The sequence below is a fragment of the Camelina sativa genome, chromosome 11 (genome assembly GCF_030686135.1).
Source record: "Camelina sativa cultivar CO46 ecotype springtype chromosome 11, ASM3068613v1".
Classification (NCBI taxonomy): Eukaryota; Viridiplantae; Streptophyta; class Magnoliopsida; order Brassicales; family Brassicaceae; genus Camelina; species Camelina sativa.
In genome coordinates, this window is record NC_141890.1 from 11981885 (window position 1) to 12113141 (window position 131257).

General features: G+C 35.6%; 12 protein-coding genes, 1 long non-coding RNA gene, 1 other non-coding gene and 7 pseudogenes across 18 annotated transcripts; 6 read left to right on the forward strand and 15 right to left on the reverse strand.

The window, feature by feature from the left end:
- Positions 1-7563: 7563 nt before the first annotated feature.
- Positions 7564-9547, forward strand: LOC104723113 (F-box protein SKIP19-like). Its single transcript, XM_087475999.1, has 2 exons — positions 7564-7933; positions 8815-9547. Exons 1-2 carry the CDS (start codon positions 7704-7706, stop codon positions 9377-9379), a joined length of 795 nt encoding a protein of 264 aa, XP_087332125.1. The 5' UTR covers positions 7564-7703; the 3' UTR covers positions 9380-9547.
- Positions 9548-10215: 668 nt separating this feature from the next.
- LOC104727918 (potassium transporter 5-like) lies at positions 10216-17281 on the reverse strand (annotated as a pseudogene).
- A 2998-nt stretch (positions 17282-20279) lies between these two features.
- On the reverse strand, positions 20280-21388 carry LOC109127271 (F-box/kelch-repeat protein At4g19330 pseudogene; annotated as a pseudogene).
- A 12882-nt stretch (positions 21389-34270) lies between these two features.
- On the forward strand, positions 34271-35749 carry LOC104723114 (uncharacterized). 2 transcript variants are annotated; one of them, XM_087470865.1, is made up of 2 exons: positions 34271-34408; positions 34757-35749. In XM_087470865.1, coding segments are annotated over exons 1-2 (786 nt in total). In that variant the 5' UTR covers positions 34271-34406; the 3' UTR covers positions 35541-35749. The 2 variants fall into 2 exon arrangements, with proteins under 2 accessions (XP_087326991.1, XP_010439727.2); XM_010441425.2 differs by having other exon boundaries at positions 34326-34510.
- A 5792-nt stretch (positions 35750-41541) lies between these two features.
- On the forward strand, positions 41542-43337 carry LOC104723115 (uncharacterized). The gene is made up of 8 exons (XM_010441427.2): positions 41542-41701; positions 42050-42118; positions 42213-42242; positions 42341-42373; positions 42506-42576; positions 42710-42791; positions 42884-42976; positions 43067-43337. The coding sequence occupies exons 1-8, from the start codon at positions 41594-41596 to the stop codon at positions 43121-43123; spliced, it is 543 nt and encodes a 180-aa protein (XP_010439729.1). The 5' UTR covers positions 41542-41593; the 3' UTR covers positions 43124-43337.
- Positions 43338-44116: 779 nt separating this feature from the next.
- Positions 44117-45763, reverse strand: LOC104723116 (uncharacterized). 2 transcript variants are annotated; one of them, XR_015570353.1, is made up of 5 exons: positions 45454-45763; positions 45245-45314; positions 45024-45120; positions 44798-44919; positions 44117-44710 (listed from the first exon to the last, which is right to left on the reverse strand). It is a non-coding gene; the product is annotated as an uncharacterized LOC104723116 (transcript). The 2 variants fall into 2 exon arrangements; XR_015570352.1 differs by having other exon boundaries at positions 45426-45758.
- Positions 45764-48519: 2756 nt separating this feature from the next.
- LOC147933879 (uncharacterized) lies at positions 48520-52110 on the forward strand (annotated as a pseudogene).
- A 2963-nt stretch (positions 52111-55073) lies between these two features.
- LOC104727919 (F-box/kelch-repeat protein At4g19330-like) lies at positions 55074-56249 on the reverse strand (annotated as a pseudogene).
- A 1243-nt stretch (positions 56250-57492) lies between these two features.
- Positions 57493-59648, reverse strand: LOC147933880 (uncharacterized). The gene is made up of 6 exons (XM_087472368.1): positions 59137-59648; positions 58700-58832; positions 58327-58611; positions 58026-58232; positions 57745-57936; positions 57493-57681 (listed from the first exon to the last, which is right to left on the reverse strand). Exons 1-6 carry the CDS (start codon positions 59646-59648, stop codon positions 57493-57495), a joined length of 1518 nt encoding a protein of 505 aa, XP_087328494.1.
- Positions 59649-60226: 578 nt separating this feature from the next.
- Positions 60227-62178, reverse strand: LOC147933881 (uncharacterized). Its single transcript, XM_087472369.1, has 3 exons — positions 61001-62178; positions 60665-60772; positions 60227-60494 (listed from the first exon to the last, which is right to left on the reverse strand). Exons 1-3 carry the CDS (start codon positions 62176-62178, stop codon positions 60227-60229), a joined length of 1554 nt encoding a protein of 517 aa, XP_087328495.1.
- A 6601-nt stretch (positions 62179-68779) lies between these two features.
- LOC147933882 (uncharacterized) lies at positions 68780-74542 on the forward strand (annotated as a pseudogene).
- A 1299-nt stretch (positions 74543-75841) lies between these two features.
- Positions 75842-78655, reverse strand: LOC147933883 (abscisic acid 8'-hydroxylase 1-like). Its single transcript, XM_087475784.1, has 7 exons — positions 78096-78655; positions 77686-78004; positions 77167-77553; positions 76880-77045; positions 76689-76795; positions 76476-76594; positions 75842-76346 (listed from the first exon to the last, which is right to left on the reverse strand). The coding sequence occupies exons 1-7, from the start codon at positions 78293-78295 to the stop codon at positions 76241-76243; spliced, it is 1404 nt and encodes a 467-aa protein (XP_087331910.1). The 5' UTR covers positions 78296-78655; the 3' UTR covers positions 75842-76240.
- Positions 78656-90569: 11914 nt separating this feature from the next.
- LOC109127272 (nuclease) lies at positions 90570-91369 on the reverse strand. The gene has a single exon (XM_019231847.2). It carries the CDS (start codon positions 91254-91256, stop codon positions 90570-90572), a length of 687 nt encoding a protein of 228 aa, XP_019087392.2. The 5' UTR covers positions 91257-91369.
- A 576-nt stretch (positions 91370-91945) lies between these two features.
- LOC104723118 (uncharacterized) lies at positions 91946-93860 on the reverse strand (annotated as a pseudogene).
- A 2116-nt stretch (positions 93861-95976) lies between these two features.
- LOC104723120 (pentatricopeptide repeat-containing protein At4g19220, mitochondrial) lies at positions 95977-99030 on the forward strand. Its single transcript, XM_010441432.3, has one exon. The coding sequence runs from the start codon at positions 96015-96017 to the stop codon at positions 98841-98843; it is 2829 nt and encodes a 942-aa protein (XP_010439734.3). The 5' UTR covers positions 95977-96014; the 3' UTR covers positions 98844-99030.
- LOC104723121 (ABC transporter E family member 2) lies at positions 98904-103233 on the reverse strand. Its single transcript, XM_087470972.1, has 13 exons — positions 102837-103233; positions 102080-102194; positions 101790-101875; positions 101595-101692; positions 101397-101514; positions 101218-101307; positions 100806-101110; positions 100536-100731; positions 100262-100447; positions 99902-100171; positions 99571-99816; positions 99328-99462; positions 98904-99216 (listed from the first exon to the last, which is right to left on the reverse strand). The coding sequence occupies exons 2-12, from the start codon at positions 102180-102182 to the stop codon at positions 99343-99345; spliced, it is 1818 nt and encodes a 605-aa protein (XP_087327098.1). The 5' UTR covers positions 102183-102194; positions 102837-103233; the 3' UTR covers positions 98904-99216; positions 99328-99342.
- A 1893-nt stretch (positions 103234-105126) lies between these two features.
- On the reverse strand, positions 105127-107231 carry LOC104723124 (uncharacterized). The gene is made up of 3 exons (XM_010441435.3): positions 106724-107231; positions 106122-106409; positions 105127-105673 (listed from the first exon to the last, which is right to left on the reverse strand). Exons 2-3 carry the CDS (start codon positions 106378-106380, stop codon positions 105387-105389), a joined length of 546 nt encoding a protein of 181 aa, XP_010439737.1. The 5' UTR covers positions 106381-106409; positions 106724-107231; the 3' UTR covers positions 105127-105386.
- Positions 107232-107353: 122 nt separating this feature from the next.
- LOC104723125 (pentatricopeptide repeat-containing protein At4g19191, mitochondrial pseudogene) lies at positions 107354-109541 on the reverse strand (annotated as a pseudogene). Its single transcript, XR_015572547.1, has one exon. The product of XR_015572547.1 is annotated as a pentatricopeptide repeat-containing protein At4g19191, mitochondrial pseudogene (transcript).
- Positions 109519-112393, reverse strand: LOC104723126 (putative zinc finger CCHC domain-containing protein At4g19190). Of its 2 annotated transcripts, none has more exons than XM_010441437.3 (7): positions 112066-112393; positions 111921-111983; positions 111507-111658; positions 111274-111399; positions 110949-111150; positions 110706-110820; positions 109519-110607 (listed from the first exon to the last, which is right to left on the reverse strand). In XM_010441437.3, the coding sequence occupies exons 1-7, from the start codon at positions 112300-112302 to the stop codon at positions 109718-109720; spliced, it is 1785 nt and encodes a 594-aa protein (XP_010439739.1). In that variant the 5' UTR covers positions 112303-112393; the 3' UTR covers positions 109519-109717. The 2 variants fall into 2 exon arrangements, with proteins under 2 accessions (XP_010439739.1, XP_087331691.1); XM_087475565.1 differs by having other exon boundaries at positions 110683-110820; positions 112066-112359.
- Positions 112394-112690: 297 nt separating this feature from the next.
- Positions 112691-113278, reverse strand: LOC147933884 (uncharacterized). Its single transcript, XM_087472370.1, has one exon. The coding sequence runs from the start codon at positions 113276-113278 to the stop codon at positions 112691-112693; it is 588 nt and encodes a 195-aa protein (XP_087328496.1).
- A 15290-nt stretch (positions 113279-128568) lies between these two features.
- On the reverse strand, positions 128569-130877 carry LOC147933885 (uncharacterized). Its single transcript, XR_015573051.1, has 3 exons — positions 130545-130877; positions 129881-130036; positions 128569-129798 (listed from the first exon to the last, which is right to left on the reverse strand). It is a non-coding gene; the product is annotated as an uncharacterized LOC147933885 (long non-coding RNA).
- Positions 130878-131257: the final 380 nt, after the last annotated feature.

Genomic DNA, 131257 nt, shown 5'->3' on the forward strand with positions numbered 1-131257 from the left:
TGGTTTAGATGATGTTGGTGATGATGCTTGTTGTGGTGGTGAGGTTGTAGATCTGCTACTGCTTTATTGGTAGTGGTAGTGGTGACATCGATCTGCATATCGCGTATTGTGGCGGTTGAAGAATTTGGATCATCTTATGAGCAATACAAAAAATATTATTAAATACTTTTGTCTTACATAATAAGCATACAGATTCTATGTATATTTTAGCTTTAATTCTCATTGGGCAAGGCCAATTAATAGAAGGTTCTTCACTTTTAAATGAAATATGGAATTGTAAAGGTTCACTCTAACTAATAAATTGTTACAGACGTCTTCCATCACTATCATTAGAACTCACATTAAAAGAGTATAGAATATATGAAGACTCTCTTAATAATATGAAAGTGAATGAAGGATGTGTTACTGTTAACAATCAGCTTGGCCGTTGTTAAAATTGTGTAGTTTACAAAGAATTTGTTCAGTTTCTTGATTACTTTTTTAATTAATCAATTTATAAAATATACATTATAAAATTAGCAATATGTAAGTTACTATGAAAATTATATAATTACATAAATGTAAAATTATTAATATTCAAAATAAGATAACTATTTAAAGTTTTAAGTAAAAAAAAAAATTCTGACTAAAAATATATATTATTCTATTAAGTAAAATCTATCTACGGAAGTTATCGAAACCTATAAATTATTTAGAAAGAATGTCAGATAATGGATATTGTAATTTATTACTATTTTTGTGAATATCCATTTATTATGAAAGGTTGCGATTGTTCATTGTAATTTGTAACAGTTTTTATTTGTACAGTTGCAACTGTTCATTGTATAGTTGTATTTATTCGGATATTTTTATCTTTTGAAATCTATATATATATTTGTCTGTTTGAAGTGATTTCTTTTTTTGCCATGACACAAAATAATATTAGATTTCAATCTTTTTTATAGCTTTCTAAAATATTTTCTATCATTCATTCTTTTAAAACTAAATAAACTAGATTCATTCATGAATTTTTATTCAAATATTCGGTGATAGTAGATAGCTTTTTGTAATAAAACTATTTTTGAGATTTTTACATACTCTTATTTCATAAAAATTTGATACTATATATGAGATTGTATTTAATTTACTTGTCTAATTACTCCAATTTCTTGTATTCATTCATTTATTTATTTTCTAACACCCATTTTTAAAAGGGTGTTTATGACGTTTGATCGTTTTTCGACCTTGTTTTCCTAAAATTTTTAAAGAAGGTTTTAACTATATTATCAGGGTTGCGTTTTGATATTGATTTGTATGTTTATAGAGAAGGCTGATATGGTTGATGGAACCACTATTTCGACCTTTTCTTAAGCTTCTCAATGAATGATTTTTTTTTCTGTATTATCACGGGTTTGTTTTGATATTGCTTTTTATGTTTATAGACTTTATTTCGTTAAGTGCCAGCGTCGATCAGCCAGTCAATGATTTGATCGGCGGTTCACTTATCATACATGCCAAGTTTACCGACATCATGGAATCGATGGAACATTGAAGTCATTTTATTTCAAAACATCTGAATTCATCTCAGATTATTTAACAGAAGATAAACAAGCTTTGTTTCGCATGTTGGTAGATGAAGGAGTTGGAACAACAAATAAAGTTTTCTCAACTCTTACAGAAATTGCTAATGGAGTAACATAGCCTATTGATTACTCACAGTCAAGCATCATCACGATATCGTTAACAATAAACTTTTGTCGAGATTTATCTATTTATGATAACATTTGGGAGCAACAAGCGAGTCTGAGTTCTATTGATACATGGAATGTTATGCCTAAGTTATCAGCTCAAATTAAAGCATGGAGCTACTCTCTCAAACAAGAGATCAATGTAGTACTTAGGGGTCGAATCCACAGAGACTCAAGATCAAACACAATGAATTATAGAATTTTGTTATTACGCTAAACAAGTTAATTTAATTATTGAAAAAGCAATGCAAATATTCAAATAAAAGTGTTGTGAATTCAGAAAATCAAAAGATTAGGCCTATGGAATTTCTCAGGTAATTATGAAATATTAAATCAATAAATAAATGAAGGTTCAAGCAATAAAAATCAGATCTAGAACTCTAAACTTTTGGTAAAATAAATCAATTCTCACTGCAATTATTATCTAAATTTAAAACCAGAAAATCCAAATCTCTTTGTAAAATTCTAAGTTAAAAATCAGCTTTAAGAACAGGTTTACATAAGTTCACAAAATTATTAATTTAAATCTCTTTGTAAGAAATAATTTTGTTCATCAATGGTTTAATCAGGAAAACAATTCTATTCTCATATCAATTTATTTTCCTAAGATAATAATTATAGGTGATCAATCAAGAATTATCGTGAAGAACAACCAAGGATGAAGATCATAAAAGATTAAGAACCCTAAAAATCACAGATCTAATAAGTCATAAAAACTCTGTAAAAAACCCTAAACCTAACAAGCAAATTACTCAGACATGTTTAATGAAGAACAAATCATAATTCTGAATAACATGCAATAGATATTGAAAAGTAAAAGAGGGAGTTTAGAAATCTTCTCTCTACAAAGAATTCAGATCCTTTTCTCCCAAAAGCTCTTAATAATCTCTCTCTCAAAAACTGCTAGAAAATAACTTAAAGGTTTCTAAAACCTACAAATAAAATATATACATCCTAAAACACGTCCAGTGGCTTATATTGCAATTGTAGAAAATTTCGGGCAAAATTATAAAACTTCCAAAACTTGGCTTCTCTCTCGGCTAAATGGGGTGTCGATCGATGCTAAGGCAGTGTCGATCGACACCATCACTCTTCATCGACTCCAAGTTGATTTCCTTCAGTTAAATGCTCCAAAATGATCCAAATTGTTCCACTTCGCTCCCTATGTGCCAAAATCCTAGATAACCTGTAAAGACTCAAAAACAACCTAGAAAACAAATCAAAAGACTCAAAAAGTACACTTATATCATGGTTAAAAACCGTAAAAACCATAATATATCACTAAGCCTGCTACTCAAGAGTCAACTGATTCATTACGAAGAGTAAACATAGCAGAACAAACCAATGTGGAAAAAGACCGTATGATGTGCGCCATATGTTTATTAACAAAATCTTTTAGAACTGCCTTGTGGTCATGTAATTCATGCTGAACGTATTTTTAGGTGGTTAGAAACAAGTAACAATTGTCTGCGTTGTCGTTTTGAGTTATCTTTGTAAATCATATTTGAAACATATATTATGTGGTGTTTGCTTTATATTATATAGATCGATATTATAATTTTTATATAGAGTCTGGTAACAGTATGCCTATGAAAAATAATATAATAATTACTTATAACATCAAAGAATTTTTTTTTTAAAGAATTTAACGTTTTATGTTTGTTTACAGAAGAGTCTTAAAATGAGAAGAGGTTAACATATGAAGATTAATCTTAAAAAACGAAGTAATCAGTTTTCTGTTTGAACAAATGAAAATTGAGTTTAAGCTAATAAAATTATATAACACTGACTCTTCATTGTAATTGTGAAATGTGAACAGGTGTTGGGAATAGGTACACCGTTTAGTATAGTAGATCATAACATATACTATCATAATTTTAATGCAATGTGGAGACTGTAATGCTTGGGTTTGGTTATACGAAAGTTCAGGACAAGATCCAGTTACTAAACGTCCATTATTTTCAATTTGTTGCAAAAAAGGTTTTGTATCACTACCAATGGCTCTTGAGCCTCCATCCGTATTAAAGAAACTTCTTAGTGATCCATTGTTTCTTAGAAATATACGAGCTTATAACTCTATTCTTGCTTTTACTTCTATGAGTGCAAGAATTGATTATTCGTTGCAAAATACATATGGATTGTATTGTTTTAAGATACATGGAGAAAATTATAATAGAATAGGATCCTTATTGCCAGGGTGAAGGAAAGGAGCCTAAATTCTCTCAAATGTATATACATGATACAACAACTGAGTTAAAAAATCAACTTGTAGTCATGAATCGAGATGGAAATGATGAGCTTGATGAACAAACAGTATTATTGCTAATTCAGATGGTTGATGGATTTAATGTTCAAGCAAAAGTATTTAGAAAAGCAAGAGATAGGTATGAGAGTAGTGATGAAGAATATTTTCAAATTCATCTAATTGGATATGATAAAAATAAAAGACAATATGAGTTGCCTTCAACGAGTGAAATAGCTGCTTTAGTTCCATTCCACAACGAGAGAGAGAGATAATTTTTACAACTGAAATCTGGAAGTTTACAACCAATTTGGAGTACACATCCACTTTATATGACTTTTCAATATCCATTATTATTTCTATATGGTGAAATTGGATTTTTTGGAGGCATACGATAAAAATGTACTTTAATTGAAAAAGGACAACGAGAATTTATATCGGTGAGAGAATATTATATGTACCTTATACATTCACGTTGGCGTGTATATTTGACCATAGATGGAAGTTGGAGATTGTTTCATCAATTTATAGTAGATGCTTATACAACAATAGAATCATACAGTTAACAGTGGATAAGATTAATTCAAAAAAGAATAAGGGGGTGTATTCAACTTGACATTTTAAGTGATTTGTGTAAAAGTTACAAATCCTATGTTATTCAATTATGTATTTTAAAAACTCTCCTGAAATCCAATGTTATTGAACTGATGATTTCAAAATCTACTTTAAAATCTACTTTAAAATCCACTGTTATTCAAAACAGTTTTTGTGGATTTGGATTTTAATAATTTGTAGGGATTTTGGAAGATTTGTTTAGTTAAAAATACAGAAATCCAAATCTCATTGTTTTATGTGGGATTTGAAAGAATTTTACCATAAATCATTATAAATTTCTTTAAAATCTATCAAAATTCCAAATTTCATAAATCCCATCAAATTCTCCAAAATCATTGTTTCAATAAACCCCCCTAAGAGCTGATGTATATGATAATGTTAGAGATGCTGTAATTAGAGGTGACAATGATCGACGACGTATTGGCAAGCATATAGTATTGCCATCTTCTCATACAGGTAGTCCAAAATATATGGCTGAAAAATATCAAGATGCTATTGTTGGTACCGCGGTTAATCACCTCGGTTCGAAGGGTACGTCAGGAGTTAATCAATTGGACTCGGAACAGAAAAACAGCCTGGCCCATCGGACCGAAGAGGCCCACATAAGGGAAACGAGCTGGAGTTACGTCGAGCTAGAAAAGTGGTCCGCAGCCCAGGGATATGGTCAAAATTCTGTCGTACTGTCAACCATAATTAGAGAGCGTGACTAACACAATAAATTGATTTCGCATTAGTTAGACCCGATGTATAAATAAGGTAAGAACAGAATATTGTATGGGTCGAATACTTTTTATAAGCAATAAAAATACAACTTTCACTTTGCAACAAAGACAATTGTTTAACCAGTTCGGAACTAGTACGGTGGTGAGCTTCTCCGTTCAAAAAACACTCTGAAAAGAGAAGTTCATTTTCCGATCTCACATCTATGATTTTTTTCGGTGTTTTAGAAACCCAGATTTGTATATTACAATGACTGCAAACCCAAAATGGGAAGAGATTATTGAGTTCTTATATTTGACTGGTGATTCGTCGTAAAATATTAGACCTGATGTTGAATCACGGGCGGGTCTTTCATATGAAATTTAGAAAATAAATAATTCTACATTTCTTTCAAACTAACACTTTATATGGAGATATCATATACCAACATATTAACATTTACAGATATAAACATGTTTAACTATAGAATTATGTGAGAATAAACATAAAGATATACAATTTGCCAAAAAAAAAACATAAAGATATACATATGTTCAAATGTATAACTGTAGGCTACTAATAATCATGTATAAATAATATTGAAATAAAAAACATAACCAAATAAAATATTTGGATTTAAGTATATTAAATATTACTTAAAAAATGCAACCATCTATGATATGTTTATAGCATTAATCATTATTTATTTAATCCTAAAGATTTGTATCTCTCATTTGCATATTTTAATTGTAATTTTCTTAAAATAATTGAGTGAGATATGTGTAGATTACACTAATGGCAAAATTTGTAAATATTTTAGTCAAAGAGTAATCCACTAATTAAATGGGTTTAAAAGTTCATTGACGACACGTCAACATGAATTTTCTGTTAATCACATTTAAAAATAAAGTTATTTTTAAAAATATTTCTCAAATTAATATATAAGAAGTATTTTAAAAATTGTATTTTTTGAATTTAATATTAGATAACTTCATAAATATATATATAAAAAAGTTTAGTCATAAATAATTTATTAAATGAGTTTCCCGGCGACATTAATACATTTTTCTTTTTCAAAATGTCGAAAACGAATCAGAATAAATTAAAAAAAAAAGCATGGTCAAATATGGCTTGTGTTGCTGTTTTCATTTGGACCACACGAAATGGTATAAAAGTAACCAAAAATATTAGAGGTTTTTTAATAGTTTCTTTTGATCTTTTTGAGAATTAATCTTTCTTAAATGCAGAAATTACTCAAATTATTTTATTAAATAACCCATATATAATATACCCAAGTTCTTAAAAGTAACAATTATTTTCTACTACATTAGAACAATTACATTACCTCACCAAATCGCCAATATGGATTTTACTTAGAATGGCCACATCAGCTCATGCCCATAAACGAAAACGTCTGTGAGATAATAAGCTTTTTAAATTTAGCAATTTTGAATGAGCTGGGAGGATATAAAGAGATTTACAAGAAAATATAGTTAATGAAAGAAAACCAATCAGCTCTAAATCATATCCTACATTTTTAATCAAATCATGATACACATAAGAGGAAAATAAACACTCGCCCTCTAGAGTACTACATGACACCGAGTATTTAAAAAATGCATACATCAAGTATTTTATTTTATTCTACTAAAGAAATACAGTACTGTAGAATACGCATGCTTTCGGAATTATATATGAAACTACAATATCCAAGTTAATCATCATATTTTCGTGTTGGGAAAATGATATTGTTGTATACATGAACAGAACATAAAGAGAGAGTTTGAACGTGGAAAATTCAATGTATTAGTTAATGAATGTCTTGGAAAAATAAGAGAGACATTTTGACCATGGCTCTTGGTTTTCTATGAGAGAAAAACAAAACACCAAACAAAGATCTTTACGTTGATAGGTTTGCAAGTTTCCAAGAAACTGGAGCGTGTCGATCTTACGGCTAAAGGGGAAGCAATAAGTGATCATAGTGCCCTATCTACTCCATCAAATATATACTTCCTCACAAAGATTGATATTCTGAGATATTTTTTTGTCCCACAAATATTGATGTTTTGTATACTTCAAGAATTAATCATTAAAAATATTTAAAATTTTAAATTTTCATTAGTTTAAAACTAAATAATATCTTTTTAGTTGAAGAAAAAAATATATTTAAACTCATAATCATTGTTTTATTAAAATGTGTAAAAGATTCTAAACATCAATCTTGAGTATTTATTTATGTTCAGTCGAAATGTCCAAAACTACTTCACGTTGACATTATTTATTCATTTCTTCACTTCAACATTTTGTTTTCTCTAAAAATGGCTTCCTCTTACGTGCCTTCGTTGATGAAAGATGAAGAGCCGAGAAACTAGGCAGAGCTTCCGTCGGAATTGACGTCTTTGATACTCAATCGGCTTGGCATGATTGATATACTGGAAAACGTTCAGAAATTGTGTAAGCCGTGGCGTCGCGTATGTAAAGACCCTTCAGTGTGGCGGAAGATTGACATGCGCAACCTCGGAGACTTTGCAACGAAGTACGACCTCGAGATCATGTGTCGTCATGCAGTTGATCTTAGCCAAGGTGGTTTGGTTGATATCGATATTTGGGACTTTGGTACTGATGATCTCCTCTATTACATCGCTGAATGGTTCTGTCTCTTTCCTTTTTCTCTCTTTGTGGCTGTGACTCAAAAAGCACGTCAATTAATTTTAGCTTATGATTGCTTTTGAAGGATTTTGTGTCAATTTTATAGGTAGATTTGTCTTTTCTCTATCTTTATATTGGTTATCTGATGAATGCAGTTTTGGAAATTGAATAGGGTTGAAGTAGAGAACATTTACATCTTATTAATATTGTTGTGCTTATGAAGTCTTAATGTTTGGTTTAGCAAAAAAAAAAAATGTCTTAATGTTCGGCTTCAGGTTCTTAGCGCATCTCCAATGGTACTCTATTTTCACCTCTATACTCTATTATATAGTAATTTTTGCTCCAATGGTACTCTATTTTCACTTCTATAATAGAGATTGCTATTTTTTCTCTATTTATAGAGGAACTCTATTTTTTTCTCTATAAATAGAGGTGAACTATTTTATTTGCAAAATTGTCCTCTTAATCTTTAATTTTTTTTATTTATGACCAAAATAAATAAAATTAGTATTTTTAAGAACTAATAATATAAATTTAAGTATAAATATTTATTCTAAAATATTGAGACTACCATTTGCAAAAGATAATTTTATGAAAGTGTTACAAAATTTAAAGTAAAATTGATTAGTTTGTAATTTTTTAAAATAAAAGGTGTTAATTGTAAAATAAAAATAGAATCTATTGGGAATATTATTTTATAGAGTAAAAAATAGAGAAAACCATTGGAGCAAAACTCATCTCTATTATAGAAATCTTCTACTATAAAGGAAAAAATAGAGAAAACCATTGGAGATGGTTTTCGTGTGCTATAAAAAGAAATTATTTGCTTTATTTGTCTTTGTTAGGTTATATTTTAATTTTTCACACGTACTTGCATTGCAGGTCCATTAATCTGAAAAGCCTTAGATTTACATGCGATAAAATAACAGATGAGGGAGTTATGAAAGCTGTTGTGAAACTACCATTGCTTGAAGAGCTTGATGTTATTTCATACTGCTCGTTTTCAGGAAACTCTTTTAGAGTTGTAGACCAGGCTTGTCCAAATCTGAAGACATTGAAGCTAAACCATAATCCCGAGCTCGGGTTTTTTGTTTGTTATGAGCATAATAGTATTGCCACAGAAATTGCAGAATGCATGCCCAAGCTGCACCACCTCCAACTTATTGGGAATGGACTAAACAACACAGGCTTGAACGCCATTCTTGATGGTTGTCCCCACCTGGACTACCTTGATTTACGCGAGTGTTCTAACATTAACCTTGTCGGGGATCTCGAGAAGAAGTGTTCTGAGAGGATTAGTGTTTTGAGACGCCCAGATGACTCAACTGCTGATTTCCCATTTCAAACCACAATGTATGACCAGGAATTGTTTTTTTATCCTGATTGTGGCGCCGACAATGATGTTGACTTTGAGTTCTCTTGTCCTAGTCCAAGTGACTATGGTTAGGACTAGACGTTGAGGTCTTTGTGGACAATGCAGAGACATGTTGTTTTACTGGACTTGTCAAGCTTAACCCCATGTGGCTGTGACTTAAGAACTCGTTCTTTTTTCTTTTTCGGGTCACCAACTTATGAGCTCGTGTATGCACTATTTTCTCTAAGTTAATCATTTTAATATTCTTTATGTGTTTTGTCAAAAAAAAATCTCCAAGTAAAATTTTTTTGCAAGATAATCCCTCATGTCAAATATGTGCAGATAAATACTGCAATCTCAAAAGTCACCGCAATATAACTCTTTCATGATGTGGCAATTTAAAATCTTGATGTTTTGAAAAATAAAAACAGCAAGACATTGTGGTTTTCTTTTCTAGTAAACAATTAAAGAAAAACAAAATCAAATGTTTGTCTTCTTCGTCTGTTTTGATAAATATAATCCGGAAAATGGTCCTCCATGTGCATGTGCAGCTGGATAATCCGGATTTCGCAATATCCGAAATCTAATCCGAAGTTCATACACGTGCATATAATTCTATAATACGTTTTCCAAGAAGTTCCAACTTATCTCAAAAAATAATACACGTGCATATGATTCTATAATGTATTTCAAAACTATAAAGAAAGATAAAACAATCCATTTGGTTCTCAGTTTTCATTTTTTATATATACTTAATGAAGATGGAGGATAAAATACAACACATTATCAATCACAAAACAAAGGGGTGATATTAGTTACACATCACTAAAAATTAAAGCAAATACGGGAGACAGGTTTATTTGAGGCACATCTGCTCACATATAAATAAAACACACACACGCACACCACAAAAGGCAAATTCAAGAATCTTATAACTCATAAGTCATACCAACCTTGAGAAGCTTCGACCTTGGTATGGCAAGTGCTTTGTCTCCTTCCCGACAATTCTTCTTCAAGAAATTGTATGCATGGTTCACTATAAACTTCTTAAACAAAGAAGAACTTTTCTCAGCCGTTATCTCTGTCTCTCCCATCAGATAAACCATTCCTTTCTGTCTTGCGTTGTCCACCAGCTCTGTCTGACCCTCCGCTGATTGCACCTGCACCTCTCTTGCCGACCTAATCTTGTTTGACGAAGATGAATGCGAGGAACCGATCCTCCCTGATGAAGGCACAGAGCTAGACAAGGGAACAAGTGTAGTCTCAACGTTTGGTTCCTCTTCTTTGTCTATCTCGTCCGCATCTCCTCCTCCTCCGGACATGAAGTACTCATGATGGATGAACTCCTTTAAGAAATGAACAAACTGACGCTCGAACTCATCAGGCTCTTCAATGTCCTCCTTGTAACCATACCTCACAACACACCGAAACATCCCTGAATCCTTTGGCCCAACATAACGGAAAAAGAATCGTTCTGATGATGCCACACGGATTATGGGAAGTGACTTGATCGATTTCAAGACGAAAACCGAGTGGACCGAGGAAAGATTTGAGATATAGTGGAGAACAATGGAGTGATACCGTGAACAAGATCCGTGTAAAACAAACCAATATAATCCCCGGAACCCGGTTTACATCAGGATTTGTAGCCATTTGTATAGCGGTTTCACCAGAAATCTTCTCCCTTAGCTCATACCGGTACTTGAGGACATGAACGTATTGCCAAATCGCCATCATCGCCATCAAAACAATAGTTATTGCAAGAGGTAAATATCCACCGCTCGTAAACTTGTACATGACTGACGATAAGTATAACATCTCTATAGAACCAAACACGACCAAGAACATAGCGATCCACACTATGTTGGTCTTCCAGATAACCAGCATTGTAAGAGTCACCATAAAGGTCGTGATGACTATGACGGTTACAACAGCAATCCCATAAGCATGGCCAATCTTCTCAGTGGTTCTGAAGGCGAGGGTAACAGTGATGCATGCAAGCATGAGCACGTAGTTAATCTCAGGGATGTAGATTTGTCCCTCGTACTTAGCCGAGGTGTGAATCACCTGCACCCTAGGGAAACAACCCATACGTAGAGACTGTGAGATTACTGAGAAGGCTCCCGATATCATAGCTTGGCTCGCAATGATCGATGCTGCTACGGCCACCACAAATGTTGGCCTGTATATCGGATCTGATAGGTTGCATCCAATATAATCATTCTTAGATATATAACAATAGTTCATTTATTAATCAATTGACTTTGAGATGAAACTTTATAAATTTCACATATATTTGAAAATGCTATAGACAATGTTTAAGAAAAGATTAAGCATGCATATTTTATTTTTTTCCAAAATGATATAATATGATTAGAAAGTAACCTGGGATTGAGTCGTAGAAAGTATTTGAAACGTTAGAGGCATGTTTAGTGAGGTACGCAGCCTGCCCGCAATATATTGTTACTAGCGCTGGATATGCGACACATGAGAAACTAATCTGCGACATCAAAATTTGACAAAATTGGGTCAGTGTATATAAATATGTTCTAAGGGTTTGACATTTTTTCTTAAAAAAAAAAAAAAAAATCTTCAATTAGGGAATATAAAAGTGACCTGTACGGCTCGAACGCTGAAATGACCTAGATCAGCAAACATGGCCTCCGTCCCTAATTCCCCAAATTACATTTCAATCATTTTGGGAAGTAAATATATATTGCTCTAGGATTATAATATAAAAGGAAAAAAAGTATATAAAAGCAATTGAAGGAATAATTTATGGATTCTCTCTCTCACCAGTAATGCAGAGGAATACACCTCCGAGTGAAATCCAACCCTTTTTACCAGTTCTTCTAAAGTAGTGAATGATATAGAGTGGATTAATTGCCCTTAAGACGGTGATGTCATGCTTGAACAGATTAAAGAGACCGATTCCGGTAAGAAAAGTGAACCATACGAGGATGATCGGGGCGAAGGAGAATCCAACTTTATCAGTTCCAAACCGTTGAAATGCGAATAGTAGTATCAAGATTGCAACCGAAACGCCCACCACCGTGTCTGCACATTTATATCACATGTACGTACGTACGTTAGTGCATTGTTGTGTATATATCCTGTTAATAAACTAGAATTGGGATGCGGTGAGAATTACTTTGGCCGAGCGATTTGATTCCACTAACAGCTGAAAGTACTGGATCAAAATTACAAAAAAAAGAATAAGCATGAAACTGTCAGTTATACATGAATATGATTCTAAAAAACATGACCGTCTTTTAACATTGGAGCACTAGGACCCGATCCAAAAAAATGTTAAAAATATTTAAATTTTTGAAAGACAGGTAAATTGGGGCCTGTAAAAATAAGAAATAGAACTTTTTAACATATATATTATATATACTTATAACTAAAAGTTGTAAAATGGTTTTGGTTTGATAAGGCATGATGTTGGAGAAGGATACCACGCGAGGAATGATTTTAGGCCTCACCTGAGATAGAAGGAGTAAGGATTCCATCACCAATGACCATGGAAGTGCCCATAATAGTGACGAGGAAGAGTATGATCTTTGCAAAATTAGAGTTCTCGAGCTTCTCTTTGACAATATGGGCTCTTCTGAGCTGTGTGGTTGGAAGTTCAAGCGTATAGTTTGAGAGGTCTCTATCTTCTGGTTCTTGGTTTGGAATTAGTCCCATTTTTGCATATCGACATATCAACGAGTACAATGCAAATGTTCCTCCTGCGTTCAAAATATTTTACGTATAAAACGTCATTATTATTTTGAGCATTGACATTAAAATATTTTCCGGGGGTAAATAAGCTCTTTTTAGTCTACATATATAAACTAAAGAATGAATACCGCATTATGTAGTACTACCTTCATTGAGATTATTCTATCTCACCAACAAAATAATTAAACTTATTTTTCTTGCATTCATATGATTTTTGATAGGTTTCTATTGAAGATGCATTGTGTTGACAGAATTGTAAGACTGTCAACAAGGCGTAAAGGAGCAACTAGTGAAACAAATAAGAGAAGATTAATGACAGAATCCTCTCAAAGTAATGAAGATGCCAAAGTTTCAGTTACAACATGAAAGCTTAAAGATCATCAAATGCAAGAATAGAGAAAGCTTGAGTTCTATAACGCAGTAACAAAGGGAGAGATTGAAGATATATTGGTGTTGTTACTGGTTATACAACACAAGAAAGATGATCAAGAAGAAATGAGTAAACTTGATACAACCAAGAGTACAAACACAGATTCAGTGAACGTTGCAGTGAACAAGTCTGATACAAACTCATGTTCAGACACAAAAGCACTAAACAAGCTGGAGCAGGTGTAACCAGCTACAGACACAGGCGCGATGATTCCTTAGATAGAGAATCAGAGAATATACCTCAGCCAAGACAACTCAATGTGAAGTCAAATGGAATGAAGTGACATGTTGAACCTTGGAGTCTTAGTGTGAAGATCCAAGAAGTGAGAACTCAGCCAAGATATCCATAATCAGCTGAGGAACATGAAAGCGCATCAGAACAGAAAGAAATGAGCAACTATAACAGAGCAAAGTTATATAGCAGTTGAGTGAACATGAAGTAAAACAGAGCTGGAAACAGAGCAGACAATGTTTAGTGGCTCTGTAGTGCAACAGAGCTGGAACAGGGTAAACCTCGTGAAGAGGTTGTGTAGTGCAACAGAGCGGAAAAGCTTCAAGTTGTAGCAAACAGTAGAGCGGATGTGTCAGAAAAGCATGCTTGTGTTAGGTGCGTCAGGAACAAAAGCATGGGTCAAGTTGACAAAAAGAGAACAAGCTTTTACCCAAAAGACAAGAGGAAGAAGCTTGTGGAACCTAGGGTTTGTGGAGAACTCTAAGAGGTATAAAAGGAAGAGGTGGTAACAAGAAGCAGTTTACGCACCCTAGACCTCAAATTGAGAGAAGCACACATGTTGTGTGTGGTGTTGTCCCACCAGCAAGATAGAGAATCTGCTGGTGGTTTTTGTAGAGGTTCACACTCGTCGGAAAAGACAAAAAGTGGTGATTCCTTTAGTTCATGTAGATTAGTGTGGTAGGCACAAGTGTGTGCTAGATACCATTGGCAAATGTGACTTTTGCGTTCTAATTCTAGTGAATGATTCTGGACTTGGTCCCGGGGATGTAGGTTATCCGAATCTCGTTAATAAATTTCTTGTGTCGTCTCTTCACTATCCTTTTATCTATCTGTTAAACATCGTACACAAAGATCTGTCATACAAGTCTGTAAATCTAGCAGGCATCTCATTATTTCATCTATGTCAATTATCATGACACTTCTTTGTCAAAGAATTATTTTTTATCATGACACTAATCTATTACTATATTAAACATTTCAGCTAAAAACACGCAATACTAAGAAATTAATACTTAGTCAAAAATCAACTTATAATAAACGACAATGCAGAACTATAATACAAATTCGTAAAAGTCAACCAATAATTAAAAACAATATATTGCATAATACAAATCGTTATAAAGTATCCAATAACTATTTTTGCATAGAAACTTAAGAGAGAGAAAAGGATTAAATAAAAGCATACAAAGTACATGTAAAACGGCTATAAAATTCAACTTAATGGGGGTACCTTGTATTACTAGTTCATAAATCATAATGACACGATGAAAAAGTTTATAAACAAAACAAATATGCAGAATTATGAACATTAACATTATTAACATATTGGTTATAATAAAAAGTAGATATTGGTGTTTGACATTAACACCTAAAATGACAAAAATCTTTATCTATTAAACAAAGAAAATAATAAAATTCAATATAAAAAGTTAATAATACGTCAACGTCGTACTCGAATGAACTTAGGAAACTAGATTAGTTTACATTGGATCGCGTGAATCGCATCACACTTGACACTAGGAGTATTTTAAAGATTTGGTCAACATGCGACATCGTACTTCGTACATATATAACGTACTTCTAAGGTAGGGAGGAGGTGCGTCACATAATAAAGTCAACAGTAATAATTGTGTTTATTGTTTAACTATTTTATAGTTCTTCTATTTCAAAATATAAGATGTTTTAAAGAAATTTTTTGTTTCATAATATAAGATATTTTTTATTTTCTATTTAACTTTTAGATTAATTTAATATTTAATATTATACAGTATTGTTTCTCAATGGTTGAACTTATTAAAAATAAAAATTTTTTAATCTACGTACGCTTTAGTTAAAATATATATATTTTGAAACGTAGTAAGAAAAAACTAACGAAGCTTTGATTCTTGATTAACTCGTTCTCGTTATAGATCTATTGAATCCCAATGACAATGATGATGGTGGATCCAATAAAAGCGCGATCATCGTGTGTATATTTATTTTTGTACTGTAGCATCTTTTTCTTTTAACAATTGTATCATATAGCAAAATCAACAAAAAAAATTATATCATATGGATATATACAATCAAACCTCTATAAATTAATATTCGATAAATTAATACTCTCTGTAAATTAATAAATTTTTTCGGTCACAAGTTAGAACCAATGTAATTTTGGACATAACTCGATAATATAATAAAATAATTTTTTTTTTGAAAATCCTTTGTAAATATATGGTCCCAATAATAGTATAAATTAATAATTATATAAGATTATCAAAATACATGTATATATATGAACATTATTTTTTGGTAAACCTTATTTCTAACATTTCTACTATATCAAAAACTTTTAGTTTTCTCTTCAAAACATGAGAATTGTTATTATATAAAAATATTATTTATAACAATTAAATCTTTGTTTTAAAACTTTTTTTTTTAAAGTTACTAAATATGAAAAATGTTATTAATTTATCGATAAAATAAAACCTCTATAAATTAATAAATTTCTGCAGTCCCAACATTATTAATTTATTGAGGTTTTACTGTATAATACATATATCTTGCTTGTTCCATAAGTTTACAATTTACAGGAGACAAATAAAAAAGGTCTACAATTTTCATTGATCCTAATTCACTCATTACCTAGAGAACAAGTAAAGTTGTATGTTACATAATTTTCTTTTCAAACCTTACATTTAGGGGGATTATCGAACGCATGATTTTAATTGTATTTGAAAAAAATAAAATTCTATATGAACCTAATATTATCCAATTGTGTATTTTATATAGATTTTTAAAAAATTCTGTTGTTATCATTTTATTGGTTTTAGAATTCTATAAGATGGTTTTAGTGGTGTATTCTTTCCCAATCTTGGGTGATCCAAAGAATAGTTCTATGCTTCATAACAAGTCTTTATGATTTTAATTTATTTTATTTTACAAATGATCATTTTATTGTATGTGTTTGCTATCACTATACTTAGTTTTACAGAGAAGAAAAAAAGTGTTTTACTTCAATATTGAAAAATGAAGTATCACAATATATAGATTTTTAAAGTATATTAATTAAAAGAAAACCTTAAAAAGATATAAGTAAGGAATAGTTAACTGTCCGGTACCTTCACCGTTGTCGTTAGCCTGAAGAACAATGAAGACGTATTTGAGGAGCGCAACGAGAGTGATAGTGTAGATGATGAGCGAGAGAACGCCAATGACATCATCTTTGTCATGGATGCCTTCAGTGAAAGTACTTGCGTACACATACAACGGCGACGTCCCGATGTCTCCATACACCACTCCTAGGCTTTGAAATGCCAAACTCAACGTCGTTCTCCAGCTCATCTATTCATATTTTTAAAAGGTTAAATGTTTTTATATACAAACTTATGATCGTTTTCTTCATTAAATGAGGGATGATTGGTATTTTTTGGAGTTTTCCCGGCCTCTATGGTGAAAGAATCAGGCCGATATAGTTTTCCCCATGATTTCTGATGAATAGCCTAAAAAGTAGTCACGATTGAAAGAATATTTCTGTATATCATTTGGAAACCCAGTAACTAATTTCTTATAAGGTACTGCAGATTAGGTACTTCTAATTTTGCAAACTCTGTTTCTTTTGATATCATAAAACCCAAAAAAAACTGCAGTTTTGATTCACTAAGTTTTGATGAAATTGGTGTTAACTGCAGGAAATTGTATTGAATCTGAAACAAGACCAGCGATTGTATGGTTTTTGGATAGTTTTTAGTAAGCTGGAAAAACGTTATAGCTGATTCTAAAGAGACAAAAGCTATGATATTTATGAAAGTATTGGTTTGTTCAAGTTGCTAGCATACTGTAGTAGGGCAAGCAAAAAGACTCAAAACAAATTTTCTTTTACCTTTGTTAAGAGAAAGATGCTTGGATCAGATTTATAGGTTGATCATATGCTTGGATCATTTCATCATACAAGTCACGACATTCTAAGTTTCTCTCTTTTTTTTTTTTTTTTTTTTAACATCAAAATCACCTAAAATTTAATAATCAAATCTCACGAAATTCCAAAATCCAAATCTCATCAAATCCTAAAATCTCAAATTTAGTAACCAAATCTCCTAAAACTATACTCAAATCTCTCAAAATTCTAAAATATTAAAATCCCAGCAAATCTCATAAAATATCAAGTTCAATACACCCCCATTAAAGATTGGGAAAGAGAGAGTGTGAAGGAGATTTTGGAGCTTCTCTCTTCTAATTTAGTGAAGAGGTTAATTTGATAATGACCATCTCTCTTTAACAACACTTATTTTATACTACTCCCTCGGATTTTTTTACTTGGCTTCTAAAGGTAAATTATTGTCTTCTCATGTTTACAATGCAACTTTATTAATCAAGTTTCCAATTTTATCTCTCACGTTTAGTTTATTAATTATTTAAAACAAATAAAATATATATTAATGAAGAGTAAAATAAAAAATTAAATAGTTTTTTTAATATGGGTGAAATTACCTAGAATAACAAGTAATATAAAACAGAAGGAGTAATATTTTAGCAAGTTGTAAACTTACCATAGTAATAAAATAACTTAATGTAGTATTATATGTTCATAAATCTGTTCAATATCATATTTATATTTTTGATTGTTTTCTATGTAAAATTTAATGTAATTTCCTATGTTGTCTTTTTCTAGTCAGACTCTAATGAAAGAGTCAACAATTGAGTTATAGAATAATAAAGGTGTTTGCCAAAAAAAAGAATAATTAAGGTATATCCTCTTAATGTGTGTTAAATTTTAAACATTTTATTTTCTTGAGGCTAAAGATGAAGGAAGGGAAGTTGGCAGCAATAACCAATAAAAAATCTTTAATTAAATGACTGACTATACTAACCATTAACCTATAATATATTATGTATTTTCTATAATATTGACAATTTTGCCCAATGTACATAATTAACAGTTACCACTCTTCCTCACGTGCTCTCTCCCCTATATATATATATATATATATATATATATACACACATATTATAACATATGACATGTCATAACATATTTAAATAAAAAAATCAAAATAAAAATAAAAAAAATAAAACAAATTAAAGAAACAAATTATGTAGATCTTTTATTAAGAAAATTACGTAGGTTTGGTTTTATAAAAGAAGATTAGAGTTTAAATATATGTCGGTTTGATTTTATAGAAGAATGATTAAGATTTAGATTTTACAATTAAACAAAATTATATGTCGTTTTGGATTTACAAAAGAGTAGTTAGGGTTTAGATTTTACAATTAAACGAAATTATATGTCGGTTTGAGTTTATAAAATAATGGTTAGGGTTTAGATTTTACAATTAAACAAAATTATATGTCGGTTTGGGTTTATAAAAGAGTGGTTAGGATTTAGATTTTACAATTAAACAAAATTATATGTCGGTTTGAGTTTATAAAATAGTGTTTAGGGTTTAAATTTTACAATTAAACGAAATTATATGTCGGTTTGGGTTTACAAAAGAGTGTTTAGGGTTTATTGTAGCCACCACCATAACGTATAACCACCACTAGTACCGTACTCTCATTACCACTATTATAAAATTATTTTATTAAATAGGTTTCGTTCTATAATATTTAGTTTTATTCTATACTATATAGTTTAAATTTTAAATGAACACTATTTTTTATTTTAATTAATTCTTATCCGATATTAAAAATTCGAATCATGTTATATAAATAAAAAAATCTATGGTTTTTTAAAACTATTGCAAGATTTATTTAGTTATTTTTATAAGATTAGATTATGACTTAAAATGATGTGGGGTAAAATCAATTTTGTTATGACATCAGCACACCTTTTTTCTTCTCCCATGCCTTCTCCCCTGCGCGTGTTATTCACTGCTATCCTTTTCGGTCATTGTACATGGATTCATGGTAACTCGCTTAATTTACTTCATTAGATGGCTATATTTTTCGTTTCTTTTTTTGTTTTGGTCATCACACAAATTCACCCAAAAATTATTCTATTGAATGCAATAATTTTTTTTTGTAGGGATAATCCTTAAATTATTCTCCCCAGTTTTTTTTTGTTAAGAAAAAATCTATTTTTAATTTTATGTCAATTTTAGTAATTCTATGTGGCCTGATTAGTTAGACTTCAGTATTGTAACTAGAGTAAAACCTTAAGATTTATCCTACTTTCTGTCAACCTTTAGTATCATGATTTGCTTTTGTAATAATGGGATATTAAAAATGGAATTTAGTCAAAAGTACCACATTTGGATATAAACTTTTCAAATCTACCACAATCAAAACTCTTTTTCAAATCTACCACAATTGATATGTAGAATGTCGTAATTACCCTCTTGTTTTGTAGTGGAAAATTAGAACTAATTGTGTATTTTTTTATTTCCCCAAAACTGAACATATTGTCATATTGTACTATGACTGTATTGACATTAGACACAATGGTCAAAGCAGAAAAAATATATTTTCTTAGTATTATAAAAAAAATCCAATAATATTGAATTAAAAAATGTTATTAGAAAGCAAAAAACATATCATCGAAGATGGAAAATGGTAACAAATTCGGATCAACTCCTAATAAAAAACAAAAAAAAATGGAAAAAGGTCAAACCAAAAGTATATTGTTGATCATTGCAACGACTGCAAACAACGCAAGACTGTATGGACTCTAAGCACAACGTCTTCCCATTCAATGTGACCCCAAATTTCACCGTCGTTGCGCTTTTCAAGCAAAATCACAGCACACCAAATATCCGGCGTTTTAATAAGTGGATAAACCGCTGGACCAACCCAAAACATTACGAGTTTCCCACCAAAATTACTTATTTCAGTAATATCAGATTTAAATGCCGATCAAGTTCACTTAAACCTTTGGCCATTCTCCAGTGTTCACATTTTGTTTCATACCAGCAGCATTTCTTGTGACTATAAGTGTACCGTATATTCTCAATGTCACACGTACTATCCCCTAAGTTTATGTTACTAACATCCCACCTCCTTTCTTGTATAAGGTAAACAAAGTTCTTCTTACTCGTCTTCACGTAAAGTTTTCCTGGATCCGCTTCAATCTTTTTAAGTGAAGAGAACCGGAGCTCAACGCCAGGATCCGGTAAAGGTTCCCATGTTTGAGTCTCTGGGTCGAAAGCCTCAGCCCAATACAGAGATTCTGCTTCACATCCTCCTATTACATATATCTTCCCTTCATAGGCAAACGTGAGAGCATTCCTACGAGGAACCATCATGCTAGGGGCCTTACACCATCTGCCAGCCAGCTTGTTGTAGACCGACATGTCGGTCGTGTTTTGTCTGCAGATTTCGTATATTTTCGAACCAATAGTGTGGTAGAGTATTGGTAAGCGAGGAGAATAGTTAGAGGGCACTGGTACCAACAAATTTCCTGTAGACTTGTCTTGGTTTGTGCAATGGGTTAAGGTTTGATGATCATTAGGATTTATCCAGAGACTGAACCATCTGTGAGAACAATGATAGGTGGTCGACTGTAGGCAGATATAAAGACATTCTTCTCGGGTTCCAAGGTGTAACCGCTCCATGTCGAGATCCTTGGAGAGGATGAGCGAGCGGAAGCTCTTAGAGACAAGAGAGACTTCTGCGTGGTACGATATTGGTATGCGAGCCAAGATACTCAAAACTATATCATCCCGTAATGACAAAAACGACGACTGAGATGGTGGCGGCGGAGGCTGTGGAAGAGGGTTTGACTCGTTCGGTGATTTCATATGGCCGGCGTTTTACTTGTAGTGTGATTAGGTTCTTTATAAAACCAACGTATTGTAAACTGCCTTAATTCATTGTAATTAAGGGCTATATATATATATATATACACTAGTACATACAAATTCTAATACAATTAGAAGTCTTCTAGTCTTCCATATTCGAGTTGGATATGGTAGAGAATAGATATGTAAAAGATATAGTTGTCAATTCATTTACCTTGTACACTCTATATATATTGTAATTCCCATACCTAATAATATCATCCAGTTCCTATTCTATATGGTATCAGAGCATCGATACTGAAAATCCTAAATAAATTTTTTGCAGCCGCCCTTCTTCCTTTCTGCTCATCTTTTCTCTTCTCTTCTCTTCTCTTCTTCGTTTTCTTCTCTTCTCTTTCACGCCATGTCGAACTCTTCCAACGAGACTGTGATTGTCTCCGACACTACTAATCTCCTTCATGTCAACATGACAAATGTTACTAAGCTCACGGCTACCAACTTTCTTATGTGGAGCCGTCAAGTTCATGCTCTCATTGATGGGTATGATCTGGCTGGTTATCTCGATGGATCTGTTGCTGCACCCGCGCAAACAATTACGAATGCTGGTGTCTCTTCTCCTAATCTCAACTACAAGCTCTGAAAACGTCAGGACAAACTCATCTATAGTGCTCTTTTCGGTGCTATAACGGCTTCTGTTCAACCGATTCTCTCCAGATCCGTTACGGCTGCGGACGTGTGGGCCACGTTGAAGTCCACCTATGCCAACCCGAGTCGTGGACACGTTCAACAGCTCCGTCAATAACTCCCGCTTTGGAATAAAGGCACTAAATCTGTCGATGACTATGTCCAGGGCTTCATAACCCATTTTGACAAGCTCACGAATCTAGGTAAACCTGTCGAACATGATGATCAAATTGAGTATATTCTCAAAGGTCTTCCTGAAGACTATATGTCTGTTATTGATCAAATCGGTGGCAGTGATACTACTCCGACGATTCCGGAGGTTCATGAGAAACTCCTCAATCATGAAGTGAAGCTTAACGTCGTTGTTCTCTCCTCACCTTCGCTTCCCATAACTGCGAACGTGGCAACGTACCAAGGTACCAATCACTCTAACTTTCAAACCCAGCAATCCAACTATCATGGCAATAACAAGAACTGCCGAGGGCAGAATCGGTCCTCTCGTGGCAATTTTGGTGGTCACAACATTAAATACCGTGGTCAACACCAGCCATGGTAACAACAGCACCAACAGTTTTCACCTCGTCATGATCAGTTTGCCCCACGTGGATATCAAGGCAGGTGCCAAATATGCGGCATTCGTGGGCATAGTGCCCGGACGTGTTCTCAACTTCATTCTCCCACTAGCGGGTTACTTGGTACTGGTCCTGCTCCATGGCAGCCACGGGCACATCTCGCTGCTGCCTCACCTTCTAATGCGAAATGACTACTTGATAGTGGTTCGACTCATCATCTCACAACAGACCTGAACAACCTGTTCTTGCATCAGCTGTACAATGGTGGTGAGGAGGTCACCATTGCCGATGGCTCTAGCCTTCCGATCTCTCATACTGGTTCCACTCTTCTATCGACACCACTTCATCTTTTTAAACTTAATGATCTCCTTTATATTCCCAACCTTCATAAAAACCTCATTTCTGTCTACCGTTTGTGTAATGCTAATCAAGTTTTTGTGGAATTCTTCCCTGCCCATTTTCAGGTGAAGGATCTCAAAACGGGGGCCCGATTACTCTTCGGACGAACTAAGAACGAGCTTTATGAGTGGCCGGTCAACCCAAATAATACCATCTCTCTGTTTGCTTCATCAATATCAAAAACACCACTCCCTTTGTGGCATTCCCAACTTGGTCATCCATCACCATCTACTTTACAAAAACTTATTTCTCAATTTTCTTTGCCATGTTTTGATTCTATACAAAAACAATTTCTTTGTTCTCATTGTCTTATCAATAAAAGCCATAAATTCCCTTTCTTTACAAACACTATTACTTCAACAAAGCCTCTCCAATATATATATATTCTGATGTGTGGATGTCTCCTCTTGCTTCGATTGATGGTTTCAAGTACTATCTCATCCTCGTGAATCACCAGACGCGGTATACCTGGTTTTATCCTTTGAAGCAAAAGTCTCAAGTCCGAGAAAAGTTTGTGGCATTTGCGGCTTTGGTCGAGAATCGTTTTCAATGCAAGATTGGTACATTATACACGGATAATGGTGGCGAGTTTTGTATCTTTACGACCATACCTCATCTCTCGTGGCACATCTCATCTCACCTCTCCTCCACACACACCGGAACACAATGGTATCTCGGAACGCAAGCATAGACATATCGTCGGAACTGGTCTCACTCTTCTTCATCAAGCTTCGATCCCAAAGACGTATTGGACGTATGCTTGTGCAACGGCAGTCTATTTAATCAATCGCATGCCCACAACAGTTATCAATAATGTCTCTCCATACTTGAAGTTGTTTGATGCTCAATCAAATTATCAAAAGTTGCGTGTATTTGGCAGCCTCTGCTTTCCCTGGTTGAGGCCGTATACGTCAAAAAAACTGGAGGATCGATCTCAGCCGTGTGTGTTCCTTGGTTATTTGACTACCCAGAGTGCATATCTATGTCTTCATCTTCCCACCGGTCGCATCTATAGTTCTCGTCACGTTCGTTTTGTTGAATCGTGGTACCCGTTTGCTTCACCGAACAAAGAGACATCCCATGCTTCAGAACCTCAATCTGTTTCTTACTCTCTATTGAGGATATTAGATAAACGATCACACAGAAAATAATAAGAATAACTCTCTTATTAAGCTTATGGAAACTCACTCAAAACCCCAAGCTCTCAAACTCTGTTTTTCAAAAAAATAAGTTCTGTCACACATTGACAGCTCCTTATATAAAGCATCAACGCAAAACTCGGATTTAGATAACTCCTAAAACTATGCTTAGATAACTCCTAAACATACAATTCTTTATTCTCAAGTTAGTTCGAGCTTATCTCAACATTGTCCCCCTTAAGCTCGAACTCAGTCTTTTGCACATCTTGAACTCCAATGAAGTTCCTCATTTCTCTGAACTTGACTCTTCCAAGCGCTTTAGTTAGAATATCCGCCTTCTGCTCAGCTCCTGGAACATGTTCAACATCAACTTGCTCATTTTCAACACATTCACGTATGAAATGATATCTCCGGTGAATGTGTTTGCTGCGACCATGAAATACCGGGTTCTTGGTGAGTGCAATAGCCGATTTATTATCCACTCGGATAGTTACTTTTGTGCATTCTTTGTCAACTATCTCGGCAAACAATTCCTGCAACCATATCGCCTGCTTCGCCGCTTCCGTCGCAGCCATAAACTCAGCCTCACATGATGAAAGAGCTACTGTTTCTTGCTTTTGTGAACACCAAGTGATGGGGCAATCATCAAAGTAGAAAATGTGCCCAGTCGTGCTCTTACCATCATCCTCATCAACATTGTGGCTACTGTCGCTGTAGCCTACAAGTCCTGTGTTACTAGCTCGAACATATGTAAGACCCAATGATAGTGTACCTTGCAGATATCTCAGTACTTGTTTTAGAACAGCTCCATGAGACTTCTTTGGGTCTTGCATATATCGACTTAGCACTCCCACACTGAAGCTGAGATCCGGCATCGTATGAGTGAGATATCGTAGGCAGCCGATGATTCTTCTGTAATTTGTCGCATCAATTCGCTCTTCACTCAAACCCTTTGATAACTTCACATTCTGATCCATCGGAGATTGAGTAGCATTGCACTCTTTCATCCCAGCCTCCTCTATAATCTTCTCTGCATATCTCTTTTGGCTCAGAGTTATGCCGCCTGTGTGTTGATGAACTTCGATACCGAGGTAGTATGAGAGCCTCCCAAGGTCACTCATCTCAAATTTGGTGGCCATTTCCTCCTTGAAGGTATTAATCATAGACATACACGATCCTGTGATTAACAGATCGTCTACATATACAGCAACGACCAGAAGATTTCCTCCTTTCTCTTTTCGAAACAGCGACGGTTCCTTCGAGCATTTACTGAACTGCAACTCCCTGAGAATTGAATTGAGCTTCTCATTCCAGGCTCTAGGTGCTTGCTTTAGTCCATATAAAGCCTTGTTCAGCCTGTAAACTTTCCCTTCACTCCCTCTGACCTCGAAACCTTGTGGTTGCATGACATAAACTTCTTCCTTCAACTCACCATGTAAAAATGCCGTTTTTACATCAAGGTGATGTACTTCCCATCTGTTCGAAGCTGCAAGAGCAAGAAGAAAACGGATCGTTTCAATGCGTGCAACAGGGGCAAAAACCTCATCAAAGTCGACTCCATGTCTCTGCACATAACCCTTTGCGACAAGCCTCGCCTTGTATTTGATGATGCTTCCATCAGGGTTTCGTTTGGTCTTGAAGACCCACTTTAATCCAATCGCCTTAGTTCCACTTGGCAAATCACACAAGAACCAGGTTTTGTTTTTGTTTATTGAACAAATTTCATCCTCACATGCTGTTATCCACTCTTTTGATTCCTTAGCCTCATTGAAATCCCATGGTTCCTCATTCAGTACAAGCAACAGTCGTTCTCCTTCAGCCTCAGCAAAGCAAACATAGTCATTTAAGTACTCTGGCCTGCGTCGTACACGAGTAGACTGTCTCAGAGGAGCCTGAGTGTTTTCTCCTTCTTCATTGTCAGAGTCATTGTCATCAAGCTCATTATCATACTCGATATTGTCTTCTTCCTCCGCTGTTATTTCAGTGATGATTTGAACATCATCTTCAATGACATCTTCGTCTCTCCTTATGCCATGATTTCCAAATTTTCCGATTTCCACAATAAACTTTCCAGGACTGATCTGACTTTGTTTCTCTTGACTAGACCACTTCCAGGCTTTGGTTTCGTCAAAGATTACGTCTCTGCTGATGACAATTTTCTGACTAGCTGGATCAAACAAGTGATATGCCTTGGTTCCGGGCTCTGTTCCAAGGTGAACCAAGATTCGTGCTCTGTCATCGAGCTTCTTTCTCCCAGCAGACTCTGTTCTTGCATAACTAACACAGCCGAAAACCCGTAGATGCTCAACATTCGGCTTCTTGCCTCTGAAAAACTCATATGGTATGAGATTCTTCTCCAGTGATCTTGTGGAGATTCTGTTGATCAAGTACGTAGCGTGTCTCACAGCTTCTCCCCACAGTGAATTTGGCATGAATTTATGTTTGAGAATGCTTCTAGTCATCTCAATCAAGGTTCTGTTCCTCCTCTCAACCACTCCACTCTGCTGAGGAGAGTACGGTGCAGTGAGATGTCTGATGATTCCAGCTTTCTCACAAAACGTTTGGAACTCAAGTGATGTGAACTCCCCGCCTCTGTCTGTGCGGAACGTCTGAATTGTGCCTTTTGCCTCCTTCTCTACTATAGCTTTGAAATTTTTGAATTTTTCAAGTGCCTCACTCTTTTCTCTCAGCAGTATAGTCCACATATATCGAGTGTAATCATCAATGATTACAAAAACATATCGTTTCCGGGCAGGAGTTGGTGGTGTAATTGGACCACATAGGTCTCCATACACAAGTTCAAGCACTTGAGACGCTCTGTACGATGTTGCCTTTGGAAAAGCCAGACGGGTTTGTTTTCCAAGCAGACAAGGTTCACACAACTCCTTCTGCACAGAGATCTTAGGTATACCTTGCACGAGTCCATTGTTAATCATCAGCTTCATTGTTTCTAGATTAACATGTCCTAGCCGTGCATGCCATCTAGCAGACTCACCAAGCTCTACAATCTGCAAACATTTGGCAGTATCGACCTCCAAGATCACCTTGTAATGACGATTTGCGGACCGAGTAGTTGTGACAAGTAATTTACCACTGCGATCAAGTAGCATCAGAAGATCATTTTTCATTCTAACCTCACATCCTGCCTCTGTTGCTTGACCAAGGCTGATGATATTACTTCTCAATTCCGGAATGAAATAGACATTGTCGAGGGTCTTCTTCCCACCTTTGTCAAAAACAAAACGTATTGATCCTTTCCCTTTAATATCAACCCTGGAGTCATCACCAAATCGCACCTTGCCGGAAACCGTCTCATCAAGCTCTATGAAGAAACTCTTGTCTCCACACATGTGATTACTGGCCCCATTATCTAGATACCACACATTGTTTGCATCTAGATGCACTTCAAACGTTGTTGGTTTTATTTTCTCTTCATTGAGGAATATCACTTCATGCATCATCAGTTTATCTGCTTCCTGAGTGTCTGCTTCCTTCTCCACCACTGTTTCTTGAAGCTTCAACAATCTGTCAGGACAGTCAGACGCGTAGTGACCTCGTTTGTCACAACGATAGCACGTGATATGGGATTGATCATTGTCTCGACCATCTCGTCCTCTTCCGCGACCTCTTCCTCTGCCAGAAAAACGACCCCCTCTACCTCGTCCTCTGTTATTGCCGGAGAAACTTTGGGAGTAGTCCATGTTTGCATACATGAGCTTGTTATGACTGTCTTCGAGTTCTTCTTCCTCTTCATTAATCCTTTCCTCATAGGCTTTTAGCCTGCCAACTATATCTTCGAAACTTGTTGTCTTGAGGTCAAGAACTTGTTCAAGAGCTGCAACGATATGGATGAATCGTTTCCGAGGTAAGCTTTTCAAAAACTTCTTCACAAGCTTTTGTTCATCAATATTCTCACCAAGAGATGCAGATTTGGAAGTAATTTCCGAAAGCTTTCCAGCAAATACGTCAATCGTATCTTCATCCTTCATCTTGAGGCGATCGAATTCAGACATCAAGGTTTGAAGTCGTGCCTCTTTCACCTTATCAGCTCCAACGTGTCTTGCATGTATTGCATCCCAAACAGATTTCGATGTTTGGAGATCACCCAACTGCAGAGTCAACGCTTCTGGTATTGACTGGAACAATAAAGCGATCACCAACTTGTTTTTATCTTCATGTGAGCTTCCCGGATCAATAGTTTCCCACACCTTATGCACCTTGAGAGCAATCTTCATGCGCAAAGCCCATACAGTGTAGTTTGAGCTTGTGAGCATAGGAAATTTGATTGAAGACGTCTCACCATCCTTGGTCTTGATCTCAACCACTGCATCTTTCGAATCACCCATGACACCGAGATCTTAGTTTGCTCTGATACCAAATATTGAGGATATTAGATAAACGATCACACAGAAAATAATAAGAATAACTCTCTTATTAAGCTTATGGAAACTCACTCAAAACCCCAAGCTCTCAAACTCTGTTTTTCAAAAAAATAAGTTCTGTCACACATTGACAGCTCCTTATATAAAGCATCAACGCAAAACTCGGATTTAGATAACTCCTAAAACTATGCTTAGATAACTCCTAAACATACAATTCTTTATTCTCAAGTTAGTTCGAGCTTATCTCAACACTCTCCTCCTCTTTTTATTCTCGTGTCCTCTCTGCCACTCGTGAATGCTCCGCCTGGTCCGCCGCCTGGTCCCCATCTCTGATCCTTCCCTCGCCGGTCGGTTCGCTTCAGTCGTCTTCGACTGCAAGTGGACACGACTCAGGTAATTCTAATAATAATAGTTTGGGTCAGAATAATTCTATGGATCACAATTTGATGAGTCCAACACAAACACCAAGCCCATATCAAAGCCCATCTCCAGGCCCAACTCACAACCCAACTCCAAACCCACAAACAACCCAACCCCATTCACCTTCCCCGACTCCCATCGTATCTCCTTCTCACACTCCGCCATCATCACCCACCTCCACCAATTCTTCGACACCAGAACCTACAATATCACCATCAATCTCTCCCCCAGCTTCTCCACCACCCCCGCCGCCACCAGAAAATCTTCACCCAATGCGTACAAGGGCAAACAACAATATCACCAAACCCAAAACTAAATTGTCTCTAACAGCTACGACCTCCTCCCTTAAACCAATTATTCTAATCATTATGAATCAGGCTATGCGAGATCCAAATTGGCGTGGAGCCATGGGTGCCGAAATAAATGCCCAACTTCGTCTAAATACCTTTGAATTGGTTCCTCCTCAACCGCATCAACATGTCATTGATACTAAGCGTGCATCAACGTAATTCAGATGTCGTACCCGCAAGATACCGAAGAATGCGCTTCGCCGCCTGCCAATGCTCACTCGTAGGACAATGCATAAACTGAGATAACCGGTTCACCGAATATGCAATACAAGGCTGTCGCCAACACGACATCTGAATTACGTTGGGTGTGTAACTTGTTGTCTGAGCTTAGCATCACGCTTCCAACGATGCCGGTTATATATTGTGATAATATGGGAGCCACATATCTCTGTGCTAACCTAGTGTTTCATTCTCGCATGAAACACTTGGCCTTGGATTTTCACTTTGTCCGAGATCACATGGAGTTAGGAGCTCTTCGGGTTACTCATGTCTCGACTGATGATCAACTCGCCGATGCACTCACCAAACCTCTACATCGACTGCAGTTTGCCACACAATATCGCAAGAGTGGAGTGGCCCAACTCCCTCCATCTTGAGGGGGCGTGTAGAGAATAGATATGTAAAGGATATAGTTGTCAATTCATTTACCTTGTACACTCTATATATATTGTAATTCTCATACATAATAAGATCATCCAGTTCCCTATTCTATAGATAAGGTCTTCCAATTATATTAAACTTCGAATTCTATTACAAGTAGGATCTCACGTCATATATTCTTCTTTTAGTTATCTTCACTGTTTTTTCCTCCTTGGATGTGGTTATTAGTTGATTGTGGTGATGCTAACATATTCAACTAGTATTGGTCTAGAATGACAATTTTTTTTTTACCGTTGTAATAGAAAAATTATAATATTTTGATATTAATCACAAAAAAATCAAAGAGAATTAACGGTTTACAATTCTTAATTATTACTAATGAAAAGTATCTTTAGAGGATAAAAAATAACTAGGATAAAAAATAACTAGGATAAAAAGAAAACAGATGAAAATTCAAAAATTAATGTTCTTCTGTTTAAATAAATACTAGGTTCAGACCCGCACGTACGTGCGGATTATATTTGCATAAATTTTTAAAACTGATAAAATTTCATTTAAACCTCTACTCAGACTTGCATGAGTGATATATATTAGAAAAAAATAAGATATAATTTAGATAAGAAATATTATGTGTATATTATTTTAAATTAATCCAAACATTTACAACTGTTTGTTTAGGGGAGTTAAATCAAATTTGGATTCAGCTTCAGTTTCATTTATTTCATGTATTTAACCTAGATGTATACATTTTGGAATGGGATACTCGTTTTGTTTTGTATGCATCAAAAAGTTTCATCTCATAACCGTTCTCTTTTAAATAATATATATTCAACTATATTTATTATAATAGGTTTAGACAGAATACAAGTATTCCCTGTTTATAAATTTATTTTTATTAACTTCAAGTATTTATTTGGTATAACATACATAATTTGAATGCATAGCATTTTGATATTTGGTTTAGTTTCACAAATGAATGATGATTTTTTAAATATCAATAAAGAAGACAACTAGATAAAAAGACAAAGAGAGAAAGTGATCTTGTCCTTACGCATAATCAAAACTAAACCATAACCATATTTTGGACTGTAGTCGTATATAACATTTAGAAATCTTAACCATTAATCGTAAATATATGGTTAAATTTATATTAATTGTAACTTTTAATTACCGTAATCGTATCAAAATCGTTGGTCAACCGGATGGTTAAAATATAGTTTTTACTGTAACTATTTTTAAGATATAACAAAATATACTAATAATTATTTATTTGATATGAATAGTATGATATATAAATATATGATTACACTGAAAGAGCATATCAACTAAAAATAAATAATATCAACCGTATTATATCATCAAATAATATCAACTATATCATATCATGAAATAAATTCAGCCGTATATAACCATAACCGATAGTTAATAAACCATAATTGTACCCGTGTTCATGCCTACTTATAGCTTTTGTGAGTTTAATCATACATGTATTTACATGTATTTACAGGGAAAGATAGAGTTAATGGGAAAATTAGGTTTTTTTATATTTTTAGAGCTATGATTGTGAATAGAAAGACATCTTGATCAATGTACTTTCTTATGGTTGAAAGCATGGTAAACAATGAGTAGAAAAAAATATTGATTATAATTGGGATGTATATGATCAAGCATATGATATACAGAACCAACTAATTTTGAGAGCTATCTTCAACAAAAGTAAATTTTGTTATTTGATCATCTTGAATGTTTGTTTAGACTTTAGAGAAATCACAATAGATACTAATTAAGTTACATAACTATACATGATAAATATACAAAAATATATAACCAATTATAATAATTTTCATAAGAACAACATAAAAAAGTATTTGTTCCATAAAACTCTTTTTCATTAAGAGATCTATAAGATACAAAAGAAAACAAAACGATGAGGATGAATGATTTACAAACTAAAATCTAATCACAGTAAAAAAGAAAGAAAAGAAAAATTCCTAAGAAATTGCATAATCGGAAGCTGTAATCAATTGGTATGTCTTCTTCACATCATCACCCATTTTTATCTTTGGAATAAGTTTGAACTTTGAAAGTTTGAGAGTGAATACTAACTTTGAATCTATGTATTTATAAGATGTTTGAGTAAATATGTAAAATCCGAACATGGCTAATCAATTATCACAAAATCCGATTTCAAAGATTTCCGAATAAACTAAAAAAAAAAATTGTGTGATTTCCTAGTTTCTGATCGCTCAAATATAATGCTAAGAAGTAAGAACTAATATGGATAATTATTAAATGTTGAATAAGAATTTGCTATAAATGAATTTATTGCATTATTTTAACTTAATTATTCCATATATTAGTTATGATCTTATGGTAGTTAAGATATTTAGGGACACCGAATTGTTTATTTTCCTAAAATATTGATATTAATCTTTTCTATTTTTTTTTTCAGTTACCCGATTTGGTGATGGTATAAAAAATTTCCTAAAATTGTGGTAAATAGTATCAAAGAATTTCTAATCTAACGGTTTTTTATTTGTCAATTCTAATCTAACGGTTTATGTTTTTTTTTAACTTTATATAATAATTTTAGTAATAATTTATTTTCTCATCTAACAGATTTTTTTCTTTCAATAACCACAAAAATCAGAATTAATTAATAGATACTTTCATTAAATTACGATTATTATAGATTTTTTTAAATTGGTTTAATTTATTTTTTTAAAGTAAATTGATTTTCTAACAATTTAAATTTAATAATCTTTTTTATGGAATTAATTTGAACTATTTCCTAATATATAATAAAGATGTTTTTTAATTTTTAATATGTAGGAAATTAGGTCTGTTTGGCAACATAGATATTTGATATGATTTTTTTTTTTACCTTTAAGTGTACTCTCCAATTAATAGTATAGATTTTGATTGATACAATTTTAACAAAAAAAATACATATGAAAAGTTTCTTTTTTTTTTTTTTTTTTTTTGAGAACTGAAAAAGGGTGCAGCATCACACACATATACATTTTTTTTCTGGCCCGTAAGTTTGATATTGTTACCAAATGTTACCAAATCTACCTTTCTTTATTTTTTTATTAGAACGATTTTTTCATTAAGCAAAAGAGTTTTACAAAGCCATATAAGGATCAGAGAATACTATCATCAAAAAGAGTTTTTGTGGTACTATATTCCAAAATAAACAAATTGATGGACAACAAGTGTTTCAGTACTTGAAAAATTACTATTAAATAACTCTATTCATCATTTCATTTCCTGACACATATGATGTCGCAAACCATATACGAAAAGAATTCATGGATTAAAACTTTTATAATAAATCTACAAATAATAAAAAAAATCAGTTCAAAAAAAATCAAATTATTAAAGAACAATAATTTAATTATATAGAAATTACGTTGATCATAATATGTAGTTAAGTAATTTGTATTATTGTTGTTATTGAGTCACTATGGTATATAATGTATGTTGTTAACAAAACACAAAATGTAATATTGGTAATAATAAAAATTTAATATAAATATGATGATAAATAAAATGTAGCATCTAATATTTAAAAAAGAACAATTCATAAGTGAAAAATAAAGAAAGAAGGATACTTAGTTATTAAAAATAACTAATTCTTAAAAGCTTAGTTACTTAGTATAGGATTACTTTGAATTATTGTGGTTGGAGTGTGCATCACCATCGCTTCTCCTTGGTGGCAATTTTGGTGGTATATTGAGATAGAAAGCACCAAATCACAAAAATTACAAACAATAACAATTATACGATTTAGGGTATAGTGTTTGGAGTTTAGGGTTTAGGTATGAAATTTAAGTGTTCAATCTTTAAACTTATTTGCTTATTTCTCAGTTAACATAATAAATTAAATGCAATGAATATATTTATTTGCGTAATACTAAGAACATAAAATGGTAAGAAAATAATTTTACAAATTAACTATCATTCCAAAAACAACCTCTACTTTTATCATTATACGTCTGCAAAACAGTATTACCTTCTTTGGTACCTTCATAACGTGCATAATATATGGGACCAGCATGGACTTCAGGGTACGCGGAATTAAAAGAAGAGAGTGTAACAAACTTAAAATTGACCTGCTATGATCACCATCTCGATTCTTTACTAACTAGTTCGTAAAAGCTTAGTTACTTAGTATAGGACTACTTTGAATTATGGTGGTTGGAGTGTGCATCACCAACGCTTCGCCTTGGTGGCAATTTTGGTGGTATATTGAGATAGAAAGCACGAAATCATTAATTATATTTCTTTTTCTTTTTTTGTAACTTTTGTATTTCCCTTACGTTTAACTTAAAAGCTATGGTTCACTTCTTCTATAAAAAGATTGTATTCTCTTCATTCTCTCTTCCCACACGTTCATCAAACGAAATTTCTCTCTTCAAACAAGAATCACTAGTAAAGTCTGCGATCTCTATACTAACTACTTCTTCAAAATGTATCTAAACAAACTACCCCTCTTCCATTCTCTTTTTCTCATGTCGATATTCTTGCTATCATCATTGCATTTACTCATTTCTTGCAAGGATTTTCTGAAAATGTAGCTACCAAAATATCTTCTTCCATTTTTTGTTAACTCATATATAGTTTATGCGCTATCATAATCTCATTTCTCTGAAAGATTATTTTTCTTGCTATCATTTCATTTAGTTTTTTATCTTTTTTTTGGTAGAAATCATTTCATTTAGTTTGGAGAGACTTCTGATATCTTCCATTTTTTATTTATTTATTCATATAGTTTTTTATGCTCCCATCTCATTTCCCCTTAAATTTGTTTCTCTTGCAGGCCTTGGTTGTTGTACCGTGAAATGGGATCCGGAGAGGCCCGTTTCTATGACCCTGTGAGAGAGAAGGTACACAATATTGGGAATGACCCAAATCTTGAACTTGAAGGTACCAGATACCTGGGATCAACATTGGGTTGGGTTGTCATGATTAACTCCGTTGCCGTAGACCCACGCGAACACCACCAAATTTTCTTATACAACCCTTTCACTTCGAAACGGTGCGAACTACCCCCTCTCACCATTGGAAACCCACATCCCAAGACTGTGGTCCGTTACGGTGTGCTCACCGGAGATCCACGTGAAGACAACACTTATGTTTGTCTCTTCACCGATAACTCTTACATAAATAATGGCATGGTTATTTTGAATATTCCTAGGGAACTTATTTGTTATGTAGCCAAGAGGAACGGAAAATGGGATCAGTATTGGTCAGTGACTTCTATCCCTAACCATCATACTCATGGCTCGCCTATAGAGTCCATCTCCCCATGTGCGGACAAAATATCAATTATTATAAGGGGCCATAGTTTGGACTTCACCTTCCAAACCCAAGACTGGAATGTCAGAGAGACTCAAGAGAATGATCCCATCGGATGGAATCCTTTCCACGGCCAACCTTTTCACCAGATAAAACATCGACTTCAGATATCTCAACAGATTCCCACAACTCTAGAAATTATTGGCACTAAAACCGATCGCGAGAGGGTGAAAAACAGCGCTTGGGATGGTGGCAATCATAGCGTTTCTTACATTGAGGGAGTTTGGGTTGAGGTTCGCGCTTAGCATGATGTTTCTTCTCTTTTATATCTATCTACGTACCTCCTCATGACTCTCAAGTTATTTCTCTGTTCTTCTTTTTCGTTTTAATATGTGTGTGGTTTAAGATTGGTAGTATTTACTATATAATATATTGTGTTGCAAGCTCTACTTATTGTGGTTTGGTTAAAAACTCTACGTTGGTTTGTTAATAATAATAATAAAAGTTTCTGATCTTTTCTTAATTTATTTTACGTTCAATCTAATAAACAAAAACAAAGAACTCTAACTTCATTGTACAACATCTATCTCTGCGTTCATATGTACAGACAAAGTATATTATACTAATATATCGTACAAGTAAACGTATCAACCTGTGACTGTGTGCAACCATTTGAAGTTATAATAATTAGTCATGTACATTCCTCAGTAGTCAGTATATAATTCACCGAGGCATGCGCAGCAGCTGTATTCTCTTCATTCTCTCTTCCCACACATTATTCATCAAACGAGATTTCTCTCTTAAATCAAGTATCACTTTAATCATCTACAGCTGCTAACTAGATCTTAAAAGCTTAGTTACTTATAATATATTAATTCACTGAGGCTTGTGCAGCTGTTTACATTCCAGTCTTGGGTTCTATCCCAATATACCACACCAAAATTGCCACCAAGGAGAAGCGATGGTGATGCACACTCCAACCACCATCATTCAATGTAGTCCTATATTAAGTAACTAAGCTTTTAAGAACTAGTTAGTAGAGATGGTGATCACAGCAGGTCAATTTTAAGTTTATTACACTTTCTCTTCTTTTTTTTCCGCGTACCCTGAAGTCCTATCCATGCTGGTCCCATACGCACGTTATGAAGGTACCAAAGACGGTAATACTGTTTTGCAGACGTAATGACAAAAGTAAAGGTTGTTTTGGAATTAAACATTTGAGAAAATTCCACTAACCAAGTTAAGTTTTGTTTGACTCTAACATGTAAATCTTCTTACTCTTATGATCTTATCTACAGAACGTTTCCCACAACGTATAAATACTACTGATTGTCTAGTCAACATTTCTTTCTTATTGACATTTTAAGCAGTTCTTTTAATTTTAAATATTTGTAAATTCTATTATTAAACTAACCAATTTTTATAGTTAATTTGTAAAATTATTTTCTTACCTATTTTATGTTCTTAGTAGTACACAAATATATTCATTGCATTTTATTATGTTAATTGAGAAATACGCAAATAAGTTTAAACATTGAACACTTAAATTCTGTACCCTAAACCCTTAAGTGTATAGAGTTAATGTTTCAATCTTCATACAAATTTGACTATTTTTTAATTTAGAAAATAAAATATCATAACAAAAATAATATATTTTTATTGTTGATAACACAAAATGTATATCTCAAATCCCTATACACTTTATACCCTAAACTCCAAACCCTATACCCTAAACTCTAGTTCAAAAATTCATTAACATTCTATTTTATTTTTCTTTATTGAGGATTAGCAAAACATATTTCACAAGTTTGAATTTATTATATATACCCTAAATTAAATATTAATTAACCCAAAATTATTATTATAATTTTATTGTTTTAGATTTTAAATCCTATACCCTAATCCTCAAACCCTCTTTAGTATTTATGCCCTAAACTTTAAATCGAAAACTCATTATTTTGTTCTTTTCATTTTGTTTTTACTTGATTGAGAATTAGCAGAAGAATATTTTACTACTGTGAATTTATATTCCCTAAATTAAATATTTTATTAATCCATAAAATTATAACATAATTTTATTGTTAATAAAAATTAGAACTCTAAACCTCAAACCCTATCTATGTCCTAAACTCTAAGGGGATGTTATTGGATTAAGGATTTTAATATATTTTAATTAACGCAGGACATTAGTGGATTTAAAAGTCTAATGTATTTGTGTGGATTTTATAATGCATATAAGGTGGATTTGAAAGTCATTGATAATATATTTTTGGTGATTGTTATGGATTTTTTTAAAAGTTATTTATAGAAAAAAAAAAGAAAAAAATTATCCATAAACTGTGTTATACACCAAAATCATATTAAATTAACAACATCAAGACTTTTACACAGGTCATGGAAGACTTCAATTAACATAGGGTTTATGGAGGAAAAAACAGACTCTGAATCCAGAAAAAAAAGTGTGATTATATCATGAATCCAGAAGAAAAAAAAGTTATAGATCATGAACCCAGAAAAAAAAAGTTATAGATTATGAACCCAGAAAAAAAAAAGTTATAGATTATGAACCCAGAAAAAAAAATTATAGATCATGAACCCAGAAAAAAAATGTTATAAATCGTTAACCCAGAAAAAAAAATTATAAAACACAAAAAAAAATCTCAAAAATAACACATATCTGATGAATAAGTGTGATTATATAAAAGAATTGAGAAAAAAATCAAACAATAATATGTTAAAGGCTAGAGATCCAATTAAAGAGAGAGGAAGAGAAAAACAAAAGGAAATGCTTGAGAAAAGTGTGGTATTGTTTTTGTTCATATTTTAGAATCAAAGTAACTTGAAATCCGAAATCACACAAAATCCAGTGGATATTGAATAACACTAGATTTTAATGAATTTTTTAAAATACACAATTGAATAACACCTAATTTCTAAATACATAAAATTCCTTTAAAATCCACAATCCAATAACACCCCTAAATCAAAAACTCAATAATTTTCCTTATTATTTAATACTAGGTATTCACGGGAGAACTCATTTAATAAAATAGTTATTATAAAATTTATTTAATTATTTATATTTATTAACTTATTTAATAATAAATTCAAAAAGAATAAAATTTTGAAACTTTCGTCATATATTAATTGATAAATAGTCTTAAAAATAACTTTACCTTCACATGTAATTAAATATATAATAATTAATGCTATAGACATATGATTAAGAAATCATTACTATAAAATAAATTATGATTAATACTATAAACATATGATAGGAAATAGCATTTTTATCGCATTTTTAAAATAAAATTTGATGTACTCAAATCCACATATCCAAATAAGAAAGAACACAAAGAAGATTTGTAATGAAAATATGACATTTTATAAAAGAAAATGTTAGACGGTTATAAATATAAACAATCAAAACAAAATTACGATAAAAAGAACAAACCAAAAGTTGCAAATGTTCGACAAATAACTTTAATTTAATTAAAAGACAACAAAAAATTATTTAATTATATTTTAGTATGATAGACACAACCATAGATATCAAATTTTCCAAAAGTTGCAATGGTTCACAATAGAAATCAAAAGTTTTATTGGTTCATCAAATAAACTAAATTTTTCGTGGTTTAATTAAAAGGTTGTAATAATTCATTTAAACATATTTTGTAATTAAAATATAATAAATAATAAATCAAATATTTGATGAAAAGTTTTTTACGTAGCATTTTAAAGAGACAACCGTGGAAGTTTCTGTCAAAATATAAATAAATAAAATATTTGATGAAAATATGCAAATGTTCTTTGCTTTTGTTCAGATTTATGAAAAAAATCTGTGTTGAATAGAAAGTTTGAAAATTTTCTAAAATAAAAACAAATATATAAATTTCTAGAGATGTGTACCTTTGAATTGAAAAGAAAGTTTGAAAATTTCACAAAAGAAAAACATATATAAGAAAGTTAGAAAATTTCACAAAAGAAAAACATATATATAGATTTTTAAAGATTTCTCAAAAAATAACAAATATATAAATTTCTAAAGATGTTGCCTAAAAAATATAAAATCATAATAATAAGATATTTACTATTTATGTTGCCTAAAAACTAAAAAATATTTACTATTTGTAATTGTGAGAATATGGTGAGAGAATGTGATATTGCACCTTTCAGTTATCAGATCTTTAGGTGTGATTGTGTCATTAATCTCCGTAATTAGTCTCAAACAATATTGAATTATATAGTTTGCTTTATGATAATTGTCCTCGCGTCTCTCACATATACATTTTGAATGTACATACATGTTTTGAATGTGATATTGAAATAACTTGTATACATATATGTTTGAATGTTTTTTTGTAAACAACTTGTGTGTTCATATGTACGTATAAGGCCCAATCACTCTGTTCCGAAATGCAAATAACAAGAGTTTACATGAGACATATTGATCAGAAAGCTCGAATTAATCTGGTTAACTGTGGCTATACGTACCAAGATCAACCATGGTTGGTTTGACTACATTAAGCAATCATGCACGGTGTACATGTTGGCAAGATATGAGAGGAAACTCAGTCTCCACTTTGGTGACCTTGTGTGGAAGCTGGTAAATTAGTTCCAGGTCCTACAAACGAAAGCAAAGTCGTCAACTACTGTTTGCTATAGGGAGCAAGACAATATTCTCATCATCATCATTAGCAGAGATTTAGCTTAATCATAATGAATTCACCTTAAAGAGAAAAGTATCAAAACCAAGACTGATTAAGGACATGAGTAGGGTTAAGAAAAACTACACACAGATGTCTCATCATTCACAGATCTAGAGTGTTGGTATTCCAGCGTCAAGAGAAATCTAAAGACTAAGGCTAATGAAGAATAAGACTGGGATTAATTAAAGAAAACTACACATACCCAGGGGCGGATCTATGTAGTGATGGGGTGGGGCACGTGCCCCATGCTACTTGTTAAAAATTATCTAATACATTTGGTTAGTTTAGTTACATAACTTAAAAGTTACCTAGGTGTCCCATGCATCTTTTTTGGTGAGGAGTTTGAATCCTGACTTTCATCTTTTTTTGTTGCCTTTTTTTCCTACAACCAATGTTATTTTTGTAATGTCTACTTAGCTTATATGTTAATATTTATTTCTAGTCTAAATTATACTTACATTTAAATAGTTAATTAGTATAATATAGATAGTTGAAATCTATTTAAATAAAGGATTTTTTACTAAAATTAATCATATGAATTCAAAAATAATACATAATATAACTCTTGCATGTAACTTCTAAACATTTCTACAATTCTATATATTAGTTTTTAAAATTTTAGATGTAGATTTGGACTCTTCATTGTTGGACTTTCGATTTGATATACTATTTATCAATATTTTACAAATTTTATCGTGATTACGAAAGGTTATATTGTGTATTATTTATGGTTTCTCAATTTTACGATTTTTAGAGTTAGAGAATAAAGTTGCAAAAAAATGAAATTTAAAAGGTTAATATTCTGCACAAATAGCTTAACACATATAAAGTTCCCTAGCGTCAAAGTTCATGACCTCCTACCTATAAAAACTAACTCTATATCCATATACAGTACATGAGCACCTTAAGATTCAAGGATTTCAGCAGAAAGGGTTTCGTTTCGCCTACAGATAAAATGGAAAGTTTTTATATTTCGTAACTAAGCTTTAATAGGACTTCATCTGAGCAGTAAAAGTTCCGTAATAGATCTACACTAGACACAACTTCTTGAAACTGTAATCAGTTCGTTAAAGATGATGAAGCTTTTCAACTACGGGAAAGTAGAAGAGTAGCAGCAAGGGTTAAAAAGAAAGAGAAGAATGCGAACATATGAGAATGAAGAAGACGTTGAAAGAAGAAGAGAGGTCTATTTTTGTGGGAAATTAAGATTTCTTGGTAGTTTTCTTGCAAGGCAAGAAAGTGGAAAAAAAGAGAAGAAGAAGACTCACCATTGCTCAAAAGGATAAGCGATGCTTTGAGATCGACATGAGAAAGATTCCCTTCAATTCTGACTTCTTCCCTTATGGTGACGCTAACGACGTGACTTCAATTCGCCATTGTTACTCTCTCTCACTCTCTTTTTCTCTTTCTCTGTTTCTGCGATCGTAAGCGGGAGAGTCCTTTTTTTTTTTTTTTTTTTTTTGGGTTTGTTATAAACGCAGCGTTTTTTTAAAAAGAGAAAGAAGTTGATACATATGGGCCGTAAAGCTTTCCGTTGGGCCTTCCCGAGCTCCCAACTGTTTTAGATTGTTTAACTTGTTTTTATATAAAAGAAAGAAGAAAGAAAAAGAAAACAAAAGAAGGTTAAAATCATTTTCATTGCGGGTGAGATGGAGGAACCGGGTCAAGAAACGAGTATTCCGGGTTGTAGACAAACGAGTGTGAAAAATTTATTCAAATCCGCTCTTCGATGTCTTCTCACTGCTTGCTCCAGACAGGTGCTAACTACTACTCTCTTCCCAATTGTCGCAATTTGGGTTTCGAAATATTGTTAACAGTAATTGAAAGTTTTAGTGTCTTTTTTTTAAGGGTTCTCGATGATAAATTGGATCCCTTGAGTTAAAAAAAAAAAAACGCTTGAGATGATAAGAATGGAGTTTTGTTTCTGATTTTTGATTTGTTAACTCAATCCAGTGAAGTTTTTTTTTTAGGGTTTATTTGTAAACTGAAGATGAGACTGTAGTTAAGTGTAAAAAAAACAAAGCTTGAATTTTTTTTTTTTTTTTTTTCTTCTGTGTGTGTAATGTACTAATCCCTAACTAACAAAGCCTCTGTGTTTTTGTTAGGATTTTTTTTATATTTTATCGAAATTTAGTGGGGGTGAGCAAGAAAGGCTTTATCGGTTATATACTCAGGTATTTTTTTTATTCTTTAGTAGAATCCATTTAGTTTCGTAGATGTTTGATGTTTTTGATGTTATATCTCTCTCTCTCTTTGACATGTTTCTAGGTTGTTGTGAAATTGCATAAGACATTAGAGGTAACTCTTTTGACTCTGTCTGAGGTTATTCATATAGTGTGTGTGATTTGATCAGTTAGAAACTTTTGGTAACGTTTTTCACCATGAATTGTTTACAGGCATGTTTTGATGAACACTGTCACAAAACTCAGGTACCTTTGACTTATACATCTTCTTATTTTGCTTCTTACACAACAAACTAGTGAATGTTTTTCAGCTGTTCCTCTTTATGATGGATGACACACTTGTGAAGAAGTGAAACACTTTTTTCCCCCTTTTTGCAGGTTGGACCAATTCTTGATACAGTCGAACAGCTGATCGAAGAACAGAATTTGGATCCCTTGTTTTCAGATAAGTAGGTCTCTCATGCATGCCGCTTAATCCATTTTGTTTTACTCTTATTATGCATTTATGGCATTGGCCCTCAATTGGTAAAGTCCCCATGTTTTGGAGTTCTGAATATTACTGTCACCATGACTTCATCTCAGGACGGATGTAATGGCAATAGCAAATGATCTTACAACAGTAAAGAAGAATGAGATACAAAGGTTAACAGCTTTGCTCCAAAGGGTAAGTACTACTACAGTTCACAAGAAACTAATCCTTTGCTTATGTCGCCATCTTTTGAAAACGGTTTCTTCTCGTGTTCATCCATTATCCAGGCTGAAGAACAGAATCGCCAGAAGGAAGCCCGAATCAGCCTGCTCAAAGAACAAACACAAGATTTCTCAGACGCAATTGCCAGAATCGAAAAGGTATTATAACTTATATTCCATTTTCAGAATCTTGAACTCACTTCTTATTCTCTGTTTTTAATCGTCCTCAAAATGTATAATCTTTTGCAGCTGAAAGCTGGGTTCTCGGGCTACTTTGAAGGAAAGGACAAGCTACCTCCAATATAGTTTCAAGGCAAATTGCAATGAAAAAGCATGTCACATTCATTCCCTGCATTTCTATATAGTTTTTTTAGAGTCTTTATTTATCAATCTAGTCACAACTACTTGCTTCATTGTAAACTACTGAGAATCTGGATTAAACTGGTTTATCCATTGTGTTCTCGCTACTTTGTGGTTTGATAACAGTTCATGCAAAATATTTTCTAAGGTTACTCATGAATCGGTTTGGTTTGTTCTGGTTACTTTGATTTTGGTTCGATTACAATTCAGGCAAAAAGGTTACAAAAGATTGTTATAAGCTTTTTTACTGTGGCTGTGGCTTTTATTATCATAACCATAAGATTTCTTGTGTTCATTTTATTTGATGTGTATGTACTAAACTACTAAGCCTCTGTGTATTTCCTTCATGTGAACCCATCATCTTAACGTTTTCTCCAAATTCAGTGGGACTAAGCAAGAAACTGTTTTCTCGGTTATGTTTAATCAGGTATCTCCCTTCACTATCCCTTTCGAATAACAAATTAATCATATGCCAGTGCATTAAACTAGTACTACACAAAGCCGGTGGTTTCAATTTCTTCGTGTTGGTCTTTTAGAGGCTCAACGAATGGTTGGTCGTGTTGGTCTTTTAGAGGCTCAACGAATGGTTGGCAAGTGCTTAGAGCATCGTTACTCCAGCATTTCTCTCAACTTGCTCATGTATTAAGTAATCATATAATTATACTAAACTAATTAAAGCAATCTATTTAGAAACTTTAACAAATTATCCCTCCATTAGAGAAACTCACTTAGACCATCATTACTAGTAGAATCAGTTAACAGTTGCTCAGAAAAGAAAAAAATAATATTTTAATATATCCCTTATAAGAAAGTGACATGTGTAAAAAAAGCTTGAGAACAGTTGCTTCCCTAAACACTTTGACCAACGTTTCTTTCCTATTTTCTCCTATTTATATTTTTTTTATTAATTTTTAATAAAAGAGTTTGGGGAAGTAACTATGAGTAATAATGCTCTTAGGTTGCTCAATCATTTAAATATTAATTTTTTACATAAAATAGAAAAAATAAAATTTTACAAAATTTACATCATCAAACATATTATACCTAAACAGAGAAACAACATATAAGGGATGAATAAGACAAGTGTCCTTTAATTCAAAGGAGCTATGTGAACCACATGAGAGGTGACTTCCTTCATCGGATTTTGTTATCTTCAACTTCAACCATCTCTTCTCTTCTCTTCTTCAGCACCACAAAAATCATGATGATCATCTCGTAAAACTAGACAAATGTGGGATGCGTAAACTGGTTTTCATGCAAACGAATTTGCAATACAACCACTGAACGTCTGAACCACCACTAGTACTCGAGAACCAAAAAAACGAAAGTATGTACTAGGAGTTCATCATACACTTGGAGAAACTCTTTTAACAAACAAGAATGTCTCAAGTTTCACCCACAAGATCAAACACTTGGAGAGAGAGAACACATAAAGAGAAACAGAGATGCAAATGTTTCACAATTACCTTCTTTGGAACATGAATCACTTCTCTATAACGACTTACAGGTTTTTTAGAATTCAACTCCACTGGTCTTTTTCATCACAAATGAAAAACTAAAGATTAACAAAACATAAGCAACAAGAAGGTAAACAAGAACAAAGGGAAACAATGTGTGTACCTGTTTTTGTTAGCACGACCCATTTTCTTCACTTGATTTGGTTTCCTGGTAACTGGCTTAGACCCATCAGCTCGCAACTTATGTATTTCCTCAAATGTCAACTCTTTCTCTGTTTCTTCTTCCTGCACTCCCCCATTCAAAAACAAAGAGATCATTCAAAATTCAAAATCAACAAACAAGAATGTCTCAAGTTTCACCCAAATACTCTTATTATTAAGTTACTAACCTCCTCATCTGAAGAAGACACAGATGAACACGAGAGGTCTTCTTCACTGTCTTCTTCGCTTCAAACTTATCAGCTCCCTTCATATCAAAACCTGAACCTAATAAAAAAATAACACAGCTTTTTTAACATTCCCTAAGAAAAAACTCAACCCATAACATATAAACATACTCCTATTACCACATCTAGTGCCTTCAAATCGAAACAGGGTAAGAAAAACTTACTTCAGAGCACCGTAACCAACTGTCTCGGCTATGTGGTCCAGCTCCTCGGGTGTCCATTCTTTGTCCTTACCTAAACAGAGAAACAACATATAAGGGATGAATAAGACCAAATAGTAAATGAACAAATTCAATAATAAACGAACAAATTCAATAATTTGAATGATAAGAGAAAGTTAGATACCCGACAAATCATAGATCAGAAGACGAACCATATCTCTCCGATTTGTTAGCCGGTGGACCTCGCCGGACCTCCGCCATTATCCCACCAATCCTCCGTCGTCGTTGTCCCACCACTGTGAAACCTTCGCCGTCGTTTCTCTTGAGAACCAAAGCCACAAACCCTAATATTAGGGCTACGCCGATTTAGACTCCAATTAGCCTCCGGATGACCATCAACCATCGAGATTTAATCGGAAAATTCAATCGTTTCATCGATGAATCGCATGTTCTATATCCCCCACGAACGAGAGAGAAGAGAGAAGAGAGAAGAGAGAGATGGTGTCGGGAAAGAACGAAAGAAAAATTGAAGAAAAAAAATACCTTTTATATTTCTGAGTCCACCAATCGGCAAACGCCACGTCGCGTTGCTCAAAGGGTTGTTCCAATTGCTTCCTATAGCATCGATACTCTGCTTGTTGGACTCAGAAATGAGTATTTTAATAACATATTGGGCCCCAAATGTAAGAGTAACCCACTGAGTACTTCCCAGTAAAATGGTCTTAGTGCCGTAGATATTACAAATGTAGAATGAACTGTTACAAATGGTGAATTGGGTATATATTCCAGTATGATGTGGTTATACCTAATTGGGTATGATGTGGTTACAAATTGCCTAATTTATCAGAATTAGGAAAATCTTTGTGGTTATACCTTCGATTGTTGTTTGATGGCTAGCTAAATTTCTCACTAATCAATGTCTTGTCAAACATTTTTTGAAAGAATCAGATTATTTTTTGCCGTTAAAGTACAGGTGCTTCTTTGTATGTAGTTAGTTCATATCAGTGGTTAATTGGTTGTTTTTCTTGTTTCTGGATCCAAATATGAGCAATTTCAGAGAGATGGGAAACTCTTAGAGGCAATTGTGTCATTCTACTTTTTTCTCGGCTTTGAGAGTTCATCAGACGTTATGTGTCTGTCTTACAATGTTAATTTTTATTGTGCTTTTTCAATTGCGTAGTGCTTTTCACGACATTACTTGTCTTCAAGTATGAGTGTCTGCGGTGCTGCAGTTGGTTCTGGTTAGTATATTCTTCATTTCTTTTTGCTACTTATTGTTTCATTTTTGAGTGAGTTTGAATGGAAAAAAAATACCAAAGAAAACTCTTAATTGCAACATCATCTTAGAAAGAAACTTTAGAAGAGCAGTTGAGTTTGGGAAAACTCATGTGGTTAAGCCCAAAGGGAAGGTCGAGCAAAACAGCAAAACAACACTCTCCTATTTGAAAAAAAAAATGATTTGGTTGGTTGTAGAAAAAGTCTCCTCCTCCTTGAAGGCGACGTAGAAGCCTCCTCCCCCCCCCCTCTCTCCCCCCAATGTCGGCCTCACGCCGGTGGTTGGAAATTTCTGCTCATGCCTAAGAAGAAGAAGAAGCCCCTTCGGGGGTAGTACCCGGCTCCTCAAAGTTTGCTGCTGTCTATGCTCGAGCTTCTACCCCATCCAGTGGCAAACAACCCGCTCCGCTTCCCCCCCCCCCACCTCGTTCTGCTTAAGACTCCAATGGTCTCCCCTTATGCTGTTGAGCCTTCGGCGATTTCCTCTTGCTCAGATCTGACTTCAGATCTGGATCCGGTTTCGTCTAATCCTACCTCCACCATTGACGGCCTAGCTTCCGGTGTTGAGACATCAATTGCCCCTACGGCTTCCCTCGGGTTAAGCCCCAAATCCTATGTCCAATCGATGGTCAACCCGATAGTCTTGGTCATTCCCCCTCAAGGTTCGTTGGAGACTACCAATTCTGAAAACCCTATTCATTCTCAGCAAGCTAGTCCAGCCAAAAACCTGAGTACGTCTGATGTTGTTCAGCCAGTCACTAAGACACCTGAGACTCCAAACGATCTATCCCCTACAAATGTAGGCGACTTCTGGGTAGGTATGGTGAAAGGATCCGCAAAGAAACTTTCTACTAAAGGTCCGGGATTCCTGCTCCCATCCGGTGAGCTATATGTGAAAATCTCAAATGTGGTCATCGAGAGGAATAGCAAATCCTGGGACTTCTTTGTCTTAGGCCAGTTCTACTCGGACCTCCATCCCAAGGTACACTGCACAACATCGTGAATGGTATTTGGAGCAGACATTTGTGGGATATATCATTGTCTAGAATGGAAGGCAATGCGTTTCTCTTCTGTATTCCCAACTCTTCTACTAGATATAGGGTATTAAACCAGCGGTTATGGCAGATTTAGGGTCAAACGATATTCGTTGCGAAATGGGAACCGCGTGTTATTCCGACTAAGCTGGAACTATCCTCCACCCCCATCTGGTTAGAACTGCGGAATGTCCCCTTCCACTTTTTCCACGAAGAGGGTCTCGAACGCATTGCAAGCCTAGTGGGTCACCCTAAATGCCTACACCCTTCTACCGCGAATAAGACAAATCTAGAAGTTTCCAAGGTCCTAACTATCATTGATCCTCGGAAGCCGCTTCCTGAAGTCGTAAACGTTCAATTTGACTCTGGAGAGATTTGTCGGGTTCTGGTTTCGAGCCCCTGGATGACTCCAGTCTGTTCGCACTGTAAGCAGATCGGTCACTGCAGAGAAGCTACTATCACCTGCTCCATCTGCTCTTCAACCAATCATACCCCTGAGACTTGTCCCATATCCACTTCTACCGGTCCCAGGAAACGTAGAAGTCAAAGAAGAAGGTCTAAAACTCCCTCCCAATGCCCTCTTGTTAACGACAATGACCGTGGAAAGGGAATTGTTAGGCAGGAATGGCAGATCAAAGCCCCTCCGAGAGTGTCGAATCCCCACAGTCCCTCTAAAGCGGTAGAAGCAAACAGTTTGGTAGTTGATGGAAGTTTGATACTAGCAGACCCCGCGACTCAACTAATGGAAGCTGGAAAAGACATCATCCAAGGTGAGTCCAATCTTTCGTTCAACCTCCTGAGTCCGCTACCCCCGGTTCCTGTCTCTTATCCAGACTCTGATGAGATAGCTGAAGTAGACTCGTCAGACGTCCCGTCCACTGACTCTGAGGAGGTGAGATTTACTAGAGTGTTGTCCAAAAGACAACGTAAGATCCAGCGAGGCAAGAGCCTCAAACTCTCTTACTAAGTATGTGTACAAAACTTTTTTGTCGTAATGTCTGTAGTTTTAATATTACCATCCATCAGAGCAGATTTTAGAATTGGTTTAAGGCTAATAAGCCTATTTTTGGTGGCATCGTCGAGACGCATGTCAAACAGCCCAAGGATAAGAAGTTTATAGAAGCACTTCTACCCGGCTGGTCTTTTGTTGAGAACTATGCATTCTCTGATTTGGGTAAGATTTGGGTGTTGTGGGATTCAAGTGTTAAGGTTGTTCTACTCACGAAGTCTCTGCAAATGATCACTTGTAAGATTCTTCTCCCGGATTCCACGTCCTGGATTGTTGTCTCTGTGGTCTATGCTGCAAATGAGGATGACAAAAGACAAGAGCTCTGGAAAGAAATAATGGAGCTCGCGGCTTCTCCTTCTCTATCTAACATGCCATGGATTATGTTGGGGGACTTTAACCAAGTTATCCACCCTCATGAACACTCTGCAAGCACCTCTCTGAATGTTGATAGAAGAACTCGTGACTTCAGGCATTGTCTTCTTGAAGCGGAATTGGTTGACCTAGTCTACAGGGGTAACACTTTTACGTGGTGGAATAAGAGCAAAACAAGACCAGTGGCAAAAAAGATTGATCGTATACTGGTAAATGACCAGTGGAGTGACCTCTATCCTGTCTGTTATGGTGTGTTTGGTGATCAGGACTTCTCGGATATCGCCTCTTGTGAAGTGGTTCTGGATGCATCTGCGCCAAGGGTGAAGAGGCCCTTCGAATTTTTCAATTTCCTCTTTCAAAATCCTGACTTCCTGAACCTGGTTAAATACCATTGGTATTCCCTGAATTTCTCGGGCTCTGCCATGTTCTGGGTCTCAAAGAAACTAAAAGCCTTCAAGAACCCAATAAGAGAGTTCAACAAGCAGAATTACTCTGATCTGGAAAAAAGAACAAAGGAAGCTCACGACTTCCTTCTGAATGCACAACACCTCACTCTGGCGGATCTTTCCATGGCAAAGTTCAATATCCTATCCGCTACAGAAGAGAGTTTTTTCTTCCAAAAATCCTGAGTTACTTGGTACGTTGAAGGAGACTATAACTCTCGTTATTTCCACAAAATGGCGGATGCAAGGAAATCAGTTAATACCATCACAACCTTGATCGATGATAATGGAGTCCTAATTCAAACCCAACAAGGCATTGTTGATCACTTCGTGGATTACTTTTTGACCCTGCTTGGTGGAGAACCTGACGCATTCACGATGGAGCAAGCTGACATGAATCTTCTACTATCCTACCGATGCTCACCTCCTCAGATTGATGAACTCAACATGATGGAGATTAAGCTGGCTTTTCAATCCCTCCCGAGGAACAAAGCGTGTGGTCCAAACGGCTTCCCTGCTGAATTTTTCAAGGAATCCTGAAGTGTAGTTGGTCCAGAGGTCGCTACAGCGGGGTCAGGGAATTCTTCACTTCCGGCAAGTTGCTCAAGCAGTGGAACGGTACCACCCTGGTCCTCATCCCAAAGTCTACCAATGCTTCACGCACAACTGACTTTAGACCTATCTCTTGTTTAAACACGCTTTACAAGGTCATCGCAAAAATCCTCACATCCAGGCTTCAGATTCTCCTTTCTTCAGTCATCTCTACTTCTCAATCAGCCTTCCTCCCAGGTCGTCTATTATCTGAGAACGTCTTGTTAGCCACTGAAATGGTTCACGGTTACAACTGGAGAAATATATCCCCGAGGGCTATGCTCAAAGTTGACCTTCGGAAGGCTTTTCATTCGGTCAGCTGGGAATTCCTTAACGCTGCTATGAGAGCTCTAGCCATCCCTGACCGATTCATAAATTGGATATGGGAATGCATCTCTACTCCAACCTTTACTGTTTGTATCAATGGCATAAATGGTGGCTTCTTCAAGAGCACAAAAGGACTTCGACAAGGAGACCCTCTCTCTCCCTATCTATTTGTTCTTGCCATGGAGGTCTTCTCAAAGCTGATGCAGTCTAGATTCGATGCAGGCTACATTCATTACCATCCTAAGGCGGGAGACTTATCCATCTCCCACCTAATGTTCGCTGATGACGTAATGATTTTCTTCAACGGTGGTAGCTCATCCTTACACGTGATCTGTGAAACCCTTGATGACTTCGCATTTTGGTCTGGCTTGCAGGTGAACAAGGATAAGAGCCAACTCTTTCATGTGGGGTTGGACTCGATCGAGGAGAACTCTATTGCAGCTTATGGCTTTCCGATTGGTTCTTTGCCTATTCGGTACTTGGGACTGCCGCTAATGTCAAGAAAGCTCAGGGTAGCGTAATATGAACCTTTTCTTGAGAAAATCTCTAAGCGTTTCAGGTCATGGTCAGTCAAAACCCTATCTTTCGTTGGTCGTGTACAGTTAATCTCCACGGTTATCTATGGAACTATCAACTTTTGGATGTCGACCTTTATCTTGCCTAAGGGTTGCTTAAAGAAGATTGAGAGCCTTTGTTCAAGATTCCTTTGGTCAGGTAACATCGACGAGGGCAAAGGAGCACGAGTTTCATGGACCACATTATGCCTACCCAAAACAGAAGGGGGACTTGGTTTGAGGAGTTTGATTGAGTGGAACAAAACTCTCTGTTTGAGGCTTGTCTGGATCCTTTTTGACCAGAATGCTTCTCTCTGCGCAAATTGGCATCGTCATCATCACATCAGAAACTTTTCCTTCTGGGAAGTCACTCCTTCCCCAAGTGATCCTTGGATTTGGCGCATGCTTCTACATTTACGTCCTTTAGCTCACCAGTTCCTCAGAAGTGATGTAGGTAATGGTCTAAAAACCTTCTTCTGGCACGACAACTGGACAAATCAAGGTCCTCTTATCACAAGGATTGACGACTTCGGTTCTCACACCCTGCGCATTCCACTAAATGCGAAAGTTGCAGAAACTTATGGTCAATCAGGTTGGATTCTCCCTCTATCAAGGAACCAGAAAGCCGCACCAGATTGTTAACTCCTTCCCTGCTCCGTCCATTGATCTTCCGGATGATTCATTTGTATGGTGTACAGGTAATGATTGCTCTCACCTTTTTTCATCAGCCAAAACCTGGGAGGTTTTGCGACCTCGGGAAGTTGAGAAAATTTGGGCAAGCACAGTGTGGTTCAAAGGTGCAGTTTCTAAACACGCTTTTCACTTCTGGGTGACCCATCTTGACAGACTCTCCACTCGCCAAAGGCTTCTGTCCTAGGGACAGATCCAATTTGGGGTGTGTTGCCTATGTTCTGTTGCTTTGGAGTCCCGTGACCATCTCTTCCTGACTAGCGACTATGCCTCTCAGCTATGGAAAATGGTTTTTGCTCGCCTATGCCTGCGACAACGTCTTTTCTGCTCTTGGGCTGAGCTTCTCTCTTGGACTCGATCTTCCTCACAAGCGGCTCCAGGCCTCCTTCGTAAATTAGCTGCTCATGCTTTTGTATACAGCATTTGGCGTCAGCGTAACAATGTCCTACACAACTCCCAGAGGCTATTTTCATCTTTAGTCTTCAAGTCGGTCGACCTGGAAATTCGCAACATCATTACCGCTAGAAGACTTCGTAAGCATTGGAATAACCTTATGCTTCTTTGTATCCGCTAACACACCTTTTTCTTTCTTTTTTTTGGTCAAACACACCCTTTTCTTGATTCCATTATTGTAGCTTTGTTTTATTTTATTTTTGCCTTGTCTACTTTAACTTAGGTTCTCCTTTTGTAAAGCTTAAACTCTTTCAATATTAATGATATTTACATGTTTAGCAAAAAAAAAGCCCAAAGGGAAACACCTAGCAACTATTGTCTGGTTACATGGGCTTGGGGACGTTGGTTCAATGTAATTACTTTACGTCCCAATGTCCCAAAGAAAATCACCTAGCATAGTAGTTTATTGAATCTAGGCTTCATGAAATTTTAAACATGGTATACATATCAACACATCTTTATCAGCTGAAGTTATGTGATAAGCATTTTTGCTTTGTGAATTAAGCATTCTCACTTTTACGTTTACACAAGTTTTCTAAAATTTGAATTTTTAGATCCTCCTATTTTACATCCTTCCATTGGACTATATCAAATCTAATAAACTTGCTCCAGTGTCTAATTTTTAATTTTTATTGTTTTTAATTATAAATATTGTTGGATCCCAAAAAATGGATCCAACCATTGGAGATGCTCTTAGGATCTTGGAGAAGGTATAGAATTGAAATCTTTTACCATTTTGGAGACCCAACAACGAATCCTCAAGATTAAGGACAGAGACAACATCTTTGTATCACTTATCATCTCTAGAAATTAACGAGACAGACGAAGGTTCCGATGAACTCTTAGACGAGATCCTCCGGAGGAGATGAAGTCGATGGTCATGCCGAAGTCTCACGATTCATTGTTCTTCAGCAGAAGAAAATAGCGGGAATATTGAAGAAAGAAGAAAGTTCTTATTCTCTCTCTCGTAAGGTGATAACTAAAATATTGAACTTTAATAGCAATAGAAGATCGGTTTATTATAATATTTCATTTGATATTCTCACATAGAATCACTTTATCATAATATTCTTTTATTTGTAATAGAAATATTAATATATAAAATGTTTTGATGCTTGTTACTCTTTACTATAATTCTTTATATAATATTTTATACTTATAATACACACAAAATAAATCCTGAAAACCGAACTAATTTGATCCAGAAAAAGGAATCACTAGCTAAACCGACCCTCTAGACCTAAAACATGGGATACAAAAGAAAAGAAATTGTAATTGTTTGATTTTGATATAGACACGCATCTCGATCGCAGGGGTATGTCGTTCTCACCTTATTATAAAAGCTGAAATGAACGAATCTCGACCGTCACTCTTCATTTAATGTTCTTTCCCATTTAATAATTTTTAACTTAGAGTTGCCTCTTTTTGCAATAGCATTTTGTATTATAATTTTTATTTTGATGGTAGTGGTTTTTTAACTCATAGTTATATATGTTTAATATTTATATAGTTTTAGCTCTACTTATTATTTTTCTTCTTTCTAGATAGTTTTTAATTTTATTTTTAGAATATATTTTCAAACTATTTTATTACTTTCAAATGATATCATTATATATAATATTCAAACTAGTATTTAATTTATTTGAACTTTTATGAGTTTTTCTATGATTTTGATGATTTTAGGGAAATTGATATGATTTCTTATAAAATCCTTTTAAATCTCACTCCATAAAATTTGGATTTTTGTTCTTAACTAACGAAATCATCTCAAATCCTTCAAAATCATTAAAAATCAAATCCACAAACTGTTGTCAATAACCCCATATTTCATTAGAGTTTTTAAAATAGTGTTGACTTTTGTATGAATTACTTTTATACAATATTTTCTTTTTGTCGTAAATCATATCTTAAATCTTTTCATAAAATTTTAAATATTTTACTTTTTAAAATACTATTCAAAACTAAGCTTGTGATGAAAACTATATATTCAAATCAAAAACTAGAGATTAGCAAACTAAGATTATGTTTTATTTACAAGTATCAACAACACTGATTATATGTGAATGTGTATGGATGATAATACTTTATAACATATTATCATAATCGATTTTCGTACAAAATTATGTTTAATTTTTGATATTAGTGAGTTCAAGCTATCAGTAGAATTTTTAAATTTGAATTGATCGCTAAGAAGATGAGTTATTATGCGATTTGTGATATCTCACGTGTTTTAAAATTATGTGTTAATTAATCAACTCGTTTTGAAAACAAAAAACGAGTCTTTACCCAAGTCACAATAATTATGATGAGATGCTACCCACAATTTTTTTATTTTTTATTTTATAATATATCATTTAAAATTTAATTAATTCTTTTTTGAAATACTTTTCCCGCGAGAGTCCTAATAAAATTTAATTAGAATGTAATATTAATATGAGCGGTTGCTGGATATTCGGCTTAATGGGCCGTCAATTAGTATATATATATTGAACCCAAACCTCACTCTCTTTTTTCCCCGCCTATGCCCCTTTTTTCTTTATATTCTTCAAAAATAAATTGTCTTTTTATTTATGCCAATTAGTTGAATTTGTGTTGTTTTTCTTTTAGAAACAAACTTGTTGATGAGAGCTACTTGACCTTGAGTATCATACGTATATACTTCATGTAAATAGAAGCTGTATATACTTTTAGAGAGGAATATATATGTCATGGAACATCTATTTATATGAGTGATACTTAAGATGGATTCATATATATATTTCATGTCAATATAAATCATAACTAATCTATAGAGGGGTAGTTGACAAAAAAAAAAAAAAAAAAAATCTATAGCCCACTATGCCATGTTAACACTTGTTTATTTGAGAGCTACTAATGAATAAAGTCATAAAGAAAAAAAAGAATTTACTAGCTAGTTTTGCTGATAAAGAAAAAAAATATAATTTTATTAATGAATAAAGAAAATGACCGAAAAAAATAAAAGTATCAATAGAGAATTACTGCTAAGACTAAAACTATAAGCCCTAAAAAAAAGAAGAAAAAAAAACGATCGGGAAAGGTCAAAGCAAAAGGACATTGTTGATATCATTGCAATGAGTCCACACAACGCGAGAATGTATACGACCGAGGGGCTATAAGCACAGCATCAAGCCATTCAATATTGCCCCAAACTTCACCATGATGGCTCTTTTCAAGCGAGATCATAGCACACCAAATTTATTTGGTTGCAGTAATACGAGACGTCTCATAGTCCCAAAAGACAACGAGTTTTCCACCACAATTACCTATTTCAGTATGAGTTTTGTATTTCGCGTGAACTCCACTCAAACCTTCGACCAGTCTCCACTCTTCACGCTTTGTGTCATACCACCAAAATTTTTTATCACCATAACGGTAGCATACATTCTCTATCTCACACATACTCTCACCCAAGTAGTCCTCATCAACTTCCCACCTACTTTCTTTTGTAAGGTAAACAAAGTTCTTCTTATTGCTCCTCACGTAAATTTTTCCTTGCTTCGCTTGAAGATTCTTGACCAAAGAGTACCGGAGCTCCACTCCAGGATCCGGTAAAGGTTCCCAAGTTTGAGTCTTCGGGTAGAAAACCTCAGCCCAATGCGTAGATACATCTGGTTCACACCCTCCCATTACGTATAAATTCCCGTCGAGGGCGCACGTAAGGGCATTCTTACGAGCCACCATCATGCTGGGAGCTTTGCGTTTGCCAGTAAGCTTATTATAGACCCACACGTTGGTCGAGGAGGAGGGCGTGTCTTGTCCACCAATCTCGTATATTTCTGAACCAATAGTTTTGTGGAATATTTGTAAGCGACGAGAATAAGAAGTGGGCATTGGTAGCAACCAATGTCCGGTAACCTTGACGTCGATTTTCCAGTGGGTTAGGGGTTCATGATCATAGGGTTTAATCCAGAGACAGAACCATCTACGATCAAAAGGATAGGTGGGAGATTGTAGACAGACATAAACACATTGTTTTCGGGTTCCAAGGCGGGATCGTTCCATGTCGAGCGCGTCAGAGAGGATGAGCGAGCGGAAGCTCTTGGAGACAAGAGATAGCGTTGGGTAGTAAGACGTTGATATGCGAGCCAATATACTCAAAACGATGTCCGTCGGTAAGGACGAAAACAACCACGGAGATGGTGGCGTAGCCGGAGAATTAGGAGGGTTTGGCTCGCTTGGTGGCTCCATAACTCTTCGTAGGTTTTTTTAAGTTTAAACAAACACTTACCTTTTGTTTAAGTTTTGAACGGAACACCAATGAAATCTTATTGTATGCATGGTGTATATTTATCACTGTTCAAGAAAGCGGTAGGTGGTATCTGGGCGGTGACCCAACACCTAGCGCCTAGAACGCTTAGTCGGGGTCTAGATGGTTTTTAGGCGGTTTAGGCGTTCACAACGAAAAATACATTTATTTAAGTTATATTAACAACATATAAATGTTTATAATTACGTATATAGATGTAAAACATAATAATTTAATTATATGTAATTTAAAAATCATTATTATACGTAAATTATATGTAATTTAAATGTATGTAATTTTAAGCAGGTTAGGCGGTCATCTAGGCGTCTGCTGAGTTAGCGCCTAGACGGCGCCTAGGCGGCCGCCTAGACCGCTTTCTTGAACACTGATATTTATAGCCTAAAGATCTCCTAGTCCTATATGTATTTGGTTTATCAAAAACTAATCATTAACAATTACATTATCACTACAAGAAAACAGCCCATTCCCGACTACAGTAAGAGTCGTTAAGTAGTCGCTAATTTGCTGTTTACGACTCAGTTACGGCTAAAATGTGTAGTCGTAAATCCTTAGTCGGTAAAAGAATTAGTCGGTAAAAGAATTAGTCGTAAAAATAGTCGTTATTTAACGATTACTGTACGACAAAATTCCGTAGTCGTAAACATAGTCGTAACAGAGTCGTAAATAATTACGACTACGATACGACAGAGTTACGATTAACCAGCAGTTATATAGGCAGTTGTAAAGGAGTCGTAGTGTAGTCGTAACATTTGAAGACTCAGTTACGACGGATTTACGACTAATCATGATATACAGTAATTTTGCTTGTAGTCGTAACGTAGTCGTAACATGCTTATTGATTTACGACTATTTGGCTACTATTCTAAACAAATTAATAATGTAATTTTAATTTGTTTAGCGACTAATGTTTTGTAGAAAACAAATTTATAAATGTTTTAAATTGAAATTGGTACCTGTTTCTCAAAATATTATGAAACCAATATTGTAAATAGAACAAAAACAAGATTAAGACAATAAAGTCATATTAACCATGATTTATAATACAAACCAAAAGACCAAGTTTCTCACAAGACAAATATACAAACCAAAAGCGACAAATGCATACCAAGTATACATGTGTCTCAACAAAAGAGACAAGTTCAACAAAAGAGACAAGCTCAACAAAAGAGACAAGCTAATTAGTTTGGTCTATGAAATTGTAGGTGAGAAGTTAACCTAAAAAGCATCACTGTTTGAAGATGGAGAAGGAACCGGATTTGAAGGTGCAGCTGTTGCAGGAAGTGTGGTTGAGAGTGGCTCTGTGGTTGCTTCAGCTGATTGAGTCTTCATAAACTCTATAAAGGCAGGGTCAGTTTTGCGCAGGTACTTCTCGACTAAAGACAAATGCTCTAACTTGTCCTTCTGCTCAGCCACAGCTTGGAAATGTAGTACTTCACGGGCAGCAAGCTCTGCATCACGAGCAGCAACCTCTGCATCACGACGAGAATTATAAGCAGCCTGCTCTTCGATTTGACGTTGAGTTTCCCTCATTTGCTCTTGCAATGATTGAAACATTGCAGACTCTTGTTGTTGGTTTTCCTTGCCATTGATAAGAGGTTGAAGAGTATGCTTAAGACTTCCAACTCCATACAGGTTTCCTCGTGACTCTTTCTGAGTAGACTACAAGAAAACAAAGAGAAAAACACTACATAAAGAGGCTGTAGAAATCGAAAGATAATTCAATGTGGGTTGTGAAAAGTGATATTTACCTGAATAAAGATGTTTGTGTAATCATCTGCTGTGAGCTCTGGAGGCTGTGAAGTATGTTCCCCAAGGTTGGACAACTTCTGCTGCAAGTTCTTCTCATAATTGAGAGAGATTTGCTCCGCCTTCCGGTCAACATAAGTACCATCTGGCTTGGTATGTGTCTTAATAAAAACCTCACCAAGACTAACCGGTCTTCCCAATTCCCTTTCCTGCAATGTTACAAAAGAATCAAGGGTTATCACATCATTTAAAGCTCCAAATGTAAAGAAAAACAAAATTTATGGGTATATAAAAGTTACTAACCATTTCAGTATGGATTTGTTGATAAGACTTTGGCCCTGATAAGTGGACGTGAGGACCAAGACCACCACGATCAGACATACGAGCTTTAGAGTAGGTGAGACTCCTTTGTTGTGCTTCTTCAGTCTCCCAATAATCAACCATTGTTTGCCAAATAGTATCTCTGATCCATTTTGGTCGCTCTCCACTAGTCCTGGCATTGCAAATCATGTCTTTCATCCAGCGTTGGCAGATGAGCTCGAAAAACTGTTGAACTGTCCCAATCAAAGGATCCCATGTGTGTGTTTTCTACATAGCAAAGACAATATAATGATGTTAGTGGAAACTCAACAAGTAAACCTATATGTGAAAAGGTTAAGAGAGAAGAAAACTGTACAGCAAACTCGATGAACCATCTCTGTTGTCTGTCCCGAGGCACACATGTCCAGCTGTAGTATGGATCATCAAATTTATTTGTAAAATTTTTAGTAATGCTCCTTACCAGTCGCGATTTTTCGTCACGAGTAAACCTGCAAACACAAAACAGCAAAAAAGATGTCAATTTTCTAAAACAGATAAGGACCAACACAAAACAGATGTCAAAACAGATTGAGTACTTATACTTATGTATATATAGGACCAACGCAAAACAGAACCTATTAAGAACAATCAAAACAGACATATATACAGGTCCAACACAAAACAGATGTCAAAGATTGAGTACTTATACATATATATAGGCACAAAACAGAACCTATTAAGAACTAACCATCCTCAAACTAACCATCTCAAACAATCAAAACAGACAAGCTCATTAGAAGAATGTATTAATACCAGGTCGTCTTTGGCATCGGTGTGGGGGAGAGGACGGTGGTAAACTTCTCACGGTTTGGAACTCTAAGCAGGGCATTTAGAGTGACAATCGTGTCCTCCTGGTGCTCCGGATTTGAAGCCTCAGAGCCTTCATGGTAGTTGTTACCGTGAGATGATGGACGGCTCTGAGCTTGAGAGTTATCAGCTGGAGACGGTGGAGCGTCTTGTAGTGGAGGATCAGCTGGAGACTGTCGCGGATTGTTTTGAACCTCCTCTGACGAAAGAGGCTGTTGAGTCTGACGTTGTTGGTTCACCGAGGTCTGGAAAAGAGTCTGTGGCGGTGGATAGTTGCGGATCTGTGGTGCTCCTGACGGTGAGGGTCTCGGGAAAACGTGGTCTTGCTCTTGGGGTGTTTGAGGATGGGGCAAATCTGCTGCCGGCGTAAAGTTGTATTGTGGCGGTAGAGGGTTTGGTCTTCTTGCTTCCTTGATGGGGGTCGACCCTTCGGTTCTTTGGAAGAAATTACGGTCCATCTTCCTCTTTCTTCCTCGCTTAACTGGAGCTTTGGTCGGAGCCTTAGTTGCAGACTTCGTTACAGATTGTGTTGGAGCCAACGTGAAGAAGAGAATCGGGAGACAGAGGAGAAAGAAAGACAGAGAAGAGAAAGCAAATCGGGATTCAGAAGAGAAATCGGGAAGAGGAGAGTTTCGAAGAGTTATCGAAGAGGAGATTTTCGGAGTTATCGAAGAGAAGAGAAGAGGAAAGTTTCGGATTAGGGATTTTTGTTTTGGTTTTGGGGGAAAAATTAGGTTTTAGGTAAAGGGGAAAATCGAATTTTTTTTGGTTTTGGGGGAAATAATTTTGGTTTAGGGGGAAATTATTTTGGTTTTCCGGGTTTATTTGGGTTGAGATTAATTAATTCATATTTTTTTAATTTAGTTGCTAATTAGTCCCTAATTAGTCCCTAATTAGTCGCTAATTAGTCGCTAATTAGTCACAATAATTAAACTAAAAGTTTAATATTTAGAAACTAAATATTAGTCATAATTAAACTAAAAGTTTAATATTTTGAAACTAAAAGTTCAATATTTTGAAACTAATTAGTCATAATTTACAACCATAACAGGGTCATACCCATAACAGGGTCATACCACTTACACTTAAAAAGTGTGATTCTCAAATTGATCATCCCCTCATACTCGAGTTCTATAATATCAGTTAAAGTCCCGTAGAAATCTGCTGCATCGGATGCATCAGTGTAATTTTCACCTTTAACACAGACTCCATAGTTACAAGTCTTTCGTCTAACACCATGATCACGTGTATGAAATAAACTCGAGAGTCCCGGATATTTTGCACCAATAAAATCCTCGGACATACTATATATACAAGACCAACACAAACATATGAGATTTTTTTTTGTGTGGATTATATATATAATATTTATTTTACTTAATCGATATAAACTTAATTATACCTCTCAATTGGGTGAAAATAGTCACAATTTCGTAATACATATGCATGTGCGTATTGATAGTCTCTTTCAGACAGCCATACTTCATTCATTTCTCCACTTAGACGGCCGATGTGAGTAAATTTAGGAGGTACTCCAGGGACATGATATTCATGGGCTTCACCTTGATCAAATCGTGTTAACCTGACCAAATGAGTAAAGTAAATGACTTTCAAATTAATGATAACAGTTTTATCTACCTTGATTGATTTTAGAATTTACCTTGATTTTGTTTATATATTTGCGGCGAAGTAGTGCTCTGAGAAATAAGCAATCTCATCATTGATATAAGATTCAACAATTGATCCGGATGCATATCTTTTGTTCTTTGCTTTTCCTTTCAATTTTTTAAAAAACCTTTCAAAAGGATACATCCACCTATATTGGACAGGGCCTCCTAATTCAGCTTCGTAAGGGAGATGTATAGGCAGATGCTCCATTACGTCGAAAAATGATGGTGGAAAGATCTTTTCCAAATTGCATAGGATCTGAATTATGTTCTGTTTTAGAATTTGAATGCGACTTTTATGCAAATTTCTCGCACATAAGTCCCGGAAAAATGCTCCAAGCCCTACAAGGTGGACGTTCCGGTCTAGGAGTTCTGCAAAGATAAATGGAAGTAGTCGTTCCATAAAAACATGGCAGTCATGACTCTTCATGCCTGAAAACTTTCTATTTTTCATATCAACACAACTAGCTAAGTCTGACGAATAGCCATCAGGAAATCTCACCGAATGTTTGACATATTCTAGTAAACTTGTTCTCGCTTCTTCTGTCAAAGTGTAGGGTGGGAAAGGAGCTTTACCATCACTATCAATATGTAGTTGTGGCCGAGAACAAAATTTTTGTATATCCAATCTTGACATGATGTTGTCTTTTGATTTACCCTTCACACTCATAAGAGTATACATGATGTTATCCAAAACGTTCTTCTCTGTATGTATCACATCAATATTGTGTCGAAGATTGAGGTCCCTCCAGTAAGGCAGCTCCCATAAGATGCTTAACTTATGCCAGTTGTGTTGCTTCCCATAGCCAGCAGTCTTCTTTTCATGACCATTTCCACCAACGTCCTTGGTTTTTGGTGGTTTTACTTCAGCCAACCGCTCATAATAAACTTGCTCACCGGTCAACAACTGAGGTGGATACTCTCTCGAAGCATCTTTTCCCTTGAGGAAGTCTTTCTTATTCCTCCTTAATGGATGACCGTGAAGAAGAAATCTTCGATGACAATCAAACCAACACACCTTCCTTCCATTAGGGAGATAAAACGACTTTGTATCTTCCATGCAAACTGGACAAGACAATTTTCCATGGGTTGCCCATCCTGATAACATGTCATACGCCGGAAAGTCACTTATCGTCCACATTAGCGCTGCCTTTAGATTAAAATTTTCATTCAAGGAAACATCGTATGCATCGATTCCAGTAGACCACAACTCTTTTAACTCCTCAATCAAAGGTTGGAGGAAGATATCCAGACTAGCTCGCGGATGATTTGGCCCAGAATTCAAAATTGTAAGAAACAAGAACTCTTCGTTCATGCACATACCAGGGGGTAGATTGTATGGAGTCAAGATCACAGGTCACAATGAATGATTACGAGACACGCCAAACGGATTGAACCCATCAGTGCATAATCCAAGATAAACGTTACGGGGTTCTTCTGCAAATCGAGGATTTTGTTCTTGAAAATATTTCCACTCCGCCGCATCTGAAGGATGACACATTTCTCCCTCCTTAGATTTGTGCTCAGCATGCCATCTCATCGCCGCCGCAGTCTTGTGGCTCTGGTACATCCTCTTCAATCTATCAGCAATAGGTAGATACCACATACGATTGTATGGTACTTTGGTTCTACGTCGAGGATCCTTTGGCTTTCATCTTTGGACACCACAAAACAGACAAGTCTTTTCCTTTTCGTCATCTTTCCAGAATATCATACAATTGTTAATACAAACATCAATTGTATAATATGGGAGACCTAAATTGCGCATTAATTTTTCCGTCTCGTAATGTGAACCCGTTGCCTGGTTTCCTTCTGGTAAATACTCATTCAATATTTCGCACACCGAATCCACTAACTTTTCACTCATATTATACTCCGCCTTATTTTGCATGACTCGAGCAGCTAACGATAATTGTGAGTGACCTTCATGGCAACCATCGTATAATGGATTTTTTGCGCCTTCTAACATGTCGTAGAATTTCTTTGAATGATTACGTATTGGTTCTTCTACATTTTGAGAACTACCCTCATGATAGTTATCATCTAACCCCACATTATAACGAAATGCATCATTCACCATATCAACATATGGATTTTCTACTACATTACCCACATCTACATTATCTACTTCTTGATCACTACCAACATAACTTGTTCCTATATCCATATTGATTTCTTCCCCATGTTTATACCAAATATAATAATCAGGCATAAATCCATTGCTAAAAAGATGATTCCAAATTCTTTTTCCCGACATAAATTTATCGTTCTTACAACGACTACAAGGACAGTGGAACATACCCCCATTATTTTGTGCTAGAGATTGACTATTTGCAAATGCCATGAATTGCTCCATCCCCGTTGTAAACTCCGCCGAAAAATTGCCCGTCACTTCATCGAACCTCTTATACATCCACTCTCGATAATTACTATAATTGTAATTCCCAGACATTATACAAGAGTAATAGAATTTTTTTTTTTTTTTTTGGAAGATTTTTTTTTTAATTTTCGGAAATGTGTTTGTGTTTATTGAGTGAGAAGAGAAGAAATGGTGAGTGAAGAGAGAAGAAGTGGTGAAGCTGGTATATATAGGCAATTTTGGCGACTACCAAGCGACTATTAAAATTCAGTCGCATAATACAAGTACACCAACCCCCCAAACGAAAAAAACGTGAATTATAATACCGATATTTTACGACTATTATACGACTACGTTACGACCCACCGATATTGTCGTAATATAGTCGCCTAATTTGGTGACTTGTATGCGTCTACCTAGATAGTCGTAACTGAGGGACTATATAACGACAAGGTTACGAATGCATTTATAATTCTATATATTAGTCGTAACGTAGTCGTTAAATGGCGACTATTTTGACGACTACTGAATTTGATCGCAATTTAGCGACTACTGTACGATCGTTTTTATTTAGTCGTAAAATAGTAATAACGGAGTAACCAAATAGTCGCTAACTTTAGCGACTGAATAATAGTCGTAAAATGTAGTCGGCTATGACATGTTTTCTTGTAGTGTATCGCTGTCATACGTCTATATATATATATATATATATTTTTTTGAACAACGCTGTCAATATATCTATCAGAGATTCACCACATATAAAAAGAAAGAAAAAAATTGTTTTGCTAAAAAATTATATTAAACAAAAGACTTTATTTATTGTACTAAATCTAAAAAGAAAAGGAATAATATATTATATTGCTTTTAAAAAAAATTATCTAAAAAAATTATACATTTCGTTACTAATCTTGAAAATTTGACATAAGATAATTGTCAAGAATACCACCATTACTATAAAACGCTGGATAAATAAATAAAAACTTTTCTTTATTTTCTAAAAACCCTAATTTTTTATTAATAATTATAAAAATAATATATTTCTACAAAAAAAATTATAAAATTAATTTCTAATTTCTACTTCTTATAAAATAATTTATTTTCTAAAAAACCCTGATTATCTTATACAGAAATTATACAATGAATTAAAATTCTAAAAGAAATAATTCTAATTATTTTAAAATTATGATATATGTTGTCACTTTTTATAGCTTTCGTAAATAATAAATATCAACTAGATAAATTTTTTTTCACTCAATGTATCAAAATATTAATAAAACAAATATAATTATATATTTATATTTTTTAGTTTTTCCAAATATCTGTTTTTAAAAAAACTTAGTTTCCGACTTCGAGAAGTGTCTTGACTTCTGTTTTAGTTTGAGCATTACTATTTCAACCTTCTTTTTTCTTGTTAAACGGTTTTAAATTAACATTTTTTTTTAAAGCCATGTACCTTCAGTTCAGTATATGATTCGTCTTTATGATTTGTTCTTCTAAACTTGTTGATTTCCTTCTACATGCTTCCTCTTGTTCACCGGGAAATACAAAACAGATTCGAGACAATTGCAATGAAAATATTGTGTTAAAGTTGCATTCCCTGCATTTGTATATGCTTTACTAGTCTTGTCAAATCTAGTAACAACGCTAACTCGCTTCATGTGCAAACCGGTTAATGCATTGTGTCAGGTTAACTTGTTCAATTAAGATGAGTGATACTTTGGTTTTGGTTCGGTTGCAATTCATGCAATAATATTTTTGAAGGTTAGAAAAGTTGTTCATAGGTTGTTAGATAAAACAAACACATTGTGACTTTTATCACAACCATAAGATTTGTTGGGAAATGATCATCTTGTGACTTTATACATATTTTAAATTTAAATGATCTATTCTTTTGTAATAAATAAAATCACACTGTTGGGGATTCAGTAGACATTCATAATGGATGACTGGGACTCAAGTCACTCAACAAACAAGCCCTTGTGATTGTGTACTTTCTACCGACCATATGAATTATCACACGCTTTCATAGGTAAATGGATTCTTCTATATCATTTTGTGTGTGTGTGTGTGCGCGTGTCATATATATATATATATATATGTACGTATTTGTTAAAAAGCGAATTTTGAGTATCATAGCGTTAACTTTAAAGCAAAAAACCACATGAAAAGATCAAGAAGGCAAGTGCCAAAGCCAAAAGCACACATTTGATTGAAATTATTTGAAACTATGATCTTCAATTTATAATTTAAATCGAAAGACACGAAACTGAAAAAGTTATTATATTTCGTAAATAACTATTATTATTTATGATGTTAATTTATGGCTTACAAGTCAACTAATATACAACACTCTTGGCCAGACTGTTTATTCTTCGTAATTAACTAAATGATCATCACATTTATTAAATTTGCAACAATCCACGTAATGCAGTTGATTGATTGGACACGTACATAACTTATGAAATATATAAAAACTAATTATGTTTATAAGTCAAATAGATATTTCTGCTCTTGTCAAAAAAAAAAAAAATATATATATTTCTGCTGAAGAGCATATATATAATCCTTAGTTCTTAATTTGAGGTCAAAGCACAATGCGCGGTTCCTTAATCCTTATGTATGTTGTTGGTGTGCATCATAACTTGCACTGGTGCAATTAGAATGCGACAGATCTCTTTTAAATTATAATCAATTATGACCTCATCATCATTATTCTTATTCGAATATATGTTGAGAGAACCGATTGGCAGGATTAAAATATAGCTGATTTGGTACGAAAATAAATTGATATTAGTAGGCCAGTGAAAGAATCTGATCACGTAGAAAAATCTCCATATGTACGTAGAATTCTATAACTGTTGAAGTTCCTTACTTCATTCTTTGTTTGTATGTGTGTGTTTGTTTGTTTGCAAAACAAATACAACGAAAAAATAATAACGTTAGGATCGAGTTTTAGGACTTGATTCGAGTTACTTCAAAATGATATGTATTTTTCTATACTTATATATGGGTAACGACAGTTCCGACACAAACCACTAAGGTGCTCTTCGTTTGGTGAACCAGACAGTATCTGAATGCAAATGCATGTTATTGTTAGTTTAGTGACAATTAAGAAATGAACTAGATTAGGTATTTGGATGAGTTTTGAAAACTCATCCAAAAAAAGTTGAATTTCTGAATAATTTTTTTGGAGAGTTTGGATGAGGTAAATTCATCCATAATTGGTAAAAGTCTAAAATATCCCTATTTTAATTAAATAATTATAAAATATTTTTTTCTCAATTCTAATATACATACAGCCCTAAAATCTCAATTCTTCACCCAACAACCCGCAAAATCTTGTTTTCTCACTAAAACCGCAAATTACATTTTTCAGCTAAAACCGCAAAATTACATTTTCCTGCCAAAACCGCAAAATCTCGTTTTCCTCCAAAACCGCAAAAACTCGTTTTATCGCCAAAACCGTAAAATCTGATTTTTTCTCCAAAACCGCAAAAACTCGTTTTCCCGCCAAAACCGTAAAATCTTGTTTTCTCGCCAAAATCGCAAAATCTAGTTTTCTCGCTAAGACCGCAAAATCTCGTTTTTCCTCCAAAACCGCAAAAACTTGTTTTCCTGCCAAAACAGCAAAATCTCGTTTTCTCGCCAAAACCGCAAAATCTAGTTTTCTCGCCAAAACCGCAAAATCTCGTTTTTTCTCCAAAACCGCAAAAACTCGTTTTCTTGCCAAAACCGCAAAAATTTGTTTTCCACCAAAACCGCAAAATCTCGTTTTCTGCCAAAAGTCGCAAAATTACATTTTTCTGCCAAAACCGCAAAATCTCGTTTTTCCGTCAAACTCGCAAAATTACGTTTTCCGCCAAAAAACGCAACAACACAAAATTATGTTTTCCCGCCAAAATTGCAAAATCACGTTTTTCGCAAAACTGCAATATCATGTTTTTCCGCAAAAAATGCAAAATCTCGTTTTTTTACTAAAAACGTAAAATCTCATTTTAAAATGTTTATTTAAAATTAATATGAAAATAAGCTTAAAACATCAATAAATTAAAACCACTAAAACATCTTCAACATAAATAAAAGGGTTTTTTGGTTTTTTTATATATATTGTATCTAGATAAAAATATCAAATTACAAAACAAACATAATTGCATCTAAATACAATTTATGGATACATGAACCAATAACACAAACAAACATCATCTAGATATTGCGTCCAAATACTGCGTCTTGATGTTGTATCCAGATATTATGTTAGTTCACCAAACCAACAGAGCCTAAATTAAAAGCGATCCAATCAATATTTTGTTATATTTAGTAGTAACAGATAAAATAAAACGCAAATTTTATTTTGTTTTGAGATAGCCGGATTTACTCTTTGACATATAAATTAAGAATCTTGAGACTATTAATACAAATATCGCATAAATATCCACAAGTGGATTTGATTATTATTTTTGTGGTGATATATATCTTTAACAAACTATCCATTAATATCCCAAGTTGAAAACGAAAGTGGTATATCAAATGGATAATTCAGTATAACATCTGATAAGTCTTAATTTAACACTGGTTTGTAATTTTTTTATTAAACACATATGCAGTTTTTGCTTTTTCACAAAAAAAAAAAAAGGAAACTATCCAGTATCCACAAATGCAAGTTCTCGTAGATATAAATTTCTGTAAAAAAAAACTACAATGGACCGGCATATTCGGGACCATCTATCATGTAATATCTATAGTATTCTATATTTAGAAGATGAAGTGAAGATCATGGAGCATGGTACATTTAAAGGACGACAACATGACGTAAAGTAACACAAAGACCCCAAAACACGTAAACATAATAATAATGCTCAAACTATCTTTGTTTACTTCATAGAGTATATACTAATACTAATATATATAATTGTAATTTTTACTCACCATTAACTTAACACATCAGTTTTTATCTAGCGGTAATATACATCTACAATCAGTAAATTTTCCGAGAGAAAAGGACGCATAGGATTTTTGTTTAGATTTTTCTCCCCATAAGAAGAAAAGGATTTTTGTTTATATTTATTCTTATTAGATGACAACTTTTACCGAATTTTATGATATCATTGTACAGTTGGTTCACTTGTCCAATGTCCCATTAGATTTTAATATTTGCTTTTCAAATATTTCTTTAGGAAGAATATATATCAGAATATAAATACATAATCTTTATAAAGAAAAAGAAGATAATAAGACGCAAGAAACCACCAAAAAGCACTGAATCAATCTTTTATCCGCCAGTCTAAGCAATGAACATTTTGAATTCTGGGAATCTGGTTGAAGAGTTCGGCAACTCCACCCCCCAAACCTCCCTAATCTGCATCTTCAAGCTGGACATCCTCGATCTGCAGTAACACTATTGGTACATCTCGTTTCCCTATTACTCTCTTTAACCTTGTTTACCTTCTGTAACCTTTGCAAACCCTTGAAAACCGTTTTTGAACCCTGGTAAATCCACAAAAATTTAGTGCTCAATCCCTACGTGTGTAGTCAAACCCGCAGTGTTTCAAACCTATCTAACAAAATGGACAGAAACATACCTTACCACCTCAAAGGAAAAGGTATAGAGCATGGCTACTCTCCACCCCCACGCAAACGTATCCGAGCACCAGACCTTGATACAACAGAGCTTGTTGAAGCAAATGCCTTTACTCTCATGGGAAGACTCACAAACCCGTCTGCTCAACGTCTATGGTTGTTGTTTCCCTTCCTATCAAACCGCTGGAATCTAAGGGGCTCAGCCACGGGCGCAGATCTTGGGAAAGACTGCTTTCAATTCACCTTTGAGTATGAAGAGGACATGCAAAAGGTCCTGGACAACAGACCTTACTTCTTCGACCAATGGATGGTTATACTACAAAAGTGGGAACCAATAATCTCTGAGACCTTCCCAGCTATGATACCTTTCTGGATCGAACTACAAGGGCTCCCAAAACACTTCTGGCAACCAGAGATGCTACAAACAATTGCAGAAGAGTTGGGAGAATTCGTGGATCTGGAGATCACACCTGCAACGGCTAAGGTAAAAGTCCTAATCAACGGACTACAACCCCTAACAAAAGAAACGGTCGTGGAATTTGCTAATGGAAAAGAAGCAGTAGTATACCTGGACTACAAAAATCTTAAAAACCACTGCACACACTGCTTCCGTCTCACCCATGATTAAAAACTGTCCGGGGCTAGCTAACCAAAAAGAGACGTATCACACAACTCAACGGCAACCTGAACCAACGGCCTCTCAGTCTATCTCCAGAAACTACTATACCCCTCAGGACAATTTCACTGCACCAAAAGAGAGGACAAGGGCACTGGAACTGAGAAAGTATCCTGAGCAGTCCTATAATCACAGAAAGAGGAAAGCAGTAAACCTGGAGGATCGAGACTACTCTCAAGTGGAAACTAGTTCGAATAACCACCCAATGATCTCCCATCGTAGATCTCCTGGGCGAGGCTCAGACCAACAAACCAGATCCTCTCAAAGAGATAGTCGCCTAAGCTGGTCACACCGCGGAAATGAAAACCACCTCAGACGTCAAAATTTGGAATGGAGAGCAAAGACTGTATCCCCTGCTCTGCCCAGCCAAGAAACGTCTGTTTCGTCCAGAGCCCGCCGTCCCCCTTTGGAGAGGACAACCACTAGTCCAGACCCAACTACCCCACCTCCACTGCAAACAATATCAAGAGAACAAATTTTAAATGATCTCAGAGAAGTCACAATCCAGTATACGTCTTGTGTTGACCAAACCGAAAGTGCTGCAAGGAAAATGCGAGTGATCCAGGGTGAAAGTAGGAATATGATGGCTACCACAGCAGACTGTATTCTAGCGGCATCTACAGAACCAGTCCCTGATGCACCCCAAGGTTTACCTTCTCCAACAATTGGTTCTTTTACTCCAAGTGGAACCCTTCCTGAGGATTTACCAAGACCAATCACCCATGAGGTGGAGAACCAAAAGAAGATTAGAGGTCGACCACCATCATCAAAAGGTGCACCAAAAGCAAATACCACCTTAATGGGAGCAAAATCACAGAAACGAAACCTTACCATTGGTTCACCAAAGAAAAATCAAAAGCCTCAAGTGGGAAGGTCTAATACCTTGGGAGGAGCTGCAAAAGATAAAGAGTCACGAAACAAAGTATCTTCGACTGAAGCCGGACCATCAAGGACTGGTAAACAAAAGACCTCAAAACAGACTGGACCCAAAATTACCTTGTTCCCGACAAGCAAGAAACGAATGGTGGATTTTCCGAATCTGCCAGCTCCTCTTCCTTAAGGGTATTGAGCTGGAACTGTTGTGGGTTGAGGAATCCCATAACAGGCCAGAGGCTAAGGGATATCAAGAAGAAGATTTCCCCTGATGTATTATTCCTCATGGAGACTCGCACCTAGATTGTCCTCCAACACCTAGATTGGATGGGTTATTCCTCGTCCTTTCTAGTCCCTCCTTCACCAACCACAGTTGGGGGCCTTGCCCTGTTTTGTAAAACAAGCATAGACATTGAAATACTTCAATCGTGTCCAAACTATATTGATACAAAGATCTCATCAAAAGGAAAAGTGTTTTTCTCTACATTTGTTTATGGAGAACCAGACAGCACAAAGCGTGAACTCATTTGGAATCAGATCCAAGAGCTAGATACCAGCAGAAGCGGTCCTTGGTTTCTCATCGGTGACTTCAATGATATAATAAATGATACTGAAAAGGCTGGTGGACCACAAAGAACAGAAGGATCATTTACTGCCTTGAGGTCATTTATGTCTTCTTGCGATTTATATGATTTAAAACACATTGGCTGTTACCTGTCCTGGAGGGGTAAAAGACATACCCATATGGTCCGCTGCCGACTAGACAGAGCCATGTCAAACAGTGAATGGGTTGTTGAATTTCCCTCGGGTCGTAGTGAATACTTGAGATTTGAAGGCTCAGACCACCGTCCTCTAGTAACGTCGTTTGACCCTATCAAAAAAAGAAGGAAAAGCTTATTTAGATATGATAGGAGGTTAAAAGAGAATGTGGATGTGCATAATATAATACTCACTGCTTGGGGCTCGATTCCTGCGGGATCTGTTAATGAACGTATAAGCGCCTGTCGCCATGCTATAATCACCTGGAGTAAGGCCCAACATGAAAACAGCCAAAAGGAGATTAACGTGCTAAGAGAGAAGTTAGAAACATGCATGAAGTCTGATATAGACAACCAAGAAGAAATCTCCCTCATCAACATGAAACTACTCAATGTGTATAAGCAAGAAGAAGCCTTCTGGCAGCAACGTAGTCGACAGCTCTGGCTAACCTTGGGAGATAAAAACACCGGATACTTCCATGCTGCAACAAAAGGTCGGAGAGCTATTAACAATATTTCTGTCATGGAATCAGCGGCGGGAGCCCCGGTGTTTGAGGAAAAAGAGATAGTACAGACTATAACAGAGTATTTCCAACAAATCTTTACCTCACAGGAAGGTGACAGGAGATCAGTCGTACTGGAAGCCCTAAACCCGTGCATATCCTCACAAGATAATGACAAACTGACGGTTATCCCAACTGCAGAGGAAATTCACAGAGCCTGCTTTGACATTAACCCGGATAAAGCCCCAGGGCCAGATGGCTTCTCAGCAAGCTTCTTCCAATCCAATTGGAACACAGTGGGGACTGAAATCATTGCGGAAATTCAAGCTTTCTTTGTATCTGGTATTTTACCTCCGCAAATAAATCACACACATGTTAGGCTCATCCCCAAGATTCCAAGCCCACAAAGGGTTTCAGACTATAGACCTATCGCACTATGCTCAGTATACTACAAGATCATCTCCAAAATCTTAACCAAGCGTCTACAACCTATTCTGCAGAAATGTATCTCCGAAAACCAATCGGCATTTGTGCCCCACAGAGCAATATCCGACAATGTCCTGATCACACATGAGACCCTACATTACCTGAAAACTTCAAATGCAAAAGTAAGGGTGTCCATGGCAGTTAAAACTGACATGAGCAAAGCTTACGACAGGTTAGAATGGGATTTTATTGAGGCAGTGCTGGAGAGAATGGGTTTTCACAAGATTTGGATCCGGTGGACCATGCAATGTATTACCTCTGTGTCGTATTCTTACCTCATAAACGGCCAGGCTTTAGGATCGGTAGTACCAACAAGAGGCATCAGACAGGGAGACCCGCTTTCTCCTTACGTCTTCATCCTATGTAGTGAAGTGCTATATGGTCTATGCAACAAGGCTCAGGAACAAGGAAGTCTTCCTGGTATCAGAGTGGCAAAAGCTAGTCCTCGGGTTAATCATTTATTATTCGCTGATGATACTATGTTCTTCTGTAGAGCTGACCATAAAAGTTGTTTGAAACTCAAACAAATATTGCAAAAATATGAAGATGCATCAGGTCAGAAGATTAATACAGAGAAATCATCAGTCACCTTTGCTAAGAATACCAGTGTTGCGACCAAAGAAAGGGTAAAAAGAGATCTAGCTATCTCAAAAGAGGGCGGTCAAGGTAAATACCTGGGACTTCCTGAGCTCTTTGGAAGAAAAAAGAAGGATCTGTTCACATAAATTGTAGATCGCATCAAACAAAGAGCAATCAGCTGGTCCTCAAGATTCCTATCTGCGGCGGGGAAGCTTACCTTACTCAAGTCGGTCCTCTCTTCTATGCCCACATACACTATGACTTGCTTCAAACTTCCTAACGCCCTCTGCAAAAGAATCCAATCTGCACTCACTAGATTCTAGTGGGATTCAAACTCCGGTAGGAAGAAGATGTGCTGGATATCCTGGAGGAGAATGACAAGATCGTTTAAACAGGGTGGTTTGGGTTTCAGAGAGATTAAGAATTTCAATGATGCACTACTAGCAAAACTCGGTTGGAGACTAATTACAAATCCAGAGTGTCTCTTGGCCAAAGTACTGATTGGAAAATATTGTAAGTCTTCCTCCTTTTTAGATTGCCCTATGTCTGCAAATGCTTCACATGGTTGGAGGGGCATATGTATCGGTCGTGACCTACTGAAGAAAAGACTAGGCCAGATTATCGGAAATGGTAAGGATACACCAATCTGGTACAGCCCCTGGTTATCTTTAACCAAGCCGGTGTGTCCAATGGGCCCTCCAACAGAAGCTTCAAGTTCACTGTGCGTTGCGGACCTTATTCTCCCGGATTCGGGTGATTGGAATGTACCCTTATTAAGAGAAATCCTACCTGCCTACGAGCATGATATCCTAAAACTGAGGCCAAGTACAACAGGGGCACTAAATAAATGGGCTTGGCTACCAACCACGACTGGTATATACACGACAAAATCGGGATACTATGAGGCATTTCAACTGAGCGAAAGAGGAGACAACCCTCTACCACCACCTCCAGCAACCGATTTTAACTGGCTCTCTTCCATTTGGCAAGTAAGATGCTCACCAAAGATCAAAATGTTCCTTTGGAAACTGGCTCAAGAGGCACTCCCAGTGGGAGCAAAGCTACAACAGAAACAGATCGATGCAAATGTGGTATGCCCTCACGGTGGAGCCGAAGAGACGACTATTCATTTGTTCTTTCACTGCCCTTTTGCGGAACGTTTATGGCATATGGCTCCACTGTCCACCACACTCAGGACACAGGAAGTTAGTACAATCAAATCGGGCATCACCATCTCGGGAAAGCTGACAAGCCTCCCACCTACGGGCATAACCCTGGGTCCCCTCGCACCATGGATACTATGGTCGATTTGGACGGCACGAAATCAAAAGATTTTTAACAAAAACCCCCAAACCCCTATGGAAACCCTATTGCTGGCGATTGTACGTTGTCGAGAATGGCAAGAGGCCCAATCGAAATCCAGGATCAAACCAGTCCACAGACGCGACCCCCCGAGTTTCCCAAATCGGGGATCTGCCGTTGTGGCCTATTCGGATGCAGCCTGGCGAGTGGACAACCACGCGGGCTTTGGATGGGTTTTCAAGGACCCTAACGACACCCTGATCTTGGAGGGAGAGTCGTCGACTCCGTTTGTGTCCTCACCGTTGATGGCTGAAGCTTTAGCAACTCTGACAGCAGTAAGAGTGGCCATTGAATCGGCTTTCACCAACATCATCTTCGCTTCTGACTCGCTGAACTTTGTCAAAGCTCTTAATCGGGAGATCCAATCAAAGGAACTCCATGAGATTCTTCATGATATCCTCTCTCTATCCTCTCAACTTAGCTTGTGTTGTTTCAAATTTATCCCTAGAGAGTTCAACCTTCAGGCGGATGGCCTTGCAAAAAACGTTTTATCTGTAATGAACCCAATTTGATGAATGAAAAAGCAAGTGTTTGACCCAAGAAAAAAAAAAAAAAGACGCAAGATAGTGACTACAAATTGATAGCCGGTTTGATATTTGATCGTCGAGGAAGCAATAACAGCTGTTCCTCAATATTCTCAATCATGGTACATTATTATATCGTGAATGGTGATTTTATATACATACCTCACCAGTCACCAGTGAAAATTAAAATAAAATAATAATACGTTGAAAAAGTAATATAATTACAGCGACGATGACCACATAATTCACGAGTGATGATGGTCAAAGTCGTCCGTCAAATTATTTGAATATATAGTCGTTTTTGTTTTTGTTTTACGTCAATCTAAAATGTCTATAATGAGTACTGTGGCGATACTATAGACATATTCATTGATGTGGTGACTCTACAAAAAAAATGTGGTAGGGTGTAGACGTGTAGTTGATATGATGATTGTATTCCAACGTAGAAAAATAGAATGATCAACTAAGTTACTTTGTATTGTTTCTATAATTTGGATAAATTGAGCCAAACAGCTCAAAACTAATTCAACTAAAATTTCTTTTGTTATCTCAAATTTTTAGTACGATCAATCAGTTTTGTTGACAAAAAGAAGATATAGAAAACTTTTTCAACCGTTTAGGACATTAACCGTCTTAGATACACATTTTTACGAGTAGTGACAGTATAGCGTGGTTAGTGCATCTTGAGATTCACGAATTGTTGCACCAACTCAATAGAACCCTACTTGAGTTTGAAATCTTTTTCTTTTCTTTTGAATAGATAGCCTGTTTTGCAACTGATTGGTACGGCCAAAACCAGTTTACATGAGAATGTAGTAGACGACATGGCAAAAAGAAAAACGAAAAATTGGTGAAAGCGGCGTTAAAATAAAAATTTAGGTTAAGCTTTAGGTATCGAAGGCTCTAATATATAGAGAAGTAAGCTGAATGATATTATTTGATATGTGAATTACATTATATACACAATACAAGAGGCAACTAGGTCTATTATATTTACTATTGTAACGTTTGCATATATATATCCTACATATTTAATTAATTTATACATTAATTAGTCATCAACGCTTAAGAATATATTAAAATTCTGATATTTCGAAAACCCTCTCAAACCCCAAATGATTAATTCTTAAGATGGCGCAGTGACTTGATTTAACTACACATATTTAAATATCTAAATTATAAAAGTGAAGATCTTGTAACACAAGTTATTTCTGTCATTTTTATCGGTAAATAATATACTTTGCAAGAGAAGGAAAAAATCAACAAATACGGGTTCACTAACAGATATTTTATATAACCAGTAAATTATATTAGAAAAACAAGGACAAATCAGTTAACATAGCCATGGGATATTTTTTGAGGGGGAAAAAAAAACATATGATCGAGACTTATATAACATTTTTCCCCTGTTTTTCTAAATTCAGTAACCAAATTTTCCCCATCTTAAACTAAAATATTACAAATTAAACTCCCAAAAAGAAAAAAGAAAAAACTAATAAAGTTATAAGAAAATGGAGATTTTTGTACACTTGGTGCTTTCTCCTCTTTTCCCATTTAGGAAGATATTTCCTACCAAAATCTTGAACTTTTTTTTTCATCTATCTCCATCTCTGCGTAAGAATTTTTTTTTTTTTTTTTTTCTCTCCTCTTTCCAAATATAGAAAGTTAAAGGGCAAGTAAGTCATTCTACGCTTCGATCTCCGACTTCCGGGCCAACATAATGGGCAGTCCGTTTTGGGGGAGCGCGAATGGCCCATACTGAATCGCGTCGCTCGCTCCAACGATCGACCAGCTGAAATTACAAAACTACCCCTCATCAGAAACACTTTTATTTTCTCGAATATCATAAACTCGAAAGAAATCGAAAATAGAGAATAACAAAAAGTAAAGAGGAGGTAAATAAGTAAGTAGTACAACACACCTGTACTTGGTGGTCAGATGATGAATCATGATAGACATCTCAAGCTTGGCTAATTCATTACCAGGACAGGAGTGGGTTCCATTGCCAAATGGCATGAAAGTATTGGGTTTTGGAGCCACCTATTATATCAAACCAACTCATGTTAAATGTAAAAATCATACTCCAACACACACAAAAAGCATTTGTATTATTGTTGTATTCAATAATTGTTACCTCGAATCTTGATGGATCAAATTTTCCAGGATTTGAAAAAATATCAGCACTATGATGAATGTTTCTGAAAAGGGGTAAAACTTTCCATCCTTTAGGTATCAAATATCCTGTAAAAACCATAGAATCATTAGTGTAAAAATTCAATTCGTGGATCATCCGGTTATTTATCGGTTTAGTGTATGTTAGTATACCTTCGTATTCAACATCTTCCACAGCTTCTCTGAATGTGAAAGATAAGATTGAAGCCACTCTTAACGTTTCTTGAATGACTCTTAGAGTTAATGGCATCTTCTTTGTATCTCCCCAAGTTAGAGACTCTCCTTCTTCTTTGTTTTTCCTTATCGCCATATGTTCTTCCTGTAGAAGAAAATACCAAAAACACCCATGAGCAAACAAACAAAACTACGAAACTGCCACTCCTCTCAGATTTTATTACCAATAAGGACGACAAAATACGTGTCCGTATGTGTTTACTTACAGTAACGGCTTCGAGAACGTTGGGATTCTCAGCCAAGTACTTGAGGATCCACGTCATCACACTCGCCGTCGTGTCTCTGGCCGCGAAGATGACTCCGATGATGTTGTCGGCGATCTGTTCGTCGGTCAGCTCTTCTTTGTCTCCCATGAATGATCCGAGTAGATCGTTCTGTGAGGAACCGTTTTGTCTTCTCTCTGATAAGATTCTGGCGAGGATCTGTGAGAGCTCCTTGCGAGCTTTCATGGATTTGTTGAAGAGTGTTCCGGGGAGGTTCACTGGCATCGAATTGTAACCTTTCTCGAGAATGTAGTAGCATCGTTTTAGATCTTCTCTGTATAAAACCTCGTCTTTTCCGAAGATCGAGAGCAACGCCACGTTGAAGGTGTACTGATCAAACAAAACCAGTTTAGATCATAATAAAAGTAAGAGTTGCTCTGTTTAGAAAAACGGAGAAAGTATGTGTCTTGTTCTGTTTCTAGCAGAGTAAAAAAAAAAACAGAGGAAACAGGGGAGCCTTACAGTTTTCATTTCTTGGTAAGTGTTGATCATTGTTCCATCCCAGTTACGGAGAGAATCTTGAGCGATAGATTCGATATTGGGAACCATGTTTCTGATAGAATCAGGCATGAAGGCACGAAGAACAAGCTTCCTGAGTTTAGCGTGATAGTCACCTTGGTGGAAGAAGATGGCTTGTTTACCTAACATCCTCTCTTTACTCGCCGGAAAAGTCGGTTTGAAGAGATGAGATTTCGTAACCAGAACGAACTTGGCCGCCTCTGGACTCGAGATCATCACACATGGACATCCCAATACATGGGTCTTAAACACCGATCCATACCTGGCAACAACAACAAAAAAAACATCATCAGAACAGAATTATTATTAAATTGCTTCTCAAAAGTTTCGATTTTTTTCAAAAAAAAAACGACCTTTTCTGTTTGGATTGGAAAAAGACATTTGGGTCTTGAGAATAAAGTTGGAAGGTTTCGCCGACGTAAGGCCAACCCATTGTTCCCGGTGGGAGTGGAAGTTTCGAGGATCCACGGCGGCGCTGTGAGATTAGACACCGGAGAGAGTAAAGGAAGAAAGCTCCGGCGAGGAGAGTGAGAACCATGGCGGAGAAATCCATTTTCTTTGTTCAGAAACGAAAACAAACTCACTTCGTGTTTTGACACCAGTGGGAAAGGAGAAGAAGTAGCTGAACAACGAAGAACTTGTGACTCGAACTTATACAAAGACAAAACAAAACTGAATTATTTGTTTTTGGTGTGTAATGGGGAAGATGTTTGTGATGCAAACCAAGTGGGAGATGTGAATGGGTTTTATAGGCTATTCTCATAAGGTGGAGGAGGAGAGAGAGAGAGGAGAGGTTTGAAGTTGAGCTTTCTATACAGAAGAAACTCTTATTAGAGAGACAGCTCATTTGAGAGAGACGAAGATAGCACGTGTCAAGGAGCATGCATAAAGAGCGTGTGAGATTTTGACCAAACAATTAAAACTAATTAAAGAGATGAGATGAGATGAGAGCCATTCAAATGGACTAGTTTGGTTAATTAGTTCTCTTGCCAAAAATTTATATTCCTTAAATCAATTTTTTATATAATTAATTTTTTTATAAATCCTAATTATGACAAAAAAAAAAGAGAAAAAAAAAGTAGAGACAAATGTGGGGTTAGGGAAGGTTTGTGTGTGTGTGTGTGTGTTTTATTAACTTTGGACCTATATAATTAAAGATTTCTTTGGTATTGAATGTAACCTCTTATGCTTCATCAAATACTTAATTTCAAAAATATTTTGAGAATTACATCAATTGACATCAACTATTTATTTGGTTTTTATTATATCTCAAGACAACACGTTTTTTTTTTCCAGTAGATAGAATATTAATGAAGAATGGGAGTGATATCATGAAGATAACTACTGAGACTAGTTTTAGCTATTTATTTTTGATAAGTATTTTTTTCTTATATTTTTACTATATGAAAATAATATTTCTGATATTATATAGGATATAGAGTAGTATATTTATTTACGTGTCTGTAGCAGGTTATTACACACATCACATGCACATATAAAATAAGACAAAAGAAAGTTAATAACTGTTTTCTCAATATTCTATATTTTTTTCTTAATCTATATTTAAATTATATGAAAATTTTAATAGAAAGTAATAAAGACCTATATATGTGAAAATACTATTTGCATTTATTCATATGAAAAAATTTATCAAGAGATTCTTGTTTTGAAAGTTGAAGTTAATTGGAATTTTAAAGTTGGATTTGGATCATATTAATATCATGCAAAATATTATTTTCTTACATTTTATATATGTTAGATTCTGTTTTTTTTTTTTTTTTTTTTCTTTGTAAACTCTTACATAGCTTTTTATTATATTGTAAACATTATGCATTTTTTGAATTCTTTTGTTTCTACATATATACAAACTAATATACAATTCATATGATAAAAAATTGTTTAATAAGCTACAACCTGGTTAACCTCTTTTTTTTGTTTAACTTGTTAACTTGATTCTGAGAAATACATACATGACGTATATGTAAAATGTTAGGTTTATGATACATTGTAAACCTGCAACCCTGTTGAACGAAAACAAACATTATACAAAAGTATTGATACATTTTTTGGACTAGTAAGTAAATGGAAACATATGACAGACGAATGTGTATTCTTCGTGGCTTATTTATTAATCAGAAACACTTGCTATTTCCCTCCCACGTTAACACACACACTGCCAAATAACTCAAATGTATATATATATCTTCTTTGAATTAATCAAACTTTTTGTTGTTTAATCAACAAACTCACGGAATTCAAACGCATTCTGATAATTAGATAAAAGGAAGATAAGAATTTGACATGTATATTTCTAATGATATGACTTTAGCTTAAAATGCAGACATTTATCTTAGTTGCACGAAATTTATCATTTGACTTTGGTGGTGCCAAGAAACAAAATCATCGAAGCTTAAAATATATATTAATTTGTCTCCTCCCTCATACAATATTTTGTATCAAAGAAAAGTCTTACCAAGAAATGATTCGCTCTTTTCTTAAAATTCATGCATACGTATGTTATATATAAAAGAATCAAGCTTACAAACATTCGTGTAGTAGAGGGAACATTTTCGGATGCGAAAAATTAATATTATCTACCTTTTTATATTTTGACCAAAAAAAAAAAAAAATCTACCTTTTTATTGATATATAAAAAATAAAATAAAAATCCTAAATTTCTATCTTCCACGGCTTGACTCGCTTTCCCTTATAAAAAATAAGAGTAGCGTTACAAAATTTAATTCCCGAACGTTTATATAATCTTCAGTAGTTGACAAAACAATTGTTGAATTTGAGCTCGTCAAAACCATTTTCCCAACATTAAAATTTTCGGCGACTTTGCTATCGGCTATTGTCAACAAAATGTAGTGCCACTTGGCTCGCCATGGTTCATGCCTCCTAACTTAATCTTTTAAAATAATGGGAATAAATTAAAATGGCAATAAATTCGTAATGTTTTAGAAAGACCAATGTAGTAGCTTTAGTAACTATATGAGACAAAGGTTGAACTTTCTTTCTAGAAAGTGGAATAGAAGATCTGGAGATACAAAGCACATATTTTTCAGTCATGTTGAATTCGAATTTATTACTGTAATAGGAGAAACTTTATATAAATGAACTGCGGAAAGTGTTTCCACAATGCTACTTCTGAATTCAACTCAGTTAGGTCTTATTGTCATTGTTTTGTAGCTTTAACCCTCTGTCCCAATTTATGTGCAGTGCAAAATTCAGTCTATCCTTAAAACATAACTACATGATCTTATCATATAATATATCTAATCTCTCTCAAATATCATTTTTTTTGCAGCTTTGATCGAGTCCGGAACCAAGAATTTTGTATCGCTTCTTGGACAACACATATAATTCTGCTTCCAAAGCCGATATACCTGACTCAATTAAGTATGCTGGCCACCGTATACACATTTCTTTATCATCTCATTAAATCCAGTCACATCTCTTATCTATTGTTCACATTTATATTCATATAGACATAGTAATAAATTTGAAGTGTGAGACGTGAAACGTGATATATATATACACACACACATGCGCCATGAAACAAATATACCTACGTACGTGTGTATTGAATACAAAGATTAGCAATCCACGTAACTCTATAATATACGAAAATATTTCAAAGCAAAAAACAACAATATCCCAAAGGTAGATCGTTCTTCGGCCGACCATATTTTTTCATAACATGCAGACCTTTATTTGCGTGCCTGACAGTAAATTACTTTATATAGATTTGCGTTGGCAATTTCCTCATTGGGAAATCTTGATATTTGTTATATCTTGTATGTTTTAAATTAAATAAACAATTATATCTCGTTGTGTTGATCTATGGTTTTTTTGTTAAAAAAAAAGAGAAAGAGATGCAACATGAGGACTTCCGGGAGGTTATCCATCCGGTACTACTCTCATTCAAACACGCTTAACTGCAGAGTTATGATGGGATCTCGTTGTGTTGATCTATGGTTTTATATTTTTAATCTGTAACTCAAACACAGGTGGTGTATAAATGTACCGTTTTAATAGTTGCTAATAATCAGGAAAAAAAACAAGATTAAAAACGTCACTAAATACTTATTTCTCAATTTTTTAACATTTTTAATAATCATACCACTATAATGTACTATTGTTTCTAACTATTTTAATTCATTATTATTTTATTTATTCGTAAAAAATTGTATTATTTTATGTTATCAATCAAAATCTATTATATTTCAAAACGAATATTGAGTTTGATTGATAATAGTACAAAACAATAAACAATTTTAATAGGTAAAGGTTATAAACAATATATAAGATAGTTTAAAACACGCAGTACAAAATTAAAATACGAGATAACGATTAGAAAAAAGCTGAAAATATATATTTTTTTGTTAATTATCAAATCTGTATACATCTTGTACACGAAATCATCAATCAAAATCAATAAAAACTAAAAGAAAAATATTTTGCGGGGCGAGGAGGGGAAGGCGACAAATGTGATATGGGCACTATAACGAACATTGATTAGTAATTTAATAGACGTACCAAGAAAAAGGTAAATTATTTGTCACAACAGATACGAGTTATGTCCCGATAAGGCGAAAGATGGAATGAATATAATTTTGTATAAATACATTTTAAAACCCCGGTTTAATCAATTCCACCTTTTTTGCATTAATTCCATAGTGACAACACAACGTAAAAGACTTTATTGAGGCAGTTCGCTATATTGTCTACATATGGCCAGTATTGTACATTTATGTACGTACACATACACGAAGCCAAAAAACTCTCTATCTCTGTATTTATTTTAGTATATTATTTTATAACCTTTTTCTGGAAGTTTATACATTTTTGCTAAGACTCTTATCACTCTATTTATATTAGGGATAGACTCTTATCACTCTTATGTTTTTTTTTTTTTTTTGGGTTAAGTAGATAAGTATCATGATTCATGAACCTGCTTATAGAATAAAAACGGTGTACTGTTTTGGCTTTAAAAAAGTAACAATTAGTTTTGGAATATAACATTAACAGTTTTAGAATGGATGTCAAATATTTAGTTTTAATTTCAGTCTCCTTTGTTCATATTTAAACCATATCTAATTTCTGTCATATCATGAACAATTTTGTGGAGACATGAGTTTAATTTTTTTAAAACCTTCTATAATTAATCAAACATATTTCTTTAATGCAAGTTAATTATGATCATATATTCATATACATATGAAAATGCTACTAGCATATCTCAGAGTTATTCTGACGGACATATTTATCAACACAACCATGTATAAGTCATAGAAACATGAAAGTTGAAACGTACATAAGACTATGACGGATGATATCAATAAACCGCCGCACTAATCTGCATTTTCTAAAACTATACTCGACCACTAATTAATTTTGTCAACTATAAGACTTTTAATATATAGCAATGGAAGATCGATTGAAAATGCAAGTAAAACGTTATATATGAAAACTGAAATATATAAACAAACAAAAATAGATACTCTCAATATTCAAACTTCAAATATACATGATATATATGATGCCAATATCTACATTTGGACAAGGCTGCTTGAAAAATATCTCGGCAATCATGTAACTTCTGCGTACCTGCTTACGTATACCTTCTAAATTAAGACGCATACGTTGGCGAAAACAATAATGAACACTGTACATATATAAATTAATTTAAGAAAACTATATATGAATATATATTGTTAATTTTTTTTTTTTTAAAAACTTCACAAAAGTGGAACATCAATTAAATAAGGATCGAGCCTAACGCCTAACCATGGCGGAGAGAACTTTTAAGAATCGTGTAAGGATATATTTACATGTGGCCAGCTTCGTACACGTGTCCATATCTCTCTCTACACGACTTCTAGGGCTTCCGTATCCCAAACTGATTCATTTATATACATTAAATTAAAACGTTCGATTCTCCATGTGTTATGTGTCTCTCTTTTGTATACGGTTTTTTTTTGACGTGTTTGGTGCGGAGTTTATAGAGAAAAATAATTTGGCTATATGAGTTGTTCTGTTGATATTTTGTTCTTCTAGGGTCATATATGGAAGCCGATCATCATGGTGATTAATCATCTTTTATATTCTAACTACGTTAATATTGCTAATCAGGTTAATATAATGTATTGAACCGAATGCATATGCCGGCGGCCAGCGGGTCTAGTTAATGTTTATTTTGTGGACAACATATGCCAGACTAAAGTGGCATTATTATTTTGTTCCGGGGTATACTTGAAATCAAATCCATAGTCTATATACCTTTTGATCGGATGGAGTCAGTAGGATAAGATGGTATGTTCAAGTATATCCAATATACATTTTTGTCACTTGTTTTGCTATGAAAGATCGTCTCTACACAAATTGTAGTGTGGCGAATTGAGGTCAAAGCGTTTTCTTTTCCGGATTGTATCCTTTAAGAATATAGCCTCATGAAACATTAGTTTTAGCTCTGTAAATTTTCAAAAAAAAAAAAATTAGAAAAAAATTTAGCTATGCTACAACAGGTCCTGGCATTATTTTCTCGTTTCTTCTTTTGTCTTATTTGTATATATCTGTGTTTGTTCTTTGTCGAGTTTAAAATTGGCTGCAGTCTGTTTTTTTACAAAATAATATAATATCAGATTAGATAAAGTTCAAATAAATAAAAAGATATTTGACGTATTTTAAGTTTGATAAATACGTTCGATGTTTTTTTTTTAATATATTTGTTTTCTTGTGTGGTATCAATGTGAAGTATTTATATCATTTTCAAAGTTTTTGACAGAGAAAACAGACAATAACAAAACAACAATGGGGAACAGAAATCCAAAACCAGAAGATAGAAATACAAAAACTAAGATGTAGGAAGATTTTTTTTTTTTTTTTTTTTTGTCAACAGATTTTACTATCTCTTTCAAGTATTTGTGGAAAGTTGAACTTAAATTCCCGTATTCATGGATTTGCAATTTTGCATAGGTGGTATCGCCACTTGCGGTAGAGGATCCGAACACTTGTTTTATGTTTTCACTGACTCCCAATATTTTTGTTTTCTAGTTTCTTACATTTTTTTTGTCAACTTATTTCTACTAATATTTTAACATGATTTGATGTGGAAGACACAAAATTTTCCGGAAAAAAGACATAAAATATATAATGTAAGATCTCATTCGACCACCCGTCGTTGTATTTGAGGTGCAGATTCACGACATTTCGATTAATATATAATTCTTTTCTACCAATCTATTTCTCTATAAATTATGGCGTTATCATGTAAATCTCACCTTTTGTATATACAAGTTTTACAGCTCTAAAAACTGTGATAATGGTACTTTTGATAAGAATAATTAAAACATGTAGGAGGGATCGTGTCTAAATATGATGTGCAAAGACAAAAGTAAAACAACGACAAACAAAAGTGACACTGAGCCGCTGTATTACCTACACAGCTACACTTAACAAGTTCGCATTGATCTTTACATGATATTTTTATTTCGGGAACATATAAAGGTAGTGATAATGAAAATCACATCATAAATTACTCATATCTATTTGAGATACTGCTCTGTAATAGATAGTTAGTGGGAAAAAAAGGAACTAAGAAGGTCATCTCTACCGATAAAATATATCAAATTTCGACAAATAGAAAACCACCAGGTTACTGTTGAGAAAAAGTTATAATGTATTGATGTATATATGTATATATGTGGACATATATACAATTATATATATATATATATTGAAAATTCACATTCTACAAAGCATACGCATGTATGCATATGTCGACATACGTATATATGTATGTGTGGATGTAATATATATACGACAAAAGTACTCTTTCCAACTCGAACTGAAAAAATATGAATGTCGACGAAGAAACATTATGTCTAAAGAGAACGAAATTAATATATGTTACATACAATAATGAGATGGATATAGTATATCGACCGTACTCGTACCAATCTAATAATTGAGAAGAGATAATATTCGAGCCTCCCAATCAAATTTAGAATTCTTATTGTAGAATACAATAATTTCAAAAGAAAAAATATTGGTTTTAACACTATGTGTTATAAATGTTTTTTGGTGCTCGAATTGGCTTATACGTCTATAGCCTCTTGTTCAAAGTATGGGTCCGATAAGTCGTATTCATATGGATACAAATTCAATAAGTCGTCGTATCTCCATTATATAGAATCGTATCTCTTATGTTGGATATGAAGTAAATATTATCTTTTCAAGGCTATAAATATATAATTTCAAAAATGGAATAAATGAAAACACTTTTGTTTCGTCTATTTGCTAAGAAGAAACGTGGTCGTGGTACTCCGTTTAGTCAACGTCAAGTCTTTGGAAAATTCTACGATGAAACGTAAATCCTTGACCACATTTCACTTTCTTGCTAAAACAAAATAAAATTAATTTTAAAATAGATCATCAAACAAAAAGGTACATCAAGTTGATGAGAACTATAGAAAACCCTACCAAAAGTACACTCTTTCATCTATTGATTCCTTTAATAAAGAGATTTAGAAGTAATGTTCTTTTGTATTTTTGTTTCATTATATGCCCCCACACGGTTTCATGTCTCGCTAATTAAAAAAACAGAACAAAAAAAATCGAGACAATGATGAGTTAGATTGTCTGAACCAAACTTGCAAGTTGTAGTATTGCAATCATTTTTCTAGAACTTTTCGTTTTAATTACTTCAAAAGACTCGTCGTCGATGAGTATTAGCATAAGAATTGTGTTTGCTGTGTCTTGGGGATGTTTTTAGATTGAAAGTGGTTGTGATTATTTAGTTTTAAAGCCAGCATTCTATTTTCATGGGACTCTTTCAGTACGAATTCAAATTGGATAATACTCTAAATAGTATCGACAAAATTCTAAACAATTAAGTAAACATCAATGTGGATCAGTGTATGGAGACATCCGAGGCCTTCATCTATATATATAAATATAATATAGACAAAAATGCAAATGCCGTCTAATGAATTAGGGAGGCCACAAATTAAACACTTCTCTTAAAAAATGAAAAGTCCATTACTTTTTAGGCATCAGTTCTTCCTTCGAGATTAAAATATAACAAAATATGGAGGATATGTATAACATATGTTAGTCGGAGTATTAAAATAAATGAGTTGGTAAGTCTTGTTAGAGAAAACAAGAGAGAATTTGCTATTGAAAACAATGAAACATGACCAAAAAGATTCGTAATATGACCCAATTCAGCCATAAAACTAAGAAATAAATCACATTTAGAGAATTTCTTCGGATTTTCAAAGACAACGTAATCGTGATCACACTCGTGCGTGTATTCAGTAATAGTTGGCCTCTTATACTTGGATCATCGATAAAACACTCTTGTGCAAAGAAAAGAAAAAAGTTTACGCGAGTATCCTCCTCTTTATGTAGTAATCTAGATTCAAATCTGCAAATTCAAGTTCTTTAATCTATTTATTTGCAAAATCAAGTTAGTGTTTGACTAAAAAAAAAAAGAAGTTAGTTTTTGACCATACATCCCAAGGTGTACTTTTTTTTTTTTTGGTGCCAAAACATTCCAATTGGAGTACATTAAAATTAATTTTCTTACATACGTGTCGTCCATCTATGATTCTGTATTATTGGTTTACGTGCAAAAGGAGAAGGAGGTGGTGTATCGAGAAGTACGGATTTGGTTTCTCAATCAACAAGCCGTTTTAATAAACGAAAGAAGAAATTAAAAACTCATAATACGAGATTAGTTAATACTCAAAAGTGACCCCAAACAATTAATTATATTATATCATACAAAGAATTATTTGTTTTCTTCCAAACAAACTGTTGCTTCAATTTTAAGAACACAAGTTTCACTTATAATTTTTAGTTTGCATGAAAGATGTAGTTCCTACATTTTTTACGCAAGTGTAGTTTTATTTTTCAGATATAATTGTATGTTTAAATGTTGTTTGTGTTCAATATCTAAAGTGAACTTTTTTCAAAACTCTCTCAGACACTAACATCAAAGTCTCTACTCCGCAAACTTTCTCCGACGTCGGTGTAGTTCCTGCTCACCGACGTCGGGATCTCTTATCTCTCCACCTTCCTCTCATTAATATTTTTTTTGTTTTTTAAGCTTTTCCCTGTTTTTATTTTTATTACAAATCCCTCTGACCTCCTTAGATCCCGGCGATTTCTCGATAGGCAATGACAAAGGGCGACAGTGGTTTCCGGTTAACCCCCTCACCTTTCCTCTGATTGCTTCAGCCGGTGTAACAGATCCACGAACATCCGACATGCACAACCTCCAATTGGGATGTCGTTTCACCCCTAGAAAAGCTTATATTGAGGCACCAAGTTTAGCAGGCGAGCTCCTCTCTGGACCACTAGCTAATCTTTATCCGGTGGAGACGTTGGAGGCACACGGCGTCTCCTTTTCCATGGCAAGAACCCATCCTTCCAAATTTGCTTTTTCGGTGTGGATACTCGATCCAGCCCCTTTCAACAACTTTGGCTTGCGTATGCTGAAGGCTTGTTCACTGGAGCTGCTCAATCTCTTGCAAATCTATTCATCCTCTCCGTACAGCCGCCGCCGCTCGCTCAATCCCGCTAGGTCAACCATCAAGAGCTTCGGTCTTCTTTTGGTGGGCCTTTCCTTTATTGTCGGCCCATTAACTTCTCAACAAGCTAAGCCCACGAGCACAAAACCCAGGTCAAAATTTTCTGAATATTTTCTAAGGCCTCTTCCATTGTTTCTTCGTTATCTTGATGGTAATGACAGAAGGCTCCTTACACCGTATATCGACAGTTTCGATGTGGGTCCATGAAGATCAATTGCAATCCCTGGTACAAAGCAACCTGTCGTTTATCAATCTTCATCTTAGCGTTTGGCTATTGGGTTTTCTGCCTTTGTTTTCAAACAAATCCAATGGAGGGAGGAAGATCGGCATTATGACTACGCCTCTACGGAGCGGTGGTTACCGAAATATTCTCAACCCCATGTGTCTATATCCCGTGTTCTCTGAGCCTAAGCATGTACAATCTACCAACTTCAGGGATATCTTCCACACAATGATTGGCCCAGCTCTAAACCTCTCTAAGCCCAGGTACGAGAATTTATTTCTCTTGTTGACGCCCAATTTTAGCCAATGGTGTGGTCAAGTTTACGAACTCTGTGGATTCCACTTGAGTAGTAAAGCATCATTGTTGTTGTGGCGTCTCTCTCTTTCCTTGAGAACCTTGGTTATAGTATCCCTATCGGCTTTGACCCATGAATCCTATTGCTTGATGTTCTTTGGTAATTGGATATTGTTTCCAATTTGTCCGAGTCTAGTCTACGGCTTTGGTGTGATCAAGGTCATTCTCTACTCTATGGCAATTCTACCAAACATCTATAAGCCTCAGAGCTCCACAAACCTTGTTCAAAAACTTGTCAAGCTACCACCTCGTGTAGGCTTCCTCAAACCGGAGGGAAGTTTAGCTTTGACCCCTTTATTAACGGCAACCAGTCTGATGACAGTGGCAATCTCTTCATCCGTTTGGCTTGTCCATGGAAGAGCTATCGACAATCTTGATCTCACATGTACCAAAACTTCTTCAAGAATTTGGCTCAAAGCTCTTAAGAACTTATTGCCGATTAATTCTATTTTTCTTTGTTTCTATGTTGTTTTGGCATTGGGGAATGCCTTCTTATCTTGTATTCTAAGCTTTGCTGTAAGAACCTTGTCCTTTGATTAATGAAAGTAAGTGGTTTGACAAAAAAAAAAAAAAATGTTGTTTGTGTTCAAGATCGATCAATTACTGTCATGTCGTTCAAACTTCAAACTTTGAGTTGAGAAGCCCCACGCGAACAATAACGCATTCTTAACATCAGGCTTAGAAGTCAACTCTAAATTTGTTTTCTGACCAAATAATTTTCTTTGCTATCTAGAATATACTATACAAGTATACATCTCTGAATATGAAAATAGTATAAAGAACGTTTTGTTTCCTATAGTAATGGTCGACATAAATAATTCAGTAACTATAATAAATACAAAAATAATTACGCCCATGACAGAAAAAAACAAATCATGATAAGTAATTACGTTATAGAAGAAGAAACGTAGGGATGTTGGAGAACAATGGGCTTTCACTAAGCGGTATCAACTGAAACCATGGCTAGTTTCTCTTCACTCGTCAGATGACACAATTTTATATAAAGTTAATAAACACTATTTGGCCAATACAAATTACGCAGCAATTCGGGTACAAGTTGATATCAGCCTTTAGACATTTAGCTAATTTGATTTACCTAACTTGTGACTATAAGTAATTAACCACTGATTGGTCCAATTTATCTAAATTTTTAATTACATTAATGTTTAAATCATTTTCCCGTCAATAGCATACTCTTAAATCTTAATATATAATATAATAAGCAATATTCATCCATGCGTGCTGATATGGTTTTACTACAATTTATCTTGCATTGCTTTAGGGTCCGAATGGTGACCGCGGTTTTGATTGTGCAGAAAAAGTGGTTTTAGAGTGCGGTACGTATCAACTGCGATACAAGCGATTTGCGAAACAAGTGCGGTTTATACAAAATAATATTTGATTGGTGAAAAAACTATTTGCAGTTCAGTATTAATTCTGTGAATGGTAAAAAAGGAAAAGCGGTGCGGATTACATATATTATAAATAAATTTATTAATAATTAGTATGTTTGTATATTATTGTATGTTATGAATTAATAATAAAAATAATTGTATTTATAAACCTTAAATACTATAGTTGATCAAAAAGTTTTTTTTTTGACATATTGATAAAAAGTTCAACTATAAAAAGATACAATTTTTTTTAAAAAATTATTGATTACTTTGATTTTTCCATAACATATTTGCAATGGTATCTCTTATTTGCGTCATAGCTTCTCTATCTGCTATCTCTGTTGCATCCATGTCACCTATATAATGCTCAAAATTTTGGTTGTTGTTCGTCTTAGTTATTACATCTGCAAAATCTGCATCCGAGAAATTTGAAATCCTGATGAAATTATGTAGTCTCACTGTAGCTATTACCACTCTTTTCTGAATTTGAGCATTATATCTTGGAAAATCAGAAAGTATTCTCCACTTCTTCTTCCAAACTCCAAACGTTCTTTCAATAACAAAACGTAAAGATGCATGACATTGGTTGAACAATTCATGGTTATTCCTTGGAGGAGGACCATAATGAAACTGGGACATATGATATCTCACAACTCGATTTCGTGATGATCTATAAGGAGCAAGAAATCCTTGTTTGTTTGGATAACCAGAATCAACGATATAATACTTATCTGATGGAGGCAAAGGAAACTCGGTATCACTTTGTTGTGCCATTTGCAGAACAGCTGTATTGTGGCATGATCCTGGTGCTCCATTCCAGATATATGTGAATAACATATTCAAATTACATATTGCCATGATGTTCAATGATGCATTATCGTGTCGATTCCAATACATTCTTTGTAACTCAGGCTTTACTTTGACGCATACATGAGTCTCATCCATAGCTCCAACGAATCCACTAAAATATGGCCAATATCTTCGGTCTACCTGAAGTCTTTCAGGAATTCGATAGAGTTCTTGTCTTGTTGGAGTTCTAATATAATCACATGCCAATAACTCAGTTGCCGTAAGAACTTCCCTAAATTTTCTCTGTACAGTTTCTTGATTTCGGCCAAATCTCAAACCAACATCTCTTTGAACTTCATTATGCCCGCATATCTGTAAAACATAGCCACACTTTCTTCAATACTTATATTTAATGTTGGTTGTAGACCATAATTTGTTTGCAACATATTACAAAATGTCGTGAAACATGGAAGTGACATCTGTAATAACTGAAGACAAGCAACAACATCATGTTGTAGTCGATGCCATATATTTCTCCATCCCAAACCTCCATCAGTTTGGGCTGGTGCTCTTTGAAAATATCGATCATAATAAGCCAAAGCTGGTTGAATTACTAACTCTTCAAACTGTTCATTTTCCAAATTCCACAATTTAACTATCTCTTCGTAACTTAAATTGTTTGGGTCTTGTGATCGCAACTGACATATACGAAATGTCTGAAATTACAAACGATATTTCATTAAAGATAAATTATTTTAAAATCTCACAAAATACATAAAATTCAAAAATTAATTATAAAATATAAATCACAAAAAAAACATAAGCGATATTGATTAAGCACGGTATTATTCATCTCCTACATCACTTAGATGACTTTCATTTGGTTCTTGTGGGGTTCCCCAAATATTGAAAAGGCCTCCTGGTCTAGGTGTTTGTGGCATTCGTCCAGATTCAAAATAATTAGTGAAACCGATACCAGCTGAAGTTTCGTGTTGAGTATTCCTCACATTTTCACCTCGGTCACCTAGTGAAAATCCATATTGAACATTTGTTGGAGTTGTCCCAGATGAACCGCCTTGCTGAAAATTTGGTGTTTGTTGCCACGAATGTAAGTTGGATAGTGTGCTCCACTGTGAAGTATTAGGTGGTGTTCCCCACTGTGGATGAGCATTTGGTGGTGTGCCCCAATGTGGAGCATTTGGTGGTGTGCCCCATTGTGGATGAGCATTTGGTGGTGTGCCCCACTGTGGAGCATTTGGTGGTGTGCCCCACGGTTGATAACCAGGACCCCAACCACCAAATGGATTTTGCCCTCCTAAATTATTACCTACAGATGATGGACTACCAGATGATAAACCTCCTGAATGGGACTCCCAAATGAATGACCTGAGCTTAATTGTTTGGGCACATCTTGGTTGTTTCGTGTAACACCAGTCATAGCTTCTAGCAATTGTAGCTTATCTTCGTCAGTGCTTCCTGCTATGTCAATAAAATACTTACGCCAAAAAACTAACTCCTTAAGTGCGTTAATGCATGCCCAATAAAATTTTGTGTACTTTGGTAGGTCTAGCGAAATGAATATTGCTTCCGCTTTTTTAAATTCGTCATAATTATCTTGGTCAAAACCGCCAGGAAGAAGTTGTTGAAAACTTTGTCGTTGAAATTCTCTGTACCCAGCGATGGTGTCTTGTATAGTTGTTTCAAATGATTGTCGCCTACGATTTCTTCGTGAACCACTTCCAATAGATACTCGGGAGCTTCCCCCAGATCTTTGTATGTTACTCCCACGTCTAGCAGTCGACTGCAAATTTAGTCTACTTCGTTGTTGGGTTCTGGGAGCGGAGTGTTGTAAGGTTTCATCGTCATCAATAGTAACACGATACACTTCTTCTTCTTCTTCTTGTGTCTCAGGAACTTGTGTTTGTGGTTCGTCATCACTTTCGGCATCTGAGTCATAAAGATTCTCATCTCCATCTCCATGCTCGTTAAGCAATTGTTCTCTTCTTTGACGAGAGGAGTGTTGAGATTGTGATTGAACATCATGTAATGCGAGACATCGTTTCATCACATCCCAAAACTCAGGCGGTTTTCGGTTGAAGCTTTAAGTTAATTTACAGCCCTAAAATTAAAGTGGATTAGTTTTAAAACCTAAATTTTTATACATAAGTTGATATGCAGAAGGATAATGTGTACTTACAAACTCTTGGTCCGCTTACCATGATTCAGATGCATATATCATAGATGTATCAGGATCAACCGTTATCCCAGTTTTATGCATAAGAACCTTCCATCTTTTATAGTTTTTTTTGAATTCATCCAGCTTGTTTTTGAAGAAACCATAAGTTATATCCATGTTGAACGCTTGATTGAACTTTTTAACCATATACTCTCTACTAATCGCAGTAGGATTTTTAAGAGTGTAATTAGACATGGCAATTGCTTCGTCAAACAATTGAATTAATGTTTTTTTTTGGATGTGCGACCATTTGTACTTGTCTTTGTTCTACATATATTGTTTATACAATATTAACAACCAAGTAAATTTTAACTAATATAATATTTTCTAAAAAGGCAAAACATATATTTACCCGTACTGTTGTTTCTGTAGGAGGAGTTGTAATTTCACTTGGATTTGCTCGTCTGGAAGGATTTGTATTTCGTCGACGATTAGATGACATATCTACATTCATAATAATTAAACAATATGTTATAATATTCACTAAAAATACGTTTTGGAATATATATATGTTTCCCCGATGATGAGACATTATTTGATAAAATAATTAAATTGTTAACAAAAAAAGATATATTTTCCAAAAATACAATAGTAACTTTTTTTTTGAAAACCAGTTACTTATATAAAAAGGGGAGCTATAATGGCTGAGAACAATAAATATTATAATTGTTATATATACTTAGGCATATATGTGTGTTATGTATGATACACATATATATATATAGATTTGCACATGATATCTTATGAAAAAATTTACATATTTTAGAAAATTTATAATAATAGTAAATATTACAAAATTAATCTGAGAAGCAAATTATTACTTTTTATAATATTAGAATCTTTATACATTTAATTATATATACTTGGTATAAAATATATGAAGTATATAACTTATTCTAAACTATTTATAAATTTATTAAAGTACATAATTTATAACTTTAATAAATATTTCAGTTATTTAAGTTATTTTTGTTGGATAAATATTATGTTAATAGTATCTAATTTAAAAATAAATAATGTGATGATCAATTCAAATTTCTTAATAACCAAAAAAATACAGTTTTAAATTTATAATTTTGTGATAACAATAATAATTAAATTATAAAATTAATTACCTTCAAAGTAATGATCCTATATTCTGGAGAGAAGAAGAAAAAAAAAAAAGGGAGGAAAAAGAGAAAGAGAGAGATATTTTTTATGTGTATTCATTTGTTTGCTTTCTTACCTTTTATATACAGTTTTTATTATTTTAAATATTTTTTATTATTTAGAGAGTATGGTTTTATTGGATCACTAGGTTTTGTGCAGACTGTAAAATTAAAGTGCGTTATTCTATCTTTTATATATTATTGTTGTTTTGAAATAAGCAAATCATTCACTTTTAAAAAAAAAAACAAAAAACGCACACTAATGAATAAAAGTGATGATTGGTGACTCATTATCGTTACTGTACTTTTTTTTTTAAATCCGCAAATATACATGTCGCCATTCAACACCTTATTATTAAAAACTAATTAAGAGTACGAACACGTCGTTGTGAAGTATAATCATTATATAATTTACTCTACATTTTTTGTCAACGCATATCTAATTATTGCACTTAGTGTATAAGTCGATTAAATTTAATTATAATAAGCTGATCAATCGTAAAACTTAATCATACCGTCATATGTATTATTGCAAAACTTAATTAATACTACAAAAAAGTCGATCGTCATGACTCATAACAAATTAAATTTTAAAAATACTTCATCAGTGGTCAAAAGACTTTGAACGTTCTTAGTTTTTATAAAATATTATCAAAACATTGATCTAATTAATCTGAGAATCATCTAAGTCAGATTTTTAAAACATGACAAAGTTCACATGCTCATGCATTACCAATCTAGAATCACATAACCCCTCTAATTTTAAGAACGTTCTCAATTCTCATGTTAATATAAAATTCATGAACATCATAATTTTCAATACATGGTGATCATAATTAACAATAATGTTAGTTTGACTTTAGTAAAAAAAGAAGAAGCTTAACCCTAATAATAAACATGGCGACACGCCGACACCGACACGTAGTTAGGTCTAATCTGATGAGCACGAAAGCTGATGTACGCATACGTACATTGATTATGAAAAGTCAAAATAACAAAGTCAATGTGTATTAAGAAACATGTACTGTACCAGTTAAACATGCAATTAATGCTTATTGATCAAATGATTTTTTTTTTTTTTTTTCATATCGAAATTAATCGAAAAAGTGATCATTGTTTATACTATCGGGAACACGAAACATTGAATAAGTCTATGCTTTCGGGAGACGTAACGGGTACAGTACGGATCTGGAAGACCAGTATTATTATTTTTAAAATTACGTAAATTTCTTATTCTATTTTTTTTAAAAATACACTATAATAGTTAATTAAACATGAAAAAAAAAGGCTTTCGTTTTTTAGAATTGCGATGAAAATGCAAAACGACATTCACGCAAAACACAAAATGTTAAACAAAGTGTACTTGTCTACTTAAATCCATATTGATCACATAAGTAATAAGTTTAAAGACTATTATATTTTGAGAAAAAGCCCAATAAGACTAAGGTAACTTAGGCCCAATAAAAATACCCAATTCGTAATTGATAATGCTTTAACCGGCGCCGGGAAACCGCCGATGTGTTGTTTGTGATGGTAAGAAATTATGCGATTTCCCCGGAAAAACTGAGAATTTATTGTTCCGGTCATATAATCTACTCTCTTAGGCACTTAGTTCCTCGCCGGAATTCTATTTCCGGCTGTTATTCTTCAATTAGTAAGAGAAAATATGACCGACACTTCGCGTCCTCTGTTTTGTCTCCGGTTACTTCTATTGACTACAACATGTTCGACGAAATGTCCGAGAAAGAGAACAGGAAGGTGGAGTCGAGTTTTATGTTCTTGCGAGATGTACTTAGATCCTCCATGATGAGAACTGAGACTGAGACTCCAAGGAGTGTCCATTGTTTTGCTTTGAAGTGTGGTTTCCTACTAGATTTGCCTGTATCTTCACAGCTTCTGACGCTTTACGGTAGAACAGGGGACTTGGTGTCTTCTTTGGGTCTGTTTGGTGAACTGAAAGTCAAAGATGTGATTGTTTGGAACAGTATGATCACTGCTCTGAATCAAAATGGTCGTTACATTGCAGCTGTTGGATTGTTCGTTGAGATGATTCAAAAGGGAACTGAGTTTGATTCGACAACTCTTTTACTTGCAGCTTCCGCGTTATCTAGTCTACATCTTTCGAGGAAATGTTCAATGGTACATTGTTTGGCAATTGAGACTGGTTCGGTTTCTGATTCTAGCTTGTGCAATGCATTGATGAATCTATATGCAAAAGGTGAAGACTTGATCTCCGCAGAGAGTGTGTTCGCGCATATGGAGCATCGAGACATTGTTTCTTGGAACACGATTGTGACTAAATGTCTTGCAAATGGTCATCCGAGAAAATCATTGAAGTACTTCAAATCGATGTGTGGTTTAGGACAAGAAGCTGATAGTGTGACTTTTTCATGCGTTATCTCAGCTTGTGGTTCTCTTGAGGACCTTCCTCTTGGAGAATCGTTCCATGGGTTGGTTATACAATCTGGTTATAGCCCAGAAACTCATGTCTCTGTGGCCAACTCGATCATTTCGATGTACTCAAAATGTGGAGATGTCGAGGCTGCGGAAACTGTGTTTGAAGAATTATTGTGCAAGGATGTGATTTCTTGGAATTCAGTCCTTAGTGGGTTTGCTGCAAACGGAATGTTTCAAGAAGCATTTGGTATTTTGAAGGAAATGCAATCAGTGGATAAGATTCAGCCTGATATCGCCACTGTGGTTACAATAACTTCCATATGCGGTGATTTATGTTTGTCACAAGAGGGAAGAGCAGTTCATGGTTATACGGTTCGCAGAGATATGCAATCCAGAGCATTAGAGGTAATAAACAGCATTATTGATATGTATGGTAAATGTGGCTTAACAAGTCAGGCTAGGTTGTTGTTTAAGACAACAACAAATCGAGACTTGGTATCGTGCAACTCAATGATATCTGCTTTTGCGCAAAACGGGTTTACACAAGAAGCTAAGAATCTGTTTAAGGAAGTTGTTAGTGAGTATTCTTTTTCAAAGTTTAGCTTGTCAACTGTGTTGGCAATTCTTACATCTTGTGATTCCTCTAATTCTCTCATCTTTGGCAAATCAGTCCACTGTTGGCTGCAAAAGTTAGGGTTTGGGGATAATATCCTTTCGGCTAATTCAGTTATAAACATGTACATCGGTTGCAAGGACCTAACTTCAGCATTCCTACTGTTAGAGACGATATCTGATACAAGGGATCTCACATCTTGGAACTCTGTTATCTATGGCTGTGCATCAAGTGGTCACCATTTAGAATCATTGAGAGCATTTCAAGCAATGAGTCGTGAAGGGAAAATTCGTCATGACTTGATTACTCTTCTGGGTACTATATCGGCTAGTGGAAACGTCGGACTGATCTTACAAGGAAGGTACTTTCATGGTCTAGCTATTAAAAGTCTGAGGGAACCTGACACCCAACTACAGAACACATTGATCACCATGTATGGTAGATGTAAAGACATTGAGAGTGCAGTGAAGGTCTTTGGCTTGATCTTTGACCCTAACTTGTGTTCCTGGAACTGTGTGATATCAGCTTTGTCCCAGAACAAAGCAGGACGAGAAGTATTTCAACTCTTCAGAAACCTCAAGTTGGAGCCAAACGAGATCACATTGGTTGGTCTTCTGGCTGCCTCGACTCAGCTCGGGTCAACAAGGTATGGTATGCAGGCACACTGTCATCTCATTCGTCGTGGGTTCCAAGCTAACCCTTTTGTCAGTGCAGCACTTGTGGACATGTACAGTAGCTGCGGGATGTTAGAAACCGGCATTAAAGTCTTTAAAAATTCAGGGGTGAAATCAATTTCGGCTTGGAACTCGGTAATCTCTGCATATGGATTCCATGGAATGGGAGAGAAGGCAATGGAGTTATTCAAGGAATTAAGTAGTAGTAACTCAGGGATGGAACCAAACAAGAGCACTTTCATAAGCTTATTGTCAGCTTGCAGCCACTCTGGGTTTATTGATGATGGTCTAAGATATTACAACCAAATGGAGGAAAAATTTGGGGTGAAACCAGTTACCGAGCATTGGGTTTGCATTGTTGACATGCTTGGCCGGGCAGGGAAGCTAAGAGAAGCTTATGAGTTCATCACAAGTATTGGTGAGCCACAAAAGGCAGGTGTATGGGGAGCTTTGTTGAGCGCTTGTAACTATCATGGGGACACAAAGTTGGGAAAAGAAGTTGCAGAAGTTTTGTTTGAAATGGAACCAGACAATGCATCTTACTATATCTCCTTATCTAATACTTATGTGGGGTTGGGAAGTTGGGATGAAGCTGTACGGCTACGGAAGATGGTTGAGGATAATAATTTGAAGAAGCTCCCTGGTTACAGTATTATTGGCGTTGGTGTTAGATAGTGTTTCACGTTCTCTCCTATATCAGCGAATAGTTAAGAGGCTGTATGAGTAGCAAGAAAATAACATAACAATAGGCAATAAATTCCTTGTAAAATCCAAGTAATAACATCACTGTAATTGTTGAAAGCATACAACTCAGGAAATACAAAAGCAAAATAGTGAAACTTTTATTGCTCAGTTAATAAAAGCTGTAGTCGGAAAACGTGGAAGCAAAACTGATGAAACAACAATCATAAGCTTGACAGAAAAAAAACATCTGCTAATGCACTCGGAAAACAGATGGCTGCGCAAAATATCTCGAGCTCATAGATCAACTTCCTCTGAGCAAAAGCCATTCTGGTGCACAATGTTTATCCAGATCATGCCCTATATTCTGTGAATCCATAAAGGAAATGAAGAGAAAATAAACATTTCAGATATTGTTTCCATCAAATGTTGTGATTAATATAAGACATGATTGGATTTTAGAGACTACAGTACCAACCTCGTGGTAGTTGTCCTAATCATCCAAGTAGTAGTATGAGCCAGCATTCTTTTGCTCCCTGTCCTTGGTCGACTCTAATTTGTTGATCCTTGGTCTGAAATTGGTGGGATCTCGTCTGAATGTGATGTTCAGATGCTGCAAGGGAACAAAAGACATATATGGAACTTATTAGCATCAGAACTGCTTTCTTCCCTTTCTTTCTTGCTACAAACGGTGTAACGCAGAGAAAAATAGGAGACTTACAGATAGGAAGAGATTCATTCCACTGAGAAGTGATTGAGGACAATTTGCAGTACAATCAATAGATGGTTGTCCTTCATACACAATGACTCGGTCTGCCAAATAGGTCGCCATTATAAAGTCATGCTCGACTATAAATGCAGTTTTCTTTGCGTGGAGAATGAATCGCTTAATGACTTTAGAAGCCACGATACGTTGCTCCGAATCGAGATATGCACTAGGCTCATCAATCAGGTATATATCTGCAGGCTGCAGTGATTCATAAAATACATGAGATCACTGAGACAGAGAAACACAGCCATATACTATAGACTTTTTAAAACAGAATACTCACCTTGCCGAGACACAGAGCTAATGCAACCCTTTGCAACTCTCCTCCTGAGAGATTGACAACTTCTTGATCCATCAACTGCTCAATCTGAAGTGGTTTCATCACATCCGACACAAATTGAGGATGCATGTAAGAATCTCGAATCTTTTGATGTAGCAAGTGTCTAACTGAATTCTGAAACTTTGGGCTGATCTTTTGTGGCTTGTACGAAACATTGAATTCTGGTATCTCTCTTTCTGGTCCTTCTGTATCATCAGGTTTCAACAAACCCGCCTGCAGATATTACCAATAATACAAATTTAGGAGTACAGTACTTTCTGAAACTCTAACCACAAGAGAACATATCATGAAGGAAGAGAGTACCAGCATACGAATAAATGTTGTCTTCCCAGTACCATTCTCCCCAAGCATAACAATAATCTGAGAATCGGTGAATTCACCTTCTGACACTCTCAACCTGAAGTTTCCTTGAGTTTTGGTCATTGTGGGGTACTTGTACCTAGCGTACGACTGAATTTCTTCAGCACTTTCTTGTGGAGTCTCAGCAACCTTCGAACAAAAGAAAAGCCATTCAGGAACAAGATTGACTCCCTTTGTAAGATAACTTTGCCTCTTCACAATAAAAAAAGAAGTTTACCTTGAAGGTCAAAGATTCATCTCTAAAACGTAAATTTTCGGTAGGAACAAACCCAGCCAAGAAAATGTTGATTCCTTCTCTGACAGAAAAAGGGAGAGTCACCACACCATAGGCTCCTGGTTTCCCATAAAGACAGCAAATGAAATCCGACAAGTAATCAAGAACACTGAGATCATGCTCCACAACAATGACGTAGCTGGAAGAAAGAAAATACTGTGAGTAGCTAATTTTTCTAAAAAATATATATATCAGAAGTAGGAAAAAACAAACCTATTAGGCCTCAGTAGAGAACGAACAACTTGAGCAGCTTTGAGTCTTTGCTTAACATCGAGGTAACTAGATGGTTCATCAAACATGTAAATCTCTGCATGTTGTATGGCAACAACAGCGATTGCAAACCTCTGCAGCTCACCACCAGATAAATTCTCAACATCACGGTCAATGACCTGGTTCAGCTCCAGATCAGCACAGAGCTCTGCCTTCTTACCTCTCTCATCCTTCTGGTCAAGGACCTCTCCAACATTGCCTCGAACAGCTTTTGGGATGTGATCGACATATTGAGGCTTTATAATGGCCTGTCATGCACAGGATATCAGAACTTCCTCAATTGAGCTGCTTAAACCATTAAAATAATACCTAGCTACGTCATGGAGACAAATAGTAAGATCAGTTACAATTGTACCTTTAGATTATCTTCAAGAATACGGGTGAAGTAGTTCTGAAGTTCTGACCCACGGAAGTGAGTCAAGATTTCTTGCCAGTCTGGAGGACTCTGTTCAAGAGGAAACATAAGAATACATCGACTAGGAAAGAGACGCAATCTCGAAGACATAAATATAGAAACTCAAGAGAGGCTATTACAGTGAAACGGCCCAAATTAGGTTTGAGCTTTCCAGCCAAAATTTTCAGAGCAGTTGATTTTCCAATACCATTTGTTCCAACCAACCCTAGCACCTGCCCCGGCCTTGGAACTGGGAGCCTAGCAGTAAAGACAGAGATTCAATCGTCTAAACTAGAGAAGAGGGGTCAATATTCCAGGAAAAGAATAGCTAAACAAACCTGTGCAACTTAAAAGTGTTTGGCCCATAACGATGGGTAGTATCTTTCTCCAAGTCTCTCGGAAGATTGATAATCTGAATGGCTTCAAATGGGCATTTCTGTAATTGTGCAACAGCAGAGAACATTTAGCATCCCAGTTTTGGAAACATTTCCAAAAGGCAAATTTCATACTGTAAAGAGGCTATGCATACATACCTTCACACAAATACCGCAACCAATGCACAACTCCTCTGAGATAAAAGCAAGCTTGGAACCAACAGTCACCTCAATACAAAGTTTCCCTAATATAAAGGCAAGTTGATACATAAGTGGCAACGAAATTTGTAAAGTTACAACAAAAACTTCAAGTAAGAACGACAAGCTAACGAATCCTCTCTGTACTAATTCGTGAGACACACATGACATAGCCAATCAAATACAGTACAGTGATAATAAATTACACCATACGCAAGACCACAAATTCAAATTTGGATAAGAATATACACCTGTCTTGACCACAGGACAACTCTTCTTGCACTCTTGGCGACATTTCTTTGGCTTGCAACGGTCTGAACTTACAATAGCAATACGTGTCAATCGATCTGCCATCTCTCAAGGGGTCTACAAAATACATGAAATATATAGTTTAACTGCCTGAGGAAGATGCAACATATGTATACACAATATGATAGAAAAGGAAAAAAAAAAAAAAAAAAAAAACACAATTGGTAGTCTGCACAAAGCCACAAACCATTCGCCACCACTATGATAACTAGTATAACTATTATTAGAAAGCTAAAACAAACAGATTAAAATCTACCAAAATAGAAACATCACAGTTATAGAGCTAACTTGATTAATTCATTGACATGCAAAATTTTAAGAATCAAGATATTGGAAAACGCAAATTCAATACTCGGAATAAAAAGGGTGAATCGAATTTATAAAAAAAAAAGTGAAATATGAATTATACAACTCGTCAACATATATCTATACAACCCAAAGTTTGACACTTGCCCGAAAAATGAAAACAATCGAGAGAGATAGAAAACAACAAATCCAAACACTTTCAATACAATTACGAGAGTTTTGAAAGGTGTATCGATGGTTCAATACAATCCCAGATGTAAGAACTCAACTGCTAAATAAATCGAGAACCAAACACCCAAAACTTGTAAATCGGTGACATATCGGAAAATCACCTGACATGAAATCCAAAACTCTCCAATCGAAGAGAAAAGGGATATATATTGAGATTAGTACCTGAGATAATTGAGAGATTCGGATCGAAGGGTAGAGGTTTGATTGAAATGAAAAAGCGTGTGCCGATTCTTCTAAGGAACCAGCGGAGAGCATACGCACGCACCTGAGAGTTACGCTTTGCCCAAAATGAAGCAAAGCAAAAAAGGAAAAGGCTAAACTTTAGGGTTTTCCGAATTATTTGATTTAGTTTGACCCGATTCGCTTTTAATTGGGCTTGGGTCGGTTACTTTATATGTGGTGTCGGAAAGGGAAAGCCCCTTCACATGTAATAATATTTGAATGTGTTTTGTTGTGTTGTGTTGTGTTGTGTTGTAGATATAACTTGTCAAAATCTTCCAACTTTTTGTTTCTTTACTCTTAAGGAAAGTTTTTTTTTCCCTTTTTTCTATATAGTTTTATCTGTTCATTTGGGTCAACAAGTATTATTAATCATAAGTCATATATTGAATTAATCAAAATGATCTACATAAAATTGAACACGTTGTTGTGAACTACTACAAAAACACTTATATATGTTTGTAATACTTTCTAAAAAGAACAATAAATAATAAAGAGATAGAAAAGAGAAGCCACCAGAGTGAAATAGACTTTCTTTGATCAAAGATAACTTCTATATATCATTCTTCTTACAACATCTTATTTATAGTGAACTCCAAAAAAAAACATGAGTCACACACTTATACATTTGGTAATGACAAGTGGTGAACTACAAAAGACAAATGGTGTGTTGTATAATATTATATGAACAAGTGTCATGACATGTGTTTTGTGATGGATTAATCACATTTGTATTTTATAATACTCCCCCTTGATTATCCATCACCATTAACGAGTTACGTACTACCTCATTAAAAACCTTGTCACGGAAAAACCCATTGGGAGAAAAACCATGACAAGGGAAAAAGAGTATAGTAACGTAATCTCCCCCTCGAAAAGATATGTATAATATTTCTTCATAAATCTCGTAGATGACGCATTCCAATACTGTGAATATGCTTTCTGAATGTGGTAGTCGGAAGCGCCTTTGTGAACAGATATGCTACATTGTCACTTGAGCGGATATGTTGGATATCAACTTCCTTCTTTTGCTCGAGTTATTGAGTGTAGGAGAAAAATCTTGGAGGTATATGCTTTATTTTGTCGCTCTTGATGTAACCTTCTTTGATTTGGGTGACACAAGCAGCATTGTCTTCAAATAATGTTGTTGGCTCTTTACTGGTGACTATTCCACTCGATTCTTGTATGTGGTTAGTCATTGATCTGAGCCATATACATTCCCTCGATGCTTCATGAAGAGCAATTATTTCTGCATGATTTGAGGAAGTGGCGACCAATGTCTGTTTCTGTGATTGCCATGAGATTGCAGTTCCTCCAATTGTGAAACATATCCAGTTTGGGATCGGGATTTATGTGGATCTGATAAATATCCTGCATCTGCAAAACCAACTAGACCAACCAAAGAGTTTCTAGGATAGAATAATCCCAAGTCAATCGTACCTTGAAGATAACAGAGAATATGTTTTATCCTATTCCAATGTCTGCGAGTAGGGGATGAGTTATATCTTGCAAGTAGATTAGTAGCAAATGCAATATCTGATCTAGTGCAATTTGCAAGGTACATGAGTCCACCAATAACATAGAATGTTAAAAAATACAAGTCATATATTGAATGAGTCAAAAAATTGTTCTCAGTAAAAGTGAAATTTCTCACGAGGTCCTTGTGTCCTTCTCTCGTTATTGCATATAATGTTAACTTAATGTTGTTTGCTTTTCTTTTAAATCATAAAAGAGCATGAGATTAGTCGAAGTACTTAGGAGTTCATAACACCGAAATAAAATAAATTATAAAAGCAAAACAAAGAAGAAGAACATGAGCAGTACTGAGAACAAGATACAAGGTCAGTATCTGCAATAGCATAAAAACTTTGAGTACTTCACCAACATCAACTTATCAAACGCAAGAGATACTAAAAAAAAGAGATTCTCAAAAATAGCACCAAAATAAGTTTTTTTCCAAACTTAGCACAACATCTCTAAAATTCCAAAAATAGCACTAATTAATCTTTCAAAATTAAATTCTAAATTCAAAATACTAAACCCTACCTTTTAAAACTATACCCTAAATGTGAAATTGAGAACCCAAACCTAAAAACAAAAATTTTAAAAATTAATTTTAAATATTTTGATGTGTTAAATAGTGCTATTTTGGGAAATTTTTGGAATGTGTGCTATAATTATCTATTGTTTTAGTGCTATTTTAAGATATTTCTCATAAAAAAATAGAACCAAAAACCAAACACAAACTGTCATTAAAATATCAAAACATAGATAGTTTCAAAGGACCTGCTATTGAGAGATTAAAGAAACCTCTTCTGCAGAGACCATAAAAGGTTTTAATACTAGCACTCTCCAAATTATTTCCTCAACCAGCAATCTCTAAACCGACATAGTTAAAATGATATATATAAGTTTGAAGGGGAGATTATTAGAAACATCGGTCAGGTAATAAGACTATACTGGAGGAGAGGACCATAGGGGACACTTTTGAGATTACTTCCACTTCTTGAATTTGCCTCCTCCTCCGAACATACCATGTTTCCCGTGCTTTCCATGCTTGAACTTTCCTCCATGCTTGAATTTGCCTCCATGCTTTCCGTGCTTGAACTTACCATGACCATGACCACCAAAGCCATGAGCAGGGCCATGGCCGTAACCTCCATGTCCTACATGCCCATAAGGGTTGTGAGAGGCATGACCAACGTGGTGAGCTCCATAGGCTGCTGCGGCTGCACCAGCTGCGCCAGCTATCATTCCTCCGAGTCCACCACCAGAATGTCCTGGATGAAGCAAGAAAATAAGTATTACATGGAGAACCTCAAAGTAGCAGAAATGCATAGAAGAGACCACAAAGTTGTTCATATGATAATCCCAATCGATTAAAAATGCACTTCGACTTAGATCGTTAAGGTTAAAACATCAATGCATGTCTGAGTAACACCCCAAAAACACCAATGAAAAAAAGGACAGTAAACTCAATAACCATCAACAGCCATCAACAATTACAAACCATTAACAGCCATAAAAAAAAAAGGACAGGAAACTCAACAACCATCAAAATTACAAGCTACAAGGTGAGATCTTTCTTAGCTTTTACACAAAAAACCATCAACAATTTACAAATTATAGTCCTATATCATTCTTCAAACTAGACACAAATCAACAGAGCTTCAAAATAGCCTCAAAAAGAAAAAACCTACAAAGGAGAGATCTTTAACGGGATCATACCTGAATGGTGAGCTCCAGGTGCAGGGTAGCCTGCAGGAGGGTAACCACCTTGTGCAGGAGGATAACCACTAGGTGCGGGAGGGTAAGCACCAGGAGGATATCCAGCAGGCGGGTAGCCTCCAGCTGGAGGATACCCTTGTGGTGGGTAACCTTGTGGCGGATACCCACCTTGACCGGGTGGGTAATGATGTCCTCCTCCTGGGAAACCATGAAACCCTTTCTCTTGCTCATCATGATGCTTGTCTTTACCACCTCCCATTGTTAATATTCAATTCAGAAAAATATAACCTACAAATAGAGTTTGTGATACATCATTAGGGTCAAAGATCAAGCAAATTTAAACACTTGTTAGCTTCAAAAACAAATCTGATACATAATCACGGATCAAAACCAGAGTACATCTTAAGAATGGCCATCAACAAAAAAAAAAAAAAAAAGTGGTTCCAAATACAAAACAATCATTTCAGCAACGAAGAAACGCGGATCGATCATTCAGATCAAGAGAACGATCACAGATACGATATACGGGTTCGATTGAGCACTCTGTATACGAATGATCATAGATAAAAGTGCGATCAAAAGGAAGATTAGAGAATACTTACCGAGATACGAATTGCGAAGTCAGAACGAAATTGGAACAAAAGAACAAAGTTGGGATATATAATGGATAGGCGTGGGTGTCCGTATCCAATAATATTAATTACTTAACGCGTTACCATTTTTGAATAAGCAAATTTTGCATTATTTTATCTTTTAATTGTTTTTTTGGGGTCCTCCAATTACTATGACAATCACAAATCGAACACTGTAGACTTCAATTCTCTCTCTCAACTCCGAATATATTAACGGAAAACAAACTACTCAGAAAATAATCTTTGAATACAATCACTTTATTTCTTTTGAGTGTTATAAGCTTATTATGCATAATGCATAGAAGAATAGGTGGTCTTTCTGGATATTTGTGGCTCTAGTTGTGTGTTTAAAAAGTTTACAAAAAAGTATTGGGGTCTAACGAGAGTATGTAAAACTTAAAGGTCAAGTAGTAAATAAAAATATCACGTCGTGGGAACGCGCAATGGACACGGAGTTCTGAGAAGAAAGAACATGGTTAAGGAAAATATCTTAAAAAGTGTCTTAAAAAGTCTTTATCCTTTAACTTGATAAAATACCAAAATTGGTTTGGTGGAGGATAAAATAAAGTAGATTGCCAATAGAATCTGGTCCTCCACAAATCATAATTAACTTTTGCTTTATATCTTGTTAATTATTCAAACACATGTTGTGATATTACTATATTAGAGATTCTCCACTACATCTGGTTAGAAACAAACTATGTCCTAAAAGTAATAATTAACAAATGCACTAAATGTCAAATGCAAAGTTCATAACTTTGTTCTGTATACACACATCTTTATGCACTCTATGTTCATCTCTCGCGAACAAACTCAAACCATTCAACATAAGGTAAATCGCTTCATTCTCCACATGACCGTGTTCACCTACAGTGAAAGTGTGATTCTTTCCGTTCACCTGAATCACGCTTTCACCTGGATACTTCTTAATGTTCCTGTGTTTCATCATGGACCTGATCCTCGCAAAACCATCCCACATACCAGCAGCTGCATATATGTTTGCCATTTCTACATAAGGCGCAGCCATTTGCGGTTCCAAGTTAAAAAGACTGTCAGCCGCCTGTTCAGCTATCTTTACATTGCGGTGGATCTTGCACGCACTAAGCAATGTGCCCCATATGCCAGCATCGGGTTTAACTGACATGTTACGGATAAGTTCTAATGCTTCTTCGAGCTTTCCCTTTTTTCCAAGAAGATCTACCATACAAGAGTAATGTTCTAACCCAGGACTGATGTTGTGTACTTGTTTCATGATGAGAAAACACTCCCAACCTTTCTCCAGAGAACCCGAATGAGCACAAGCCTGAAGAACGGCAAGGAATGTTATGTGATTTGGTTTACGATCCAAATCTATCATCTTGTCGAATAGTTCCAAAGCTTTGCCGAAGATTCCGTTCAAAGCATATCCAGCTATCATTGTAGTCCATGTGACGACAGTTTTCTCAGACATGTTATCGAAGATGTCTCGAGCTTCGGGTATACTTCCACATTTTGAGTACATATCAATGAGAGCATTGCAAACCATGACATTACCTTTCTTGCACCCGTACATATCTGCTCTAGCATCTATCCATTTTCCAATCTCCAGTGAACCAAATTTTCCACAACCTGAAATGAGGGAGAGTAAGGTAACTAGATCTGGTTTCTCTCCTGTTTTGGCCATGACATGAAATAAGGCCAAAGCTTCATCCATGTCGCCTTTCTCAGCATACGCACTTATCATCACAGTCCAAGAAACACATGTTCTGAAAGGCATTATGTCAAACAAAAGCCTCGCTGAACAAGTATCCCCGGATTTCGAATACATAGAAATGAAAGTATTGATCGCTTCCATATCTTGATCCGTACCGAGATGGATTGCATGAGAATGAATCAATCTTCCTTGTGTTAGTGTATCAGGGTTCTGACCCGATGCAGCCAGGTTAATAAAGGTGCTCAAATCAGGCTTAAACTTTTCACGCAGCATCAACCGGTAAAGACCAGAAGCAGCAAATACTTCACTAAAAACTGAATATGCTTTGAACATAGAATTCCAAGACACAACAGTTCTGTCACCTCTGTCAATAGCTTCAAAGACTGATTTTGCTGAATCCAAATCACCACATTTCGCATAACTAGAAATCCAAGTATTTGCAACTGTAACTTGTACATCTACACCTAAATGTATCCCTAAAGCATGCATAGCCTTCAAAAGCTTCAAACTTTTTTCAAAGGAAGCAGAATGAATCAATGCCATAACAGTCACAGAATCAGGTGGGATCTGGTAAAGTCTCATTTCACGAAATAGAGAAAACGCCTTATTCGTGTGACCCGAGTGACAAAAACCAGAGAGCATTGCGTTCCAAGTGGTAACATCTCTCTCAGGCATTCTCTCAAACACCTTGGCTGCATAATCCAGAGAATTACATTTCACAAACATATCAACCGTCGCAGTCCCAACGAACACATCAGACCAAAACGGAGACTTTAAAACATGGGCATTAAGCATCTCACAGTATGCAGTATCAGAGAGTCTAGCACACGCCTTCGCCACGAATGGAAAGGTAAAGTTGTTTGGTTCAAATCCTCCGCGCTTCATTTCTCTAAATATAAGAAGTGATTCCACGGGATCATTTCGATTCACCGCTTCTCGTATCTGAAAGTTCCAAGCATTAACAGATGATAATCCATGAAAACGATTCAACCGGCGCTGAATCAAGGACATGGATTCTCTCACTTGCTGTCCAAATGCCTCCGGCGGGAAAGCAAAACTTAAAAACGCACCGTTTTGTTTGCGATTCTTAAACATAGTTGTTCCACGTTACCGAATTAAACAAGTGAAGGGAACTAACAAACAGTAATAAGCTCATTAAGCTTCTTTATAAACGCACATTATACAAGGACAAAAAAACAATCGCACATATCTCTCAATCTCAACCGGAACCATAACTTATGGTCGAGGACAAAATAAACATAGCATAGGACTCAGTTTCTCCTTCGGTTGGTGTTGTATCGATGCTTACGAGACTTTTCTTCTTCTTCTTCCGATGACCACTCATGTTTCTGCTTTCTACTTCTACTTCTACAGTTTGATTCCAAATCAGATTCTGAATTCTTATTGCTTCTGTATCTGTCAGAAAACCCTTCAGGATCATCATACACATGCTTTTCTTTGCCTTTCACACTCCTGTGATGCCTCTCAGAATCAAGATATGATGATCTTGATTTCTTCTCGGATCTGTGACGATTCTCAGACTCCATATCGACGTATCTGTGTCTTCTCTCATCGTATCTATGCTCTTTCTCCACTCTATGAAGCTTTCCAGGCTCCAAATTATCATGTTTCTGACTTTTTTCTGAAACAGGATCGTTATTATACACTTGCTTTCTCTCCCTGTGATGGCTTTTGTAATCATCTTCTGATCTTTTCTTTCTACTATTGTGACTTCTATAATAATCTGAATCATCAGATGAAGGGGCTCTATCCATGATTTCCTTCCGTTTTTGGTGTTTCTCGTCATCGTAATGCTCTTCTCTGTGACTGTTTCCTTGGTGGTAAACCTCAGATTTTAATGTCGCAGACGGATCTACATGCTTGGTGTGTCTTCTCCTACTCACACGGTAACTGTCAGAGTCTGAATCTTCCGAGGAGACTGACTCAGAATCATACTGCTTCTTGCTCCTCTTCTTAATTTTCTTACGCTTCTTCGAACCTCTCTTCTCTCTACTATCTTCTGAGCCTGTTGAAGATTCATCAGTCTCCTCAACAGTACGAGATGAATGCTTCTTGTGCTTCTTGTTCTTTTTGGAATTTCTTTTCTTATCCGACGACATACTCTTAAGTAATTCTATTGGGATGCTGCCCTCAAGGAACCCTGGGTATCAAAAGAAATTGGAAAAATAAGTATGTACAATATAAACAATGAGATGGGATTTGTGATAGGAAAAACCTTTAGAGAAATAAGAACTTCACCTCCATATTCGTCAAATATATCTTCAGCGACAATTTGTTGATTTGGATCGTCGAGATCAAAACCCCCACGAGGTGGACTTAACCCAGGCTTTTGTTTCAACTCCCACTTCAGAGGCTGCCAAAAGTTGAGAACATTTCCGGTTAATGATACATAAACCATTCAACCTTCAGTTATCCAAACCTATGCCAAACTAGTTGACGAAAGATTTTAAAGGATGAGAATTAAGAGAAATTAACACCAACCTCACTGGGATCTGTATGCGCAATGATAGCAGTCAAAGGATCATCTCTTTTCAGTCGAAGTTCTTCATTTGGCATTACTGCATCCTTTAATGGACAGTCACGATCACCACTTTGGTGCCCAAAGTTTCCACATCTCAGACATTTCACGTTACGCACTTCCACCGCAAATGGCTTTACTCTCCCAGGAATACCAGTCTCCATCCTGCCCAATTCCAATCATATTATGTTATGAGAAATATTTCATTTACATGCTGCAATACTTCCACAATGACACTGGAGTATTTAACTATTAATACATTTGAAAAGTAAGAAAATATGGCAATACCTTGGTGCATTTTTAAGGACCTCAAATTCTTCTTCAGTAGGAAGGGCACGCCCAAAAACATCTTTGGGACGTGGTTTCTTCCTTTCCTGTCCTGTACGGTCTCCCCCGCCTTGCGATTCTTCTGGTCTACATTACATCAAAGAGAGAAAATAAGCTATTGTCAAACTTCCTCTTCGAGGATGTAACTTTCTACAACAATTTGTCAAATCAAATATTAGTTTCTGTCAACATACTTAGAACCAACATTATCGTCCGCCATTGAATCCTGAGTTGAAGAACCCTGACCCTTGTTTTTCTCAGCTGCGTATTCTGCTGCTTTGGCACTTTCAGGATCATAGCCAGGTGGGCGAACATACATGAAACTCACAGCTTTCATCGTTTCGATCTGTTACAAAACAAAACTAAGTAGAATCACTACCAGTTCACCAAATCTGAATGCTTCTATATACGTTTTTGCCATCTACCTAAAGATCAAAAGAGTTCTAGAAGGAGAGACAGTATTGATTGGTGAGAGTCAGCAACAAGTGCATATACAATTCAGCCTAAGAATACAGAAACCCTAATCTGAAGCCTTAGGAGCAACCCTACGGTACTAAAAACTAAGATCCGAATAACATAAACCCTAATCTAACTAAAAAGAAACTAACCTTCTCTCTTTCTTTCTTCGAGATAAGAGCCGCTTGCTTGAAAAACTCCTGCTCTTGCGCAAACTACAAATCCACGAAACAGGGAAGTTAGGATAACACGAATTGAATCGATTAAGAGAAACCGGTGTCCATATGAGATAAGTACCTCGCGAGCCACCTCTTCGGCTCTGCGATCGTGTTGGGCATGAGTCTGCTCGGCGATCCATTTGCGGCGCTGGTTGGGATAAGAAAGAGGATGCCATGGCTTCTGGTTCAGGAAAGAGTGGCTCCAAGCGGTACCGGATTTGGTCTTGTAATCGACCTCCAAGCTACCGCCGGTAACTTTCCCGCCGGCGAATCTCTTGCTCAGCCGTATTCCGCTTCCTTCTTCGCTCCCGTCCATGTCTGAGCCAAAAACAATGCCTAATGCGTCGCAATTTTTAATTACTCCCTCCGCTTCTTTTTAGATTTTTCAATTTATATTAAAAATATCTAATTTGCCCCCATTGTTATGCTATATTTATTTATATTATTTATCTCTGTTTTAATCATTTATCCTTAAAACACAAGTGATGGAAAGAAAAATAGATCATGGAAAAAAAAACGAAAATCTTTTTTTTAACAACAATGGAGAACGATTAGCTCAAACGAGCCAATAAAAAAAAATATTGTTTACAAAGGTAATTTGATGCGAGGATGACTGCACACGTCGTATCAGGTTATCTGTTTTACCATTCAGAGATCACAGGACTAAAGCGATGGAAAAAGAACTAAACTCCACTTTGTCAACTTCAATCTCGTCTAAGTACGCCTAAAGCTGACCACTCGGAAGGCAAAGACATCATCTTCACCAGATCAGAGCAGTCGATAAGAAAAAAAACTTCCTGATTATCCGCGCCAATCATACATCGCATCACCCAGAGAAGAGCTTCCATCTCTGCATGAAGAGGCGTGAGACTACGGCAGAGATTAGCAGCCCCCATAGTGGGAGCCTCCCCCATCGAAGAAGTGCAGTACCAGCCACGCCCCACGAAAGGGTATGTGGCTTTCCAAGATCCATCTACAAAACAACAATAACCAGTAAGAGGCTTATCTACCTCGAGACTGTTACCGTTACCAAGAATTGCTCGTGGTACAGCAGATGATGTATCCACCAGTCCGTCCATCTGTGCCAGAGACCAAGCCTTAGATTCTTCCTCCGCCAAACGCAAAATCGCTAGTGGATTTGAATCCAAATTAGAGAAAAGTTTAACATTACGAGCCTTCCAGAGATACCACAAGAGCCACGGGTACATATCCGGGGTAAAGGACTGCTGGACCCGCCAAAATAAGAAGTCCATATTAGCAATGATGGACTCAAAGGGAAAGCCGTCCGACATTGTTGGAAAGGGAGACAAAGCTCAAACCTGCCTCGCCGGAGGACATTGAAAGAGAACATGATTAATGGTCTCTACCAAGAACCCGCAGAGTGCACACTAGACATCACAGCTCATCCCACGTTTCCGAAGATTCGAGGAGACCGCGACACACCCAGTAAGTACTTGCCACAAAAAAATGCCTATGTTTTGGAGGACATGGAATCTTACAAACAAAGGCTTGTAAAGGTGTAATATCCGGGCCACAAGGAACCCGTGGCGATATGTCCTGTCGTAAGACATGATATCCTGATTTAATCGTATAAGAACCGGTCTTGGTAAAATGCCAGCCCAACATGTCCGGAGAGTGCGGTAATCCTAAAGGTAATGCGAAAATAATGGCAACATCCTCCGGCTTAAAAGTGGCCGAAAGCAAAGCCATATCCCAGGAATTGGTAGTCCTGTCAATGAAAGATTTAACTCAAAGCGAAGGGTCAACAAACGACCCTGAGCTTAGTGCTGGTCTCGGGAGTTGAGCAGGAATCCAAGGAACAGACCATACTGAAATGGATTCCCCAAATCATACCCGTTTAATGAGTCCTTTGTTAACCAGAAAGCGAGCAGACACCATACTTCGCCAGCCATAAGACGGTGAGTAGGATTTAATTGGATCTATAGGATCAGAATGCCTATAGTAACAACCTTTAAAGACCCAAGCAAAAAGTGAATCCAGAACCGTTATCAACCGCCAATAAAGCTGTGTTTCAATAATCCAGGCATCAAAAACCCAGACCCCCTTCAGGCTTGCTAAGACAAAGCTTGTCCCAAGCTACCCAGTGAAGATCTCGCGATTGGTCCGACGAACTCCACCAAAAGTTAGAAATTGCACTAGTAAGCTTCCGCGTAACTGATTTCAGGAGACAAAAACAGGACATAACAAATGTGGGGACAGCCGTGACAACCGACTTAATCATTACCTCTTCTCCCCTTTGGACAATAGCCTTGCCGGCCATCCACCCGCCCGAGCCTGTAACCGTTCCTGAACAAAAGTAAAGACCTTCGTTTTTGACCCACCAAGACTCTCTGGAATACCCAAATAAGTACTCATCCCACCTAAATTCATAATCCCCAAAACACGCTTAAGTTCCTCCCGCAAATCTGCATCAACCGTATGACCAAATTGAATGGAAGACTTTTGACAATTTATTTGCTGACCAGATACCCGCTCGTACTGCTTTAGGATCCATAAGACAACCTCACATTGTTCCTTCGTGGCACGACAAAAAAAAAGACTATCATCCGCAAATAGTAAATGAGAGATCGTCGGACAAGCGGTCGTCACCTTGATACCTGTAATAAGTTTTGACTGTTCTGCCTTCCGAAGATTAGCAATAAACACCTCGGTACAAAGAATAAAGAGATGATTGAACCATTTGGTTCGCCATTAAGCAAAACTCTGTAATGGACCGACGTCACACACCACATAATCCAGGATATCCATCTATCACAAAAACCAAGTTTACGCAACAAATGTTCAATAAATACCATTCCATTCTATCATATGCTTTACTTATATCCGTCTTTATGGCCATAAAATTCCCCTTGCAAGAAGGATTTGTCTGAAGCCCGTGAAACATCTCATGTGCTATTAAAATATTATCCAAAATTAAGCGCCCCTAGACGAAATCTGATTGCATTTCTGAGACGAGAGAAGGCAAACATGAGTGTAGCCGTTGACACAAGACCTTTGAAATAATTTTGTACCCTTCAATACACAAAGTGATAGGACGCAACTCCGTCATCCTAGTTGGTTTGTCCACCTTAGGAATGAGACAAATATTTTTCGTATTCAATCATTTATCAAAAGATCCACTCTGTAAGAATGAATTAACCAAAAGTACCAAATCAACTTTTACTGTAGACCACGCCTTCTGATAAAAAAGAGCGGTCATGCCGTCTGGACTCGGGGCTTTGGCAGGGTACATCATGAAGAAAGCCTCCTTAATCTCTTTTTCAGAGGCAACTTGAGTTAGGAGATTATTATTCTCCTCCGTAATAACTGGTTGAACCTCACTAAGTGCCTCCTCAAAATCAGAAGGCTCCGAAGAAGTAAATAATTCTTGAAAATAAGAGACTGTTGTATTTTGAATGGATGTTTCCTCCGTAGACCAAACACCGTTCGCATCATGAAGACCAACAATACGGTTCTTAGCCCGTCGCTGCTTTTTCTGCGCTTGAAAATAACTAGTATTCTGATCCCCCAGCCGCATCCACCGGCTACGACTCTTCTGAAACCAATACACTTCCTCATCCCGATACGCTTCTCTTAATTGCCAAGTCAGGGAAGCGATTTCCTCGATAGTACTAGCATCATCTGCCTGTGCTACCGCCAATTTTGTTTTGATATCCTCAATAGATTCCCGTCCATATGGCATTTGATCCTTTCTCCAGCGAGAAATAGCATGCCGACATATAATGATCTTGTCCACCAGGTTACCCGTCGGGGGAACGGATGTCGAACCCCAACCCTCAGCAATAACCCCAAAGATACCTTCCTTTTCTAGCCAACATCTATCGAAACGAAAGTCACTCCTGCACCGACGAGCCCTGTCTTCGATGCATGCTAACACTTGTTTGTGGTCGGACGCAACCATTTCCAAATATTCCGTAAAAGACTGCCGGAACAGATCATGCCATGCCTCATTGGCAAGAACCCGATCTAGACAACATCATATCGACTTCTTATCCCGCCAACCGCGCTAAGAAAGACTATCTCCAATGGATGGAAATTCGAGTAAACCACAATGGCAAATCATGGAGTTAAAAGGGAAAAAGGACGAAGCGCTACGCAACCGTCCACCCCGCTTTTCGTGGTTCCCTTTCAACTCGTTAAAATAACCAATGAGAAACCAGGGAGAATCCCGGGTTACCCCAATTCTTGTTAACCGCTCCCAAACTAGATCACGGTTCTTTGGAACCGGATCCCCATAAACAAAGGATAAATAAATAAGTTGTCCCTTGTAATCAAGCTCCACATCAATCAACCGATTAGATTCAAATAAAATGGAAACATTATTATTATTATTATTGTAAAATAAGGCTAAACCGCCACTACAACCAATAGGCTCAACCGTTTTTAAATGAGAATAACCAAAATGACCAACAAGAGGTTTTAAAAAAGAAACAAATTATCTAGTTTCAGAAAGAAATAGAAAATCAGGTCGATGCTTCCTCCATAATTCCCTAAGATATCCGATAGTGGCTTTGTTACCAAGCCCTTGGCAATTCCAAATTAAAACCTTCATTTATCAGCTTTCGGGACCGGTGACTTTCCACCACCAGCAGCACCCGGAGCCTCCTCGTAAATATAAGTTCAATTTTTTAGAACTGCCACCCTTCAGGCCCATTGGGCCTTTCCCCTTTCTCTGTTTGTCCTGCGCACCCGGTGCAATACTCGTAACCGCCAAAGATGAATCTGTCTCCATGGACACTCCATCAGCACTAGAAGCCTCACCCAAGACAGCCCTTACTCATCGAACCCGACCCGCAACTCGTCCACCGCTGCGTCCTCCATCACAGTGACCGCAGCACCCGCATCCTCAGCACCCGATCCCGTTTCACCCGAGCCCACACCTCCCGAATCCGCAACGTCCTCAACACCCTCCATGGCTAACCCTGCAACACCGGTGATTATGTTAACATCAGTTAACCCTGGAGCACCCATTAACAGAGACTCATCGCCGCTGGATTTCTTCCGGCCATCATATTCCGCAGAACCAGAGATATTCGGGACCAGTCGTCTTTTTACATTGACCAATTCTTCCTCCTTAGCCGCGGACTCCAAGTCATTGTTCCTAGGTTCTTCCTCTATCCGCTGGACAGAGTCCAAATCCGGAACCACCGAAGCCCCTGCCGCAACCTCCTGGAACAAGACTTTGCGGACTACCTTAGTTGGATCCGATTTAGCAATCACCTCTCGAGAAAGGAGACCACGGTCATCTGTGACCACCACTTGTGAACTCCCTGATCCCTGAGCAACCTCGCTTCTCCCTGAGTCCTGAGCAGCCTCCCGCAAGAAGCGATGCTCATTATACTGAACATAATTTTGGAACCGACGCTGCTTTGCCAACGGTTCACCCACTGTCGAAACTGATTGAGACTTCGATCCTCTCCCAACCTTCCCTTCTAAGACTATCTCCAATGGTTTTCTCTATTTTTTCCTATAGAGAAACTCTATAATAGAGGTGAGTTTTACTCTAATGGTTCTCTATTCTCACCTCTAAAATAGAGATTGCTATTTTTTCCTCTATTTATGGAGGAACCTTTGTAAAAAAAAAATAGGGTTCCTCTATAAATAGAGGAAAAAATAGCAATCTCTATTTTAGAGGTGAGAATAGAGGACCATTAGAGTAAAACTCACATCTATTATAGAGTTCCTCTATTATAGAGGCAAAAATAGAGGACCATTGGAGATGCCCTAAGGGGCGTTTCCCGTCAACCTGAGCTCCTTCCCCATGAGATCTCCCCCGGTATCCACCACAAGCTAAAACAATGAGAGCAGAAACCAAACAGCCTCTCATAGCGAAGGGAGACAGTGTTTTCTTCCCCATTGAAGAACTCCACCTCAGTTTCGAAACACAATGCCTTAAAGCCATTCACCGTCACTTGCACTCGACCCCCATCGATATCAACCTCTTGAACCCGTCCAATATCCTCCCCAATGCTGCGAAAGGTGGGCTCAGCCCAGAACTGAAACGGCACCCCCATGACACGAACCCAGAATGTCAGAGAAGACGGATACAAAGGATCTACCGTGGGACTCCACCTGGCCATGGACACCATCCAATGATCAAAATGAAAAGGAGCCATCTTCATCACCTCGACAATATCCGCCTCATCATCAAAGTTGAACTGGAATTTGCCCAGTCCTAAATCAGCACCAACCACTTTGCCCTCCAAGTGCCAGATTCGGGAAAACATGAACAAGAGCATCTTCATGTCCTGCGAATGTGGATTCATACATCTTCCAATGATCGTTTTGGAGTAACCCTCAATCAAGGCCGTATTATCGAAATACGGTATCTTGACGTTGCGCTTCATCACGGCGTGAGGAGCACCACTTGAAACCGAAACCTGACCCAGAATCAGACTTTGATCTTCTCCACATCTTACATCGACTATTTTTTGTTTTACATTCTTATAAATCAGGTTTTCTCTTCTGGATTTCTTTAAACCTCTGTGTCTTCAATCTTTAATATAATTTATTATTTTAAATTGTAGAACATGTTATTATGTTATTTCCATGTTATTGATATACTTTTGTTTAGGTAAATGATTGTCAACGGTGGAAAATTTGAGAGAGAGGAGCGAGTTTTACTGGAACTCACGGAAGAAATTATAGTATTATACAGAGCATGGGACGACCTAGCATCGTTTTCAAAGACTATGTAATTTCTCCTTACCTTCTCTCCAATTTTATGCTTCTTTTACTGACATTAAAAGGTTTTGCTACAATCGTTATCAACGATTTCATTTGTTTTCAGAAAATGCTGGATAATCAAAGAGGAGAGAAGAGATTAGAGTGAGATCCCATCCCAGTTGTCTACTACTTCTTTTTTTGGTTTCTTATTAAAACCTTTTTGAGATTATGAGATATGTATGCATCTCTCTCTCTTATATATTGTACATTTGATAATATTCCTACAGTATTAAAATGTTTAGATTATAGCACCAGATGTATGATGCTAATATATACTTCTATCAAATGTTTATAAATACTTTGTCCCATACATAGCACGGGCCATAATACTAGTTAATTTTATATTTGGACAAAAATAAATGATTAATTTGTTATACATTTAATTCAAGATCAGTTTTCTGTTTTGTAAATGAAATGTTATGAACGTGGAAAGAAATTGTACATATATATAATTCAAACAAAAAAAATTCAAATTTCCGATGAAAATATTTGGTTAATATTTTAGAAAAGTTATATAATCTTACTTTTTATATTTGAAATTTTAATTAAGTAGATAACTAGATGATAACCCGCACTGTGCAGTGCGGGAAAATATTTAGGTAAATTTTGATTTATTAGTTACAATAATAGTATTATCTTTATTTGATTTATTCTACATATTTTATAATTTATAAATTTAATTTACTTAGTTTCATACTCCGGTTTCGACTATGATCGGTACAATAAACTTAACGACTTACCATTATTAGGTTTTGGGTATAATTGCTTAAATTTTTTAGAATTAGTAGAATCAAGAAAACCCTTATTTACTCGTGATCCGATTTACAATTTGTAGTGGTATTGAGTCAACGTAAAAAATGAATTAAAGTGCAAGAAAATTATATGAGTGGGAGGTAGAATGGAGTATAACAAAATATTTTTGTTACTAAAACTCATTGATCTCAGCGCATAATCATAAAATTTGAATATTTATAAGTATCAAATAAGTTAACCCGTAAAATATATATATGTTTTGAATAGTGTGACAGGACAATATATTACCTCTCCTACGATAGAGAATTTAGTCGATTTGTTAATCATCTCATTATATTAAATTATATATATCAAATCCTCTGAAATTTTGAATTAATTTGTGAATGAGCGAAATCTTTTAGAAAATAAAATCATCAATTTTAATAAATTTACTAAAAAAAATTGTAACCCGCACTGTTTAGATAGTGGAGGTTTAATAGTTTTCTGTGGATAATTATTTTTATTTTTATTTTGAATGATCAAAATTAAAAGAGTATATATATAATGAGTATATCTTGACTGAAAAAAATTTCATTCTAGATAGTTAGCACATGGAAATATATAGATAGTTACTCGTGCTATACATTTTATAATCTTTTACATTTCATTTACTTAATTTCATACTCTAATTTCAACCCGTTTTGGCTACATGATACAATGTTCAAATCCGTGAATCATATAAATTTGGTAAAATCCTAAAAATAAAACAAAACCTGTATTGAAGCGGTCATAATTAGAAATCTCGATTTAACTTTTTGATTTATCTTTTATTTATATATATTATATTAAATAAAATATAATATTTGTGATTTCTTAGAATTTAATCAAATGTCTCTGCGTCGATGTGCATTGCAAACAAATATTTAATAAATTAGATATAATATTTTATATTTTAAAAATATAAGCAATATTGTATCTTAGTTTTAAGATATATATGTCATTATTAAATTATTTAGGATGCATATATTTAATCTTAGTTTTATATATAAAATTAAGTTTTATAATTGTTCTAAATAGTTTATTATTGTTTCCTAAAATTTCTGAAACAATAAATGAAATCTGTTAAAATAATTTCAAAAATATTAGGCTATAAAAAAATAAAATCGTTTTATAAGATTTATTATTGTTCTAAAATATTATAGAAAAATATTTATAATATATTTATGTGAATCAATTAAGATTTTACATAATCAAGATTTTTTCTGATTTTATAAGTTTTTTTGAGTTGAAAAATAAAAAGAAAATAATTAATTAACACTAAAAATAACTATATTAATATTTACGTGAATTTGTTTTCTTTTAATAACTATATTAATAAAAATCTGTTTTCTGGTTGCAACAAATTAATAATAAGATTCTGTTATTATATTTTGTAATTAAATACTGTGCCATTTTGTGTAATGTCTTACATGGAATAGGGTTATTTGTTTAAATGTTTGCTTAAATAATATAATAGAGATGCAAAATTGTAAAAAACTAGGAAAGCTGTTAAAATACAGTATTTGTGTACTGGGTTTTCCATATTTGATATTTTTAATAAAACGCATTCTAAAGTTTTCGTGTGTTTAATTAAAACATCTCATTAAATCTATCTAATATATTAAAGGAGAAGTCAAAAGAGCTCACATTAATCCTCACAAAATTTGACCTCTCTTACCTTTAATGAAAAATACCCTTTTGAAAAAATCGGACAATTGACCTCTCTTACCTTTAATGAAAAATACCCTTTTGAAAAAATCGGACAAGCTTTTTTCCCCTATTTGAATTGCAGAAATGCACTACATTCATCCTCAGACCTGGGATTACTCTTTTGCCATTAATGAAAATCAATTCTGGACCTTTTTACCCTTTTTATATTTTTTTAAGAGAAAATAGCACTCACACCAACTTTTTCCAAACTTAATAACAAATATATCCACGTTCTGCTACAGCTATACTTTTCACTAGTGAAATGACATCTCGATCCCTAATTTCATTACACTCAATTATTCTCTCTTTTCTACTATATCTATATATACATTTTTGGAGACATTTATGAAATAAATCCTGAAGTTCATACTTATTTACAAGCATGCCATTGGTATTAATAATTATTAATTTGTTTTTCATTTAATTAATTAATATTAAGTTTCTATTTTTGAAAACAAGATTTCTCATCCTAAATAAATTTCAAAAACAATCGGAACCACTTCCTTTAACATTAAGTATTAAGTTTATAATTAATTTAATTAATATTAAGTTTCCAATTTTACAAAACAATATTTTCTCCATACACAATTCAGATTGTTTGTAAAAACGCAGTGTTTTACATAAATTCGGTTAACTGTTATAGGAGCAAATGCCATTACTTTTGGTGTAATTGTTCTACATAAATTTTGAATTTAATCAATCATTCAAAAAAACTAACTGTATGATTTTAAAAGGTAACAAACATATTTACCATTCAATTTGATATCTTATTCAAGGAATAATAATAAAATATAAAAGATATTGCTTGCTCACAGATTTATTTTTATTTTTATTACGTATTTAAAACTAATTTTTACTTTCACGGATTTTGTATGATGAGTTTTTGTGGATTAAAGATCTTTGAATATGTTGCCTCACCTTCCTAGCATAGCGGGTTTGGACTATAGAACCAACACTAAAACTATTAGTTTATCTCATTCTCATATATACTATAGATTTGTAATCATAGTTTTGAAAATTAACTTATAAATTATTTTAGTATATGAACTACAAAATATTACACATACTATATAACAAATTCTTAATATTCCAAAAAAAAATTAAATACACATAAAATATATACACTAACATACTATATAAGCATATACCTCTGTTTAATTCTAGAGAACAAAATAAATTTAGAATTTTATATTCTATCTAATAACAAATTTAATGTAATTAAGTTATAAACTTTATAAAACGTATGAAGAAAATAAAAATTTCTAAACAAAATTCTAAATTAACTAGACAAAAGTTAATTAATTGAGAATTTAAAAACTAAATAAATTAAAAATTATTATTTAAAATACAATAATTTATAATTTAGTCCCGCAGTGTACCGCGGGTGAAATACTAATTTAAATTATATGAGGATTGTTATTCACAGACAGACAGAGGAAACTAGGGGACGAGGCGATGGGGGTTGCGACTGAGATTCTACTGAAGGCGATCTTCTTCATCTAATTCTGCGCAGCCCTAGTTCTCACTCAGCATCTTGAGTCTTTCATTTGCTATTCATTAGGTCTTTGTGGCCTCGGTTTCGTTGTTTTGGTTGTAGTTTTTTTTAGATCTGGGGGTTTGAAGGCTTCATCTGTAGATCTGAGACATCTCTTTGTAGATCTGAGCTTCACTACTATGAATCGACCGAGAAAGAAGAAAGAGCTGTCTCTTATGGATGAGCTAAGGGATCTCAACTTATTGAATGAAGGGGAGATGGTGGAAATCCCAGATCTAGAGAATAACGACTTGATAGAAGAGAACTCTATGAGCATAATAGTCCGGTGTCTGAATCCGGCTGCACACAAGGTAGGAGGTTTAGTCAAAGCCCTGCCTTCCATCTGGGGGATGGAGGAGAGAGTCCGAGATAGAGGGGTTGGAGATAGTCGGGTTCAGTTCATTTTCGAAAATGAAGGGGATCTGTATCATGTGCTATATCGTGGGCCATGGTTCGTGAATGGATGGATAGTATCTTTAGACCAGTGGAAACCCAATCCTGGTCCGGACTTCCTTAATAAGATTTTATTCTGGGTTCGGATAAGGAATATACCCATTCATCTTCTGAAGAAACAAGCTGTGGAGAGTATAATAGAGCCGAGAGGGCAGATTGAAGTTGTGGAGCTCCACGCGAAAAATTCAAATTCTCTGGAATATGTGAGAGCTAGAGCTTGGTATAAAGCTGATGAACCATTGGAATTTGTAAAACAAGCAAAGTTCTCATCATGGGAGATTGTGAAGGTTGAATTGGAGTATGAAAAGCTATTGAATGTCTGTTTTATGTGCTTAAGGCTTACTCATGACCAGGCAAGCTGCCCAGAGCAACATACTCAACGTGTCACTCAGAGGAGAGGAAGTCGAAAGGAGCAGAACACGGAGACTCTGAAAAGAAGGGATAAGGGCAAGGATATATCTTTGGAGAAAAGAGAGGCTTTGCCTACTCATTCCGATCCCACACTGCCCACAAAGCAGGTGAAAGATAGACCAGAATGGCCTAAGAAAGGAACTCAGGGGAAAAAGGCACTGGTAGTGCAGGAATGGCGGCCCAAAGAACTAGCTGTCCGAAGAGAAGAGCCAAGTACTAATCATGGGGAGGGTTCAAAGAGTTCTGGAGAATCCATCATGTCACCCTCTAGGAAAAGACGACTGAGCAACAGTGGAGAAAGGCAGTCAAAAAAGGCAAAGAAGGGAGACTCCCCGTCTGTGTTTGAAAGACTTGGTGATATTGCTGACACCCCCTCGGGTTCGAGAAGATCAGGTTCATCCGGGGGGCCTAAGAAGAAGTCTCCATCTGTTTTTGAAAGAATTGGCTCTCAGGTTTCTAGTTCAAGTCCTAAACCTGGGACGTCAAACTCAGCTTCTGGTCATTCTGCTCTAGTAGCAGCAGGTTTGAAGAATCATTCTGCTAGTTTAGCAGCAAAGTCTCATGTTCCCTCAGTCGGTGTAGCAGTAGGTGAACTTGGAGCAAACTTGAAAGAAGGGTTGATGGGTAATTCCAACCCTTCGAAATCGATATGAGGCTACTGAGCTGGAGCTGTCAGGGGGTGGGGAATACCTCGACAGTTCGACATCTGAGGGAGATATGTGGTCGGTATTTCCCGGAGATAATATTCCTCTGTGAGACCAATAATAAGAGAGAATACTTGGAAAATGTGTTGAATCATTTCGGCTACTACGATATGCATACTGTCGAGCCAATTGGAAAGAGTGGAGGACTGGCTTTAATGTGGAAAGAGTCGATTACAGTAAAGGTCATTCAGTCCAATAAGAGGATGATAGACACTATCATCATTTGGCAAGGCAATGAGTTTTATCTGACTTGTGTGTATGGAGAACCTGTCAAGAGTGAAAGAGGTGAATTGTAAGAACGACTTTCTCGGATCAGAGTAAGTAGACGAAGCCCATGGCTAATGACAGGGGACTTCAATGAGTTGGTGGATCCATCGGAAAAGATTGGAGGACCATTGAGAAAGGATGCTACTTGTGCAGAGTTTAGAAGAATGTTGTCGGCTTGTGGGATGTGGGAAATTAAGCACACTGGATACCAATACTCTTGGTATGGCAATAGGAACGACGAATTTGTACAATGCAGACTTGATAGGACTGTAGATAATCAATTGTGGATGGATCAGTTCCCCCAAGCACAAGCGGAGTATCTTAAGAAGGTTAGCTCGGATCATAGCCCATTAATTACTTGTATGATGGGGGTTCAGTGGAAGAGATGGGCTGGTTTCAAATATGACCAACGGTGGATATCTCGGGATGGCTTTAGACAGCTCATTTCAGATTTCTGGAAGTCTGAAGGTTTAAACCCTCAGAAGTCAATGATGGAGAAAATTGCTGAATGTAGGAGGATTATCTCAAGATGGAAACGAGAATCACAACCTAATTCTGCTAAGAGGATTCAAGACCTTCATCAACAAATTGACTTGGCCACGAGACAGATTCCTTTCAGTGGAGATGTGTTAACTCTGTTAAAAAAAGAGCTGAACCTAGAATATAAGAAGGAAGAGCTGTTCTGGAAGGATAAAAGTCGGCTAACATGGTTGAATAATGGTGATAAAAACACTAAGTTCTTTCATGCGGCTACAAAAAATCGAAGAGCTCAAAATAGGATCAATAGTCTTGTGGATGACGAGGGTAAGGAATGGTTTGCGGAAAGTGATATGGGCCAAGTGGCAGAAATATATTTTAAGCTTCTGTACGCCTCTAAGAATGTTGGACATCAAATTGCAGATAAGATTGGTAGAGGGAATCGGCTTTCTCATGTTGATAACGACCATTTGCTGGAACCGGTTACAATGGAGGAGGTTAAGAAAGCAGTATTTGACATAAATCCAAGTAAGAGCCCGGGTCCTGACGGGATGACAGGACATTTCTACCAAATCCATTGGGATGTCCTGGGTGGTCAGTTAACAGAGATGGTGAAGGAATTCTTCAGAACCGGAACTATAGATCGGGAGATGAACAAGACCAACATATGCCTCATCCCAAAAAAGCTTAAAGCGGTGAAAATGCCTGACTTCAGACCGATCAGTCTCAGCAATGTGGTGTATAAGATTATAGCAAAAGTGCTGGCTAATAGGCTAAAGAAGGTACTGCCAAAGGTAGTCTCAGAGACTCAGGCAGCATTCATTCAGGGAAGGCTAATATCTGATAACATCCTAGTAGCTCATGAGCTGCTCCATGCTCTTGATTCAAAGAACAAATGTTCAGAGGAGTTCATTGCAGTTAAAACAGATATCTCGAAAGCTTTTGATAGGGTGGAGTGGTCCTTTCTTCGAGAATCCCTGACTCTATTGGGTTTCTCAGATCATTGGATCCGCTTAATAATGAGCTGTGTGGGGTCAGTTAACTATCATGTATTAATCAATGGAATCCCTTATGGTGAAATCATTCCTTCTCGAGGATTGAGACAAGGAGATCCGTTATCTCCATACTTGTTTGTCTTATGCTCTGAGATGATTGTTCGGATGCTTCAACGATCAGAGAAATCAGGACGCCTCACTGGTTTAAAGGTTGCAAGAACTGCCCCTCCGGTCTCTCATTTGCTGTTTGCAGACGATAGTATCTTTTACTGTCGAGAGAAGGACGAGGAACTTCATCATCTTATAGGTATCCTTGAGGAGTATAGTCTTGCATCTGGGCAAAGGATCAATTATCAAAAGTCAAGCCTTTACTTTGGGAAATTAATCCCCAATGATAGAAGAGAGTGTATTAAGAAGATCACAGGCATTAATGAGGAAGGAGGAGAAGGCTTCTATTTGGGACTGCCGGAAGCTTTTGGTGGGTCTAAAGTTGCAACTTTAAGCTATCTAAAGGAACGACTACACCAAAAAGTGTCCGGATGGCAGACTAATTTCCTCTCACCTGGTGGCAAAGAAGTTCTCTTAAAGGCAGTGGCACTAGCATTACCTACTTACACGATGACGTGTTTTAAGCTCCCCAAAAAGGTTTGTCAGCAACTTGCTTCTGTGATGGCTGACTTTTGGTGGAGAAGTAAACAGGATTCCAAAGGAATGCATTGGAAAGCATGGGATCAACTAAGCAAACCTAAGAAAGAAGGGGGTCTGGGATTTAAAGATATAGAAGCTTACAATTTAGCTCTCCTTGGGAAGCAACTATGGAGGATGCTTACTCGTCCGGACACATTGATGGCAAGAATTTTCAAGAGCAGGTACTTTAGAAAGTCGAACCCTCTGTCAGCGAAGCTTGGATTCAGACCCTCATATGCATGGCGTAGCATACATGAAGCCCAAGAGATTTTGAGACAAGGAGCAAGAATGGTTGTAGGGAATGGTGAAAACATAGATATTTGGCAGAACCCATGGATTGGCTATAAGCCTGCTCGAAGTCTGCAAACAGTGTAGAAGGTCGCGCCGGAATTATTTGACTTGAATTCATCTTTAGCAAAGGTAAAAGACCATCTAGTTGAGAATGGGAAAGAATGGAGACGCGAAATTTTGGAAGCAGTTTTCTTTGAGGAGGATAGAGGATTAATAGAGGTTTTAAGACCGAGTGGAAGAAATAGAGAGGATGGCTACACTTGGGACTATGCTAGAACAGGCCACTACTCGGTTAAATCAGGTTATTGGGTTTATACTCAGCTCTTGAAAGGTAGAAAACAAGTTCAGGAGGTAATCCAACCTAGCTTAAATCCGTTAATCAATCAAGTGTGGAAGATGGATACCAGTCCTAAGGTACAACACTTTCTGTGGAGAAGTCTTAATAACTGCATCTCAGTGTCTTGGAATATGTCTTATAGACATCTTGCTAAGGAAAGCTCCTGCTTGCGATGTCCCCATAAAGAGGAAACAGTGAATCACCTGTTATTTCAGTGCACATACGCAAGACAGGTCTGGGCATTATCTTCTATTCCGGCTCCTCCAACCGGTAATTGGGGTGACTCTCTGTATGCTAATATGTATGAGGTTATGAATCTTAACCCAACCTATCCGGATAGAGAGACCCTGCTTAAAATAGTTCCCTGGCTATTATGGAGACTTTGGAAGTCCCGGAATGAGTATGTTTTTAAAGGAAAAGATTTTAGTGCTCTTGACACAGTCAGGAAAGCCTGGGAGGACGCTGAGGAATGAAAACAGAGTAAAGGACAGGACGAAATGACCAGAGGGCAACCCATGCTGCAAAGGAATGAAGTGGTCAAATGGAAACCTCCTCCAAAAGATTGGCTAAAGTGCAATACTGATGGAGCTTGGGAGGAGAGAATACTCCGTGTGGTGTGGGTTGGGTCCTTCGGAATGAAAGGGGTGAAATGATTTGGATGGGAGCACAAGCGATCAGGAAAGCAAGAACTCTCTTGGAAACCGAATTGGAAGCAATGAGATGGGCGGTCTGTACAATGTCACGGTTCAATTATCCTCGACTTATGTTTGAGTCTGATTCCATTGTAACCGTGAACCTGCTCAACAACAAAGAGATTTGGCCTGCTTATGCTCCGATACTCCATGACATTTACGAGGTGCTTCCTACTTTTCAAGAGATTACGTTTATTCATGTTCCGAGAGAGTGTAATGAAGTGGCAGATCGACTAGCGAAGGAATCTATTTCTTTTCAGAATTATGATCATAAGTTTTATTCGATTACGCCTGATTGGATTAATCATGTTGTAATGGTGGATAAACCAAGTGTTTAATGCTTTGGTAAATGAAAGTTGAAGTTGAACCCAAAAAAAAAAAAATTAAATTATACGAGAAACCAATGTCTTTTTTTTTTGAACGAATGTGATTGTTTTTTTCTGTTTTGTCACTTGCGAGCATCTTCAATTAAATTTAAGAGAAGCAAATCAACAAAACTCTCAATTGATCTAAACTCTTATTCCAGCTCCATACCTATAAGACTTGCAATCTCTCTCTTTCTCTTTCAAAAACATCAAACTTTAAATCTCTAGTTCTCAAATAAAAAATAAAAAATTCCCAATTCTTCTTGAACCTTAGTTGCCCAATTGTTCAACCCATCGATTCTTCTTCCACCAACCCATGCCTACTTGGTTATCTCCATCTGATTCTTCCTCTTCTCCTTGTTCCTTTGCTTCTTCTTCCATTGGGATGAACAGCGACGACGATGGTGAGGAGTCGTCAGAAGACGGTGGTGATGACGCCGGAGGAGGGATCTTCTCTCCCATCAGATGTGGGAGTACAACAGCAAGACGACTCCCATAGTTTGAGTAAGAGCGCGTTGACGCTCGCCATGGCGGTTCCTGCTTGTGTGATGACCGTAGAAGGATCTTCGAGATCCGGTGGAGACTTGTCGCCGGGATCGAGTCCGACAGCGTCTGGATATCCTCCCAGGCAGAGACACCATCATCAACATCAGAAGGTGAAGCTTCCTCCCTCCGTTATATCTTAGGAGTCAAGGGTCTACTTTGTGTGTCAAACTTTGGTTCTCTATTTAGACAATTCCTCATTGTTGTTTCTGTTTGTTATTTGGCTTCTGCGTATTTGTTCGTCAAGCATAGGTAATCACTGAGAAGATGAAATTATTGAGATCGTTCTTCTTTTGTTTTTATTTGATTTTACTAAAAGCGTGAACATGTGGACATTACTTTTTGGTCAACAATACCGCTTCACAACCACCACGGTAGAGAAAGGCAAACGCCGGATTGGTATAAGGAGAAATAGATATACTTCAGGAGGATGGGGTTTGCTATTAAAGCAATGAGTGATTAGGTTTTAGCAAAACATGAAGCAACTAGTGATTATGTTTTTTCTTGTGGATACATGATGATGGTTGATTGAAACCATAATATCGAATCCATGACAAGCCATCCACAATGAAAATTTCAATAATACATAGACTTGATTTTATGGTCATAGGAAAAAAATTGGTCATCAACTTAATCACCATCTTCTTTACTTTGTATGCCTTCATCACAACTTTTTCACCATCTATATTTTCTCCATCAATGATCATCACCATCTACTTTGTATATCCACACGCTAGTGACCATATGGACTGATCCTTGTGGAATCAACACATGGTCTTTAAAGTAGAGATCTCACCTTTCCATCTTGATCCTCCCCATCTTCTAGTTCTAATTTATGAAAAAACCAATGTAGTATAAATTACAATCCTTGAGAAAAATCAAAAACCAAAACATGAATATCCACACACACATCTTTTCTCTTGCCTATATAGAGATCGTCTACGTCCCTCACTTTGTTATGTAATTCCAAAAATTCTTACACAAACACATATTAGATATCCACACGGTAATGACCATATGGTCAGATTCTTGTGTCATCAACACATTGTCTAGAAGATGGAGATTCCTGCAAATTGATAGAAAAAATCAACAAGCAATTGTGAAAACAAATCAACATTCTCAAGAGTTGCATCCATTTTCTAAGCCTTGATTGCAACTATACGAGCAATTATGAAATCTGACTTACTCATCTTTGTTGTTCATACTTTAAAAAACCTAGCATTGTAAGAAAAAAATCAAATTAAACAAAAAACGAAAAAGTCAAAACAGGTTTTCCAACAAAGACACATTTATTTCAGACATGAGCAACACAATATAAAAGACTCGAATTTGTTTGAGACGAATGTAAAACAATGGGCATTTGACAAAACCAAAGATTACATCATAGAAGACAAAACGATTTCACCAATCAAACAAGAACTGAAATAGTTAAAAGAATAAACGAGGGATATTCATATATAGACCAAATCGTTGTCGGTGATTAAATTGATTCATAAGTTGAAACCTAAGAGATCGACATATAATGAAATCGATATTAAAAAAAAAAAAATTCAGAGGGTAGAATCGAAACTCACCGTAAACAGAAGTGTAGATCTATAGAATGTGAATCCAATTGTACATACAACACGTGATTGTCTAATTTGCTGTATCAATTTTCGGCTTTGATTGGTGAAATGACTTAACATTGAGTTAAGTTGAGTTATGGACTTAACTCAAAGTTTATTCAAAAATGTTACCAATCAAGAATAAAACTAAATTTTTTGAAATTGAGTTTGAATAATCATGTGTTATGGTTGATGTACAAATTTGAGGTATATCCTTTGTAAAATTGTTAACTCAAAAGATTATTCAATATCATGGAAATTTTCATGAGTTAGGATGTGGTAAGTTGAGTTAGCTATTTTTTTAATTTAAAAAAACGAAAATACAGTTATATAAAACAAAATATTTTTTTTTGTTTAATTCATATATCAATAAAAATAAATTTTACCTTTTTATTTTATTTAATAACTTCTTTATTTAGTTATTTTGAATTTTTTATATTTTGCCAATTTTTTTTTATCATTTGAATCAAATTAGGCATAGATCTAAATAACATAAGATTGTAAATATTATAAGATTGTAAATATTATGAAATATATGTAGTTATTTTTATTAATATATTTTATAATTAAATTATTTCAATTTATTTTATTAACTTTTGTTTACTAATATATTTTATTTTCTTTCATTTTATTAAATTTATTCACTAATACTTTTTAATAATTATAATTATTAATCATTTTTA

Bases quoted from the DNA above. Each gene is read 5' to 3' on its own strand.
- LOC104723113 (XM_087475999.1), top strand. From the start codon at position 7,704: ATGATTGATATACTGGAAAACGTTCAGAAATTGTGTAAGCCGTGGCGT. The intron at 7,934-8,814 runs GTTCTGTCTCTT...CTTGCATTGCAG, and splicing joins CTCTATTACATCGCTGAATG to GTCCATTAATCTGAAAAGCC.
- LOC104723114 (XM_010441425.2), top strand. From the start codon at position 34,407: ATGTATCTAAACAAACTACCCCTCTTCCATTCTCTTTTTCTCATGTCG. The intron at 34,511-34,756 runs GTAGCTACCAAA...TTTCTCTTGCAG, and splicing joins TGCAAGGATTTTCTGAAAAT to GCCTTGGTTGTTGTACCGTG.
- LOC104723115 (XM_010441427.2), top strand. From the start codon at position 41,594: ATGGAGGAACCGGGTCAAGAAACGAGTATTCCGGGTTGTAGACAAACG. The intron at 41,702-42,049 runs GTGCTAACTACT...TGTTTTTGTTAG, and splicing joins TCACTGCTTGCTCCAGACAG to GATTTTTTTTATATTTTATC. The intron at 42,243-42,340 runs GTAACTCTTTTG...AATTGTTTACAG, and splicing joins AATTGCATAAGACATTAGAG to GCATGTTTTGATGAACACTG.
- LOC147933880 (XM_087472368.1), bottom strand. From the start codon at position 59,648: ATGGACCGTAATTTCTTCCAAAGAACCGAAGGGTCGACCCCCATCAAG. The intron at 58,612-58,699 runs GTACAGTTTTCT...TTTGCTATGTAG, and splicing joins GATGGTTCATCGAGTTTGCT to AAAACACACACATGGGATCC. The intron at 57,682-57,744 runs GTTGCTGCTCGT...GCTGTGGCTGAG, and splicing joins ATTCTCGTCGTGATGCAGAG to CAGAAGGACAAGTTAGAGCA.
- LOC147933881 (XM_087472369.1), bottom strand. From the start codon at position 62,178: ATGTGCATGAACGAAGAGTTCTTGTTTCTTACAATTTTGAATTCTGGG. The intron at 60,773-61,000 runs GTATCCTTTTGA...TCATTTGGTCAG, and splicing joins CCTGTCCAATATAGGTGGAT to GTTAACACGATTTGATCAAG. The intron at 60,495-60,664 runs GTCTGAAAGAGA...TTGTATATATAG, and splicing joins GAAATGAATGAAGTATGGCT to TATGTCCGAGGATTTTATTG.
- LOC147933883 (XM_087475784.1), bottom strand. From the start codon at position 78,295: ATGGATTTCTCCGCCATGGTTCTCACTCTCCTCGCCGGAGCTTTCTTC. The intron at 77,554-77,685 runs GTAAGGCTCCCC...TTGTTTGATCAG, and splicing joins CTTACCAAGAAATGAAAACT to TACACCTTCAACGTGGCGTT. The intron at 76,595-76,688 runs GTAACAATTATT...TTGATATAATAG, and splicing joins TTGATCCATCAAGATTCGAG to GTGGCTCCAAAACCCAATAC.
- LOC109127272 (XM_019231847.2), bottom strand. From the start codon at position 91,256: ATGGATGAGACTCATGTATGCGTCAAAGTAAAGCCTGAGTTACAAAGA.
- LOC104723120 (XM_010441432.3), top strand. From the start codon at position 96,015: ATGGTAAGAAATTATGCGATTTCCCCGGAAAAACTGAGAATTTATTGT.
- LOC104723121 (XM_087470972.1), bottom strand. From the start codon at position 102,182: ATGGCAGATCGATTGACACGTATTGCTATTGTAAGTTCAGACCGTTGC. The intron at 100,172-100,261 runs GTACTCTCTTCC...TAATATCTGCAG, and splicing joins CAACATTTATTCGTATGCTG to GCGGGTTTGTTGAAACCTGA. The intron at 99,817-99,901 runs GTGAGTATTCTG...GAATCACTGCAG, and splicing joins TAGCTCTGTGTCTCGGCAAG to CCTGCAGATATATACCTGAT.
- LOC104723124 (XM_010441435.3), bottom strand. From the start codon at position 106,380: ATGGGAGGTGGTAAAGACAAGCATCATGATGAGCAAGAGAAAGGGTTT. The intron at 105,674-106,121 runs GTATGATCCCGT...TGCTTCATCCAG, and splicing joins ACCTGGAGCTCACCATTCAG to GACATTCTGGTGGTGGACTC.
- LOC104723126 (XM_010441437.3), bottom strand. From the start codon at position 112,302: ATGGACGGGAGCGAAGAAGGAAGCGGAATACGGCTGAGCAAGAGATTC. The intron at 111,400-111,506 runs GTATGTTGACAG...GATGTAATGTAG, and splicing joins GACGATAATGTTGGTTCTAA to ACCAGAAGAATCGCAAGGCG. The intron at 110,821-110,948 runs GTTGGTGTTAAT...AACTTTTGGCAG, and splicing joins CGCATACAGATCCCAGTGAG to CCTCTGAAGTGGGAGTTGAA.
- LOC147933884 (XM_087472370.1), bottom strand. From the start codon at position 113,278: ATGTCGGACGGCTTTCCCTTTGAGTCCATCATTGCTAATATGGACTTC.